The sequence below is a fragment of the Desmodus rotundus genome, chromosome 1 (genome assembly GCF_022682495.2).
Source record: "Desmodus rotundus isolate HL8 chromosome 1, HLdesRot8A.1, whole genome shotgun sequence".
In the NCBI taxonomy this organism is placed as follows: Eukaryota; Metazoa; Chordata; class Mammalia; order Chiroptera; family Phyllostomidae; genus Desmodus; species Desmodus rotundus.
Window position 1 is genome coordinate 130,899,577 of NC_071387.1, and position 124,149 is coordinate 131,023,725.

Consider the following 124,149-nt stretch of genomic DNA (forward strand, 5'->3'; position numbering starts at 1 on the left):
ACCAAAAACAAAAAGGAAAATGTAGCAATTGCTGCTACATTGGAAAGAGCAACAGCTGGCACTTCTGTCTCGAAAAGAAGAATTGCAAGTCACATAATTCAGGCATCTTTGCATTTCTGCAAAAGGCCAAGGAATGCAAGGGAATTCTTGTATGTTGCTCTCCATTTGACCATCACAGTTCAGTCACCAAAAGAGAGAAGAGGAATTAAGAATTCCTATTTTACTCCTTGTTATCAAATAAACTGTTTGTCTCTAAAGAAGGAGGAGGAAGAAGAAGAAGGGAAGAAGAAAGAACAAAAAAATAAAAGCTAAAGCATAGTGGTGTGGTAGTTTCTGCACAAGGTGGAATTGTTTTTCATGGGGTGGTCAGGGAAGGCATCCCTGAGGTGGTGACATTTGAGCTGAGAGTAAATGTTGACAAGAAGAGCTGGAGGTCCAGCTATCTAGGCAGAGGGTAGTGCAGATGCAGAGAGCTGGGGGTAGGAACAGGCCTGGTATGCTGCAGCTCAGGAAGAAAGCCAGCACAGGGAAGCATCCTCCATACAAGGTTGGGAGGAAAGACTTGGTCAGGGCCATAGATCACAATTTAGATTTCATTTTTTGTGAAATGGAACATCATCAGAAGATTTCCAGGAGGAAAGTAGCAGGGTCTAAATTTATGTGAAAGATCATCTTGGCACCTGATTGTAGAGGGAACACCAGCTGAGTTTACAAGGTGTCCCTAGCAGGCTTTCAGGTTGATGAGATGCCTGTGGAAGGCCTTGAGTTCCTTTATTTGCCTGAAGTAGTACCATGCAGTTCATGAAGAGTTGTCTAGCTAATGACTGTGCATCTTCATAATATGGAGCGGGAAGTAGGTTATTAAGAAATTAAGCACAGGCCCTGGCTGGTGTGGCTCAGTGGATTGAGTGCCGGCCTGCGAACCAAGGGGTCGCCGGTTGGATTCTCAGTCAGGGCACATGAGTTGCAGGCCAGATCCCCAATAGGGGGCACATGAGAGGCAACCACACATTAATGTTTCTCTCCCTCTCTTTCTCCTTCCCTTCCCCTCTGTCTAAAAATAAATAAATAAAACCTTAAAGAAAAAAGAAATTAGGCACAAATTAGATAATTAAACCGTTACTGAATTTATGACTCTGTCTCCAATCACATGTGCAACTTTGGATCTGTCCACATTCACGCAAAATCTCCGAACAGTCATTTTTCTGGCTGTTAATAATAAAGGCAGTAAAACGAGGGTTAATATTTACTAAAGCTGTGACCCATAACTCACAGTTTTAAACCAGCAGAAAGTGTTTTTACCAGCAATCAAAAGAATGTCAGGCTAACCTTCTTAAAAGCAATAGCTTCTGATTTTTCCTAATTTCTTTCCTCAACTGTAAGGTTAAGCTGGAGAGAAAGAGCAGAGTTTTACTGAGGGCCTTGTCACCGTTTTACAGAGAAGAAAAGTGGAGTTCACAGACATCAAAGCTTTAGCGTTTGAAGGCTCCTAACATATTAGGCGTGAGGCAGGAACCGAAGCCAGCTTTGCCTTCCACAGACCGTATGCTATCCCTCCAATGCAAAGGCCTGGAGTGCAATCGATAAAGGAGTAAGAAGAAGGACTTCCATAACAGACCTGAGAAGAGTGAGTGGTGGGTACCCCTCTAAGCTTTGTGTGGGGAGGCTAAGAAGGGCACAGGGACACTGGAAGGAGGGAATGAGGGGATGTGGTGGCAATAGTTTGTGGGTCTACCGAATATGATTTTGAGATCTTTAGTCGATGTCGTCTACCCTACCCTACCCTAAGGATGTCATCCTTATTTCTTGTTGTAACAGCCCTCTTAAACATATTAGGCTATCATCCCAGGAAGAGTCCACTGTACTCCCTAAGTTCCCCTGACCACTTACTGAAACTGAAGACACTCGCAAAGTTCCAATCACTTAGCTCAAGCAGCTGGCAAATGTAATTTCCCCTGGGAGGAGTTATTATCTTCTTACACTATTAGTAATATGAATATAGAATATGAAGCAGTTAGCTTTTGCTGCATAACAAACCATCTCAAAACATAGGAGTTTAAAACAATTATTATTTTTCACAAGTCTACAGGTTGGCAGGTAGTTCTCCTGGCCCAGACCAATTGTTAGTCAGATGTCTGTGGTCAGATGGCAGGTCAGCTGGGAGCTGAGTGGTCTGTGATCAATGAAATGACTCAACTCTGCCCTGCGTGGTCTCGCATGCCGCATGCCCCTAACTCAGGCGTGTTGTCAGGATGACGACAGAGAAGCCAGAGAGGAAGCAGGAACATTCAAGGCTTCTTGAGGTTTAGACTCAGAACTGTTATATTACTTTTGCCACATTGTACTCCAGCCCAAGTTAGAGCTGACAGAGACTACAGTCATCAAGCGAGGGGATACATAGAGGCCATTAAATTAATTGAGGACATCGATGCCTTCAATCTAACATAGAATTGGAGAGCAAACTTTGATGGAAAGAGTAGGAAAGGGAAGCTAGAGAATAAAAGTTATCTGCATTCCTAACCATCTCATGCATGGAAATCTCCTGTTCTATTATCTAGTCTTGTCCTCAAGCAAATGGTACTCATCCTCCTCGTTTGTAAATCTCCATCCTAGTATTTCCTGTGCAAGTTAATCATCTCCTCACATACATTTTGTTTTGTAATGGTCTTTGATTACAATTCATTAAATACTTAAAAACATTTAATCATTTGAGTTCAGCCAATTAGATTTTTCTTTGATACAGAGTAAAAAAACTTTAATGTCCTTTTATTATTCTTCTAATGAATGAACAACTTTAGTGTTTGCGTGAATGACATGGTGCAACACCTATTAAAAAGGAAGAATAAAAAAGACCAACTTCCCTGTGAATTTACCAGCTTATCATCAGTAAATATTTATTGAGCCCCCACAGTGAGGAAAGAACCATGATGAATACATTATACTATATGTGTAAAAAAACCATATTCTGATTATAGAAAGCACAGATGAGACATGGATGATCAAATATTGATACTATCATTTGACAATGAATATCAAAGTTGTGTTAGGTATGTTTAATTTAAATAATGTATAATCATGAATTTAAAGGTGTAAACTGAAGAGCATTTAGGGAAAATTAGGGTGGAGCCTTTGAGGTAGCATATACTTACTACGTTCTAAAGCGAGAGAAAGTGTCAGGACCGGAGTAAGACAGAGGTCATCATAAGTAAGGGGTCAGTAAAAGTGACCCCACACCAGCATCAAGATAAGATAAAGCTCTCGAGGCAAAAAGACAACATTACCTCAGGCGACATGCAGAATGTCTCTGTGGCCATTTGCTGGCCCACAGATGTGGGTTTCAGGTGTGGTTGGGCCAGTCCCTCTGAGCAGACTCAGAGAGAGAAATCTTCAGAAGAGAAGCACACCACTGGCTGAGAGGGCTGTCATTGGCCAGAGCATGAGTCAACTTAGCGCTGCTTCCTGGTCCTCCCCAGAGTTTCTGGAAGAGCTGCTGGCCTCTAGAAGATGTGGAGAAGACAGCAGGCCCTGCCAGAAAACAGCAGCACCCAGCAGATGTTCCAAGTACAATTCATGCCCTGGAAGACCATGCGCCAGGGGAAGAAAGCAAAAATGGATGCAGACCTGAAAATGTGAGTGACAGGTCTCAGACCTGGAAAAAAACAATTGAGAATACAGTGCTGCCTCTTTGCTAAATGAAAGGTCTTTTTGGTATCTCACAAACAGAAAGTCTCTACATGGAAGAGGTCTTTGGCTGCCCGTTGGGGGAATTTTTCTTGTTTATCATCAAGGGCTTGAGCAAAAACAAGAGTGGTCCCACATGCTTTAACGTACTCGGAACCTGACACAGTGCGTTTTGCTGATAGGTTTATTGCATAGAAGAACTGGCAGAGTTTGAGGTTTTTCGCGTTATGCAAGCTGAAGAAAGAGAGCTCAAGCAGAGGGAGACAGTGAGCGACGCTCACGAAAGCGTGATTGTGACCTAGGACTCCATTTGTCCAGGAGACCTCGGTATTGCCCAGTTCAGGGAACACGGGACTATAATGCTTGCGCTGTCGCACTTGCCGTGTCGACTCTGTAAGTTCTGGTTTTAAGTTCCTTTTAATCTAGAAAGATAGGTTTGGTTTTAGGTTAAATTTCTTTGACTTCCTTGTAAACAGACATTATGGGTTAGGCTTTTGGTTTTTCAGCTTTTGCTTTGTTTCCCAGTTTAAATTTTGTACAGGGACTAGCAGAGTGACAAGTACATGTAGGTAGTTAACTTTTCTGAAAGTTCCTCTCTAATTCCAACTACAATTGCTTAAATATCCCTCAAAGAATCCTATCTTCAAAGGAAAGAGAATTTCATGGGGAGGTTATTTGGCTCAGCCCAGACCTGGGGCAATAAAGAGAAAGCCCCCAGAAAGACACAGGAAAGCATTCCCCCGGTCACGCACGGATGCGGCGAAGGCAGACCCTGGGCGGGAGGCACGATGGGGACAGAAAACATAGGATAGAATGTCAGTGGGCGGAGGAGACTAGGTATGGGCTTTGTTTCTCTCGGAGACAGGCTGTGTAGAACAGGGGAAGACACAGGGCTTTGGCTTCCGCAGACCTGCCTTTGGATGCCAGCTCTGCGGCCGTTTAACTGAACGTGTGCACTAAGAAAAGGGGCCATTTTTCTTGAGTTTGTTTTTTTTCCATCTCCAAAATGATGAGAAATATACCTATTTCCTAGCATTGTTAAGAGGATTAAATAAAGTTCCTTTGCACTCTTTATCTCCCTCCCTGAAAACCTACTAAGAAACACTGGACCCCATTCTCTCATGGCCCAGCCCAATCACCAAGCCCGACCCTACGCCAGACAGTTTACACAGGTGCATAGGGCAGATGCCGAATTCAAAGTCTGGTTTACCAGACATGTCAAAAGAACATCTGACCTGTCTAGGCTAAATGCTCACTGTGGCTGTAGGGGAGGTGGTAATATCTGTGTGTCCATCTCCCAGTTTTCTCACTCACAAGCTGTAGACACAGGATAAACTCACTAAACTCTCTGTGCCTCTCAGCCTTCTCTTCTGCAAAATGAGGATAACTCTTTATGAAATCATTTCTAGTATTGCACACAAGCGTGACCTTTAAAAAACTCGTCCGACTTGCTACCCAGTTGGGTCATTTTCTGCATTTTTTTATAACTAGCAGAGAATATTTTTCATTCTGTTATGGGCCATGTGCATTTTTTCTTCCATAAATTGCATGCTTTTGACCTGACTCACATCTTAAAAGATCCTATGAGCTAAATTCCCAAGACTAAACTGTCACAAACAGCACCACCTCAGGCTCCTCTTCTGAATTCAGCCCAGCCTCCCTGCCCTTCACCATTTGAAAACATTGCAGAATGATCGCTACACGGAGTCCACAGTAATGTAGGAATGATTAGTGCCTGAGCTCTTTCTCCTCGCCTGTCTCTAAGAGATGATAGTTCATGCTCTTCTGAATGCTCATCCTTGTGTCCTCCTTGTTTTTACCATGGTTACAAGCAGGCGAAATAAACATCCACCAGAAAAGATGTAATTTCAGGGTTATCAAGAAGAATAAAGGGAAAATACCAAAAATTTTGGCCCTGGACTTATGTAGACACATATTTTAAAAAATTAAAAACTCAAGCCTTTAAAGGGAATAGGGATGATCAAATTCATCCGTTGTGAATAAGTTTCTAATTATATGGTTTTAAATAATGATATAGCCAGAAATAAACCCTAACATTTATGGTCAATTCATTTTCAACAAAGGGGACAAGACAATTCAATGGGAAAAGTAGTCTTTCTGACAATAGCACCCAGAAAACTGGCACAAGAGCAAAGTGCCAGGACCACATGCAAAAGGATGACATTGGACCCCTACCTCACAACACACACAAAAATCGACTCAGAGTGGATCAAAGATCTTACACTTATGTAAGTGCTAAAGCTATAAAATTCTTGAATGCATAGGAGTAAATAAATCTTCATGACCTTTGGTTAGGCTATTATTTCTTAGGTACAACACCACAAGCACATGTGATAAAAGAGAAGATTGATAAATTGGACTTCATCAAAATTTAAAACTTTTGTGCTTCAAAAGACACCATCAGCAAGGTAAAGAGAGGAGGGGTGAGTGGAGATTAGATGAAAGAAGGTGAGACACCAGCCAAAAAGCATATATGCGTGACCCATAGACACAGAGAGCAGTGGGGGGGTGGCCTGAGGGAAATGAGGGTGTGGTGGGAGGACAGAGGCAAAGAGAGGAAAATGGAGACAACTGTAATAGTATAAGCAACAAAAATAAAGTTAAAAAAAGTAAAGATACAACCCACAAAATGGGAGAAAATATTTGAAAATCATACATCTGATAAGGGACTTGTATTCAAAATATATAAAGGATACAACTCAATAATAAAAAGATAAATAACCCAGTTTGAAAATGGGCAAGGGATTTGAATAGCTTTTTCTCCAAAAGACATGTAAACGGTCAATAAACACAGAAAAGATACTCAATATAATCAGTATTAGGAAAATTCAAATTAAATGCATAGTGAGATACCATTCCACCCACTAAAATCACTCTAATCAAAAAGAAATATAAATAAGTGTTGGCAAGCATATGGAGAAATTGGAACCTTTATCCATTGCTGATTGGAATGTAAAATGTGGTAACTTTGGAAAATAGTTTGGCAATTCCTCAAAAAGTTAAAGACAGCAATTTTATTCCTAGGCATATAACCAAAATTATTGAAAATATATGTCCACAGAAAACATGTGCACAAATTTCCATAGCACCATCATTCATAATGTCTAAAAACGGGAACAATCCAAGTATCCACCAACGGAAGAACAGATAAATAAAATGTGGCCTGTCCATACAATGGAGGGTCATTTGGTCATAGAATGGATGGAGTGCTGATTCAGCCTATAACATGGGTAAAACTGGAAAGTGAGCCAAGTGAAAGAAGCTGGTCACAAAGGATCACATACGGTATAAGTCCACTTAGTGAAATGTCCAGAATAGGTACTTTCTCTGTGACAGAAGGCACATGAGTAGATTAGTGGTTGCCTAGGGCAGAAAAGGCAGATGTAGGGGAGATGAAGAGTAATTCCTAGTGGGTATAAAAGGTGTCTTTTCAGAGCAATGAAAATGCTCCAGAATTAACTACAAATTGGTAGTCACAAAATAGTACCAGGAATGTAAAGCACAGCATAGGAAATATACTCAATAATATTGTAGTAACTACGTATGGTGCCAGGGGGGAACCATACTGGAAATATTGTGGCAACAACTTTGTAAAGTATACAATTGCCTAACCACTATGCCATACACCTGAAACGAATACAAAATAGTACTGAATGTAAACTGTAATTGAAACATGAAATAAAAACAATTTGTTAAGAGAGAACTTAAATGGTCTTGCTGCCCTGGTTGGTGTGGCTCAGTAGATTGAGCTCCAGCCTGTGAACGAAAGGGTCGCCAGTTTGATTCTCAGTCAGGGCACGTGCCTGGGTTGCAGGCCAGGTCCCCAGGGGAGGGCATGCAAGAAGCAACCACACATTGATGTTTCTGCCCCTCTCTTTCTCTCTCCCTTCCTTTCTCTCTAAAAATAAATAACGAAAATATTTAAAGAAAATGTTCTTGCCAAAAAAAATAAATGAAAGGAAACAATGTGAAAAAAAGAGAAAATGTTTTAAAATTAGATGATGGTGGCTATGCAACACTGTAAAAATGTACTTAAAAACCTCTATATTATGTACTTTAAACTGGTAGATTCTGTTCATGTAAATATCTTAAGCTGTTTTTAAAACCTTCAAAAAACAGTTACTTAAAATAAGGCCATATGATTTTAATATAAATGTTGGTAATAATGATGGTAATGCCTCCTGAGTGCTTATTATGTGCCAGGTAATATTTGAAGTCTTTACAAGTATTAACTAATTTACTTTCCCAATAAACCTACTAGGTACATACTATTATTTTTCCCATTTTACAGATTAGAAAACTAAAGCTATCAAGTGGCATTGTAAGAATTCAAACACAGATTCTGTGTTTTTAAGAAAAATATGTCCTGGCCCTGGAATCCAATAGCAGGATATAGGGGCTGGGGGGAATCCCCAAAACTCAGAGAACTGGGGAAATTGTTAAATATACAAATTCATGAGAGAGCCTAAGAAAGATAAGAGTAAAAACATAGTTTTTTGTTACTTCAATACCAGTGGAGAATGAAAGGTTGTAGATGGGGTGACTGTGTCCCTCCCTCCTTGTCCTGTATGAAGACAGCATGAAACACAGGTGGCCTGCTGCTGGGAGTCCCGGGAGTGTTTCCATTTTTCCACGAGTTACAGGAGGAGGAATTCTGCAGAGCAGCCTGGTGTGAACCCGGGCCAGATTACCAGGCCAGGAGGGCAGAGAGAGGCCAGGAGGGAAGAGGGGGGCAGGAGGGCAGCCCTGGCTCTGCCGCTTCCCATTCGTGCGACCCACGGGAGGTCACCCAAACCCCCGTGTTCAGACGATAGACCTGTAACACAAAGTACCTTTACTAGATGCTTCCCAGGGGCACTGTTTTAAGATTTCGTCTACCACCTAGTTCCTAGACTCATCTCAAAAACATCTTTGCCAGTGTTATGTTTGCTCCCGACCAAATCTTCCTCAGACCTGTTTCATGGATTTTTCCAAACATGTCTTTTCTGTGTTTCTGTCAACTGCTCTGGCTACTAGAGCTCCCCTAGGGAGAGACCAGAAAAATTGGTCTCTTTGTTACTCTTGGTTCCTCACTTTGAATGATAAGCCCCTTGAAAATAATAAAAATCAATGTTGTAAATGTTGGATATATTTCCAGGATTACCAAACTATTAATCTACTCTTGAGAGTAAAACATAATTTTGATAATGCTAAAATGTTCATTGTGATTGATTGTTTCTGGGGGCTGAGAATCACAGATGATTTTGTAATTTTCTTCTTTATATTTTGTGCATTTTGTTTTATAAACAAAAAAGTATATGTTAAAAAACCTTAGGGTTATCAGCTGATTTCTCAAAAGAAACCTTGCAGGCAAGAAGGGGCTGGAAAGAAGTATTTGAAGTCATGAAAGGCAAGGACCTACATCCAAGATGACTCTGTCCAGCAAAGCTATTATTTAGAATGAAAGGGCAGATACAGTGCTTGCCAGACAAGAAAATACTAAAGGAGTTCATCATAACAAAGCCCTTATTTAAAGGGATTTATTTAAGAAAAAAGAAGATCAAAACTATGAACAATAAAATGACAACAAACTCACAACTATCAACAACTGAACCTAAAAAACAAAAACAAAAACTAAGCAAACAACTAAAACAGGAGCAGAATCGCAGAAATGGAGATCACAGGGAGGGTTATCAGCAGGGAGGGGGAGGAGGGAGAATGGGGGGGAAAGTACAGGGAATAAGAAGGATAATTGGTAGGCACAAATAGACAGGGGGAGGTTAAGAATAGTATGGGAAATGGAGAAGCCAAAGAACTTATATGTACGACCCATGGACATGAACTAAGGTGGAGGAATGCTGGAGAGAGGGGGTGTTCAGGGCAGAGGGAGATGGGGGAGAAGGGGACAACTGTAATAGCATAATAAATAAAATATACTTTAAAAAAAGAAAGGCAATTAATGCTACTGAACTGTGTATATTTTACCACAATAAAAATACAAAGAAAATCCCTTATGGGGACATTAAAATCATATGATATTCATAAATGTTCCTGTGGAAAGAATTGCCGATTTATATAAAATCAAACAAAGGAAGATTATACAATAACTACAATTCAATTTTTCAGAATATAACACTATTTAAATCAAAAAACACAGTTATTTAAGTCTGATACCTCTGGGGCCAAACTCTTACGTTTTCTCAATCACTGAAGTTGGGTGTTTAAATGTTCTCAGCGATGCGAGTGAGTTAGTGCACATTGGCTCAAAAGAGCTAGTTATCAGCATCTCTTTCAAAGTTACGTTCAGCGGCATCAAGTTGGTAGCTTGCAGTCAGTCATGCCGGAAGTATTTTCACTCCAGCATTGGCAAATACTACAAATCAGAGCTCCTCCACCCTGGAAAACCAGTTTACCAGCACACCACTGTGTAAATAATAAGTATATCACTAGGTAGAAAATTTACACTAACATAATGTTTAAAATCAACTGTCTCAACTCATGTTATACATTCAGTCACAGGCACAAGTGAGTAGCAGGGCTGGGGTGAGTTTGTGGGTCTGCATATTCCTTTCCCTGACGTCGCAAAGACCAAGTGCACAAAAGGAAAGACTGCCGTAAGTCTGATATTGCCGTGTTTCCTGAAGCTGCAGTATCAACTTTCTAATCTTCCTGGAGGCACAACTCCCTCTACAGTTACCGACTGCCGCAGATACTAACAGTTTTCTGTCCAGGGAAACACCGTCTCTCTGCCTCCTCTCCCAGAAGGGCTCACGCCCTTAGGGCAGGAATTAACCTCCTCTCCAATAGTTACTGGAAAGCACTGAGTAAAGGAGACTGTGGCCAGAGCAAGGGACTTTGGATATGATCTAGTCCATCAGTTAGACTGAACAGCTCAGGCCGCTTGCTGGGGGCATTAACACCAACGTCAACGTTCCACGGACCCAAATTGTTATACTCGCCCTCCCTCTGAGATTAGACCTTCCCCAAGCCACACGCAGACACACAGCTAATGTCACATTTAGAAAGGAAATCACAGCTTCTAATTAGATCATAATAGGACTTCATTCAACATTAGCAAAAATATAACCAGTTCAAATCATAATCTTCCTCCTCCTCAACCATAGTATTTTCTGAATGCTGACTATGTGCAGACTTCATGCCTCAACTTTACATTACCATCAAGTCCTCACAGTGGCTTTTGAGGAAGATACTATGATCATTACTATTTTTACAGAGACTGGGAAAGGTTAAGTACCTTTCTAAAGTAACACAGCACGGAAATGATGAAGCTACCCATCCAATCCAGGCAACCTGCCCCCAAGCCCACTCTCTAAACCACAACATCACACAGCCCACTCCAGGAATGTGGGAACATTCACCCAAACACTGCTCTTCCACCTGTGGCTACTCCATGATAAAGTCTGAATCTCCAGCTCACTTTGCCAGACCGTAAGCTTCTTTGCCAAAATGGCAGTACTATGGGCGTAGAACATACAAACTAATTTCATTGATACTAGCCTGAACACAGCAAAATCCAGCAGACAAATCTTAGCACGCAAATATCTATAATGTCACCTAACTGTAGAGGAAATTTCATTTATTTATACGTGGAAATTTATAGTCCATTCCTCTGGAAAGCTCAGTTTTGAAACTGCTTATCAGTGTTGTCAGTTTGGGCTTGCCTCAACATCCAAGTCCCATGCCTGTAGCAGACAGAGGGGAATCTACAGGCATGACACCCCCACCCGCCTCGGGGCTAGCTAGCATCAGTAGGTATATTAGTTCCTTATTTGTGGACTTCAGAATGGTCAGATATAATAACCAAAGATTATCATCATTGCACAAGATTAAATTCTTGGAGTTATCTGTGGACCTTGTTTCACTGAAGAAAAAAATCTTACTATAAAACTTTAACGAGTGGGGTTTAAGGAAAGAAAATTAGAGCTAGAGAAGACTTTCGACATCACCTAGGCCGGGGGTTTTAAAGTCAAATGCAGGTAATGAGAAAAGTGAAGCAGGTCAGGCAGGGTGAGCAACGAGGAGGACCGCAGACCGAGGCCACCGCAGGGCTCAGCCACGTGACCAGGGAGCACTCCTAAATGCCGGCCAGCTCTTGTCAGTCATACTCTTTCTTGCCAGATCTGATTTTCCAGGCAAGGCCAGATGACTGTGTTTTATAAGAAATGTATTTAAGAATTTCCTCTCCTAACACATGGGAATGGCCAAAGAGAACATGTCAGCAGGCCAACGTTAGCCTAGGGTCTCTTCGTTTGGTGGGAGAGGGCACAGTCTAGAGGTGTTAACTGAACTTACCAAGCGTGGGGCGGGGGCAAATTCATTATTCTCTTTTCTATGTCAGACTCTCTTTTACAATCTCTATTTATAAAGACGTAACATCGTCACTTAATCGACAGCATCAGAAAAATGAGATATTCCAATCATTGGTGGTCATACTTAAAATCGCCTGTTGTCAGGTTTTGTCTTGTTTATGGTTTTGAATCTCTGTTTCCATGGAAGGATATAAAACATCTCAGGTACCTTTATTTCAGTTGTATTTAAGTTGTTACCATAAATTACTCATTTTTTGCTATGAATGTGCTCCTGTTATAGCTATATTTACATAAATGTGCTGCGCCAGTTGTTCATCTTCGATCTCCTGCGCTCCGTTGCCATTTTCACACATAACAGTGAAAGCTGTGGCAAAGGCTAGGAGTGTCCTGAGCAGAGGGCGCATCTCAATGGTTGAGGGGGTCAAACCATGGCAGCTGTGTGCCTGCTGATGTGAACTGCTACCCAGCAGTCAACTGCCATCCACCTTAAACAGAAAGCAGGCAGACAGAATTCACGTCTGCTTTCAGTGATCATGTGCCATCAGAATCTTATTCCCGTTTGAACATGAAGTCCAAACACAACTATTAGCAGATCTTGAAAGATTTAGCATAAGCAGCTCCCATCGAGAAGTGAAATTCAGGGGGCAAGCCACAGCTGACTGCTGCCCTTGGACCGCTTGAGGTCACCCCTCCCACCAGCAACTGAGTTTAAACTTTGAATACCACCAGGGAGGGCATGAGCACCGCCGTTTGCTACCGCTCTCTGTGGTTTCTCTCCCCATCTCGTGGTTTTACTCACCTTTCTGGCTCGTGAAGGCATTTGAGTTGGTGAGCCCTGCTCTAGACTTTCAGCAATCTCATCTTTAACATAGATTTTTTATGATAAGGAACTAATACCTTACATAAGAGTTGAGTCGATACTCTTTCAACTACTTCAGAACTGCTTCCCATAGACCGGTAGTTGCTGCCTAAATGAAATAACTGTATCAATAGATGATTGCAGTAATGAGTCAACCCATCTCCTTCTGCTTCCGAAGTTTCATCCATGTGGCCACCAAACTGATCTTTTTGTTCCCGTAATCTACACGATAAAGCTTGCACTACCCACTGGTATTCAGGGTCCTTCATAATTCAGCCTCCACGCAAGTGAGCAAAGCTCTTCCCCTACCTCACCAACACAGCCTCTCCACTCACGCACACACCTGGCCCACGTCTATGTACGGTATTTGCTCATGAGCCCTACTCCCTTCCCTTTCTGCCTCTCCTAAGGCTCCCATTCTTTGGAACTCAACTCAGATTCCACCTTTTCTATCAGGCTTTTTTAAACCATTCCAGTCTCAAATGATCTTGCCTCCTTTTGGAGGTAAATGTTCAGTGAACATGTACTGAATGAACGAATGAATTCTGGCATGACCACATTCCTTCTTTTTTTTTAAGATTTTATTTATTTATTTATTTTTAGAGAGAGGGAAATGGAGGGAGAAAGAGAGGGAGAGAAACGTTAATGTGTGGTTGCCTCTTGCACATCCCTCACTGTGCACCTGGCCTGCAACCCAGACATGGGCCCTGACTGGGAATCGAATCTGCAGCCCTTTGGTTCGCAGCCGGCACTCAGCCCACTGAGCCGCACCAGCCAGGACACGACCACAGTCTTCCGACCACCTGGTTATGGCCATCGTGTTTAACCTTCTAAAGATATAGCCGTATCATCTGTAAAAATGCACTTTGGGCAAGGATTAAATGAGATGTTATTATCTAGTCATCTAGGGCGTGGGAGCTCAGTAGAGGTGGACAAAGGGGTAAGGAATGGGGACATCTATAATAGGGTCAATAACAAAGATAAAGAAAAAACTTAAAAAAAGGAATTATCTAGCAGAAATGTTACATAGACTCAAAAGACATTAAGTATACAGCGACTCAAGAAATACTAGCCTGATTTACTGCCTACCTCCCTCTTTTATTGTTAGTTAACTTTTCAAATGTGTATATTGTCTCTTCCTAGTTACATTATTGGAACAAGGACCAGTTTCTTAAAATTTTTTGTATCACTCGGTGCAGCTAGCATGGAGCCTTGCTAATAAAATATTATGATTGAGTGAATGCTAAGAAAGCTTCTCTGTTAAAAAATACATTCAGAGACTGGCTGCTGACAGTGGAATTTCCTCCTTTACAAACATTTTGTTCTAAGTGAGGCACTGCCCCCAGTTAAAATCCACCCCTTCCTGGGAGACAGTAACATATTATATTTCATAAGTTATTAATATCTGTGCTGATTAGACTGTTTTGTTTCACAAGCAGCAGAAACTGCCTTGCAGGTTATTGCTGTTAGGTACGGTGAAGAGTTTGTTTAATCTAACACTTTATTACAACTTATTTAATGTCTTTCCAACGTCATTGCAATCGCAGCCTAGAAGTAAGGGAGAAAGAGAAACACAGATGTGGCACCGTCGAGGAAGGACATGGGGAGAAGCTGGGTGTGGCATACCATTGGAATCAGCAAGACGGCACTGGGAACGGTCACGTTTTCCCCAGTACTAAAGGGGTCCCTGGGGTACAGAGTATTCATTGTAAAACAAGGAAAGTCCCAGACATGCTGGGAATAGTTGCCCAATTAGCCACCAGTAACATCTCACTAAACAGCGCTTTGTCTAGTTTCAAAAGTATGCTTAGAGTCCACTGTACACAGAGCAGCACAAACCTGTCCCTAGCAGTTATCAGCTGGTTAGAGCAAAGTGCTAAAGAGGCCAAGGCTAAAGGTTTCATTTTCCAGGAAACTTTGCTCTCTCCCACAACCAGAATCTGTGTACCTCACTTAAGCCAGCCATTCTCCCGTGTCACTGACTAATGACAGGGGAAACAAGGAAACAGCATAGCTACTTGGGCCAAATCCTTCCCTGATGCTAGTAACATTGGGGGACAGACTCTGATGTTTTCCTTCTGCATGAATATCAAGTGATCAAAAAACAACACATAAAGAAATTCATTTCTCAACTTCCATCTTAAATGGGTTCTAAATAACAGCAACAATAATACAGGGGTGGGCAAAAGCAGGTTTACAGTTGTGAGTACATAAAACACAGAGGTTATTCTTGTGTTATTATTTATTATTATTAGCCTGCTTTTGCCCACCCCAGTACAGAGCCCATCTGCACATTTCCACAACACATTCTCCTATATGATTTCATCCTAATCCTAATCCCGGGAGCTAGGCAGGGCAGACTGGAGCTCAGCAGGGTTGGGATCACCATGGTTACCCAACCAGCCAGCAGCAGTGAGGGCCCTGGAGTCAGAGTGTTTTACTGTTTGCCTTAGTTGTTTTGATACAGGTCACAACCTCCTGTAATGCAGCAAAATATACAACATTTAGGGTCCCTTGAATTTATCCCTATTACTTCCGTAAGAACCCCCAAACTCTTCAGGTCCCAAGGACCAAGCCACACAGCCATAAATCTCCTGTGCATCTGGCCAAACACGCCCCCCAGGGTGGGCTGATTACTCCCCACCTGTGAGAAGACATAAACACACCCACATTCTTCACCTGTTGATCCAGCCGAGGGGACTAGAAAAAGCACCTCTGCTTTTAATGGTTAGCTACTGCCATTTTCTGCACCTCATTGGTTTTTGCTTTTTTGTTGTTTTGTTTTGGTTTTTGCTGTTCCTGCAGCATATTTATATTGTATATTTTTCCATTTCCATTTACCTGCGTACCCTCTTCCACCTCCACCCACCCCTCCCCCCTGCCCCTCATCGTTTTAAGCCTTTACTTTTCCATAGACTTTTCTGCCTAAGTCCACAGAATTGTGTGGTCCTGTTAGTGACCTGAAAGCTGAATTTCCCAAACACGTTTATTTTTCCTTCAAAGCAAGTGTGGGTAGGGTGAAAACCACCCTGTGTCATACTTTTATGTTACTCATTAACTAACTTCAAAAAAAAAAAAAAAAGCCTCAGCTAGATTAGGAGCCATGTGAAGAAAGAGCTTCCTGCAATGCAGGAACCGAACAAAGCTAAAACGCAGACTTTCACATTATTGGGGAGATTCGGAAATGAGCCTGTGAGTTTATGTTTCGACCTGGCATCCGACACGCGCGCCATGGGGAAGAGAAGGCTGGGTTCCAGTGACACGGTGTTCCGGTTTGAGGTTCCCGGCTGCCCCAGCAAGGCCGGCGCGGAGGCCCCGCACAGCCCCGCCGACAGCCCCAGCCCCAGCCCCGGCTCGGCGTTTCCCAGGTGGGTACCTCCCGTCCGTCCCACGGAGGGCTGCTTAAGGGCTCCTTCCTCATCCCCCGAGGTAGGGATGTGCCCAGGGGAGCGACAAGGCGCAGCCTTGGCGTCTGGGCCGGCGGATTAAAGGCTGCATAGCAAAGGATGTGACCTGAGCAAATAGAGCTTTGCCACTATGAAGGGAAAATCACTGCTAGTGCCTTTTTTGTACTAGATAACTAATCGGTCATACAGTTCCTCAGTTCCTGACTCACTCTCAGGTTCATAGGAAGAGAAGCCATAATAGAACCAAAAACCTTACTTCAGTGTCAAAGTTACCTGTATTAATTATTAAAATATTTAAATATTTGCACTTTTTGGTTCTCTACATTAAATATTAACATAGCGCTAACTCTGCCGTGGCTCAAGTATTTACCTTGCAGAGATTTACAGCAGCTGCGCCCAGGCTCCGAACATACCCTTTTTAGCTGTGGGTATGAATACCTACAGCCACACCGCTCCAATAATTACAGGTTCCAGTGAAAATTCATTTATTGGCTCTGCATTCATTGTTTCTCATTAGAACCATCTAGAACTTATAAAAGGTAGACATCAAGTGCAAGTGGAAATCAATCACAAGAGAAGTTTCTCAGCCAACTCTGACATGAACTTCAATGTGCCTCTCAGGTAAACTTCCAAGTGAAGGCAGAAGGGTGGCCTCCATACCTCAAGTTCAATTTCACATTGCAGCATATCCGGAAAGTGATCATCTGTCTTATTTTTTAATCGTTTGAAATAGCTCACACAAAGCGGTGCTCAAAATTAGAATGTTTAAAAATTAAATAGGAAGGAAAGAAATCCCATTTTATGTAACGATATTTACACATCACAATGCAGGTTATGAATACAAATTAAATAATTTTAATAAGTAAGAAGTTTTAGAAATCAAGAGTCTGAATTTATGCAAAATGTTATCTAATACCTATTTTAAAGTTAACTTAGTTTTTCCATCCATCATTAAAATGAATCTACTTAGCTTGCATTATTTTCATATTTTGTTGAAATTCAAGTATTCCTCAAATCATTTTGTCTGCTTAATCCATATCTTCTGAAGGTTTTGGTGTAGATTCTTTTTGGAGCTCAGGCTCTAACCAGAAGAAATTAAATTAAATTAAAATGCATAAATAAATGAATTAATTAATTACACAAAATATATTTTTTGCCATTCATAATAATTTTTATTTTTCAGTTACTATTGGCATATAATATTATATTAGCTTCAGGTGTACAACTCGGTGACTAAACATTTATATAACTCACAAATTGATCACCCCAAAAACCTAGTACCCATCTGACTCCATACATAGTCATCACAATATTAGTGAGCATATTTCCTATGCTGTACTTTACAGCCCCATGACTATTTGCTAAGAAGTACCAATCTGTACTTCTTAACCCCTTCACCTTTTTCGCCCATCCCCTTAATTCCCCCTTCATCTGGCAACCGTCAAAATGTTCTCTGTATCTGTGAGTTTGTCTCTGCTTTGTTTGTTCATTTATTTTGTTTTTTAGATTCCACATGTAAGTGAAATCATATGGTATTCTTTCTCTGACCGACTTATTTCACTTAGCATAAATAAATATAACACATATGATTTAAATAAGTATAGATAAATAAATAGAATAAAAATAAAATAAAAACCTTCGTCAACCTAATTCAAGCCTCTTTCAAAAACAACCCAGGCCTATTTCACCAGCATATTTAAATATTCAATATAAAAGCTCTATATTAAAATTTATATGTGTTGTTTTAATGTATATGAGAACCAACCTAAAAACATTACACATATCTCCAAACAGTTTGGGCATTGGAGGACTTTTAGTCTGGTTGAAAGATCTATTTAATATATTGTGTATACAACCACTGAAAATAATTCGTAGAAGCATTCAGGCACATGTTGGTTAATTATGTCAGCTCAAAAATAAGAACAGGTGAGCACTTCTCTTGACCTTCTAAATAAACATTAAGAATTTTTGTGGCAGTTGTAATATCCCATTGTCCTTTTCAGGAAGAAGAGCTAATAACATCTACTCTCAGATTAACTACAGATGTAATTTATGCAGTATCTTTTGTCCATCATTCAATTCAACAAAATTTGCGAGTGACTGTTACATGCCAGGCTCTGTGGAAGGCACAGGGGGCACAATCATGAACAAGCGAGACCTAGCTCCTGCCCTTGTGAAGGTTGTTCATGTCGAAGAGGCAAAACAACTCATGCATACATGCATACATATATATTAATGTAATCCAACATGCATGCGTGTTATTGTAGGAAACACATACAGGGCTGAGAGAGAGTGAGAAGGAGAGGACCAATATAGATGGGGTGACAAGTAAGGGCCTCTTAAGGAAGTGGAATTGAGGCCAACTTACAGGATGAAAAAAGAGCTGACCATGCAATGCTCAGGAAGGCGCCTCTCGCTCTGAGTGGGGGAGATCTTGTGTCTTGCGGAACCTGGGGACACTGGCACCCAGTGAAATTGTGGAGATGAGCAGAAGTTGGAGGTGTTTAGAGCTCTATGCCAATTGCCATGGGAAGCCACTGGGGTTTAGAGGAAGAGAGTATCACCTGTGGTGTTCCCTTTAGAAGGGCATTCTGGCCGCCCTCTGGGTTATTTCCAGTTTTTCACTCATTCAAGCAATTCTGCATCTTGCCCATGTCTGTAAGGTATGCACCTAGGAGAGGAACTGCTGAGTCACAGATTATGCACATGACTAACTTTACTCACTATGGCAAATTGTGTTCCAACGTTCTGGGCCATTTATGCTGCTACCAGCAGTGGCTCCCCTGCCTCAGCAACAATGGCATTGTCAACTTTCTAATTTTTTCCATGGTGGAGGGTGTGAAATGGCATCTCGATGTGGGTTTAATGTGCATGTCCCTTACTATTACAGGAGGACCATTTTTTAGTGTGTTTATTGGTCATTTTCATTTCCTCTTTTATAGAAAGACTGCTTATAGGCTGAGGACCTTTTGGGGCAGGAGAGGGGGGAGAAAGATTACAATCTTTTTCTTATATTTAGGTAGTTTTTAAAATACTCCAGATTCTGACCTTTTGTTAGTTATGTCTTGCAAATATTTATTCCAGCCTATGACTTGTTTGTTCATGTTCTCTATCATGTCTGAGTTTTTATTTTTAACTTACCCATTTATTAATTATGCTCTTAATGACTTGTAATTTCTGTGACTTGTTTAAGAAATCCTTTCCTACCCTGAGGTCATAAGAATGCTCTTATGTACTTTTTCTAAAACTATGCTTCCCTTTCAGACTAGGATCCTATAAAGGACTTGGAACATAGTTTGGGAGTTAGGGGGCATCATTTTAACTTTTACATGGATAACAAATTGTCCCCCATTACTTACTGAATAGTCTTTCCTTTCCCCATTAGTCTGCAATGCTAGCTCTGCCATCGGCACTATCACTTCATAAGAAAGGCTTTGTTATCTGATGAGACTCCTTACCTAATTCAGAAGTGGTTGGCTACTCTTGACCCTTTGCTTTTCCATTTAAATTTTAGCATCAACTTATGGAATAAGACTATTTTTAGTTGAAATGGCATTGACTCTGTTGCTCAATTTGAGGAAATTTAACATTTTTATGGTACTAAATCTACCTATTCATGCACATAGTATGTCTCATTTATTTAGGTCTTCTTTAATGTCCTTCAATAAAGCTTTAAAATATTCTACCCAAAAATCTTATATATCATTTATTCAATTTATTGTAGGTACTTCAAACCTTTGTTACCGCTGGAAATATATTTTAAATTGCATTTTATTTTGTTGATATTGTACTGACTGTAATTAAATTTCTAAATTGATCTTATATTCAACATCCTCACTAAATCTTCTTATTCATTTAATAATTAATTTGTAGAGTAGATGAAGTTTTCTTTGTAGACAATCTTACTTGAAATAATAAAAATTTTATTTTTATTTTTCTGATCTTTACTCCCTTTAAGTCTTTTTTACTTTATTACACAAGCAAGGAATTCCATTATAAGGCTGAGTATAAGTAGTAATTCCAGGCATTCTTGTTTGTTTTGTTCTTAGGTTTTAAGGGAATGCTTTTAACATTTTAGATTTTATCATCCGTTCTCAGGTTAAAAACAGTTCCCTTCAAACTGAGGTTTTATAAGAAGTTGTTAAAACAATTGAGTGCCTTCCTGGCCCCTCTGAGATGATCCTCACTTGAAAATCTTTGCCATTCAGGGTAGGGGGAGGTAGCAGAGGGTAAAGGGGGTAAATGGTGACAGAAGGAGGTGTGACTTGGGGTGGTGAACACACACTACAATCTGTGGATGATGTGTGATAGAATTATACACCTGAAACCTATGTAATTTTATTAACCAATGTCACCCCAAAAAGTTCAATGAAAACAGAACCTGTGATCTATAGAAACCTTTAAAAAAAATAAAAAGAAAGAAAATCTTTGACCTTAGTAATGAGTACAGTACCTCCTCATTCAAAATTCACAAGAAATCATCAATTCCCAAAATATAGAGAACGTCAGGCGGTCCTGAAAACCATGAATTGCTGTAAGCTTTATTAGCAGACTGAAACAGGCTCTGGAGAATTAGTGGTTTCCTAAATTAGTCAGCAAACAAAAATCAGGAATATTTATTGAATTACCTAGCTGATTTTTTGAGAACTACTGCACAAATTAGCCATTAGACCTATTGCTTTTAATAAATTTGTTTTCTTAAAATATTTCATTTTAGGGTATCAGTTGATTTCAATTTTAGGCAAAGATGAAAGTTTCCCAGTGGTGCTAATGTGAAGAATGGGGAATTATGGGCTTTGGGGGCACAAACGAAGTCCAAAATAGCAACCAAAGAAGCCAAAAGTGAGGCAGCCATAAGCTGGAATAAGAGAGCAGGGTGGGACCAGCCCAGGCCTGCTCAGACTCCCTCTGTGCTCTGCTTTGGGAACCATGCCAGGCTGTAGTCAACAATGACCTTGGCAGTTCTAAGAAGCCTTGTACTCATCGTCATGTCTCCACTTAGTGGCTCCAATGAGTCTGCTTCTACTCCTCTCCTCTTCCAGCTGCCACCAGTGAGTGGGAGAGGAAATATTTGCTCTTCTTTCCTGCCATTCTCCTCTCCCAAACCCACTTTTTCTCCTTTCTTCTCAGCCAAGCCCACTTCTGCTGTTAAAGGACAACAGCCCTGAAGACTAAGAACACGTGGCTGTAGTGCCATGACCCATTTCACTAAGTAAGCCCCTGGCCTCAGCTCCTGTCCACTGGCGCTGTAGAGATATGGGTGATGTTTAGAGGCTGGAGGGAGGCTGAATTCTGGGAAATGAACTTCCTTCTCCAGGAGCAGGGATGAGGAGGGAGCTATCAAAAACAGCAGGACTGTCTTAAGGGGATATATGGTGGTATCAGTCCTGAACGTGGAGCAAGTATTTCAGTGATTGGGGTAAATCTGTCCTGAGGGCCCTCGGTCAGGGTGGCAGGACCGTGAACTCTGCAGAACCGCCGAGTGGAGAGTGAGGGGCGGCTGTCAGCAGGCAGACAGAAGGAAGTGCATCAGGATGTAGTGAAATGGGGCTGTAGATGTTAAATTAAGATGAGGAGATAAAATACAGAGGAGCAGGCCTCTTTGATAGGAGAGTTAGAATTTTCCCAGCAGGAGAGAAAAGAACTTCGCAGCAGCTATCTTTGCCAGGAGAAAAGAGCCCTACAGTCCCTTTCCCCAGTTTCACCAGACGCTGCCCACAGTCCACTTATACAGGACACTCAGTATTCTCTCCATATATATGCTATGTCCTGTCATCGGGCTTTTGAACATACTGGAAGCCCACCTTGACTGCCTGAAAAATTTCCGTTTGTCTTTCAAGACGTACCTCCTGAAAGGTTTGGCTAACTTCCCTGTGGCCTCCTTCTTTCACCCCTCAGAACTAGCAGCCTTTTCTTATTTGTTGGCCCATTTTCCCATCCAAACCACTTATCCAAACATACTGCCATCAGGGGCATATTTATTATAAAGCCAATGAAGCTCAAGCTTCCACCCTCACTTACAAAGGCCCCGTCCAAGGCCCTGCAGAGTCCCTGGCAAGTTGTTCACATAGCCATACGTTTTCACAACTTTTCAGACAATACTCTAACTGCAATTATGATTGCTATCTCTCTACACTCTGAGGATCCCTCTATCACACTTTCTGTCCAGTCTGGTAGCCAGGGGCATTTTTGACATTCTGAGCTAACGGGGGTTGTTTGGAGATACACTGAGTTGGGGATTAGTGAAAGATATTTATGTGATTTACGATCATTTCTATGTGCACGTAAGTTACTGTCAGGCACCCTGGCCTCCAGGGATACTCTCTGCATCCGCTAAGCCAATTTGCCCGGCTTGCTGACACGGAAGTGCAGATGGTCCGTGACGTGAATGTGTCCCACCAGTGCCGTGCTTCAGCAGCATGTGGGTAATGGAAGAGAAGCAAGACTGGAAAGGTATGGGGCCTATTCCAGTCTCCTCAAATTCTTCCGATCACCAGACGTGTACACTGCAAGTGTACACATTCTCATTAATGCCAAGTCAAGTCCTGTTAGGACTATATACCCCAAAATGCAGCTGACATAATTACAGTTACGGATAAGATTTTTGTGCTAAAATTGCACGATTTATCAGAATTCCTCTGTTGATGGGGCCCAAACCCAAGGAATACTTCAAACAGCCATTGCCTGTGTGGGTCACATGGCAAATCACATCTCAGCATTACATTAGCAAGAACAGGTTTAAGTCTGAAAGAAAATGTCCACCTTATCAATAAAAAATAAGCTACTTCCTAGAGAAAAGACTATCTTTTTTTCACTTTATTAACAATATTACAAAATTATTGCCATATAAGGAGACCAATTAGTACCAGCTAAAAATTGTAACGAAATATCATAGGTTAACATCAGGCAGTCAGTTTGTAAGAGTCGCTTTACTTTTCTGGACTTGGAGATGTTTATGGCATTTGTCAGCTTTGATCTCTTCGTTCTACACAAATATTCACTTTCGTGCCTAATTTTTTATTCATAATTTACCTCAAAGAAGAGCCTGAAGTCTCATAAGCTCCAGGCCCAGAAAACCTGGACTGGCCCCCAATTCTAACTGCTTCAGTGCCTGTGTTCTCCAACGGGTCTGTGCCCTTTGTGCCTGCAGGGTCTGGCACAGGCCATGGGCCAGTAGAGCTGATGAAGGGGCAGGTGATTCTGCCAGCCTGTAAGCCACTGCCTGGTACCAGTCCCTCGATTTTGGCAATTTTGAAAATATACTTGTAGGAAAACTAATTTTACAAAAATGTTTTTGATCAGTGTTCACTGCATATTTTTCAGAAAACATAAAACTGGTTTTTAAAAACAAAATTTAATAACCTGTGCCTTTATCTTTGACTCCGTTTTTAAATGAAATTTTAAAACCTCATGGAAATCTATTTTGGATGAGATCAAAAGCTATTTCAAGTAACAGATTAAAAAAATCAATCAACTTCATTTACATGACACCATTTTCTCTCTCTCTCTCTCTCTCTCTCTCTCTCTCTCTCTCTCTCTCTCTCTCTCACACACACACACACACACACAACCAGGCAAGTGTAACTGAACTGAAAGCTGTAGGAGTTGTAAGTATGAGCAGCTACATGAGGGCACATTGGGAACCCCTGCCAAGAAGTACACGTGTGATGAATGAGGGTTTCTATATAACCCAGCAGTAATAATAATAATAGTCTCTTCCATTTGCATGCTGGCTTACTCATGGGAACTTTTCACAGACGTGACCTTATAAGCCTTGGTGGCTTTTCACTATGGTAGATGGATTACGGAGGTTATTCTCTGCACTGTTTAGATGAGGAAAGCAAGTAACAGAAAAGGAAAATAAGTTTCCTGTTGTTTCTGTAGGGCAAAATTAAGACAAAATTTAGTGCGAGTAGTGAATGCACAGCCAGAGACATGACCAAAATAGCATTCAATTCCATTTACCAAGTTATTCACCTGGCTTGGTTTCAAATTATTTGGGCTATTTCCAAAAATCAAATCCATCTTCAAGGGTCATTTAATTCAGTTTCTTCATCTCACCCAGGGTGACTTTTACAACCACAGAGGGGAGGGACAGGGTTTCAGAAGTAGTTATGCTACTCTGTTTGAAAGAACAAGGTTAAGGAAACCTCCCTGAGATGCTCAATTTTATGCTGGCTCATTATGTGATTTTGTGGGTTTCATTTAAATTTATCTGGAAAGGGGCAAGGGCACTTGCCCTATGTGCATTTGAGAAGTGGTATATGACGGGGTCCCTGGTGAGCTGGCTCAGCTGGTGAGAGCATCGTCCTCATACACCAAGGTTGTGGTTTAACCGATCCCTGGTCAGGGCACATACAACAATCAACCAAAGAATGCACAAATAATTGGAACAACAAATCAGTGTTTCTCTCTCACATCCCGCTCTCTCTCTCTCTCTTCCCTCTTCCTCTCTAAAATCAATAAATTAAAAAACAAATATGATGGGTAATTTCATTCAACAAACAGTTATGGAATACTTTCTAGAATCTCTGTGTAAGGATGCTAAGTATAGGGAAGGCTGTCTGGTGTATACATCTGGCCTCATCACTTACCGGCTCTGGGATCTCTCTGTGCCTCACTTTCCCCAACTGCAAAATGGAGGTAATCATTGAGTTGTGGAAAGTATTAAGTGAGGTAACATGTAAAGTGCTTGGCACACAGCAGATGCTCTACTGCTTGCTGTGGTTATGACACGGCAGTGGGGGAGAGCCACAAGTGGAGTAAGTAAGTGGCTGAAGACCCAGCTCCTGCTTCCACGGGCTCCAGTCTCAGTTGGTGACAGACTGACACCCAGGCTGCTATAGAAGGCAGACAGTGTGCATGCACTCTAAAGATTAAGTGATTAGCCTAACTCTTCCAACTATAATTTCCTCCAGCATGTTTCCTATTTATATTTATGCTGCAATGCTTTGATCTAGAAATAAATCTAGCACTTTTCAAATACTGCATGGAACAAAATAAAGTTGGCCTAATGTGAAAACTAATAGCTGCCAGGATGGTACTGGAGAAAAAGAAACCTTCTATTGTACTCCCTCCAATGAGCCCACAGGGGCAGAACAAGGTGCCATGAGCAAGCCTTACTCCAAACGTGCTCCTGCCGAAGCAGAAAGAAGCCTGGAAGTAGCACTGGTGCAGTCGCAGATGTGTGTCCACTAATCTCACAGGGTTGTCCCTTGGACTCCGAGCTCAGAGGACCGTTGTGACCTGGTCGCTCTTCACTTGCCAGCCATGCACGTAGTTCCAGGCTTTGTACCTTCTTGCCTACAACGCTCTGGCCGAGTAAATTCTGAGCTGTCCTTGAAAACTCAACCAGGTATCACTGCCTTAAGACAGCGTGCTTTGACACCAATCTCCCCGTCTCCGGGCTCACATTATACCTTCGCCTCCACTGCAGCATTTCTCACACACCAAATCACGCATCTTGGATTTCTTTTTCTGCACTCTGCTGCCTTTTGCTTCCAACACATCACTCAGTACAGTTCCTGGCACAAAGTACACATCGATAAATGTTAGATGGAGGAAGAAATGCTGGTGGGCGATGGATAAATAAAGAGCTCCCCTGAGTTGACAAGCAAGGCCCACCCTGCTGGGGTTCTGCTGAGCTCACCCAGGAAGGCCGAAGCTCAGCAGAACAGGGTGCGCCAGTGGAGGATTCGCCTGAGCCAGGGACAACAGTTAGTGGCAAATTCAGGTGACAACTCAGACCTTCTGACTCATAATCCAGGGCCTTTTCACTGTTCCACAGTGTTTTATTATGAGATCTCAACTGATAATTGCCTTGCTATGGTGTCACGTGTTTTATCTTTGCCATTGGGAAAAGAGAGTGGGGAAAAGACTACAAGGAGCAATGTAGGCTGAACTTTCTGTTTCCATAAATTTAAGCATAAACTCAATTTTAACTTCATTTCACATTGAATTAAGTTTTAAAATAAACTTAATTACTGTAAAATTGAATTAAACTAGATATGAAAGAAATAAGAATTTAATAGAGCATTGATTTTTTAATTATATTTTATTGTTTATGCTATTACAGTTGACCCAGTTTTTCCCCCTTTGCCACCCTCTAGCCAGCCTCCCACCCCTCCCCCAGGCAATCCCCACACCAGTGTCCATGTCCATGGGTCATGAATTCATGTAAGTTCTTTGGCTACTCTGTTCCCTATGCTGTACTTTACATCCCCATGACTATTCTGTAACTACCAATTTGTACTTGTTATCCCCTTCATGTTTTTTCCCACCCTGCCAACCCCTGCGCAGCTGGCAACCACCAAAATGTTCTCTCTATCTATGATTCTGTTTCTGTTCTTGTTTGCTTATTTTGTTTTTTAGAATTACTTGTTGATAGATATGTATTTATGCCATTTATTATTCATATTTTTTATCTTCTTAAAGAGGACCCTTTAACATTTCATATAATACTGGTTTGGTGGTGATGAACTCCTTTTCTTGTCTGGGAAGCTCTTTATCCCTCGATTCTTTTTCTTAATAATTCTTTTATTGCTTATACTATTACAGTTGTTCCAATTTTTCTCCCTTTTCCCCCTCCTTTTGCCCTTCCATTCTAAATGATATCTTTGCTGGGTAGAGCAATCTTGGCTGTAGGTCCCTGCTTCTCATCACTTAGACTATTTCTTGCCAGTCCCTTCTAGTCTGGAGAGTTTCTTTTTGGCAACCAGCTAACAGTCTTATGAGGGATCCCTTGAAGGTAACTAAATGCTTTTTTCTTGCTGCTTTTCAGATTCTCACTTTATCTTAAACTTTGATATTTTAATTTTAATGTGTCTCAACGTGGGCTTCTTTGGGTGCATCTTGTTTGGGACTCTCTGCACTTCCTGGACTTAAGTGTCTATTTCCTTCATCAAGTTAGGGAAATTTTTTGTCATTACTTTTTCAAATAGGTTTCCAATTTCTTGCTCTTTCTCTTCCCCTCTGGCATTCCCATGATGCGAGTGTTGTCATACATGAAGTAGTCCCAGAGGCTCCTTAAACTACCCTAATTTTCTCAGATTCTTTTTATTTTCTTGTTGTTCTTATTGGTTGTTTTTTGTTTCCTTATATTCCAAATTGCTGATTTGATTCTAGGCTTCATCCACCCTACCATTGATTCCCTATAAATTGTTCTTTATTTTAATTAGTTTATTCTTTGTTTCTGATGGATTTTTTTTTTATGATGTTAAGGTCCTCGTTAAGTTCCTTAAGCATCCTTATAACCAGTGTTTTGAACTCTGTATCTAGTAGGTTGCTTTTCTCCATTTTGTTTAGTTCTTTTTCTGGAGTTTTGTTTTATTCTTTCATTTGGGCCATGTTTCTTTGTCTTCTTATTTTGGCAGCCTCCCTGTGTTTGTTTCTGTATATTAGGTAGAGTTGCTATGTCTCCCAGGCTTGGTAGAGTGTCCTATAGGGTCCAGTGGCCCAGCCTCCCCTATTACCCAAGCTGGGTACTCAAGGTACCACCACTGTGTGAACTGTGTACACCTTCCCATTGTAGTTGAGCCTTGATTACTGTTGGCATATCCAAGGTCAGCCACCTACTGTGTTGTGTCTGGGGTCACACAGCGTAAGCTACCAAGCAATCTGCAGATGGCTGCTACTTGTGCTGGGCTTGGAGGTGCCCAGGTGAGGCAAAATTGTGAACCTAGGCTGACTGCTGCTAGTGCTGGGCCTGGGGCCACATAGGAAAAGGTACGGGGCTTACTGATGCCAGATGATGCTTGTTTGAGAGGATTTAGGAAAATCTGAAGCGTGGGCCAAGAGAAGCCAGCCACTCATATGGAAAAGCCGCTGGAAACAGCTTGGGTGGACCCAAAAGTTGTGTGGGGCAAGAACTCAGGGAATCACCAGGGCAGGGCAAACAGTGTGAGCCAGGATGATGGAATCTCAGATATGGTGCCCACCTGCTGGCTCCATGGCTTTGTAGGGGGAAGTCTCAGAAAAGGAACATTGGCCTGTGCTGCCATTTCCATCTGGGAGAAAGTTGTGCCCCATCTCTCACCCTGATGCCAGACAATTCAGTTTCTCCCTGCATGACTCTGATGCCTTTCAATCTGCTGCCCCCATGCTGCAGTTCAGAGGAAGTGAGACCTAGTATGTCTTTGTATGGTCCCTTTAAGAGGAACTGCCTGGAATTCCAGCAGTTTCTGTCTTCCACAGCTTTAATCCCTGCTGGTTCTTACAGCCAGGGGTTATAGGGACTTCTCTTCCTGGCCCTGGAGTCCTGGGCTGGGGACCCAGTGTGGGTCTGGGACTCCTCATTCCTGAGATATCCCTCCCGATTTTTATCTACCACATGTGAGTGGGGACCAGCTCGTTTTGTGTCTCCCCCCTCCTATCATCTCAGTGTGGTTTCCTCTTTAATTCTGTAGTTGTAGGACTTCCATTCAGCTCAATTTCTGTTGGTTCTGAATGATGGCTGCTCTTTAGTTTAGTTGTAATTTTAATGTGGTTGTGCAAGGAGGCGAGTTGTGCTTACCTGTGCTGCCATCTTGACTGGAAGTCCTCTCAACTTTTAATTTCATAAATAATCCCTCACACATGCCACAAACTTTCACATCCTCATACCTCTAGGCTTGTTTTCTCTCTGCCTGGAATAATATTTCCCTCAAGTAATACTTAATCAACAGCATGGTGCATTTTTACAGTAGCCTGTTCGTTTCACAGGTCAGCCCTGAGTGTTCAGTGTGGAAGGGAACACACGAGGGTGAGAATACCAAGAAAGGGGGATCCTTTGGGGCCACCTCAGAGGCTGGCCACCACAGAAGCTGCCCCATATTTGCACCAAAACTGACCCATATTTGTAACCTGAAAGGCAGTATATGATGACCGGGCAGTGTGGTCTTAGAGTTCTCACACCTGTACTTGAATCACAGCTCCAGCCTGTGTTGTGCCACCTTTGTCCAGTTATTGAATCTTTCTAAACCCCAGTTCTCTCATTTGTAAGGTGGGACAAATATGGATAATCCACTGTGGCTGGCAAATAGGGGCACTCAGTCAGGAAGTGCTAACTACCAGTACAGCCACAAGGTAGGTGAAGTTTCACCACAGAAACACATTGGCAGTCATAATCCACATAACACTGTGTCAGACTCCAAGGGTTTTTTTCCTATTTGTTTGAATATCCACATACACTCTTTTATAACTTATAAATGTCTTAGTGAGGGCTAAACATGGGAGTGGGGGAAGAAGCTAAAAAAATTCCTCTTACATATTTGAATACATGCAGAGACATGAGGACTTTACATTCCAAACCTGAAGAGCCAAAGGGCTATCAAACTATTTCATCTCTCCCATATGGCTAAACTCTATATTGTGATGACCTTAAAGAAACACAAAAATAAGTGATGACCTTAAAGAGACACAAAAATAAGGTAGGGGCCAAAACTCACTGGTACTGAGCTAAGTCGCTTTCTCAAAACTATAGCTCTTCTGAAAAAAGAAATGTGATGATCTCTAGAAAAAAAGATAGGTTCAAATGGTCAAGCTCTGTTTCACATTAAAATGAAACATTTTCCCAACAGTGCTACTGGTGTACAAGGTTGAACAATGTTCTGTACTTAGGAATTTGAGACTTTGTGCTTTGTCTTTGTTGTCAATTTCCCCAACCTTTGTTTCTTCTCTGGCAAAATAAGAATAAAGAGACTGAGAGGAGAGGCTTTTTCATATCTGACTCAAAATATTATTTCTCCAAATGCATGTACTGAAAGTATAGTGGAAAGCACCCAGGCCTGACCAGGACAGCTTCTGTGACCTGGAGCACATGGCTGACTGTCACCTTCTCCTCACCTCACAGAATGGAGTGATCTATTGTGAACAGGCATTTTCCAGACAGTGGGGAAATAAAAAGGAGAAAAAAAAATCAAATGAGGGAATATACATAAAGTCTTCAATTACAAGCTCCTTATGGGAGAAAAAATGAAGAATTATGTTCAGGTAGTATTTTATTCTTATTCTGATGGTATTTTTTAAAAATCTACTTTAGTTGCCTAGTGAAGTGGTAAATTACCACCAAGCTAATAAGGCTGCAATGCCGGGGCCTATCATTTGGATGAACCTCTTTTTAGTCAATATTCATCGTTCGTACCTAATTTTGTATTGTTTTTCTTAAAGAAATCCCCCGTATTATATAAGCTTCACGCCCTACAAAACTGAATCTGCTCCACTTGCTATTGTTAACTTAAAGATACATTTTTCAACCAAGACCAATTTTCTAATTATCATCAGTATTTCTTATTAGGAAATGGGATAACTTACTAGCGGTTAACAAATCTATACAAGAAATTGTTATTATAGTATGAAAGGTTATGTCCAAAGTGACTGATTTCTGGAAAATACGGAAATGAAATGTATCCCATAAACACTCATATCTTTTGGCACATCAATATTGTCATTGTACAACATGACCGTAGCATAGGAACCATGTGAAGTGCTTAGAAAACTACCACCCATATAAGCACTATGTAACTGTTACTTGAAACACCTCGGGCTGACTTCTAACTTGGGCTGTCATCTCACAAATCGCTTTATCAACCTGCATAATGATTATTTTTTTTCCCATTTTAACCCACTGTCATTCTCCCATTAGTGACAACATCTTGCTTCTAGGTCACCCATTGAATCGCTACATTTATAGTGGAAAAAAGATTTATTCATTTTGTATTCCCCTAAAGTGTTGTGATCCCTAAGTGTTTTTTGGAGGGTGGGGGGAGTCATTGCAAATTGAGATAGGAATAATGAAAATAGAAAACTGCTCAGCTTAAAGTAAACGTTTCACAGCATAGGATTATTGTGTGTTATTTTTCAAAATGATTTTTCATATTTGCTAAATTATCCACATTGGGAAATATAATTATGCCAATTATTAACCAATAGTTTAACTTTTGATGATGAATAAAGTGGCAGAATTTTAGATTGAGTTGTTTAAACAAAAGTTTGTTTATAAAGGCCTCTTTCTATTAAGTATTAATAAGGTTATCTCTCTGGGAAGGTGCCTTGTTTATCAGGCCACCTGCCATGCAGTAGCAGACTTAACAGATGATATGACTTTGAACTTTCACCACTATCTAAGTGTATAATCATAGAACTATTAGTTTCACTGTGGCCATAAACTACTCTGTACCTGTGAACATAAAATGATTGGGTCATTAGTATGAAAGTTCCAAGAAACTGCTGTAAAGCGTGGTAAATATTTAACTGAAATATCAAGAGACCTTTCTTAAAGTCTTACTTCTAAGTGACAGGAGTATTTTTAACATCCAAGTAATTGTATAAATGGCCCTTAATTAATTATAATAATAAGCACATACTGTAATGAAACATCCAATTATGCTAACACCACAGTTTTTTGGACTAGGGCTTATTTTTGCATCACAAAGAGCAACAGCATTGTTTATTCCTGAATTCAAAAGAAATAAAATTCTGCCCTGGCCAGGTGGCTCAGTTGGGTGAAGCATCATCCAGTATACCAAAAAGGTTGCAGGTGGATCCCCAGTCGCGGCACGTACAGAAGGCAACTGATCAATGCTTCTCTCTCACATCCATGTCTCTCTCTCTCTATCTCTCTACCTCTCCTTCTCTCTCTCCCTCCTTCCTTTCTCTCTAAAAACATAAATAAATAAGTGAGCAAATAAATGAATAAATAATAGCCTTGTGCGAGGATTTAAAATAAAAAAGAGAAAAAAATTCTTCTGTGTGCCTATCAGGTTTTTTCATGGTGCCTGAAGGCTACATAACCATAAGCAAAGTTCTAGTTTTATGTAACTTCAACAACCTTTCAGAAATGCACAGTGAGAAATAGAGTGATGATTTTAGTTCCACTAGGTAATTGTCATTAAGCCCAGATTTCACTTCACAACTTCTTAATAGCAATGACAACACAGCATTTATTAGCTGTCTACTGTGTGCCAGGTACATGAGAAGCTCTTCACAAACTCGCTAACTCAAACTTCACAATAACTTATGAAACAGGAACAGTTATTACCCCATTTTCCAGCTAGAAAACTGAGCCTTAGAAATATTAAATATTTAATCCCCATGACAGAAGAGCTGGACTCAATCTTAAGACTCTAAGGCCCATGTTATTTCTATCTTGCTCTACTGCAACTCTTCCCACCTCTAATCTCCTTCCATCACGGAGTAACACATTGGGCTAGTGAAAGTAGACCTCCTAAAGTAAACGGGGTGATTAAAATCTGACGTGAAAGTAGGATATGACACCAAAGGAGTGAACTAAAAAAGAAATAAGTAAATTGGACCTCATCAAAATTAAAGACAAAGGACACCATCAAGTGAAGGCAATCCACAGAATGAAAGAAAATATTGCAAAATATTTATCAGATAAAGGTCTAGTATTTATTTGATGTGTCTAGTATTTAGAACATAGAAATAATTCTTACAACTTAATAATAAAAATAAAACACATTTAAAAATGGGAAAAGGATTTGAATAGCTTTTTTCCCAAAGAAGATATAGGATGCAAATAAGATATAAAATGGTGCTCAACACCATAGTCCTCACGAAAATGCGAATTAGAGATCCAAGACGGCAGGGGAGTCAGTGGAAGCCACACTCACCTCCTCCCAGGACCAATCTGGAATTATAACTAAATTGAAAAGAAATCATCCTGAATAACTAACTGAACACTGGCTAAAGAGAAGCCTTATAACCATGGAGACACAGAAGAAACCACTTACCCACAACGAGACTGGTAGGGAGTGTGGAGGAGGCACAAGAGGGCTGGCTAGGATCCCACAAGTGGCAGCTGAAGTTCCAGAGGGATATTTCAGCAGCCAGGGGTTCCCCCTGAGAAGTGGGGAGTCTAAACCCCAAGCTGTGGCCCCTGGCCTATAGCATCAGAGCTAAAAAGGAACCCAAATAACATCCATCTGTGAAAAGCAGCAGGGTTTCTGACTGCCAGGGACAAACAGCCAGAGACACAGAGAGCCTCTTACAAGGCCAAAGCACAAAATTTCATTTGTAGCCCCTTACCCTGGGCTCCAGCAGAGGAAGGGCAGAGTGAACTAGAAACACTTGAGAAGAGTCTGGTGTTGGTGGCTCTGGGGAGAGAACTGAAAGAACAGCTGCCAGGATCCCTGTGCTGAGTCATTCCCCATACAGGAGACGCCATCTTTCTCAGGCAGAGCACTCTTCTCCAAATGACATCAGCCTGAGGGGAAGCAATAGCCCCACCTACAGGAATTACTCTGCCCCAACCTGTGATGCTTAAACCAGACTGCTGATTACAGCTTAAGGCTATATTGTTGATTAGTTTAACTACTAAGGCAGAAAACACAAAGAAGCAACCAAAATGAGAAGACAAAGAAACAGACCCCAAATAACAAAAGAAGAACTAGAAGAACTAGATGAAATGGAGGAAAGCAATTTATCAGATAGAGAGTTTAGAATGATTATAAGGATACTCAACAGCATGAAAAAAAGACATAGAAACCATAAAAAAGGACCAGTAAGAAATAAAGAATGAAATATCTGAAATAAATAATACACTGGAAGGCATAAACAGTAGGTTAGGTGAAGCAGAGGATCAAGGTAGTGATTTGGAAGACAAAGTATTAAAAAACATCCAGGCAGAGCAGCAAAAAGAAAAAAGAATGTAAAAAAATGGGGACAGCTTAAGAAATATTTTGGACAACATGAAGCATAACAACATCCACATTATGGGAATACCAGAAGAACAGAGCGAGAAAGGGATGGAGAACCTATTTGAAGAAATAATGACTGAAAACTTTTAATCTGGTGAAGGAAAAAGAGACACAAGTCCAGGAAGCTCAAAGAATCCCAAACAAGTTGGACCAAAGAGGCCTATACTGAGGCACATCGTAATTGAAATGACAAGGATGAAGAAAAGGAGGGAATCCTAACAGCCACAAGAGAAAAGTATGTAGTTACCTACAAGGGAGCACCAATTAGACTGGCACCTGATTTCTCAACAGAAACATTTCAGGTCAAAAAGGAGTGGAGTGAAATAGTCAAGGTGATGAAAAGCAAGGACCTACAACCAAGGCTACTTTACCCAGCAAGGCTATCATTTAAAATCAAAGGAGAAATAAGGAGCTTCCTAGACAAAAAAAAAAAAAGTGAAAGAAGTTTATTAACATCAAACCAGTACCACAACAAATGTTAAAGGGCTTGCAAGAAGAAGAAGGAGGAGGAGGAGGAGATGAGGAAGAGCAAGGGAAAGAAGAAGAGGAAGAGGAGGAGGAGAAAAGGAAGAAAAACAGAGGAATAGGGTTGAACAATAAAATGGCACTAAATATGTATCTGTCTATAATCACTTTAAGTGTAAATGGCTTAAATACTCCAACCAAAAGACATAGGGTAGCTGAACAGATAAGAAAACAAAACCCATATATTTGCTGCCTCCAAGAGACCCATCTCAGATTGAAAGATACACATAGTCTAAAAGTATAAAGATGGAAAAAGATATTTCTTACAAATGGAAAGGGAAAAAAAGCTGGGGTAGCAGTACTTATATCTAACAAAATAGACTTTAAAACCATGGCTATAGTAAGAGTCAAAGAGGACACTGCATAATGATAAAGGCAAAAATCCAACAAGAGGACATAGCCCTAATAAATATTTATGCCCCAACCTAAATATGTGAAGCAAATCTTGAGGGACATAAAGGGAGAGATCAACAGAAATACAGTCATAGTAGGGGATTTTAATACCCCATTGACTTCAATGGATAGATCTTCCAGACAGAAAATCATCAAGCAGACAACAACATTAAATGACCCATTAGATCAAATGGATTTAATTGATATCTTCAGAGCATTTCACCCCAAAGCAGCAGAATATACATGCTTTTCAAGTTCACATGGAATGTTTTCTAGGATAGATCACATGTTAGGACACCAAACAAGTCTCAACAAATTTAAGAAGACTGAACTCATATTAAGCATCTTCTCTGACCACAATGCTACAAAACTAGAAATCAGTCACAAGAAAAACACTGAAAAACAGGTGAAGACATGGAAGCTAAATAACATGTTATTAAACAATGAATGGGTCAACAACAAGATCAGGAAGAAATCAAAAGAATCCTTGAAACAAACAAAAATGTGAACACAACAATCCAAAATCTGTGGGACACAAGGAAAGCAATTCTAAGAAGGGAATTCATAGCATTACAAGCCCATCTCACAAAACAAGAAAAAGCTCAAATAAACAATCTAACTTCACACTTAAAAGAACTTGGAGCAAAAAACAAAGCCCAAAGTGAGTAGAAGGAAGGAAATAATAAAGATCAGAGAAGAAATAAACTAAATAGAGTCTAAAAAAATGACACAAAAGATCAATGAGTCCAAGACCTGGTTCTTTGAAAAAATAAACAAGATTGACAAAACTTTAATCAGATTCATCAAGAAAAAAGAGAGAGGACCCAAATAAATAAAATCAGAAATGAAAGAGGAGAAATAGCAACTGGCACCAAAGAAATATAAAGCATTGCAAGGAAGTATCATGAAAACTATACACCAACAAACTGGACAATCTGGACAAGATGGATACATTCCTAGAAACATACGATCTTCCAAAACTAAATCGGGAAGAATCAGAGAATCTGAATAAGCAGATTATACCTGATGAAATTGAAGCAGTAATCAAAAAATTCCCAACAAACAAAAGCCCTGGACCAGATGGCTTCACAGGTGAATTTTACCAAACATTCTGAAAAGAATTAATACCTCTCCTTCTTAAACTATTTCATAAACTTGAAGAGGAGGGAGGCTCCCAAACACATTTTATAAGGCCAGCATTATCCTAATTCCAAAACCAGATAAAGACACTGCAAAGAAAGAAAATTATAGGCCAATATCACTGATGAATATAGATACTAAAATCCTCAAAAAAATATTAGCAAACCAAATATAGCAATGCATCAAAAAGTCATACACCATGATGCAGCAGGATTTATTCTAGAAATGCAAGGTTGGTACATTTGCAAATCAATAAATGTGATACACTACATAAACAAAATGAAGGATAAACACCATATGATCACATCAATAGATGCAGAATATCATTTGATAAAATCCAGCACCCATTTATGATAAAAACTCTGAGCAAAGTGGGAATAGACAGAACATACTTAAACATAATAAAGGCCATATATGACAAACCCACTGCCAGCATCATATTCAATGAGCAAAACATACAAGTGTTCCCCTTAAGATTGGGAAAAGACAGGGATTCCACTCTTATTCAACATAGTACTGGAAGTCCTAGCCATAACAATCAGACAAGAAGAAATAAAAGGTATCCACCTGGCTGGTGTGGCTCAGTGGATTGAGTGCTGGCCTGAGAACCAAAGGGTCACAGATTGGATTACCAGTCAGGGCACATGCCTGGGTTGCCAGCCACATCCCCAGTAGGGGGCGCGCAATAGGCAACCACACATTGATGTTTCTCCCTCTCACTTTTTCCCTCCCTCCTCCCCCTAAAAGTAAATAAATAAAATCGTTAAAAAAAAGAAAGAAAAGATTCAAATTGTAAAGGAAGAAGTAAAACTGTCATTATTTGCACATAAAATGATACTGTGCATAGAAAACTCCAAAGATTCCACCAAGGAAATAGTAGAACTGATAAGTGAATTTAGCAAAGTAACAAGATACAAAATTAATATCCAGATATCAGTTGCATTTTTTAAATTGCTTTATTATTATTCAATTACAGTTGTCTGATTTTCTCTCCCCTACTCCCCCCACCCCACGGTTGCATTTTTATATGCCAATAACAAACTAACAGAAAGAGAAATTAAGAAAACAATCCCATTCACAATTGCTACAAAAAAGAATAAAATACCTGGAAATTAACATAACCAAGGATGTAAAAGACCTGTATATCGAAAATTATAAGACAGTGAAGAAAGAAACTGAAGAAGATACAAATAAGTGGAAACACATATCATGTCCATGGATAGGATGGATTAACATCATTAAAATGTACATGCTACTCAAAGTCATCTATAGATTCAACACAATTCCTATCAAGATTCTAATGACATATTTTACAGAACTAGAACAAATATTTCAAAAATTTATATGGAACCACAAAAGGTCACACATAGCAACAGCAATCCTGAGAAAGAAGAACAAAGTTGGAAGAATCACACTACCTAACTCAAACTACACTGTAAGACCACAGTCGTCAAAACAGCATGGTACTGACATAAAAACAGATACATAGGTCAATGGAACAGAATAGAAAGCCCAGAAATAAACCCACAACTTTATAGTCAATTAATATTTGACAGAGAAAGCAAGCACATACAATGGGCTAAAGATAGTTTATTCTTTAATCTTTAGTTTATAAATGGTAATAAGTGGTAGTGGGAAAATTGGACAGATATATGCAGAAAAATGAAACTATACCACCTTCTTACACAACACACAAGAATAAATTCAAAATGGATTGAAGACTTAAATGTTAGACCCAAAACCATAAAAATCATAGAAGAAAACATAGGCAGCAAAATCTCAGACATTGCTCATAGCAATATTTTATCAGATATATCACCCCAGGCAAGGGAAACAAAAGAAAAAATACATAAATAAGACTACATCAAACTAAAAAGTTTTTGTACAGCAAAGGAAATCATCAGCAAAATAAAAAGACAACCCACAGAATAGAAGAACATATTTGCTGATAATTCTGATAAGGAATTAATACCTAAAATTTATAAAGAACTTACAAAGCTCAACACCAAAAAAACAAACAACCCAATTAAAAAATGGGCAGAGGACCTGAATAGACACTTATCCAAAGAGGACATACAGATGGCCAATAGACATATGAAAAGATGCTCAATATCACTAATCATCAGGGAAACGCTAACTAAAACCACAATGAGATACCATCTCACACTTGTCAGAACAGCTGTCATCAATAAATCAACAAACAACAAGTGCTGGCAAGGATGTGGAGAAAGAGGAACCCTTTGCACTGTTTGAGGGGATGTAGACTGGTGTAGCCACTGTGGAAAGCAGTATGGAGATGCCTCAAATAATTAAAAATGAATCTGCCTTCTGACCCAGTGATCCCACTTCTGGGAATATGTCTGAAAGAACCCAAGACACTAATTCAAAAGAACATAGGCACCCCTGTGTTCACTGCAGCATTATTTACAATTGCCAAGGTATGGAAGCAGCCTAAGTGTCCATCAGTAGATGAGTGGATAAAACAGCTATGGGACATTTACACAATGGAGTACTACTGAGCCATAAAAAAGAAGAAAGTTTTACCCTTTGCAACAGTATGGATGGACCTGGAGAACATTATGCGAAATGAAGCCAGTTAGAGAAAGACAAATACCGTATGATTTCACTCATATGTGGAAGCTCATGAACAAACAGAACTAACAGGCAAAACAGAGACAGACTCATTGGTGGAGGGCAGGATGACAGCTACAGGTCGGGAGAGGTTAGAGGGTAGAGGGATTGAGCAAAAAGGAAAAAGGACTCATTGACATGGACAACAGTGTGGTCATTGCTGTGGAGAGGTGGCTATAAGGGGACTAAAAGGTAATGGAAAAAATTCAATAAAGATTAAATTTTAAAAAAAGAAGAAAAAAGTAAATGGACATTTTTATTTTGTTCCTGATCTTAAGGAAAACACTTTAAGTTTTTTTTGCCACTAAGTATGACGTTAGCTGCGGATTTGTCATATATGACCTTCATTATGTCGAGGTATGTTCCTTTTATTCCCACTTTGCTGAACCCAGTGACTGGACTCATACCACATCAGAAATCCAGCCAATTAGCTCTAAAGCAGCACACCCAAAGGGAGGTCTCAGCAGGCTCCAGACCCTGTGGGGCAAATTTCACTTTTTGGGGTCAGGCCACCCCATCCTCAGCAGCTTGTACACTGTGGTCAGGGTCATTCCTCACTGTCAACCAGCCTGACGGTCAACCCCACCCACAAACGGGCCAATAGCAATCAAGACTCAACTACAACAGGAGAGCTTACATACCCTACACAGGGACATACCTGGAGCACCCAGCTCAGGCGACTGGGGAGACTGAGCCCCACAGGACACCTACTACATAAGTCCACCCTACCAGGGCTGGGAGGCATAGCAGATCTACCTAATACACAGAACAAATACAGACAGGCAGCCAAAACGGGGAGACAAGAAACATGCCCCAAATGAATGAACAGGAGAAATCTAAAAAACAAAAACAAAAAAGCCAATTAAATGAAATGTAGGCAAGCAATCTACCAGATACAGAGATCAAAACAATGGTTATAAGGATGCTCAAGGAACTTAGGGAAAGAATGGATGAACTCCGTGAGAACTTCAACAAAGAGATAGTAAACAAAAAAAGAACATAGAAACTATAGAAAGGTTTCTGTGAAATGAAAAATACAACATCTGCAATGAAGAATACACAAGAAGGAATCGACAGCTGATTAGATGAAGTGGCTGTCCTTCCTCAGGTGCCCAGGGTAAGTGCCCACAAATGAGATTTTGTGCGCTGGCCCTTTAAGAGGATGTCTGGGTTTCCAACAGTCTCCTGTTTCACCTGAGGAAGGCAGAATCCCCACTGATTTTCACCACCAGATGCTACATGTGGGCTCCTCTTCCCAGCTTTTGTGCTCCAGGCTAAGAACCTGACATGAGGTTGAAACCCCTCGCTTCTCAGAGGAGGCCTCTGCAGCTGAGAATCCCTCTGGATTTTCAACCACAACCTGTGGGTGCAGAGTCAGCCCCTTCTATGTCTCCGCCCCACCCGCCACCAGTCCTCACACGGTTTCTTCTGTATATCCTAGTTATAAGGCTTCTGTTCAGCTAGTCTTCAGATGGTTATCCAGGTTGATTGTTCTATAATTTAGTTGTAATTTTGATATGTCCTGGGAGGAGGTGAGAGTAACTTCCACCTACTCTGCCACCATCATGGTTCCAAGCCTTGTTTCTTTTGTCAGTGGAAAGAGTACAATCTAAAATAATAATTTTAAAAAGTACAGTGTGATAAATACATAAACCAGTAACCAGTTCCTTTCATTACCAAGCATCATGTTCTGTATGAATATTACTGTGTGGACTGTACTTTCTATATGACTGACTGGAAGCACAGTAGTTGTGTTTGCGCCGGCATCACCACCACCACCGAGAGGAATGTGTTGCTCGACTTTGCAACTGCTTTCACAGGCGCTAGGCGACAGGCATTGCTCAGCCCGTTATAATCTCATGGGATCCCATAGCATACGCAGCCCATCATCGACTGAAACGTCGTTCTGTGGTGCATGATTGCACAGGCTTCCTTATATTCGCTTCCCCCTGTGAAGGGTCTCAGAGAGCACACTCTGCCCTCACAGTTAAAATGTAGCAACTTGTGTTCCATGTTTCCACCCAGGGAAAATAGGCCCAGACTTAAATTCAAGGTTTTAATTGGAAACTGGTCACATAGCACTTTAGGCTTAGTGCATGCCCCAAATTTAAACTCCCAGAAGGAAAGCATATGTTTAGCATAAATCACATTGTTTGTATAGTCTAGTCTCCATGAGCCACAGTTATCAGCTGGGGAATAATGGGAACCATCCCAAAACCCAAGTTCCCAAATGCCAGCTAAGGGTCTTTTAAGAATAGCAGTCTCAGACCTACTAGGTTAACTCTTTTCTGCACAGGGGTGGAAAATGAAGATCTCAAAACCACTATCTAATGGAAACAGATCCTTGAGGGAAACAGTAAGAGGACCAAGAAACTCCAGAATAGACTCAATAGGGTTTCAGGGCCAGGGCCAAGGTTTGGTTGCCAAGTCAGCAGTCTACTGACAGACACCTAGTACAACAGCAAGTTGGACTGGTTCAAGGCATTGCCTTCAGGCCAGTTAGGCTTAAATCATAGCTATCTATTGCACCAGCCCCGCCTTCAACTCTCCAGCCCTCTGAGTGGAAGTAAACATTTGGTGCTTTCCTGGAACCAGCATGTCCTTTAAAGGAGAGATAAAAGGAAGGATAGATGACGTGCAAAACTTTTTTTGACTTTTATAATACCATTTGCCCTGGCATTCAAGAAAGACTCTCACAGATGGGCAGATGCTAAAATAGGTATCACCAAAAACAGTTCTTGACACACGACACATCCCTGAACAATACTTACTAGCCCAGCTGTCCTTATTAGCCCAAATGCAATGGTCAAAGAGGTAAGTAAGCTTGAGAAATAAACCATAAGCAGGAGGAGCCTAATTTAGTCTGTTCTCTACTTCAAATGCTTAATATAAATTACTATCTACCTCATGGAAGGGTTAAAGGATCTGTTGCCGTCTCAGCTCTCTTTAGAACCAGTAACCATCACGTTTCAACTAGAATATATATTTTAAATAAATTGTTCTTTTCCCCAGAACAATAAATTTGGTTACAGCCCTGGCCAGGTAGCTGTTAGTTAGTTAGAGCGCTGTCTCAACACACCAAGGTTGTGGGTTTGATCCCCAGTCAGGGCACATAAAAAAATCAACCAATGAATGCATAAATAAGTGGAACAACAAATCAGTCCCTCTCTCTCTCTCTCTCTCCTTCCATCCCTCCCATGCTTCCTCTCTCTCAAATCAATAAAAATAATAAATAATAAATAAATTTCTGTTACATAAAAATTGTTTAACTTCAACCAGTGAGTTACAAAACATATCCTTAAAGTGCCTGTAAGAAAACAGTTAAGGACTTTGTGGCTACTTAGAATTTCTGAGACATTCCACCTTCTCTGCCCCTCCCCCTTTCAATTCCCCTTCCTCCTATTCTCTTTCCTACTTTCACCCATCAGCTTCTTCCTCTACCTTTCCCCTCTTTCCAGTACTCCCACCTCCCCAAACAATTAGAAACTGATGGTAATTTTAAAGGATTCAAATAACTGAAGTTGTTCTTTTATAATTTTATTTCTCTAATTACCCAAATATAAAATATTATCTCAGTAGTAGATTATTTATAATAAAAATTCCCACGTGTTGACATATACATGTACCTGCATCTTCCCCATTAATAGCTTGATTTTTTAAATTTCCTTCAATAAATATCAAAGTTCATGAAAATCAGTTCTTTTTGCTAAACTGTACCTTTAGCTCTATGAGAAAATACATAGTAAATGCTTATTTTAGAAGCAACCTTACAAAATCTTCAAAATTCTGCCTTAACTATCAAACAGCCATACGGGGAAACCGTAGTGCCCAGGGTCAGACTGGGTCGTCCCGACGTTTGGCTTGGCTGCCCTGGAGGAAACATTGCTGGCAAAGATGGGACCCTCCATCTAACTCTCCAGGTTTAAGCTTCACAAAGAGTCAAATTATCGTAATAACTTACTTATCCAAGTAAGTCAACTTGGAAACAAGACAACAAATGAACCATTAGCAGGCTAACCCTACCTCCTAGATAATGTTAATAAATTTTCTCCCATTTGATTTGCCTTCCATTGAGACAGGGTTTTGTTAAAACTAAAACAGAAGTTCTCTCTGAAAAGCTAAAAAAAAACAAAACAAAACATGATTCCTCCAAAAAGATAAAAAGTTACTTTACGAACAAGTGGCATAGACAGACTCTAGGATGCGTAAGTTAACAATCCCATGTGGGTCAGAGCTTCCCTGAAGCGTCCTGGCCACTACACAAAGGTGCTCATCTGGAGCATGCTCAGAAGTGAGCGTGTGAGAGAGCATGAGGGGGCACTCAGATCTACTTCAGTTATGAGAGAACGAGGGATATTAGTCTGCAGAAGCAAAGCTCAGAGGCCCGGTGGAGGGATTAGGGCATGAGAGTCCACTCAGATATGTAAAGGTTTGTCATATGGCCAAGCCACTCTACATGCCTATAGGACTGAAATGGAATGAGATGGAAGAGATGACAGACAGTCCAATTGTTATAAAAGAGAACTCTGAACAATCAGAATGGCCAGAACATGGACGGGGCCGTGTTCTGGATTCTTTGAACAGTAATGAGTAGCCACAGCTGTCCAAGTATTTGCTAGATTCATTCAACACTCTGAATTCCTTTATTAAATATTTACATGGGAGGCTTACCACGGGCTACATGCAGGTGAGTAAAATAGTCGTGGTTCCTGCTCGCCTCCAACTTAGAGTCTGGTGGGGGGACTTGGTCTCATGTGCACAGGAGGCTCGAACATGCATCCAGGTGGGCTGGTGAAGTCTTCCTAACCTCAAGAAATCAATTTTATGAAATAAAAGTCAGGGCTTTTCTCCATTTGGAGAGCCCCAAATATGTTTTGGGTTTTTTTGTTTTTGTTTTTGTTTTTTACCAAGAAGGAGACAGCCAAATTCATAGCCCCTAGCTATGAAACAGCTTCAGGTTAGCCTAGAGAACATTTAAATGCCGCCGGGATCAAGGCATTAACGTTATAACCGTGGGTCTGCAGAGCACATTAACGAAAAAGTCTCAAACCCATTTTCCAAAAGGGAGCTATTTAGAATCATCCTTTTGCTTTTGGTTGCAGTTCTTACACCTTAGAGTTGTTTTGTTTTGTTTTGTTTTGTTTTGTTTTGTTTTTATGGTTAAAAGATGCTTTTCCTTTGGAAAGATGGAAGAACAGCATTTTGTAATTAGGAAAAAAACACAAGTCTGGGATATATTTATTAAAGGAAAGAAACTAGGAAGGACTCTTTTTAATAGTTAACATTTAGTCTCAAAATTAAATCCCTTAATGCATAAAGCTGATTAAGTACAATCTATTCTTGCTTATTAATTATAATTAGTGAAATTCATTTCCTAATCACTTTTCCTAATCAGCACGCTTCAAGATGTGATCGCTTTACCTTAATCTAAATTTAATAACTACAACCTTAGACTTGAATCACATGATGATTAGGAAAATGACCGGTTGTAGCTAAAAGGTCTCACTCGACAAGAGGAGAGACCTCTGGACCAATTCCAGGAGGTTAGCTTCACTGAACTCCCAGCAAGCTCCAGACACCACAGAACTCACAAACATCTCTTCATGGAAAATAAACTAGCATTAACAAAAGCTCACTTCATTTCACTTTTTAAGATTTTGTTTTCTGTTACTAAGACTAATCCAAAAAAAATCTATTAGCAACCTACGCATTAATCAATGCTAGAAGAAAAAGAACAGTGCCAGGGATTGAGAAGTTAAAAGCAGTAGGAGAGAACATGCTACTCAGTTTCCAGAACAAGAGGGAATATTTTGTGGAAACTTCTGGATACAGATCTGCTTTACCTAGGACTTAAACAGAAAACTTGACCATCAGGTAGAACAATAATCCTGTACATTCTTACACAGTTTTCTAACCGTAAATCCTGAATAGACCTTGTCTCTGCACCTGGTTAGGCTCAGACAATTAACTACGGAGATAACCCTGATGACCCCAGGTCACACACCAGGGACAGACACTCTAATCCCAGCAGGCTGCACAGGAGTGTAAATCATAGCCCTGGCTGGTGTGGCTCAGCTGGTGGGAGCATCATCCAGTACACCAAAAGGTTGGGGGTTAGATTTCCCGTCAGGGCACGTACCTAGGTTGCTGGTTCAGTCTCCAGTCGGGGCATGAGTCGGAGGCAACCAATCAATGTTTCTCTCTCACATTGATGTTTTTCTCTTTCTCTCTCTCCATTCCTCTCTCTCTAAATTCAATAAACGTATTGTTTTCAATTAAAAAAAAGAGTGTGAATCATAGAAGTAAGATAATAAGGACCATGGGCCAACAATAAATTGGAACATTTCTAGTTCATTGTTAGGCTTTCAAATTCTCACAAAACTCACTGATTGGTCATATTTAGAGGAGGGTCACTATTCTGTGACTGCTAAACTAACCATAGGGAAAAATCAGAAGCTTGGGTTGGCTGGCAGGGGCCAGGGGTGGGAGGCATCCCTAAATCAGGTTTCAAGCCCCACTCTGTTCTAGTATCAGGCCTCCTCTCCAGCAGCTTCAGTAGCCCCTTCCCCTACGCCCCCACCCCTCACCCTGGCTGGGTGCTCAGTTGGTTAGTGCATAGTCAGGCCACACCAAGGTTGTGGGTTTGATCCCTGGTCAGTGCACATGCAAGAATCAACCAAAGAATACATAAATAAGTGGAACAACAAATCAATCTTTCTCTCCCCTCCCCCCTTCTTTTCATTCTCTCTCTCCAATCAATTTTAAAAAATAGCATTCCCTCCCCCTTTCCTATGTCTGTAGGATTTCTGCCAACATCCCCCTTGGAGCTCCGGGCCTTCCCTGTGCCTTCCTGTCACCCCACCCCAAGTGGAAAGATGTTTTCTCTCCAAGTATGACAGCTCTTTCAGCCAACTCAGAAAGCCTTGCAGTGAGCCCACTAATAACCAGGTTCGGCTGAGTGCTGGTAAAATGCCTCCTGGAAGCCTGTTCTTGGCCTTGTCAAAGGAGGATGTTCTCCACTGTCTTATCTGCATAGGGTCCCTGCTGCTCGAGAAGGTCCTGGGACTGAGACAGCCTCCCCATTTCTTCCTTGAGACATACTCCACAGTCCCCTGCCAGCCACTCTGAGAAGGAAAGAACTCTGAAGAGTAAACAACTTTTATAACTTTACTAGTAAAACCTGAATTGAAGAGATGGGAGGCGATATCCGTTGACCTCACTTAGTGGGAATATTCACATGTTTGGCTGGAGAGATGTAACTGTGTTGAATTACAAGCTGGGAATAGTCTGTAACATGTAGTACATGCGTCATATTACCTTTGGAAAACCCAAAAATGCCTCTGAACTCCAAAATCCATCCGGCCCCATGGGTTTGGAGAAAGGCCTGTGGATCTGTGGTAGCCTCAAAATTACTTCCAGAGTTTTCCTTCACTGTTTTCCTTAAGGAGCTGAGGTAATTATACAGGATGTGTAGCTAACAGGAAAATGTCACAGGCAGAAATTAGAAGTCCTCAGAACCGAATGGCAAGTTCAGCAGGAGGGAGTACTTGTATAAAGCCCAGAGTTAGGGCAGAGCCTCCCCCAAAGCCCTGAAGAAGGTGGTATTCACCCCTTAGGGGCCAGCTCCTCTTCTCCCTCCATCTCTTTGACTAATATGCACCCAGCATGCAGGCTGCATAGAAGAAACCCTTTCTTTTTTTTTGAGAGAGAGAGAGAGAATGACTTATTGTCCCGCTGTCCATGCGCTCACCGGTTGCCTCCTGCATGTGCCCTGACTGGGGGTCAAACCAACAACCCTGGCACATTGGGGCAACGCTCCAACCACCTGAGCACCCACCCGGGCCAGGGAGACGGAAACCTGTCTTCGAGTTCAGTGGGGAGTTCCCCAAACAACCAGAAGTGACTTTCCTTTATAAACAAGATTTAAAGGGATGATTTGATTCCCAAGCTAACCCAGAAAAGTTTCCTTCTAGAATAGCTAAAACAATGGAATTTTAAATATGAGGTAAAGTCACTTTTGTGAGTAAACCTAGGAATTTAAGTTCTTTTGATGTTACTCTTTATATGAGAAAATGTAGTCTGCACTGCAGATAATGAAATCCAAAGTGCCCTTTAGAACACAAGGCATTTCTAAGTTGGGTGTTGCCTATAATGCGCTGGGCTCTTCTAATTGTCATCAGGTATCGTTGCAGAAACAATAGGTGGTAGGAACAGCGGCTCCACAAGAGACAAGGAGCCATCCCTAGCACAGCTCAGGCACGAGGGGGACAGACAGCAGGAAAAGAAATGTAATACAAGTTATACTGAGCTTAATGTAAAATTAAAGTTACATTTTTATTATTGTAATTTCATATATCACAGCTGTTCTATGATGAGTTTCATCTTATTTTAAAGCAGCTTTATACGTCCTGACAGAGTTTGACATACTGTAAGATTCACCTTTGAGTAACGTTAAAGTCCCCAAACCTTCACAAAGGTCACAGGAACCATCTAAATACATGCACGTATCCCCCAAGTTGGCTAATAAGGGAGAGGCATTCTGGGAAAGAACAACTTACAAAGCTCACAGTGGAATAACAGCACCATTTTCCTAAAAATTGGACATTCAATAATATTTGGATCTGAAAACATTAGAGCTGAAATTTGTCATTAAAAAAAAAAACAACTACACCTTTGCCAAAAGCGGATGGCATGCTAACATCTGATAGCTGTAGTCCAAGTTTTTAGAAAGTTTGTCACAAGATTCTGCGCATCCTACTTTTGAAAACAATGGTCTGGCGCTATTAAAGTCTCAGGTGAAACTGAGTGGAAGCTAAAGCACAATAGCTACTTTCCCAGAAATCAGGAAATCTCAAGATTCCACAATCTTCACACAACCCAAGGAAACGAAGCCTTACACTGGTCCTTTTCATGACAGCAACATTTGATGGGGTGGGGGTGGGGGGATATAAATGGAAGCAAAGAGTTAAAAGCCTTACTTTTCTTCCTGAAGGCTCATAGGGGGAATCGAAGGTACCCCTGTCGATGGAGATGGGAAACTGTGAATAGAAAACACACATCACTTACTTGTTAATTAGACTGGTTTGCATCAACCACATATACCAAGGATAGAAAGTCAGCCCATGCCTGATGTTAATCCCTTAAAGGATCAGCAAAGAAATAACTAATTCCCAAATGGAATCATAGGCACATACAACTACCCATGTACTTTTAGATTCCCAAAAGCAACGAGGAGTCCAAGGGGTGAATGGCAGCCTGCAAATCAATAATCAGGATCCTTGAGTAGCAGAAAAGGGTCTGGAAGGCTTGGATTCTGTACTTGATGGCCTCATTAACTGGGGAAATTTGGAAAATGTGGAAAGTCATTAACTAGGAAAATGAAATCGGGCCAAGTGGCCTTGTTCGGTGTCTAGAATTGCTAAGCACTGATCTTGGTGCTGAGGAGAGAATTACAAAGATGTGCAACAGGCCCCCACCTCCACCATGCTGCGGAGAGAAGCCTGTGAACGTGTAACTAAACCAAGAGAAAGGTAGTGTGCAGTGTAATAATAAAAACTAATTGCTAATGTCATAAGACACTTATTACATACACCACATCCTATTCTAAAGGGCTTTCCATGCTTTAATTCATTTAACAATCCCATCCGCTGTATGAGAAATGTACTATTACCCTCTCCCTTTTTACAGTGAGAAAACTGAAGCTCAGAGAGGTTGAGGAACTTACCCAAGGTCACACAGCTCTTCAGTGGTAGATCAGGAATTTAAACCCAGTGTCCAAATGCTATTCACCCTCGCCCACCACAGAGTACAGCATGTAAAGGATTTTAAATCTGACTATGGTGGCTTAGGGGGGCAGGATGAAGTGGGGTTATGGGGAGAGGAGTAAAAAAGGCTTGTAGGAGAAATGGCAATTGAGATAGATGTACATTGCCCTGGCGGACACAGTATAACCTCCCTAGACCCAGTTTCCTTACCTCAAAACAAGTGATATTGATGAGATTATCTCTAAAAATCCCTTTAAATATTTTAATCACTTAAGAATTCACCTCTTGTGATGTCACCAGAGACAGCACAGAAAAGAGCAAGCTTTGAAAAACAACATAACAGAATTATTAGCTATGTGATCTTGGGAGAGTTGTTACCTTTTCTGAACCTTAGTTTCTCACTCATGCACTGAGACAGCCCCCACAGGGTTGTTGTAAAGAGTAAATAATGCACAGCAGACACAGGGCCGGGCACATAGGAGGCACTCAATTAATGTCAGCATCTCCCTCCCTTTTCTTTTTTCTTGAATTGTATATAATCTCAGTTCTTGAACTCACCTAAGCCTTAGATCATTGTGTGGCTGGCAACATATTATAGTGTACACTTTGGAGGTAGATTGATAAATAATATTTGAGAGCATCAAATATTTTCTAAAATATCTGAAAGGTTCTAATTTGCTTTCTATTTTACATCAAAAAACTGTTTCTCTTGATCCTTTTAATCATGCAAGTCAACTGCCTTACTGAACAGTCACGTGATAAACTGAAAGCAAGTGGTGAAGATGCAGGCTATCCGTCCGTAGTAAGCCGTGCCTGATATGGCTTAGGAAGCTTTCAATAGACACTTTATAGGTTATGCAAAAAGTGCATAGCTACGAGTTAAAAACTTTGTAATGTTTCATGCCGAAATAAATATGTGAATGAAAGTGGGTGGAAAAAGTCCTCTCCAAAAACTGTTGCCATAATTTCCATTTTTATTATCAAAGATTAAGACAGAGCCATTGAGACATATGTCCATGGAAAAGAATAAATAAAGGACAATGATCATGTTCATATCCACGATCACGTTCATATCCACGATCAAGTAGAGATTGAAAACTGTACACAAGTAGGTGTTCTGTTTCTTTTTTCTCCAACTTTATTAACTCAGAATATATTTTTTAACCAATTTTGGCTAAAGATGTTTGAGGCTTTTCTTTTTACTTTTTTTAATTGAGGTTTAATTTAAAGGTATTAAAATGCACAAATCTTAAGTGTACTCTCTATGGATTTTTATGTATGCATCCACCCCTGTAACCACCATCCAGAGCAAAACACAGACCATTCCCAGCACCCTTGAAAGTCCTCTTCCCTCTTGTCAATCCATACCCACAAGGTAACCACTATTCACACTTTTAAATAGAGCAGGTATCAAAAATAGAAATACGAAAAAAAAATAAAGAAGCCCTAAACCTGATTGTGTGTGTGTGTGTTTTCTGTAAGTGCTAGAGTTTTCCAGGACAAAGCTTACTCGCTGGCAGTTTAGTAACTATTAGCTAACCGGGACTCTAAGCAATTCACTCACTGGTGATACGAAACCAGAGCCCGGGGCTTAAGGCAAACAGCTTTCAAGTTCTTACTGTAGCAAAGTCAGATGCCTGGGCAAAGAAAGCATCTGGGGAATTAAACCAGATTGTTTATAGCCTCGGCGGCAACAGAAGTGTGACTCAGTGAGGTCTGAATAGAAATCTGGCTTATAATTAGCAAAGTCATTATCTGTGATAATAGTCACTTACACCCAAACTCTTGATTGGGTCATGAGGCTATCAACTCTGTGCGTACGATGCCTCTAATCTGACATTAATGGAACATGAGCTTTGCATTCTTTTCCAAGTAATTTTAATAGTTTGACCTGCTTGCGTGCATTTGTTTTCACCTCATTATTCTGACAACTTTCAGGTCATTTAATAAAAGCTGGGAATAAATTAGTGACAGAAGGTAGCCTACTAGACAGCGAGGCAATCAGATCCAAGAGTTTGGTTCATTAGATATCTAGTCTAAAACACTGAGCTAATATGATATTTTAGTTTGGTCAATACTATGGATTGGCTATCAATAAGTTTTCCAAACAGGGCACTTTCTCAGAACAAAAGGAGACTCTGTTATAATTATGCCAGAACCCAGGACTAAATCAGGAGTGTCCCAAGCAAACCAGGACATACAGTCGCCCTGGCTATCATTAGCAGCCACTCCATAAGGTGTCATATTTATTAACTCGTGACTCCTTTACTAGTTAAGCTGAACTTTCACGGTGGCAAACGCATCTGAGAGGAAGAAAACCCAAGGACATATGAGAGACTATGGCTGAGATCAAGCAAATCGATGTATCATTGTCACTGCCCTGAATTTGCAGCCCTCGCTTGTGACGTAAAGAAATCAGCCTGAAGAGTTCTCAGCAGGGAACAGAGGTTACATCTTCTACTGCTTCAGTAACTCCCTTTAGCAAGTGACACGTGGCACTCTGCATGCTGTGTTCTGTCACTAAATAGGGAGGGTCGATGAACTCAGGGAGGGAGTACCCTCAATTTGCTAAAATATTGACCAGCTAATGCTGGTCAATAATAACGTGATGATGATAATCAATAGTTTATATGAATTCAGTGCTTACTATGTACCTGGCACACTGTACTAATTTCTTCATATACATTAGCTCTTTAAATTACCCTATAAAATAGATACTGCTGCCATTCCCTCCCCACCGCCCCCCACCACAGATAAAGAAATTGAGGCTTAGCGCAAGTAGTAAGATGCATATTAGGATTCTCAGATCAGTGTGATTCTTAACCATTCCCTTATTTTACTCCCCACACCCCATCGCCCCCAGGTCAGGGCTCTTTGATTGCCAGGACAAGTTACTCAACAAGCTCAGGCAAGAGTCATTTACTGAAAGGATACCGCAGACGACGCCTTGGACGGGGGCTGAGAAGCAGATACTACAGGACCACCTAGGGCTGGCGCAATGGACAGCGCATTGGACTTCCAGCAGGCCCACCTGGGGGTTTTAACTAAGACTCTAGGAACCAAGACCATTCCCACCAGCTCTCATCTCTTGTTCCTTTGTACTGTCTACTACAAATTTATACAACATCTCCTCAAAACCTGGGGGCCTAGATTCTACAGGACCAAGCATTTCTAATGTCTGACTCTCCCTCTACGATATCATGTGTCTTAGTAAAGATCTATTATATAGTTTTTGGAATGGAGGAAAGATAAACTTTTAACTTCATTTCTTTGACTGACTACAAATAAAAATAGAAATAAAATTCTGATCTTAATTGATCCATGATGTTAACACACAGGAAAACATTCTGTTTGCAGCTGGTTTGCTTTAAAAATGGAAACGAGCCCAAAGAAGCACAAAGCCCCATAGGAACGGATAAATGCCATTACTTTCCCAAGTGAATCGATTTCAATAATTACTCTCTCCAAATAAAATTTGTTTAAAATTGCCACTTTGCAATTTGGTAGATGTGACATTTCTGTGTAAAAAGTTTGGGGTTTTTCTTCATTTTTAATTTTTTTTTATTCAATGACTTTTTTCTTATATTTTTTCCATGACCACTTATCCCCCTTACACCCCCTGCTCCCACAGTCAGCACAGTGCTGCCCATGTCCACTCTCACAGTTAGTCTGTGCAAGGCAGAAAGAGATGTTGCTGCAGCCATGAGCTCCGGGTCCTGTCCTGGAGGCTCTGTTACTTAATGCTGTATTCCATTAATAGATTCACATTCCGGAACAAAGCACAGTGCTTGGACTCGAGCCCAGCTCTCCCGACTCTCAGTCTAGGGCATCTAGAGCCTTTTCAACAAGTTGTGCACATGGCGGGTGGGGGGTGGGGGTGGGAGTGGGGTGAGGGGTGGCTTGTGTGTGATCTGAAACAGAAGAACACAACCCTCATAGAGCCATTTCCTGTCCCTCCCCATCATTTGACATCATGATGTTACTTGGTCCAAGTGTCTGGTTGTGACATGTGAATGTGATAGTTTTTGACTAAAGTTCTGTTTATGTATGTTTTATAAATATCTGTTTATTGAACTCTCTCCCACTGGACTGAAAACTCACTTATAGCAAGTGGGTGCTCATTTATTTTTATAGCTCCATTACCCAGAATATAGCCTGGCACACAATAGGCATGAAAGAACAAAAACAAAAAAAAGGAAGGGAGAAAGGAAGGAAAGGAAGCACAGGCTGCCCGATTTGCCTCAAATGAAGGGTCTATTTATGATTCATCCAAAAGATTCTGAAGCTACATGAGAGAAATAGAAAAACTTATTTGCTTGAGGTGTTTTCTGCATTTCTTTCTCCTGTGTTCCTTCTTTGCCAGTTAATTTCTTCAAAAATTTTCTAAATGAATAGTGCTACATAGAGAACGGATAGGAAGAAAAGATAACAAAATGCTAATGGGAATTGTCAGGAAGAGATAATAATATGAAAGGATGTAAAAAGGAATAAAAAATCAGAAAAAGCAATAAAAAGTATTCAATAAGTGACAGAAAGAAAAATGTAACACACAGAAACTACTTTAACAATAATTAAATATTAACTGCTTCAAAACAATGTGCTGATCACACTGCACTGACTACATTGTCAAAACATCTCACAGGCCTAGCTGGGTAGCTGTTGGGTAGAGCATCGTCCTGATATGCCAAGGTGGCAGGTTCAATCCCCAGTCAGGGCACATAAAAGGATCAACCAATGGATGTATAAATAAGTTAAACAACAAACAGATTTCTCTCTCTCTTATTTTCTCTCTCTCTCAGATCATTAAATTAAAAGAGAAAGAATGAAACTTAAGAAAAAAAACAATCCACAGGGAGAAAAACAGAACATGCCTAACCAGGGCATGAGGAAAGAGAAAGGCCAGTCCTCATATGGACACTGTGATCCTTAGTTGCCAAAACAAGAAAAGGAAGTAGCTGTACGACTTTCTCTTAGAAACCATGAGAGACTCCATCACTCGAAACTGTTGCCTGTGGATTATAAACAGTGATTTTTGGACGTGATCTGGAGCTAGACCATCTGGGGGTCAGGGACCTCTCTGACCTGTCTGAAGCACTTGCACTCAATAGCACACAAGTGAGCAGGAGCCAAAGACTTCCTTTTTCAGTTGGTAGGTGGGGGTGGAGGCATATGAGTTATATTTCTTCTTCATTTACTCTTTTCCCCTCCAAGCTGCAAAAAAAGACTAATACTGTTCAACATTAGAACATCTCAGGTCAACTAGAGTTCCAGGGGAGTATGGCTGAGAACCACTGGTTGCAAAACCACCCAACAACTCATTCATTCATTCATCAAAGATTTACAGAGTGTCTTACATGAACCCGCACCGTGTGAACACGACAGACGTGTCTCTTGTTTCTTGGAGAAGATTCCATTCTTGTAGGAGAGGACAGATAAACAGACAGGGAAGATAATATCTCTCTGCGAGCATCTCCCATCAGCCTTCTCTTCCCTCGTCATACTGCAGGCACAGTGGAGAGCAGAGGCTGGCTTACTGTCCCTAGAGTATGCCAAGCTCAGTGCTGCCTGGAGTCCTCCACACTCTTCCCTCTGGCCGGCCGGCTCTGCAATCAGACTTCATGTGGCTTCTTCCTTCCTCTCGTTCGAGTTTCAGCTGAGATGTCACTTCTCAAAAAGGCTTCCCTCATCTTCCTGTGTAAAATAGGCCTTCCTCCCTCTCCATGGCTTTCTGTTTTGTTTTTTACCTCTCTCATCTGTTAAAACTATGTTATATGCTTACTTTCTAAAATTTTTGGTCTCTCCCACTAGAACAGAAGAGCCGTGGTAGAATGGGCTTTATCTATTTTGTTCACTTCTGCATCCCATGCATGTAGAACAGTGCTGTTAGAAATGGCCGTTTATTCGCGTGCCCGATGACAAAGTGCCTACACTCAGAGGGCCTATCTATTATTTGCACTGGGGTAGCTGGTCTCCCAAGGTGGTCCCCGGTGAACCACACTCCTGTATTCACACCTTGCCTTGGGCCTGGGCTGGCCCTGTGGCTCACCTTTGCCAACAGAATGCAACAGAGGTGAAGCTGCCTGATGGCCAAGTCTCTCTCACAGAAAGCCTTGCAGATTTTTTACCTTGGTACCATGGAACACATGCTCTGAAGAAAGCTAGCCTCCGAGGAAAAAGTCTAACTACACTGAGCCCACCGTGTTGTGAAGAAGCCCAAGCTAGCCATTCCAGCCGTTCCGGCTGAAGCACAGGCATAGGAGTGCACGTCCGGCTCAGCTGAGTCTTCAAATGACTCCAACCCCAGGGGCCATCTGACTGCTCTTGCATAGGAGACCCCAGTTCGAACCAACCCGCTGAGCCCCATTACTCTGCCATACCACGAGAAAGCAAAAGTGCTGTTGTAGGCCACCGGCTTTAAAGTGGTTAGTTACACAATGATAGACAACTGCAAAATGCGCTCCAAAGACAACTCTAGATTCAAACACTTCTTTCCCCACAAACATTATACATGTCTGACGGTCCTTGGGCTTCTCCGCCCCCCCACCCACTCTCTATAAGGCATGAGTCTCTGCCATTAACAAACTTTGTTTTGCTCTGTCCACTCTCCTGTACCCCTCCAAGCACCCCACTAGGAGTCAGGAAAGCTGGTTCTCTGGCCTCATGGGACACTGTAATTTTAGCCAAGTCACTAAACTCGAGGAAGCTCAGGGTCTTCTCTGAAAAATGATGATGAAGATTTGATTTTTAAGTCTTGTTTGGGTGTGGCAGGCAACCTTTTCCCTACCCTCATACAGAAACTAATACAGAACAGAGACATGTGGAAGAGTTCTACCAGAAGCAGGAGAGGCTGTGTATGAGAGCAGGGAGGGGACCTAAGTTCAAACACCAGCTCCTCCCCACACCCGTTCAAAGAGCCCCAGAGTCCCTCAGAAACTGGTGGGGCAATCCCTGCTGAGGCCTCCCCACTTCACATCTACATTATCATACAAAGATAGACATATATTTTAAATTTGGGGGTATATTTTAACTTACTGTTTTTGTGGCATCATTTCTTTTTTTTTTTAATATTGAACCGGAAGAGTTTCTATTGCTTCTGCTTTCTCACAGAATCAGATTTATACTAGTGCTTCCCAATTACCATCTGCTCCTAGATCAGTGAGCCCTTCCCATCCTGCCTATTCCTCTCAACACAGGGGCTAAGCTTAGTTCTTGCCTCAGCCCTAGAGAGAGAAATAGAGTACATATTTCAGATTTCCTCCTCTGCAGTATAATTTGGCTTGGGAAAACTGGTGCAGAACCATTTATTTGATTTTCTTAAATTTTTTTTTCAGAGGCCTCTATCTATAGTGCGAGATTCCATAGCCTACTACAGAATCATATCCCAACCTTCAATGATGGCACACCTCAAGAAATTTTCTTTCATATTTCACAGAAATGATTTAATAATGGTCCCCTTCACATAATGCTTCTCAAGTTTCATTCTTACATTTTTCATAAAATCTTTTTTAAGTATATTTTATTGATTATGCTATTACAGTTGTCCCACTTTTTTCTCCCTTTTATTTCCCTCCACCTTGCACCCCCCACCCACCAGCATTCCCTCCTTAGTTCATATCCATGTGTACGACCATACATATCAGTTGTTTGGCTTCTGCATTTGCTATACTATTCTTAACCTCCCCCTGTCTGTTCTGTACCTACCATTTATGCTACTTATTCCCTGTACTTTTTCCCTCCTTCTCCTCCCTTCCTCTCCCCACTGATAACCCTTCATGTGATCTCCATTTCTGTGATTTTGTTCCTGTTCTAGCTGTTTGCTTAGTTTGTTTTTGTTTTTTGTTTTTCAGGTTCAGTTGTTGATGGTTGTGAGTTTGTTGTCATTTTACTGTTCATATTTTTTGGTCATCTTCTTTTTCTGAGATATATCCCTTTAACATTTCATTAATTAAGGGCTTGGTGATGATGAACTCCTTTAACTTGACCTTATCTGAGAACCACTTTATCTGCCCTTCTATTCTAAATGATAGCTTTGCTGGATACAGTAATCTTGGATGTAGGTCCTTGCCTTTCATGACTTCGAATATGTCTTTCCAGCCCCTTCTTCCTTCAAGGTTTCTTTTGAGAAATCAACTAATAGTCTTATGGGAAATCCTTTATAGGTAACTGTCTCCTTTTCTCTTGCTGCTTTTAAGATTCTCTCCTTATCTTTGATCTTGGGTAATGTAATTATGATGTGCCTTGGTGTGTGCTTCCTTGGGTCCAACATTTTTGGGACTCTCTGAGCTCCCTGGTGTTCCTGGAAGTCTATTTCCTTTGCCAGATTGGGGAAGTTCTCCTTCATTATTTTTTCAAAAAAAGTTTTCAATTTCCTGCTCTTCCTCTTCTCCTTCTGGCACCCCTATGGTTCAGATATTGGAATGCTTAAAGTTGTCCTGGAAGTTCCTAACCGTCTCATTTTTTTTGAATTGTACTTTATTCATTCTGTTCTGGTTGAATGTTTATTTCTTCCTTCTGGTACAAATCATTGATTTGAGTACTGGTTTCTTTCCCTTTACTGCTGGTTCCCTGAATACTTTTATTTCACTTTGCATAGCCTTCACTTTTTCCTGTTTTGTGACCATACTCAACCATTTCTGTGAGCTTCCTGATCACCGGTGTTTTGAACTCTGCATCTGATAGGATGGCTATCTCTTCATCGATTCACTCTATTTTTGGAGCTTTGATTTGTTCTTTCATTTGGGCTGTATTTCTTTGTCTCAGCACACCTGTTACATAGTAAGGGGTGGAGCCTTAGGTATTCACCAGGGCAGGGCAACCCACATTGCTACACTGTGGCACTGTCTGTGGGGGTGGGGTCAGAGAGGGGACAATGCTGCTTCCTCCACTCTCGGCCAGCTTTCAGTCACTTCCCCCACTACCCACAAGCAAATTGGGCCCTTCTGGTGCTGATTCCCAGGTGGGTGGATTTGTGCACATTCTATGACCCTGTGGGTCTCTCTAATGAACTCTCCTGTGAGGCTGGGAGTTTCTCCCACTGCCTCAACCCCCACAGGTTTTTACAGCCAGAAACTTTGAGGCTTTCTTTTCCCACACTGGAACCCTGGGTTGCATGGTCTGTCTCATTCCCCAGTTGTTCCTCCTGGTTTATCCGCACTCAAACATGGGATCTCCTGCTCTGCCAGCTGCTCCCTCTCCTGGTCCTCCAGCTGCCTCCTTGCCACGAGTCCTCTCCACCCAAGCTGCCCATCTCGGCCTCTCCTACTAGTCTGACTGAATGTTTCTTCTTTAACACCTTGGTTGTCAGACTTCCATACAGTTCAATTTTTGGCAGTTCTGGTTATTTTTTGTTTTTAAATTTGTGTTTTTCCTTTTGGTTGTGCGAGGAGGCACAGTGGATTTACCTACACCTCCATCTTGGCCGGGTAAAGTCTTGTAATTAAGGTCTTCAGTGTCACTATGTGGCTCTCTCCTGAACTCCCATGTTTTTCCCATTTCTTCCTTTGGATTACTGACCTTGATTTTGAAACAGGAATGGTGTGGTGCATGTTCCTGGAATTGTTTGACTTATGACATTGATATATCAAATATTATGCATAGTTAAACTATTACTGAGCTTCCAGGTTCCATCTTGATAAGAGCATCAACATCTTCTAAAACATGTCCTTGGACAGTATGCATAAAATTACAAGCATGTGACAACACTGTACATGTACTTACATTGCCTAATAAGTAACAACCTGCCATGTGTCATAAATTAGGTAACTACTGGAGCATACATTACAAACTCATATTTGAACTCTGCCCCTGGGACTATGGACAGATGCACAGTGCAGCCGATCAGTCTTAAAAAGAGGCCAACATTTGATCAATATTTTAAGCTATTGGAAGCCCTCAACCTCCTGAAAGGTGATGGGTTAGGCATGTATTTTCTACTGGACTGCTGCAATAACTGGAAAAAATATCAGCTGGAATTACTCTTTGATATTAGAAATAAGAAACTATGTTCCCAGAGGCTTAGAGGAATAGAAGTGAAGGGATTTTTACTAGAGAAAAATCAATAAAATATATTTTACACGTAATCTTAAGTCTCAATTTTCTCACACTACAGTGAAATTTCCACTATAGTTTGGCTGCTGCCACCTTTTAAATACTGCATTGCATTTCACTGTATCATAGCCAGAAGAGTAAACAGATTGGGAAGCTTAGCCCCAAGAAAAATAAGTTAGGAAGCTGTTTCACAACACCTTTTAAACTTAGCAAATGTCACTATGTAAAATAATGTAGCTTGCTTGCTCTTTTCTAATTCCTCCCCACTCTAGGAGAGGACTACCTGCTATTTCCCCACATGCCCCTACCCCTACCCTCTCCCCTCCTTTCTCGCTGAGATCATACCATTGAAGTCCTCATCCAATACACTAAAGAACAGGTTTTAGGGCAACTTGAGTGCTTATCAAATGAGCTGTGAACCTGTGGTGGGGAACACGTGCCTTTACTCACAAACTAAAAGAGGCCTGACCATGGCTTGTTAAAGGTTAAACACAGAACCGCCTTCATGACCAGCAATGCCATCCATAGGTATACACCCGAAAGAATGAAAAGCAGGACTCCAGAAGATATTTGTACATCAGTGCTTATAGCAGCATTGTTCACAGTAGCCAGAAGGCAGAAACAACCCAAATGTTCATCAATAGATGAATGCACAACAAATGTGCATATAATGGAATATTATTTAACCATAAAAAAGAATGGAGCCCTGATACATGCTATCAGTGATGTTTTTCAAGGATGAACCTTGAAAACATTATGTTTAGTGAAATAAGCCAGACACAGAAGAAATAATGTTGTCTGATTCCACTTATATGACAGACCCACAACAGACAAATTCATAGAGACAGGAAGTAGAGTTGAGGTTACCAGGGGCTGGGAGGAGTAGGGAAGGAAGTGTTATTGTTGAATGGTTACAAAGTTTATGTTGGTGATGATAAAAAAAAACCCCACAAGTTTTGGATATAGATAGTGGTGATGGTTACCCTCATTGTGAATGTGTTTAATGTCACTGAACTGTACACTTACCAATGGTTAAAATAATATGTATATCTTACTATAATGAAAGAAAGTATTTGAGGGCCAAAAAGGTCAGTTCTGGTCTGAGTTCTGTAGTGGGGGCAGCCTGGAGAGCACCTGAGATTTAAGGAGAGGGCCACTACCAGAGTTTGGGAGGGTGACAAGCTCATCTGTATCTCTATCTCATCCCAGCCCTGAGTGGGGGGGTGGGGGGGTGGAGCTAGAGAAAGGATGTGGAGGCTGAAAGGTTAATGTTCCCAGAAATAGCCAGCTATGGACACTGCAGAGCATCACTTCCAAGCCTCCGGGTCACCCAGAGCCTTTCCCACACCACCCAGCTGAGCTCATCCAGGAGGGGTGGGTCAGTGGTCAGGAAGCAAAAAAAAAAAAAAAAAAAAAAAAAAACCCAACCAGGAAAAGAGAGAGAATGCTCATGGAATTTTTACATAAATGTTTTTCTTTTACTTAGTTTTCAAGTGTCACAAGAATCAATTTTGGAGCAAGCAGGCTACAGAAATGTACTTTTGTTTTCTAATGATATAAGCTAGGAAATGGAGAAGGAATAAGAAAACTTTGGAAAGGACATGCATCTCCAAAATGTTTGAGGTTATTTAGAAGGGTAGGTGTTTTCTTTTGTACACCTATATATATATATTTATATAGACACTATGATTGCATAGCCTTTGTAATTATTCTTAAATCTAAAGTTAATTTTAAAAGAAAAATAAAGGACTTGTAGCTCCAGGGCATGGAGTTAGTCATTTTTTCCCCCAGCCATGTCATGCTCTACTGTTGCCACTTGGAATTGTTTTAAAGTCAAGTTAGGCTTCCAGCAACTTACTCTTATCTTCAAATACTCTGTAGCAAGTTTGAAAACCACCAACATGTAAGTTATTCGTTATAAGAAGCAAATGTTTTAAAGAATGCCTGGAACATGATAGCCCTCAAAAAACTGGATACTTCAAATGCAAAACTTCAGACCAAACCAGCAAGTCAAAAGCCCACCAAGAGGCGCGATAGAAGCATTCGTTTTATTGGTTGAATGCATAACAAACATATGTTAAGAGATTTAGATGAAAGCTTCTCTCCCACAGAACTAGGAAGGCTCAACCAGACAACCACCTCTTATTGCCATCGTTATTGAACTAATGTATTGTTGAAGGCCTCACGAATCAGTCCTCGACAGGGCAATACCCTGTTTGAATAATTTAGGCTGAGGCACAGGCCAGCCCACACCACGCATCCGTGTGAGGTGCAGCCTCACTTGGTCGCATCCATTTCCTGCATCTGCAGCTGGCTGTTCACTTTTCACCCCCTCGTTACAGTCCGGGTAGCAAAAAGCCCCTCTTACCAGGAAGCTAAATACAGTGTACGATGCCTTCTTAGGCAAAGGTTTCACCTGCTTGGCCAATTAGCTTCCTCCCCCAGAAAGACGAGTTCAACAGGTTTCCTTTTTCTCTTCCCCCGCCTCCTGGGTTGGGGAAGGAGGCTGTCACTTCGCTTCGGCCCTCCCCTTCCCTCCTTCGCGGCTCTGCACCCTCGGCGGACCAATCGCGGCGGCTCGAACGTGTCCAGGTTGGCGGCGGCCAGAGCGGCCCGGCCTGGATGCGCGGGGCGGCGGCGGCGGGCGCGGGGGCGGCTGGCTGGGCCTGCGCCCCAGGGAGGCGGGGAGCCGCGGCAGGAGGACCGGGACGCGGGACGGCGGCGGGCGCGCGGGGGTCTGAAGCTGCTCCGCGGACGCGGCCCCGATGACCGAACTACAGCAAGATGTGGAGGACGCGAAGCCCGCCAAAGTGCTCGGGAAGAGAGAGGGCAGAGTGGGCTCGGCGCAGTAAGTGTTCTCGGCGGGACGGTCCCGCGGCGGGAAGCGCGCTGCCCGAGCCTCTCCGCCCGGGGCTGAGTTTGGGGTGCAGTTTGCTGAACTTTTCCTCGGGCAGCCTTCAGGCTTGAACTCTTTCTGCGGCGCCGGGTCTCTCCTTTTTCTCCGATTCTGTGCCAGAGGAAAGGCACAGCTGCATTTCGGGAGGGTCCGGTAGCTTGCAGTGCGGTGGGATGCGAATTACTGGAGCCCAAAGCGGGGTTGGTGTTGGGTCGTTCCCAGGGGAGGGCTGGGGAGCCCATTCAGCTCTCTGCGCCCTGTCGAGAAACGCAGTGCTGACACACACTTCTGCTGCCCCACTTCTTACTGACGGGCGGGACGATGCGGTGTGTGGTACGTAGACGGAGTCTGGTCGTCTGGGTCACAGTGATGTGTACTCGTCCTCTGACTCTGACCTTGAGGGTGTCTTTCCCCCGTTCCTTCACAGTTCCTCTCAAAGCAGTGGCAAAGTCGTGGAAAACACGAAATATGCTTTATGTTCTTCCCCCCTCAAAGACTGCCCGCCTTAGGTAGGGTACTTAACACAAACTTGTTACACGGTTGGCGGGTTGGTTGGTTTTTGAGAGAGAGAAGAGAGATTATAGGAGTGGGGTTGAGGAGCACAAGGAATATATAGTAAAACACTTCCGACGTTGGGGTGTGACTGTCCCCCTAAAAGATTAATGCGCACAATAGGATTTGCACGTTGCGGGACCTGCACATTCTTCTGGTTGAAGAAACGTAAACCTCGTCTAGTGCGGCCCCAGAGATTGGCTTTCTCAACAAAGCTTGGCCTCCCCTGTGCTGCTTTGTTGTTCTTTTCCTGTGCAGAAGCGAGAGTATTCATATGATTGTTCTTCCCAAACATTCTTTTAAAAAAGAAAAGAATCTTTCAGTATTTGCTTATTTGCTATCACCATAACATTGAGTGATGTTGAGATAAATATCTGAATAAGATCAATATTAAGACATAGTATCTAAATAAGCCCAATATTTGTACGTGGCCTAACTATTGGGGGTACCTAAAATACTTTATTGATACTAATATAAAAAGATGATAAATTATTTAAGTGAAGATTCAGTCTTATTCATTCATTATTTCAGCATGTACTGATTTTTAAAACTCACAGCCTGGCCCCATGTTAAGATTTGTGTTTATAAAAGCATTTTTGATCTGTGTGTCTGTTGACGTTTGGGCTAAAGTTTTGGAAGAATAGCTTTCGTAGCTGCTTTAATTTATTGTTTCAGAGGCTTTGGTCATATTCTTGTCCAGTGCCCACTTTCCTTGGCTGCTCTCTCCTTTCCCTCCCAGCATCATCAATTTAAGCTGATTTTCTTTACTTGTTATCTACAAATCAATGGTGAAGAAAAATTGCTATCAGTATAACCCTCACAAAATGATTTTTTGTCACACCACAATAAAAACCTGACTCTATGCTAATAATTCAAGTTCAAGAAGAAGATGAACTCTCAAATGTCATCTATTTCCTTTGCACTTAATCATTATTTTACATACGTCACTTCCCAGAAAAAGAAGTATTGTAGATAGTCTTATCACCACTTCATAGATGCCGGAGGTGACAGGAGTGTTCAGTGGCACAAGCGAGACTGGAACCAGGACTTTAAACTTGTAGTCAGAACTCGCCTGCAGACAATATTTAGTTGTAGTTACACAAAGTAGAAGGACCCAGCCTACCCACCGGCTACTGCGTTTTGGAATCTTCATGTTCCTGGTCATCTAGATACTCAGTCGAGGAGATTGTTTTGAATGACTGGAAAAAGTCCCCTACAGCATTCGGACTAATTCTCTGAACTCAACGTGCTTTAGGTTTGGGGAACATATTTTTGTAGATGATAAGTATTGAAGCTCAAGGCCCCGGCATAGCCCTTCATTTGGAGCAGCCAGTTTCAGCTTCATTTCAGTTCAACAAATAATGGAATACGTACTGTTTGTTCAGTAATGGTGGGGACTACGGGAATGTACACGAGATGGTATCTGCCCTTCTGGAACCTCAAGAGCAGTTTAGAGGGGGTTGAGGACAGACACAGATGGATATTAATGTACTTCTAGGGACATTGGTGGCCACTGTCACACAGCATACAAACACAATGCTGTTAAGTTTGCCCCTTAACCATCTCCACAGTTAGGGTGTTTATCCCTTTGTCAGTCTTTGTTAACTTTCTCTTGGTTTATTGGGGATTTTGTTTGTTTTCCCCTACAAAGTGGTACTTTCCAGGCCTACTGAAGTCACTTGTGATTCATTCTGAGATTTTTTTAGACACACTCTTCCTCTGAGCTCTTAAACTCTTGCTTTGGTAACAGAAGAGTAAGTTAAGACGCAGGTAGATACATTATCACAGGGATACACTGGTGTGATAATTCCCTGTCTGAAATCATTTTTGAGTAGCCAAATTGTTACCCTTAGAAACCCAATCTAACTTCTCTGTTTTGAACTTCATAACTTAGGGGAATGGTTACTAAACTCAAAAGTGTTGAAGTTCAGGTGTCCCGATGGACATTTTTCTTCCAAGAACGTTAGAATGGCTGGCTTGTCCCCATTTCCCTGGATCTGTAACTACACCCACATAGGCCTCATCACCTAGAACCTAGCCTCCCGGGTGCTAACTGCTGGCATTTATTGAGAAGGCTTGCTGTGTGCTGGGCAGTGTGCTCACCACTTTACATTCATTTTCACACAAAATGAGGTAGACACCATTATCTCCATTTACCAATAAGAACGCTGAAGCTCTGAGAAGTTAAGCAACTGGGCAGAGACACAGTTAATAAGAGAACAGCTCAAATTTAAGCCCAGGTCTTCTAACTCTAGAGCCTGACCTTGAATACTGAATTTGTACCCCTTTGCTGAAGAATCTATGATGACCCTCCATGACCTACTCTAAAACATTAAGGATCCTCTGCCAAGAATTTAAGACCCTTAAATATCTGAACACACATAGACCATTTCAGCCTCACTTCCTAATACCAGCCAGCGTGCGGATCTTTTACAGCCAAACAGTCAATCATACTAGCATCCCTGTTCTCAAGAGGTGGTAACACAGAAGAAAAGAAACAGGTAAGTACTGAATAAGGTTCCCTTCATACTTCTCTTCTCCTCACCGCTGTTCCTTTGCTCACGCAGCTCCCTCTCTTCTTTCTCCGTACATCTGTAAATCAACCTGTTTGCCTGCATTGAAAACCTTCCCTGATCACTGGACATACTCATCTCTTCCTATCAGTGTTACTTTGTATAACATGTATGTGGTCAGCCCCCCCAAATTTAGCTGTTGTTATTACTACTATCAATTAACAGTTAATATTAGTTAACTTTCCCGTAAAAAGATTGCAAACTCCAATCATATTTTTCCTTTTTTAATTTCTCAACCAACAAACTTTCATCCACAAACATCACTTTCAGTCACCATCTGTTGGTGAGGTGGGGAGGCTGAGACCCCACTCCCCCTAAATTAAGGTGTATAATATGATTATAGCCTGAAAGCTGTGGCTTAGTTATTCATCTTTGTGCTAGAAGTGAGGCTGTAGATTTACTTGTCACCGAAGTGCACTTCCATACAGCTTTTCTTACTAAGAGTTGGTAACTTAGCAGCCTATTTTCCTTTGAAATTCTAGTTTTCCCCCACTTTCATTATCTTTTTCATTCTGAATTTTGTTTCTAATACATAGACAGTTCTAACTTAGCCTCACTTTTTTGACACCATTTTCTGAGGTACACTTTTATTTATTAAAGTCTCTTGTGGATCTGATTTAGTAATGGGCAGGTTACTTTTAACAAGTTTCAGAAAGTATCTGAAACTAATGCTGATATATTTCTGGGCAAAAGTTATTTTGATTCACATTTCAAAAATGAATTACATTATATGTAACATATACTTGTAACGCAATTTGAATTTTTAACATATAAGCTTGAATAACTTGGGACGTAAGAATTCTAGAAATTTGTTCAAACCCAGACATGGAGAGAGAAGGTGGATGTGGGCAACATAAACATTTACCTTGGAAGGAAGTTCTCTGGTATTATCAAGAAGTGATGATTTTAGGGACATCCTTTAAGTAGTAAATTCAAGTAAAAATGAATTACCTGCAGTGAAAACATTTATTATTCAAACATCCTGTCTTTGTACATAGCATATTGGGGGTTGCAGTTGGGCAGGGATCTTGAATTAGAAGGGAAGAGGAGCAAAGACAAAAAATTATTAGAGATAGTTTGATTTCTTAGTGCTTGTTCAACTGCAAACTTTGGAAGAGCCCATTTAGCAAGAGAATCTCTATACTATATGTTATGTGTGTATTATTATCTTTCCATTTGTGTGTATTTGTAACTTTTTTTTATTTTAATTTTCAGGTCACTAACTCTTACAGATTACCCTGTGTACTTTTCAGTATAAAACTTGAGGCAGGAAGAAAAAATTATAATATATTTAAAGTATAAAAATTATATTAAAGTAACAATGAATGGAAAAGTTTGAAACAATGGAGAAAAATAAAGTGTGTTCTGATTTAAATGTTCTGGAAAAAAAAATAACAATGAACCAAATTAGTCTAGAGATGAATATCATAGGAAATTGTCGACTTATGGAGGCAGTATATAAAGTTGTGAAGAATGTAGGCTCTAGGAAAGTAGGATTTGAAACCTGACTTTCATGTCTCCTAGAAGTGTGACCCTGGCAAGTTACTTAGCCCCTCTCATTCTCAGGTTCATCTGTGAAGGGTAATGCTTATGTCAGCTCCTTCCTATAGGCTTGCTTTGAAGTGTAAATGGGAAATTAACAAAGGCACTTTGCCTAGTGCCTGACATGCCAACTCTCCACAAACCGTAGCTAAGTCCTCACTGTTGAGGATCTGGGACATGCTGTGGGGCGGAGGTGGGAGGCTGACATAGAGCTAATTAAACTAAATAGTCAAAATTGCAAAGGCCTAACCTCTTAACAGTAGTGCGCCCCAGTGTTCTGTTAGGTGAGCCTGGGTTCCGTCTGCTCAGCCTGAGGACACTTGTGACAGCATCTGAGTGTTGCCAGGACCCCAACACGGCATCCTGAGTTTTTGTTCTTGCTAACAGGGTCTCACGCCATAACTGTGTACTAGCCTGCCAGCTTATTTATATAGTATTACCTCTGTTGTTCGAAACTTTTACCCAGGATCCATTGATTTCCACATCCTCCCTGGCACTCAGCGTTGCTCTCATGGCTCCTCATCTTCAAACAGCTGAGTTTTTTTCCATTTGCTAAACTCCAATAGAAGCCCCTTTCAACATCTTTCTAATTTTTTAAGTGCTCAGTTTTAGCACTAAACACATTTGGAAATCGCATAAAGCAAAGGTGCTGGAGAGAGACTCCTCCACAGCCACCTCAATGACTGGAAAGAAGAGGAAAGTGTTTTTATGCAAGCTTAAATTTATTTACCCTTGCAAGGGAAGCAAAGCCAAGTGAAACTGCATGCGCTCTCTCATTGGTCACCCCGTGTGTGCCATAGGTTCGCACGCTCCTAGCGGGACAGGATGTCTAACGATAGACTATTTTATGCAGGTTTATTGAGACATATTTTACGTATCATAAAACTTGTTGATTTGTTACAATAGCCTGTATGATCTTCCGCTTCTGTCCCGGCAGATGCCGCTCCTCTCCTTTCCCCTGGCTGCTCTGTGTCCTGTCAGCAAAGTTTCATGCACTGCGAAGGGTGCTCGACCTGCCTCCTGTCCCCTGATGGACATAGTGACCTGTGTACACACACGTGTCGGCAGTTTCTCAAAGTCTGTGTCTATCAGGTGTCTGATTATATCCATTATGGGGTATCCGCTAGAGTTTTCAGATCATGCTCTCCAGGCGCAGTGGGTTCAAAACTACAAAGAACCTCGATAAATGCTAATTCTTGTATCTTTTACTGTTCAGGATTATTATCTGAAAACATTTACCTTGTGACCCTACAAATTACTCTGAAACCCCCAGTGTGTAGTGCTGTAAAGAAGAGTATTTAACTTCACTGAGAAACTAGTTCATCGTGAAACTTTATCACCACTGTATCATTTCTATAACTCATTGGAAAGCAGCTCCTCGTTTGATTCTAACAACTTAAATAGTGTGCTGGATGCTTGTACCACTAATGTGCTGCCCTGTGAGCTGTCAGGAATGTATCTCTTTCCCTTCCTCTCTTAATAATAAAGTTCTGTAGGCCTAGTTTTGACCGGAAGTTAGTAGATTTCTTATACATTTCCTTGATTTCAGAAGAACCTTGTCTGAAAATTTTACCAAAAAATCCTATTTTTTCTGAACTCCAGTTCTAAAATCAGAAACTATTAGACATATGAGAGAATGCAGTCATATGAACTAGAAGAAAGGCAGTATTTAACAACTGATCCTTACCAGAGAGGTTTGCTCATGTTCTCGCCTGAACTTACTAGGTAGCGTGTGTTGGGCATCACGCCGAGGGTCGGCAATCACCGAGACGAAGGTAAGGCCTTTGCCAATAGGAAAATAGAGTAGAGGAAAGGAATATTTTGTTTCGAGATTTGATCCTCTTTCAAAGGAGAGAAAAGGTAGCTCCAGAAACTACATCAGAGCTCAGACAAGACGAGGTAATATTGCTCTGCACTCCAGGCAGTGTTGAAAATGCTTTTACTTACATACATGGAGTGAAATAGGGATTGTTGCCACGTTTTATGCAGGACAGGAATACAGTGACTTGTCCAAGATCATACCAGCTGCTGAACTGCTGAGCCTCCTAAAAGCTTTCACATACAACCTCATTAGTATGTGAAAGATGCAGAGGGCAAAGGGGCTCCCATTAAGCGTCCTTGCATCCTTGAGTAGATCCCTCAACTTGTGTAGGTCAGTTTTCCTAACTATAACACTAAGAGTCATTTCCAACCTACAGTTCCAACATTGAAAGGGTCCCTCATGTTCTGTAGAGGACAGGGCGGCAAGAGCACCTTTAGCTGTCACTGGGCCTCTGGCACCTTCTCTGTGCATGTCAGACACAGGTGCCTCTCTGGATACTTCTGTATCCGTCTGTGCTCAGACCTGACCGGAGGAAACGTCATTGTTTCCGTTGCAGCTTTACACAGTGATTGCCTCAGCAGTCACTCATAAGCTCCAGTTCTCAAAAACAGAAGTACAGTGCACTTCGCACAAGGACAGAGCGTTTTGAAATGTGACTGACTTGTTTCAAAAACATGTGATGTCTCTCAAGTAGCCACTGAATGAACTCAAGAACCTTTCCAAAAATACTGCCATTGCACAAAATCTGTTTGAAATTCTTGCGGAGTTACTTTCAAAGCCTGGAGCCCATTCTTTGAATAGTCTTAAGGTTGGCAAACCCTCTGCCTTTGAGAACAAAGTCAATTTTGGAAACAGCCCAAAGCCAAATTTGGTGACTGAGGTGGATGAGAACAGCTTAAATACCTTTAACTACTCTGGGTTTTTGATCAAAAACTAGATGTGACCATAAAGTAATAAGACAGCGTTTCTGGCAGTACTTACATGTGGGTTTGTGTACTTCCTCATTTAGGTTTGCTGTTTTGTAAACTCACTGTGAAAAGAGTACATTGTAATGGTTATTATTCTGCCCTAAAATCATTTTCTAGTCTTTATAATATACCTAGGTACGGCTGAGCAGATCATACTTTGAGGATGCAAATGTCACGCATGGTAACTCTTTCTTTGGAGGTATATACCCTATGTATTATGGAAAACCATTTTTGAAAATCATTTCCATGAATGTAGACAGTGGAGATTCAGCTATCACAGTCTTCTCTTGCTATCTCCTACTTCATTACAAAAGGTGGGACTGTGTGTACCGATTACATTTTCCAGATCACTCTTCAGATCATGGTCGTTTCATTGTACGCGAGGCCCCCCTCCTGACTTCCCCGCACTAGCTCGCCACTACCAGAGTGGGACTTTACATTCAGTCTAACTGCCACCTGCTAGTTAATATCAGGGAGCTGACTGGTTTTCCACTGGGACATCCCTGAGCAAACAAGCTCGCTCAAGCAGATTTAACTGTCTCCTGTTCTTCACTTTTAGTCAGAATGGATTTATTCAGCATTTTTACCTGAGATCTGATTTTCATACTGTGGTGTTCCATGAATTTCATGTGACATGTCCCCATCCTTCTGTAATCCAGCACAATTCCGCAAGCATTTCCCCATTGCTTACTCTGTGCAGGGAAGACAAGGCCAAAGAGATGGGTGCCATGCCCCTTAGGTGCTGCCAGGGTGGGGGAAGAGCAGGACACACACGCACACAACTAATACTGCGGGATAAGAATTTCACAGTAGTCATCAGCCGCTAATGGGAACAGAGATGCAGCAGGGTTTTTTGTTTTGTTTTGTTTTGTTTCTTTATTTTGAGGAGGTGAGCCAAGAGGTGATGCTTGAAGCGAGGTTGATGAGTAAGAAAGAATGTGGCCTCAGCTGGACAGAGGAAATCACTCCAGGCCAGGGAAGAACAAGGATAGGATACTTGAAAGTTCAAATTTGTATTTCTGATCACGACTTCGGGGTCCCCTGTGACTAGACTGGGTGGGGCAGGAGGACTAGCAGCAAGAGCAGAATGGGAAGGACTTGGAGCCTCCATTCAGAATCCTCCTCCTTGCTTCGTTCTCTCTGCTTCACTTCCAGCTTTGGCTCTACTACTGATTCTTTGAACTTCAGGGAAATCATTCGGCCTGGTCTTCAGTTTCCTCCCCTGTAAAGAGAGAGGGCTGACTGACCTGATTTGTTCGATCCCTTCCAACCTGAAGAGTACGAGTCTTTGAAGAAACTGCCCTACTTCTCTGTACTCCTCTGTAGCCTTTGTGTAAAGAATTCTATCAGACTGAACAAACTGAGGAAAGCGTTTTGAATCTGAATAGAATCCTTTCTTTCCTACTTGCTTTGGCCTCTTTTATTTCTTTCCCTGAGTAAATCTATACCTGGTTAAGGCAGGATTGCCGCTGGAACATACGTAACTCTCCTCTTACGCACGTACAGATACACATCAGCATTCCTGCTGCATTCACAACCCTGCTTTGCATCTGGCCGCGGGTGACAGGGCTGCGGTGCCTGGACCAGTCACAGTAGAATTGCAGGTTTCTCCCGTATAGCTCAGGTCTGAGAATAATCACGTATTGCCCTTGAATACAGGATACAATTGAAGATTAACAAGCCTTTTTCCTCAGAAATGAAGTCAGGGATACTAGCTTACGGCTTCAATTTAAAAATCGTTATAGCATTTAAAAAACACGTTATATTCTTTAAAATCCTTTTATTTACATCAGCAGTTGAATTTAACACACGTTTTTTGAGGACCTACTGTTGTTAGGCACCGTACTCCGTTACAAGGATATTAGGGTGTACTAGACGTCGGAGCAGATTTCACTGTGATTTGAGCAATATCTTAATATGACATTAAATATGAGTTTTAATCTGTTGTGATAAATAAGAATATATACAGGCATTTTTTTAAAACTTCCGTGATTGCCTTCAAGGACTTTTTTTTAAAGATTTTATTTATTTATTTCCTGAGAGAGGGGAAGGGAAGGGAAAGAGAGGGAGAGAAACATCGATGTGAGAGAAAAACCTCGACGGACTGTCTCTTGCACACCCCCAACCAGGGATCTGGCTCACAAGCCAGGCACATGCCCTGACTGGGACTCAAACCAGCAACTTTTCAGTTCACAGGCCAGCACGCAGTCCACTGAGCCACAACAGCCAGGGCTGTATGAGCATTTTTAAGAGAATAGTGGAAAAGAAACTAGGCCAGTGTGGGATTGAGTGAAGACATCTTAGAGGAAATGATAATACCTAAATCTTGAAGGGGGCGTAGGAGTTAGCCTCCCCTCCCCCCAGAGAGAGAGGGAGTGTGTGTGTGTGTGTGTGTGTGTGTGTGAGACAGAGAGAGAGAAAGAGAGAAGAAGGAAAGAATGTTCCATTTAGAAATAATAGCCTAAACGAAGTCATGTGAAACAGCCTGGTGACCGTGGAGAAGTGATGGCACCAGAACATAAAACGTGTAACACTGACTGTCAGTTCAGTGAGGTGGGAGCAGTGGATTGAAGGAAGGTCATAGAATGACCTTTTATGCCATGAGAAGGAGCTTGGACTTACCAGTAAGACATAGGGATCCACCGAAGGGTTTACCCAGGTATATGATAGGTTTGAGTTTTTTAGAAATGACTGCAGTAACAAGGTTTAAGATAGGTTGTTTTTGTTTTTGTTTTTGAGAACAAAATAGGAAGCAGGGATTATCTCTCTCTGAAACAATGCAGGTGAGATTGTTTTAGTAGGAAAAATGAGGAAGAGTAGTTTTGAGAATGTCAAGGGAATAAAAGTGGGGACCGGGTGATGAACTGGATTGATAGAGGGTGGAAGCCAGGATGACTGCATTTTTCTCTCCAGGAAGGCTGCGTGTATTGTGATGCTGTTGATTAATCATGGAACATAGGAGGAAAGGGAGATTTTGGCATTGAAATGATGAGTTCCCTTTTTTTAAAGTTGAAATTGGTATGGAAGTCTGTGCTATAATAAGAAATATATTTGGTCTTTGTCCCCATTTTCTGGCAGGGAGTTCCTAAAATTGTAATTTCCTGAGTGATTGGACTGTTTCTTTTTTCTCGTAAGTAGCCGCTTTTAGTAACACCTGAATTTATGCTAATGAGGTGATTTAGGGTTTGGCTCCTATATAGCCTCAGGATAGGGCTCAGTCACCAGAAAGGCCAAGTGTTTAGAGTCTGGGAGCTTTCAACCCCATCCCTAACTTCCTGGGAGGGTGGGTGGCCTGCCCAATAAGGGCTATAAAAACTCAAGAACAACAACATTTGATGAGCAGACAGGTAAACAAATGAAAGTGCTAGGATAATGCACCCTGAGAGGGCATGGAGACTTCATAAGCCACATACCTTGCCCTGTGCATCTCTTCCATCGGGCTATTCTTGAGTTGTAGTCTTTATAATAAACTGGTAAACATAAGTTAAGCATTTTCATGAAATGAGTCACTCTAGCAAATTATCGAACCTGATGAGGGGGTCATGGGGACCCCTGACTTGTAGTCTGTTGGCCTGGGACTTGCAGCTGGTGTCTGAGTGGGGAGAGTCCTGTGGGCCTGAGCCCTGAACCTGTGGGATCTGCTGCAACTCCAGGTAGGTAGTATCTGAATTGAATTGAATTGAATTGAATTATTGAATTGAATTGAATTGTTGGACACCCAGTTGGTGTCTGAAGAATTACGGGAGATAGATTTGGGACTTGTCAGCATATAGGTTAATCGTATAGGTAAAATCATGAGAGTGGATGGAATTTTCCAATGCAGAGAAGAGTGGAGGCCCAAAGAGAGAACTTAGGAGTGATTCTATGTGGGATGAAGGTCAAAAAAAGAGGCCACAAAGGTACAGAATAAACAGCACAGCAGAAAACAAAACAAAATTAAACAAACAAAGTGAAATAGAATCATGAAAAAACAAATAAGGGAAGGAGAATCTCAAGAGTGTCAACAATGGCAGGTTCCACCAGTAGCAGCACTGAGAACTCAAATGCCCTTAGCATTTAGCAATACAGAGATTACCAGTGAGCTTTGTCAGAAAAAGTTTAGTGGAGCAATGGGAATAAAGGCCAGACTCTACTGGACTGGGTTAATGGGAAGTGAGGAAGCAGACCCGGTATGGGTGGACTATGGCTTCAAGGAGGCTGAGAAGTAAAAGAAGGAGAGGAAGGTTAACTAGAGGAAATGAAGTCAAAGGAAGTTTTGCTGTTTAGATTAGAGAGCCATGTTAGCCTGTACATAAACTAGGGGGGAAAGCCAGATGAGAGGGAAAGATGGAGATGTAACACAAAGATGGAATAACTGAAGTACCAAAAAATGGGATTGAACTTCAAAAAGAAAGAGACCTTGTCTCTCTGAAACTACAAGAATGTACAGATGTAGGAGATGCAGATGTAGGTAATCGTAGGACAGGGGAAGACGTGGCTGCCATTGTCTGAATACTTCAACTTCTGATTTTCTTAGGGAAGTTGTTACCTGGCCCCTTTCATCCAGAAGGATGGGTTGTGTTTGCATAGCAGTTTGGGATGTGTTGGGGAGGAAAAACTTTTCCTCTCCCCTCCTAGGTTCTTCTGGCTTGTGTAGGAATTAAATAGATATGAGACAGATTTAACAGGAGAAAATCAAGGAAACAGAGGTTCAGAGTATTCCCCTTGCACTGGCTGTTTCTCAAGTAACTTTCATTAAAAATAACCAACATGCCACCTTGGCATATTGGGGGGCAGTCTGCCCCAATCTCCATCAGGAGCATGGAGAGTGTTTGGAACACAAATTGAGGGAATAGGAGGGGAAGATGTACGAGGAATGCTGAAGGCCCAGCTGACGGCAAAGATACCAGTCACAATAAGGGCTAATTTGTCCCCCACACAATGCTGAGAATCCAGGGATTAAAAAGTTGTAAAGGCTGATTTTGAGCTGATCCTGTTGTGTTTCTGCTGAGTGCAGAAAGACTGGCATAAGTGAAAATCGAAGGGGATCGATCACATATGTGGCCTGAGCTACTTCGGAAAACCAGTGCAGAAGGGATTGATAGACTAGGAAAACGTGGAAACTCAAGGACTGCTGTCCGTCTCTAGGGCCAAAAGCACAGGTGGTGGGAGTGGTGAGGGGTGGGAGGAAGGGTAGAAGATTGGAGGCAGACCGTGGGAGGTTAGAGATGTAATGATGGAGGATTTCTGGACGCAGCAACCTGAGCAATGACAAAAGCCAGGCCTCGACCGTGCAATGTGTGAAGTAAAAGTAAAGGTCACTGGAGTTACGCCAAGTGTCGGATGTCACCCCATAGGCACTGGAGGATCCAGGTATCAAAGTTCTCAAGAGAGAAAATGATCAGTATGGTAGAGGATGAAGGCCATAAGTAACCTTAAATGCAGCCTGGTCGAGTCACCCACAGGAGGGTGTACTTTCTGTCTGCTGAGTACAGGTGAAAATTGATTTTTTTTAAATTCAAGTGATTTAATACAAAAACAGTTAGAAACAAGAGTATTCAATAAGTGACTGATTCCCAGAAATAAATTTTAAATCAATTGCCTTTCTTACCAGAAGTAACAAATTAAAAAAATAAATAAATTGGAGGAAAAGGTACAGGCAAGCAAAAAAGATATAAAATACCCAGAAATAAATTTGATGGGACTTAAAGTAAAATAATACACCTACTAAAAAAACAACCTAAATGGCGAGTCTTACCTTCTTTAAAAGCAAAACTCGACAATATAAAGATAGCTGTGTATGTTAAATCCATAAGCTCAGTGCAACTAAACAAATCTCAGTGATTGTAAGAAAACATTACGCAGTGAGTCTAAACTCTTCTGAAAGAATAAGCATATAAGAATATCTGGGCTAAATCTAAATGATAGAAGATAGACTCATGATGTTTTCTTAACCTATAGGATTTAAATTTAGCACATTAACCCCTAATCTCATTTTCAGCCACCTTCTTTACCTGAGTATTTACATCAGTATAATTTTGAAACTCATTCAAAACCCTATTTATTTATTTGCTTACTTATTTTTAAATTCTTTTATTTATTTAAAGATTTTATTTATTTTTAGACAGAGGGGAAGGGAGGAAGAAAGAGAAGGAGAGAAACATCAATGTGTGGTTGCCTCTCACACACCCACAACTGGGGACTCTTAGGTTGGAGTCGCTCAAGAAACCAGATGGACACAGCAAGCTAAAGAGCAGGGTTATTAGCGGGGAGTAAGAGGGAAAGTGGGGCCAACATAGGGAGGTTGGGACTCATGAGGAAAAGTGGAGAAGGTGGGGCCAACCAAGGGAAGTTGGGGAGCCAACCAAGGGAGGTTAGGACTGGTGGGGGAAAGTGGGGCCAACCAAGGGAGGCTGGGGAGCCAACCAGGGGGTTAGACTTGCTTGGTTGTTCTTAGGTCAGGGTTTTTCAGTACAAAAAGCCAGGAAGGATAACTGGTTGGGGTGTCAGAGTCTGATTGGCCAGAGCTGGTTGCTGGGTGCCATTTCTGCTGACCATTGTTCTTGACACATCTTGTCAGGCTCAAGTTAAAGCGGCATCCTGTTATGCCAGATAGGCCGACCCCAGACCCCAATCTTAGCCAGGCATCTGTTTGTCCAAGGTAGGGTCAGCAGGCAGTTTCCCAGGCAGGCATTTTCCCAGGCTACAGTTTCCCACAGTACAGTTTTCCCACCTGGTGATTTTCCATTCCTGCTAGGCCTGCCTAGGTCTGTCAGGGACCTGGCCCACAACCCAGTCATGTGCCCTGAATAGGAATTGAACTGGCGACCCTTTGGTTCACAGGGGCACTCAAACCACTGAGCCACACCAGCAAGGGTCAAAACCCTATGTAAAATGCATTATCCAAGGTGTATTCAAATTAATGCATTATAAAACTTACAGATTTTTTTGGTGAGCCTCCTGCTTATAATCCCTCCCTAAACGTTTACTTGAAATCTGCCCTAGTTCAAAATATTGTACATAACTGGTGTCTCAAACTCTACTGTCCCTTTTCCTTCTTCTCTTTTTAAAAGAACTTTTAAATAAATTAACATCTATGATTAGAGGAAGCCCATTGTTGTAACGTTGACAACTACAGATCTTTGTAACAAATAAAACAAAAATCACCAGTAATTATACCTCCCAAAGAAAACTCAAACATCGTTCATATTTTGATTTTGGATAGTGCATTTAACTAGTATAGACATGTCATTCCAGGAGGTAGCATTATATAGTCATCATTAAGGGGGATTATTTTTCCAGACGTGCTCATTTGTGCTGATAAATTTACCACTCTCTCCCAACCTCCTTTATAAAATTGCTGGGTGAAAGAAACAAAAGTAATTGATTGACTTCCCAGGTGGCCCAATTTTCTTGACTTGGTTCATACTCAGCTCAGTAGTTCAAAGACATCAGTGGGTATAAGCCTCAGGTCTTAAAAGAGTCTGATATAGGGCAAAGCATGGGCATTTTTACTAGCTCCTCTTCCCCAGCCCCCAGGTGGTTCTGTCTGATACAGAACATCCTTGGGCCTCACTTTGAGAACCACAGACGGATCTTACCAGAAACAATGTGGCACAAACACACCTAAATGACCCATCTTGAAGGAGAGGAAAGTTCTTCAGCCTTACTGTATTCTCAGTTCTGGTTCTGGTAAGTATTGTTTCTTTCAGCCTCTGTATATGTGTCCTGAGCCAGAGCCCCTCCAGGCAAAACCTTGAGGCTGTTGAGCCCTCCCACATCCTCTTTCACAAGTCTTCTCTGTCTCCAGGGTCACCCTTTACCCGGGTACCCTACTACTGTCCCAGGGCGATGTTGACATAGTCGATGACTTTCCTATATAGTACATTTGCTGTCTTCCTCATCCATAGAGCTAGCTCTCTCTCAGCTGTGAAGCAGAGATGCCACCAGGGACTTCATGCATTTGTGTTGCTACGTTCAGGTCAGTAAAAGATACAGATGCCTTCCAATACCTTCATCCCCAGTCCTGGCTTAACCTTTTCACAGGCTATTCCAAAGGACAGACATAGAACACATTGGGGTTGGGGACTGGGGAGCTTCCAGGGCTCGTGGTAAGGGAAATCAGGAATCCTACAAAACAGGGATCTTAGCCATTGTCTGTCACTATTGAGCAAACCATACTAAACAGATGGCTTAAAAATAATGCTGGCCTCACAGCTTAGAAAAGACCTTTCCTTAGTGACTATTCTAAGGTAATCGGCTTGTTTGATATCTGAAGCCATTCAAGGACAGGGTAGGAATTATTGTTATGTAAGAGCTTTGTCTTATGAACAGAATTCTGTAGGTTTTTGTTCTATGAACTGGCAAGGACATCTTGCATAGATAAAGGGCAGGGACCAGCTGTGGCATATATTTATGACTGACAAATTCTAAGAATCTCATCTTTTGAGAGAGCTCATCTTTGTACCTAGAACTTCGTATTTTGTTCGAACCCACATACCGCTTGCTTTTTAGAATGGTGCAGAATTGTCCCTTTCCGTGCTCACAGGGTCTGACCTAGTGCTGTGACTTCTCAAAGGCAACTGCCCACGTCTGTGGGAAGCCCAGACCACCTGAGTGTCAGCGCAGCCCGAGACTTTGATGGCACGTGGTACTGATGGGCCAGAGGAAACAGGAGGCCGAGCTGTCTTGTCACATCACTACCTGTGCCTGCTGCTGCTCTGGTTTCTGCCAAGACTCTCCCTTGGGTGTGAGCTGGAGAGATTGGAGCAGAGCAGCCGAGGTGGGAGGCACAGGCAGGATGCAGATACGGCTCCGTCATCACGGCTAGAGTCGTGGGAGCTCATCCATTTGGGTACCCTCTGCTCACAATGACAACTAGCTTCATGTTGACCCATGTAGTTGTGAATCTCTTTTCCTTCATCCCCAAGAAAACTTAATCTGGCCCAGGAATTGAGATTAGGGAATGGCCTGTCTGTTTCTTCCTTTGCTCAGAGTAGCCAGTGCAGCTCGGCTCACAAATAAAGGAAATGGAGACATCAAGGTACGTACCTCCTGTTGCCAGGTAAACTAATGCAAGGAACGTGACCTCTCCCAAATCCCATACTGCACACTCCAGTATCAGTAATGTGCCTAGAGATGATTTAGTCCACTTTAATCCTAAATACTGGAGAGGAGGAAAGTGATTTTTCCTGTATTTTAAATTTTTAGCTAAGAGTTCTATAATAAAAAATTAATAAGAAAAAACAAGTTCATTAACATGTATACCCCATGTATACATGCAAGATACCCAGGGAAAAATGAACAGTTCCAAATGCCATTAGGAGTAAATACTGTCTTATAAGGAGATGGGAAGGTGGATGTTTGCCTCTCAGGTAAGAATAAATGACTTTTAGGAACGATAAAGGGCCCATAGAATAGATGGGAGGTCTGGCAGTTTGCGAGGAAGTTTGTCTGGGTGTTCTTGTCCTTGATGAGTTAATCCTCTCTGGTTGATGAAACTCTCAGGGAGGGATTTATGACAATTAATTTCCTTTTGGGGGCTCTGTCCTAAGGCAGATCAAGGAAGTTCATAGAAAGCCTTTCCCTGCATTTACTGTTCTTCAGGTGCCTACAACTCAAAATAACCAATGCACCTAAGTGGCATCTTAGGGGATGGCACGCCCGGCTACTCTTCAACAATAATGCCTTATGCTAATACCTTCCCTGAAGAACAGCCAGGTTTCACTTATTTTTTTAACTCAATTACAATTGTTAATCCTTTTCAGGTTTGAAATTGGTATTGTGTTTATCTACTATTCTAAAAAACAAAAGCATTTTTATCTGCTAGAGCTACATACTAAAGATGTAAAGATAATGTGGGGATTTGCTTCTAAATCAATAGGTGGAAGGAGTGGGCAGGGATACAGAGAAACAAGACTGGCCATGAGCATGTAATCATTCTTCTTTGCATATGTCATAAAATTATCGTAGATAGTGGTTGGAAATGTTTCTAATCACTTGTGAAAATATGTGGGAACCTTTCATTACTCAGTCGGCTGTGGTGTCAATTAAGTATTAATTCCCCAAAAGTGGACCAGTCGGAGTTTCTCTGATGAAGTCCATGACTGATCAAACGCTGCCACAGCTCCTCTTAGCACTGCTTAGATTCATGGCCACAGAGAAAATGCGTACGTCCCCTAAGCTCCTTCACCCAACATCTTTTAAATGGAGAAAAGGGGGGATGTGTGTTCTGGACCCAGGTTTAACGTGACAGAGAGCAGCCCTGCCCACTGCAGTGACTCGCGCTGGGGAAGGGAGGATCTGCTGCGGAGGCCAGAACTCGGGGCTCCAATTAAGATACTGAAATATGATAATCACCCCTTCTGAAGAGGCCACTCCCAGAAACCATGCATCGGGCTGCCCTGACAAAGACAGATTATAGACTAGAGCCTTCTCCTTAAGCTTTACGTGTGTCATTTCAGAGGTGAAAAAGAAGAAAAGCAATCCTGCTTTCTTTCAGTGTCTTGGAATCTAGAATATATAAGCGTTGCCCTTTAAACCCTTAACAAAGTAAAGCCAGCTAAGGCACAATGGCTCCCCGGCATGAACAAGGAACTCACTTGGCCGTACTAAGGCAGACTCCACTACCTTTCACCCAGTTTCGCAGGGAGAAGCAATAAAGCTTCCTCGAGGAAAAAATGTTTCTTCTTTACCCGTAACCTTTGCGGGATGGGTATGTCAGATCTTTGTCTGAAAGAATTGGAAGGGTGGGCCGCCGCCCTGCTAAAACTGCCCCTGACTAGTTCAGTCTGGGTTTGCCAGAGCGCCATCCAACCCCCAGTAGAAAACTTCTCTGGCCTTTCCCATGCCAGTCTTCCGAAGCCCAGGAATTTCCAGCACAGCACAGCCCTTCCTGTTGCTATTTATACCATCTGGTGTCGCCAAACAGGGTTCTGGGCTGGAAATCAGAATGGTCTCTGGTGCTGGTTTCAGGCAGGCGGGGACTTACAGGAAATGAGGGGGGGTGCCTTCCTCCCTAGACATACAGACTTGTTATTAGACCCAGGCCCTGCCCTCCAGGGGCTTGTGGTCTAAGGAAGGGAAAGGCAAGTAGTTGGTGGCCCATGTGTCATTTTAAAGCAAACTCCATGTTAACGTGTGCAGCTGCCATGGCCATCATACCTTAGAAGGTACTGAGCAGGAGCATCACAAAAAAGGAGGGTCAGTCCTCAGGGCACAAAAGAGGTCGGGGAAGGCTTCCTGTAGGAGGAGGCCCCAGCCAGAGCTGAGCGTTGGGAGGTGAGCAGTGCTGTCCAGGGCCAGGGGACAGGTCTCCGGCAGCCCAAGCACAGGGCTGGAAACATGGCAGGAGTTAAAAAGCCAGCAAGGGAGGTTCCAGCTTGCAGAGGGCCTCCTGTCCTCTTCTTCGGCTTTATCCTGCAGGCAGTGGAGAACAAAAGGGTTTTCATGGGCTGGGGTTGGGAGCAAATCACAGGCAAAGTGATTTTCCATATAGATGGAAGGGGCTGAGATGGGAAGAGGAAGTATCGCATATACTAACTCAAGTGAGGTAGGGCAGTGCGGTGGTCCCAGCAGAGACATGGAGGACCCTAGCTAAGCCAACAGAACCAGGCGAGAATGGGACAGGGCATAACTGGAAAACATCAAGGACATAAAATCCACAGGTCTTGGTGTCTGACTGGGTTTGGTGGGAGACAGTCTAAGTGTGAGGGTAAGGGAGGTTCCAGTCACTCAGGGGAGTGTGATCCCTCAACATTCTCATTCTCGCTTGCTTATTTGTGAAATATGAATAACACCTGTCTCACATACTTGCCTCATAAAGTTGGCATGAGGGCTGGTGTGGTATGGTGGTATGGGTGTGAATGTTCTTTGAAAACAGCAACAGAAAGAAAAAGTCATCTGGAATATTCAGTAGGAAAGAGTGACAAAGAAGAGGCAGAGGACAGGTGTTTTCCAAAAGAATGTATTTTCAGCACAGGTAGAAAAAATTGCATATTTGCTGTGGGAGAAATTAAGGACAGGAAGTAAGGATGTTAGATGTCTCCTCAACAACAGTGAGGAGTTGGTTAGTTCTACAATTATTCTATATTTTGGTGCCTATAATAACATAAATATGATTATGATATTTATGTCATGTGTGATATATTGTGATATAAATATTGAATAATTCCATATCATTGACAATAACATGTACAAAACACAGGGTTAGATTCCAGGGGAAAACATACAGGTAAGAGACTGTTAATAGGTTTATTAGGTGGCATTAACACTTTCAACCTTACAACTTCAAGTAACTAAAATTGTCCTCTTTTTTATTTCTTGCCATAGGACAGCATGAACAACTCTTTCCTTAATTAACTGTATCTAGTTTGGGGGTGTTTTGGTTAAGCCAAAGCCTTTTATAGGAAACTTTTCTCTTACATGTAGGTAACCTATTTTTAAAAAGTGACAGTACCTTTCTTCTCTAGAAGTTGAGTCCCATTAATTTTTCATTAGAAGGGAATCTGAGTTCTAATAATACAGAGCACTTAAGCAAAGAGAATTTTCATGTTAATGACATCCATACGTCTCACGCCCACTGGTCACTGTGGGTGGGTGGTGTGGCTGGGGGTGGGAGGCTGACTTCTGGGAAATTCCTGTGCGGCGCAGCCCGGGCAGCATCCTGAGCTCATGCACATGCAGTTCTGAACACGGAGACTGAGGAAGTAGTGCTGCCCAGTTTGAGTGGGGGGAACAAAGGAAAGACAGGTTTCTGGAGCATTCTCTGGGGCTCATTTGGACTGCTGTGGCAACTTTTCACTCTGCTGCAATGCCCACAAACCTTGGTCTTTTAGGCTTTTGATTTTTCCCCCCCTGCATGGAACACAAAGAGTTTAGGAAATTAAGGGGATAAGAGGGAAGACAGCACTTTAGTTATCCCAGATGACAGGCAGCAAGGCAGGGGGCAACTCACACCTCCATGCTTTAAGTCCAAATGCCCCCTCCACCAGCTGAGGGCCAAAGTAGCTCAGCTTGTCTCCATGGAGACTGGGGTTCTCAAAACAAAAGCAAACACTTCTCTCTTCTCAAGTCAGCTTCTAATGGCCCTGGGATTTTTAATTGTGTGTTTTTTTTTTTTTTTAAAGCCTTAAATGTTACTGTGCTATTAATAGATAAAATATCCCTTCTGGATAACTACATGTATTTCTGGCATGATACATTTCCTCTCTCTCCAAATAAAAGTTATCATAGGTATGGTAACAAGAGAAATGAAATTTATTTCAAAAGGAATCTGTGTTAACTTAAAGGAATATTCTGCCCAGGAAGCTTGCTACTGATGTCTCTGTCTGGGCTGCCTCTGTCTCCTCCCGTTCCCTTTCTCACTTACCATCTGGCCCTCACTCCTCCTCCTTCCTGGGCAAGTGCCTCTCAGCCGGCTTTCTCTGACATTACTCTCTTCCAGTACCCATCTATCAGAACATAGACAATAATTTTCTCAGGAGTCTCATTGTTATAAGGCCGTGCCTCATCTCAGGAAACCATGGCAGGGCCCTGCTTTTCTCTCATAAACTTATGTTTTTAAAGATTTTATGTATTTACTTTTAGAGAGCAGGGAAGGAAGGGAAAAAGAGAGGGAGAGAAACATCAGTGTGAGGGAGATACATCAATTGGTTGCCTCTCACATGCCTTCCACTGGGGACCTGGCCCACAACCCAGGCAATGCGCCTTGACTGGGAATTGAACTGGCGACCTTTTGGTTTGCGGGCCAGCACTCAATCCACGGAGCCACACCAGCCAGGGCTCTCTCATAAACTTGACTCCTGCTCAGCCACACCCTTATCCCTCTATCCTTGTAATTATGCTCACCTCTCAGGTTCTTATACTGCAAACACCTTTTTCTTTCTTTTTTTTTTTTTTTTTGGCAATTCCTGATTTACAAGTTACTTCTTTCCTTTCTTCTTTCTTAGACACAGAATCTTTTTATTACTTTTGCCTGAAGACCTCATCCTCCCAATGTTGCGTGATCTCCTCTTTTCCCTTAAAATGGAACTCCAGAATGATGTTCTCTGTGATGGACCCCCACTTGGTACTGAATGATCCAAATGGAGGCATTAACATGTTTTATTCTGGGCTTTAACGGGGTTGATGTAACAGTGGCTTTTGTTTTTCATTTGTGCTTAATCTCTTCATTTCAACTATAAATCTTTTGAGAACAGGGATAGTCCTTAGTATCCAAGTGGCTATTTATCTTGGGTACAGGATCTCTTTAGTGTAGAGGTGCTTAAAAATAGACCAGATTTCCAGTTGAAATTTTTGCTTGTGGCCTTACCCAAAGCTAGGTAAAAGAACTTCTGGGCCCTGGCTAGTGTGGCTCAGTTGGTTGGAGTGTGGTCCCATAACCAAAAGGCTGCTCGTTCAATTCCCTGTTTGGGTGCATCTGGGAGGCAACGAATTGATGCTTCTCACTTGCATGGATGCTTCTCTCTCTTCCTTCCTCTCTTACTAAAAGCAATGAAAAACTGTCCGTGGGTGAGGATGAGAGAGAGAGAGAGAACTTCTTAATTATTCTTAAATTTCAGAGTTCCTGCTCTGGGTAATAGGCCCAATTGTGAATTTGAGCGGTTGCAAGTTCAGTTTACATTAATATCTTTGCCTCATTATATTATTCACAATTGTCCTGGATTCCAAATGGCTATTTCGATTTATCACATGGCATATTCGTTTTCTATGTTACCTCCCAATTGCTCTCCATAACCTAGGTTTTAGTTACAGTTATTTCTAAAGTACCTGAGGTACTTTTCAACCTTATTTGATATTTATGATATTGCAGTATGTGCCCTGAGTGCTGAAGAAGTTAATATTATACTTCGCTTAAATACTTTTTCCTGGACTTCATGCCCGATTCCTTTGCATTCCTATCTTTCTGTTTGGTAAGTTTTTCATTCTACTTTTAAAATCTTCCCCAAACATATCCTTCAGGCCAAAAGCTTTAATTAATAGGTGTCCTCTAATATATGTTAAGTATGTGAAAAGTGGCGTACTTTTGCATTCAGCAATTGCTGGTTTTGAAACTGTTTTGAAGAACAGCTTCAAAGACAGAGTGAAGATAGAAATATAAAAAAGAATATTTAAAGCCCCTATCCCTAAGAAAATTATATTCTGGTTTGAAGGAAATTCACACACACACATATTTAGAAACTTTATTAGCACTGAGCAATAAAACATAGATAATGTTTCCATGCTGAGGCTGTAAATAAAAAGGAGCCACACCAGAGCATCGAGCTACCTTTTCTGGGAATTGGAAAAGTCACTTACTGCCTCCTTGATGCATTTTCTTGTCATTTTCTTTTGTTGTTTTCTAATGACGCTTGGCCTCAAAATACCACTGCTGAGAATTTTTTTTAGTGTGATTATTACTTCGCTTACAGTTGTTTCTTCCAACAATGGAGACAGTTGTAGTCAAGTTTCCATATGATCTCAAACTATTGCTCACCTACCTAATGACCAGGTTGAAAACTAAGTTTGCACACGTGGTGGAAGGGACGGAGAAGAGGCGACCACATTCTCCCCCGTCTCCCCTTCCGTATGGCCCTCTTCCCAAAGAACTTGTAAATCTTGGGAAGGAGTTCACTACATAACTTTTGAGACAAAATTCAAGCCCAAACCCTGTATCAAATGCTGAGTGTTGTTCTGCACCACAGATATACTCAACGTTGTCTGCTCAACAAGTGTTAATTGCCAATTTCTTATATCCAGACTTGGGACCAGTATCAGAAGAGTACGTAACCAGACATGCCCTGGCAGGGAACAGTGGATGGTTGTGGGTAGTTGTGGGTAGTTAGAAAGGATCAGAGAGGATAATTGCGGCCAGAAGAACCAAGGGCCTGTGCAGAGAGGATGGGGCATGTTGTGAGTGAGGCGGTGGCGAGAAGATCAACGTGGCTGGAATGCAGAATACTTTTTGAAAAGTAGAGGGAGACTGCAAAACTCTGGAATGTTGTGGCTCATCTCCAGATGCCTTAAAGTGATGCTCAGCAGATAGAAAGCCATTGTTGGCTCCGGACCAGTGGCATGACATAATGGAGGCGGTGTCTCAGGAGGATGAATCGGGCATTGATGTACCAGAAGGCTTGGAGAGGGGGACCCTGGCAATCACTGCTGTGTTTCCAGAGGTCGGAGGAAAACGTCTGCAGCTGTTCTCTACTGTTGACTTCATCTCACACCGGTGACAAAAGCCTTTGTCGATGTGTCTTGTGAAATATAAGCTCATGTGAGTTGGGGTTCTGACCTCTCAGAATCAAAATCTTGACATTTAAACACCTTGGGGGATTGAGCTGCCTTAGGCTTTGAAAGATACGCAGTGATTTAGGAAGACAGAATTGGAGTAGATATAAAGATGGGAATGAATCACATGATTGTTCACGGAGCAATGACTTGTCCATTTTCATGAGTACAGAGGGAAGTTCTGTGAGACCAGGTTAAAGAGGTGTGTTGGGGCCACTTTGGTGGCCTGCAATAAGCCATTCTTCCAGCCCTGGTATCGCAGCTGAGTGTTACATATTGCTCTTTGCTCTGGCCTTGTTCTTGGGCCTCAATAAAAATCATATCCAACCGGCAGACCCCTTCCTCTGCAAAATCAGATATTCTTTTTGCTGTCTTTTGGGCTATTTTGGTCTTAGATAGAGTTTACCACCTGCTAACAAGGTACTAAATTTATTATACTAAAACTAGATTGGCAAAATCCCTCCCACCAAACTAAATTTCCTCTTGTGTTCCCTGCAACTGTTTGTGGCAAGACTATCTCCATCCCCCAGATAAATGACCTGGGCTTATCTTGGATGTCCTTCTCCACTGCTTGCTGTCTGTATTCCTTCTGGTATTCTCTCTGGATCATCTTTCCAATGCAGTCTCCGCTCCTGGCCTCCAAACTTGTCCCCTCCCCCAATCTGCCTCCAGCGTCCACTCCCCTCCCCCCACCATTCTTGTACACCCATCCAAATAGTCCTCCAGAAGCACATACCTCATCAGGCCCCCCTCACCCCCATGATCTATATGTGGGAAAAGGTGGACACTTAATACCCCATTGTTTCATTCTTTCTGTTTAAAAGTCTTCAGTTAATCCTTACTGTGAACCGAATGAAGTCTAAACGTAGCCCTGTCTCTGTAGGAATCAAACTTCACAGCAACCTGATTTCTGCTTCTTTCTGCTCCCTGTACTCTAGACAGAGCCAGAGTGCCAGGTTTCCTTGTGCGTGTGTGACCCTTCTGCGTTTCCCGTATTTCTCATGCCCCTTCAGCATCTCCGCAAGTCCGGATTGTATGCACCCAGCTCGAATGCCAACCCTTCCACTGTAAGCTTTGCGCCGGTACAGTGTTGCCGTAGGTAGAGAGGGGACACAGAGGACTGCAATGTGATAATGGAGGGTTTGGATTTTTCCATCTGAAGGAACTGTTTTCTTTTTATTATTTTATAGGACAGATAGAAATACAATTCTCACTTCTGGTTTCAACTGAGAGGTATTTCAGTAGAAATACAGTTACAATATTTGTCTAAGTGAGAAAAGACTTATTGACCCACCCCCACACAAGCTCATGCTCATCTCCTCCCCAGAACTTCCCTGCTTCTGCTCTTTACAATTAAAAGAGATTTCTGAACTTCCAAGGCACCTTATGGCAGATATCCCTTGCAACCTGTATTATGTTTTATCGATGTGATCAACAGAAATTCCCAATAAAGGCTAAGTCCCTTGAGAACACAGCGTCTGGCATAACCTATACATAGTAGGAACTCAGACATTCGAGGAGAGTTAAACCTGCCTGTTTTTATGATCTACTCTGTATTTTACATCTTCTATGAGGATATTAATGAATGCCTTATAAATGTTTATCAAAATAATATAGTACATTGAAATTTATAATGAACTCAATCCTCTTTCCCATTCTCCATCTGCCTCCCAGTAGCCTCTTTTAAAATTATACCTGATTTTAGGTGTAGTGGCGACTTTATTAGCTATAAAAATGTATGCATGCTGCTCCTTTTTTCTTACAATTGTAAACCTTATCTCCCAACTTCCTGTTTTGATGGAACAGAAGAGTCAACTCACATTAACTGCCCGCCTCCCTCTTCCCACTCCCAGTTTTAAGTAGGCACATGACCTGCCCGGTTCCTATTTTCATACATTTATCTCTTTGACAAATACATCAACCTAAATCTCTTGTCAAATCAATTTGACTCCACAGTTTTTAAGATAAGAAATTAGGAACCTCCTTTAGTTCTTTTACGGCTCACGTCTTTTCTTTAATAATACCTCCTCTTTCTTTCTGTCTAGAACTTCTGTTCATTTGATGTGAAAGTGCCTGACTTAAACATGTCTTCTTGTCCCCCTCACGTTTTCTCCTTTTATATTTCTGTATCTTGATGCTATCTTTCAGCCCTTTGGTTAAATACATAGGTCTGATCGAGAAGGTAGCATTTGAGTTAAGGAGGAGAGGAGGGACTGAGCCGCGTGGCCGGATGGAGGGTAGAGCACCCAGGCAGCTGGAGCAGCAGTGGGAGCATGAAATGACAGGGGCCCGGAGAGATCAGGATGGGGGATGGGACAGGGTGGGGCACGGAGTGCCTAGTAGGCTGTTACGGATTTGGACTCAGAGGACTGAGGAGTTAAGGACGGTTTCCTTTTCCACAACATTGTGATGTTTTACGGGTCCTGCCTTCTTTCTGTGAAGACGTTTATTATAAGGTTTGGGTTTTTTTCTTGTATCGAGTTTTCTTCTGTTCTCAGAAGTCAATTTTCTAAGAATTTTACTTTCTTATTGGTTTATCTTGATCTTTTCTGTTAAGACTTCAGATTTTCTTCAAATATCTGGCATTGCTTTGTTGTCATTTCATATTTAAGAGTGAGGGGCTAGGGGGGAAAAGGAATAAGGGACTAGGGTAGCCTTGGAGGAACATGGGTAGGGAGTTGGCACTTTGCCTAGAGACTAATTTATTTAAAATGGAAGGATGAGAAGAGATTTACTCTGGGCTCCACCCTCTATACTAGATACCCTGGTTTTCTGCACCCGAGTTGTCCAATTTTTAGTTGACACACTTTCTGATATCTTCCCCACAGGGGCTAAGTACCTGACTGCCATTCGGGTCTGAGGGTGGGGGTTGGGGGCCAGAGTGGGTGGGGGACTCAAAGATTTCGCACGGGAACACCTTTAATTTAATCCAGGTTTTCATCCACTCCCTCCTCCTATAGCGCCTCACTGAACTCTGACGGACAGGTCACTTTGCCCTTCCCTTGGTACCCATGTTCTCAACTCTGGCTTCCTCTGCTCTGCTGCGAGAACTAAGTGTACTTTACTTTCTACCTTCCATCTTCCAGGCATTTGGGGAAATTGCTTTTCTGTTGATGGTTTCCCTCCAATGTTGTATCGGGATTATTACTTCTTTTATAAATACTTTTTTAACAGGACTCTGAAAGGAGGGGCGAACAGCTGGACTCCTGTTCTGCATCTTAAAACAGAAGCCTGTCATGTTTCACTACGGGTTTTGCTGAAACCAGAGAATACTGTTTTTGGCTTGGCATTCCTTCTTTCTCTGCCAGTAATGTCATTAATATTTTCACATCATGCTGACCCCTACCTTTGGTTTAACTTTTCTAAATGTTTAAAATTATTTATTTAAAAAATCAAGTCTAGAATATTGCTAAGAATCAGTGAGGCAGTTATGATAAGAATTGTCTTCCCTAAATGTTTTCATCAACAGCCTACTTACAAAAATGGGCAAAATGTATATACAAACAGCTTAATTCACAAAACAGAACACTTTAAAAAATCTTACATATATGAAAATAGTACACTCAATAGTATTACTCATAAGAGAAATGTAAATATCAAAACTATAATGGGATGTGTTTTAATTTAATTTATTTTTTAGAGAGAGGGTAAGGAAGAGAGAAAGGGAGAGAAACACTGATGTGGTAGAGAAACGTCAATAGGTTGCCTCTCACACACCACCCCCAACTGAGGACCTGGCCCACCCCGCCAGTCATGTGCCCTGACCGGGAATTGAACCAGCGCAGCAATCTCTCAGTTCACAGGCCGGCATTCAACCCACTGAGCCACACCAGCCAGGGCAGGATTTTTTTTTTTTAAGTTTAACACCTTGTTAGTGAGAATGTACAATCACTGCTGTATATTGTAGGCGTGGGTCACAAACTTTATACTGAGGGCAATGCAGCAGTAACTATTAAACTTTTAAATTATGTACATTTTGACACAGTCCCATTACCAGGAAATTATCCTATGGAAATAGTCACACACATAATAAGCATACAAAAATATTTATTTGCAGTGTTGTTTATATTTGTAATGAGACTGAAATCCACCTCAATGCCCATCGGTAAGCAGCTGGTTAGATTATAATTCACCCATTGCAGTGAACTCTATGCAGTCATTAAGAATGAGGAACCTTTACGGTGATAAGGAAAGAGCATCAACACACAGTAAGCTTTTAAAAAAAAAGCCCAGTGTAGAACAGCAAGCTATTATTTGTGCTTAAAAAAATACACACACTGATGCCCACAGACCTCCCCGGAAGGACACACAGGAGCTGGGGCAACAGTAGGCACCCTGCGGAACAGGGGTAGAAGGAGATTTGTTTTTTCATTTCTAACTTTCGAGTTGTGGACTTGCGCTTCTAGTATCTCTTTAGAAATAAATATGTAAATAGATAAAGAAGTAAAATTTAAAGTTCCTAGACAAATGTATATCAGAATCAAAAATGAAAGGCTCTTCTTCCTAACATAAACATTAGTTTGGAAAATTCTGAGTTCACGCTGCTGTTAGAGAGGCTGAGGGCCTTGGGGAGGCCCTGGTCTCCATCATAACCCCTGCATTTTCCATACCCCTCTCTGCTTCATTATTTTCGGCTAATGTGATTGATGTCTCTGGACTATGGCTCCTGCCCAGCCATCCCTAGAGCCTTCCTCTGTCCCTGTAGCCCATCTCTACTTCCCGAGTGTTGCCACCCTGGCCTGCCAGCTGTGGAGCCACTAAGCAGGCAGCACACCAAAAACAGCATCTGTGCGGCCTGTTTTTCAGTACAGGGTCTCAGCAGCGCTGGACTTGCACAGACCTGGCCCAAATCACGACAGTCCTTTGGGAGGACTTTGTCCTGTGGAGGCCCTCTGCTGGGACATATCCTCTCTCCGAGTCCCTTCTAAACCTCTGTCGGTCCAGACTGGTTTTAGGAAATGGTGATCAGAGATTTTTAAAGAATGATAATGGACGTAAAACTACCCTCCCCCTTACTGTCATAAGGGAGTTTAGTGACTTTTTATCTCTCAGCTTAGACCAATTTACCTTGAAGGTAGACTGGTACACAGGCGTTTGCCACTGTAATTAGAAAGGAAGACAGCTTCCTGAAAGGAGCCACAGTGAGGTGCTTGTTTTCGTTTACCTACGATGCAGCTTCATCATTGTTGTGCCAGGGTAGCTTCTTACTTCGACTTGCAGGAGATGAAGCTGGAATACAACACATTCTCAGCAGGAGGGACAGGGCCCGGGAGATTGATGTGGCAGGAGAACCATAAACTCACAGTCTCTCTCTCCGGGAGGAATGATGGTTGACCCCATGTAGGAATTCTAATTCTGAATATTTGTGAAATCCAAGTCAGATTGTCATCAGATTAATGAGGTCTGGGAATTGACAAACAGTGGGCTGTTGATAGGGGTTGTCTGACGTGTTTTTGATTTGTAGATGGTGCAATAGGGTATGTCAGTGCCTCAGTGAAACGAGCGCTTTCTACCTGGTGATAAAACTGCTGTCCCCACATAGGTGAAGTCGGGCCCGGCTGGCGTGAGCCTGCTCTCTGTCTCGCTGCTCTGAAATTCCTGCTGAAAAGCTTTCAGGGCCCATAACTGATGCTTAAACTGGGTTGGAGATGGGAGAAGAAATAACCCGTTATGGCCAAGTGAAGGTCGGTCCTGTGGTTCCGGCATTTGCTGCTGCTTCTATAGCTGCTTATAATCGTCCCTTACTCATCTCTCTCACTTGCCCAGCTCTGAGGACCCTGCCCTGCCAGCAGGGCTTCTTCCCGTAAACGTCTGATGAAAGAGGAGAACAACCAGAGTGTCCTTCGGGGGAGAACTGGGTGAAGAAGGTGTGGTGCGTGTATACTATGGAATTCTACTCAGCCATAAGAAAGGATGGAACACTGCCATTTGTGAAAACACAGGTGGACCTTGAGAATAGTATGCTAAGCGAAATAAGTCAGTCAGGAAAATCTAAGAACCATATGATTTCACTCGTGTGGAATGTAAAACTGAAACTCCTGGACACAGATGACAGCATGGTGGTTACCAGAAGGAAGGGGTGGGGGTAGTAAAGTGTAAAGAGGGCCAATTAAATGGTGATGGAAGATGACTTGACTTTGGGTGGTGGGCACTCAGTGCAATAAATAGACCATGTGTCACAGAATGTACACCTGAAATCTATGACCCTATGAACCAATGCCACCCCAGTAAATTTAAATTTTTTTTAAATTTATCTTAGAGAAAGAAAGAAAAAGAGAAAGAGAACTGATTTTTGTGTTGTCTTGTGTTGTTTGTTTTGTTTTGCTTTGTTTTGTTGACTCTTAGTCAGTGTCCCTGAAGGGGCCTTGCTTCTCCGCTGTCAGCCTCTCTGAGCGTTCCACTGCCCCTCGCATTCTGCTCACTCAGACACCCGGAGTCTCTGCTGTTTGGCTTCCACGTAGTTTCAGTCTGCTGCTGCCAAGACCTGAGAGGTGGCGTGCTTGCGGAACAGTCTCTCCTGTGGTAGGAATTGAGTTGCTTCAGTTTCCATAGCATTTTCAAGTTAGAGTCAACAGAAATCGAAAATTGAGTTGGTGCATAGATGGACTGCACTTACTCTTTGAGACGCTACAGAATTAATCCCCCATCGATCAACACATGTAAATGGCCACTGTGAGCAACTGCTGAGCTGAGTGCAGTGGGGGAGGGGGAGGGAGGGGACAGAAGTTCCCTACTTTTAAGAGATTTGGTCTAGTAGTTGGATAAGTAAGCTATTTGCAAGGAAAAAAGTTAACAGAACAGGGATGAGTTAATTGGGGCCTGGTGAGTTATAAACCCAGCAGCAGTAGAACAGAGACTACTGGGTTGGAAGACTTTGGAGCTTGTGACTCCCTCCCCCCTCCCCCAGGGTCTACGAGGACAGAACCAGTGCTGGAGGCCAAGTGCAAGTTTAAGGAAAAGTAGGATGGAGACTATGTAGAAAGAAGAGTTTTAACTTAAGCAGACTCGTTCATTCTGTCATTAAGAGGAACTGCTTGTGGGTAGGTTGATAAAGAGGTGTGCGCTGTACCTTCTCAGTGCTAAACTGGGGGCCCTGAATCAGGACCACCATGCATGGTGGAGCACTTCTGAAATCCAGCTGAGCTGCGCTTCCTTGCACTTTGGTGTTGGGCTCCTTCTGGCCAGAGCAAGAGATGCTTTATCTCTGCCATGTTTGTATGGGGAGGGGGGGCTACATCCAAACAGAGGGGCACCTGCTTCCTAGTGGGGGCAGCTCTTTCAAAGCACACAGATGTGCTGTACAGGACAGTGATGGCTCTGCCTCTGAGTCTCAATCTGCTCCTGCCTAAAATGCAGTAAAGAGTCGAATGAAGGCTGAGATGGATTACTGACGTTCTGCACACACTCAGTCTCCCTACCTCAAGAGGGACTCTCATGTGGTTCTCTGCCTGATGCTTTGGGAGAACAGCAGTGACTTGGGGGGTGGGGGGAAAGGCAGACATCGGCTTGAAGGCCCCTTAAGAGTTCTAAAATTCTTGGAGCCCATAAATTAGACTTGATGCTAAATTTAAATAAAATCCTCTGTTTCAAACCAAAGCAGTGTTTTCCTATTAATAGTTCAAGGCTTTCCACTTACCTTTTGTCAGATAATGCAATTCAGCTCTGGACTGAGCCCTTTTGTTGTACATAGTGGTCTTAACTACTTTGAAAAGAATTGAAGAAGTAGAGGGTTGGGCTTTTGTCCTCAAATACTTACCTATTTAGGAAAAGAGAAGTGTTAACTACAAAATGAGGGCATCAGCCATTTGCAGGGATTATTAGTGGCTACCTTGTCACAGATACCTGGTCTTGATTTTTACAACACAATGGAATTTTCATGTGCTATAAAAAGGGGTAAATCAGCAACTACAAAGCTTAAACTAACCAGTCACATTTCCTGCCTGCACGTTCATTTGCAGGTAAAGATACCAAAGGAGTGGTAAGCTAGGATTAAAATGAATTAAACTGTCATAAGAATGCTGTTGAATATGTCTTCCCTGATGCTCAGTCACCACGGGGCTCTCATATTCTTAGGAGTGTTATTTTTGAGTTCTTTGCTGTGCAGGCTGACGCCAAGAGGGTCTGATCCATGTATAACACCTGTCCTCTCCCTTCCCTCATCCCTTCTTCTCCTTCCCACATTGGAAATGGTATCTTCTGTTCCTGAGGTTGAGGGGATGCTCCTGGTCAACCTCCACCCATAGTGGTTCAGTGTGCAGGCCCTCTTGAAGGACTTTCCTTTCTATTTCCTTTTTACCAAGATCAAATCTAATTTTCCAAAATGCCTGCTGATCATGATTATACATCACCATTGTCCTAGACCCTGTGTAAATCAACAAGATCCCCACCTCACCCTGGAGCTCTTGCACTGAAGAGCTAATACAGGGGCTTTTGTAGGTGGTTGGGAGGCTGGAGGGATGGATGCATAGGTGGGGGGGAGACAGAGAGACAGAGCACATGTACACAAAGGCCTATCAGATGGGCGGGCCTGAGTCTGAATGCCAACTTAGTCAGATGCTAGTTCTGCATTTAATATCTGAGAACCTCAGATTCCACACCTATAAAATGGGGTAATAATCCTAGTCAGCCTGGGCGGCCGTGCAGGTAGATGAGAGACTGTAACTTGCGTAAAGAGGTGCCAGCTTAAAAGAACAACAATCCTAAGTGGAACCTATAGAACTACAACAAAAGGTGGTATGTGGCACAGGACAAGTGCAAACAAAGGGCAGTGGGGGTTCCCAGCAGGAAGGCTCACACCTGGCTGAAGGCACGTGATTGAGTGTGTGCAGGGCCCTCCCAGCCTCCAGGTGCTCTGCACTCCAGCAGCCGGGCAGAGCACAGCAGGCCCACAGGAGCAGGCCTGGGAGGCAGCAGGTCCTTACAAAGTCAGATGTCTACCTGCTGAAGCCAGCTGAGAGGGGTTAGAATGGAGATTAAGAAAAGGCACAGCTGCCCAAGTTGACCTCAGCCTGCTGGTGGGGATCAAAGATCATTCCATTCTCCAGAAAGTGAGGTGACTTTGCTGTTTTGTCCGTCCACCCCGCTCTGGATGTCTAAGGTGAAGCGTTTTTCTCTCTTCTCTAGCTCAGAGGCTGAGAATGGTATGGAGGAGAAAAAGAAGGCCTGCAGGTCGCCAACAGCCCAGTCTCCCACCCCATCCAGCGAGGCCGAGTCCCCAGACCAGAAGAGACTCATCTGCCTGCGGTGAGTCCTCACGTTGACTGTGTTCCTTTTGCTCTTTGCGGGAGGAGGGGTTGCCGGGAGGAGCTGGTGTTTCTAGTGTGACGGTGGTTGTTAAAATAGTGAGTGAGGATTGTCTATAGGCAAATAACACCCCTGAGAAGGAAGTGGGGTGTTTTCCCTTCAAATCCCAGCACTGGCGCTTGCCTTCCTTGCTTGTTTCTTCCTCGAAGCACTGTTTTGTCCTTCCAGCCCCAGCCTTCTGCAGAATGCCTGCCCTTTTCTTAAAGCACTGACTTTGCTAACTGATAAAGCCAGGGTGGTCCTCATTCCAGATTAGATTTATACAGCACCTGGGAAGGCTGGCCAGGTTTTTTGTGAGGCCCACCCAGGGTGGAATGTCTGCTTAGCCCCTGGGTGTGCACACCTGCTGTCTCACTTTCCTGGCAGCCACGAAAAAGAACAGAGGGGAGGAACCCCACCTGGGATCCTGGGGCTGAGTGTTCATTTCCTGGGGCGGGTGCGGGTTTGGTTATGGGGCTGTGGGGGTGGGGGCCGGCAGTTTTGAGATGTGGAGCTGTGGACCCCATCACTCTCAGAGGCACCAATTGTGTGCTTTCCTTCACATGGACAGAAGTAGGAACTTAGAATGGCTTTTTAGCCCTTAAGAGAGAAGGGTTACACCAGAGGGCAGGTATGAGTAGTGCAGTCGCTGATCTACAAGAGTTGAGGAGTGATGGCTCTCCTCCCTGTTGTTAGAACTGGCAGACTGCTCCCTTCTGCGTCTTTTGGCTTCTGCTGCTAAAGGATGATTAAATAGCTCCTGCTTTCCCTCTCTCCCCTCCCGACTACCCAGCCCACACCTTCTCTCCACATCTATACTTCATGCAGGACCGAGCGTAAGTCTTCCCTCTTCCCCCAGATTTCTCTGTCACTCCCAGTTATCGCTCCATCCTTGCAGCACACCTCGATCTGATCTCTCCCTTTAACCGTGTTTTCTATAGCTGTTTCCTGTCACAGCATCCTGTGTCACCCAGCAGACAAGTCCCTCCGTGACGGCACAAAGCATGTTGTTTCTTGTGTCTTTCACTGCTATTGACTGGCTATAGCACGCGCTTGTAAAATCCTGTTGGTTTTACTCCCAACTTCCCCAGGCTTTAGATGAGACTAACACACTCATTATTGGGGCATGCTTGTTGAACTTCACAGGGCATGGGCCCTACATCGTTGCAAAGATCCCAGTACTTGGTTTAAGGCTCTGCTCTCACTGTCTGGAAATGCTTAACATGTGGTCCTGCTCATAGTCACTTGTGGGAAGTGAGAATAACATGCTTGAGAAGACCCAAAGAAATCAGTACTATGTAAATATGCACCCCTCCGCTCCCCCCCCCCCCGCCCCTGCACCACAGAGACCAGTGCTCTGCAGACCGGCCCCTTCTGCTGTTCCTCTTGAAGTTACTAGGCTACAGCTGCCCTATTTGTCACATTTGCTTCCTGTCCATAGTTCTGCAAAGGGTCTGATCATTGCCTTGACAATTCCATTAGTACTAATTTGAATCAGTAGAGTTGATAAATCCAAATAAGTAGATAGTGTAAATAATAGGTAATTTGACAGTTGAAAAAATCATTTTATTTTCAAGTACAGTATAAACGTTTACTCATATTTTTTTAAAGTACTCCTTAGAATCCTAAAGAAATTTCTGTGAATAGGCTCAGTGGCCAGTACCTGAATCCAAATCACTGAGCCATGAATTGCTGAGACGTGTTCCACCCATTGTTTGAGCATCACAGATTCAAGCTGTGCCTGGAAGGGCCTTGGGACCTCACACAGTCGTCTTGTCACAGCTGAGAACCCCAGAGCCTGACGTCCCTCTCACTTTGGTCATCTCTGCCCCTCTGTCACACCCTATACCACTCAGATTGCTCAAGATTCTTCTTAAATTGGCTTTGAACAAATTTTTTCAACTGTACCCCATTCTAAGGAATCGTATTGTGAAATCATGGATTTCATATTGCCATTTTTCCCCAGTAAACAAAAAAATCTACATAATCATATCACATACTGGCTCATATATAGACCCCTAAAAATCCTACATGCAGCCCTGGCTGGTGTGGCTCAGTGAATTGAGTGCTGGACTGCGAACTAAAGGGTCGCCGGTTCTATTCCCAGTCAGGGCACATGCCTAGGTTGTGGGCCAGGGCCCCAGTGTGGGACCAAGAGGCAACCACACACTGATGTTTCTCTCCTTCTCTTCCTCTCTCCCTTTCCCTCTCTCCAAACATAAATAAATAAAATCTTTAAAAAAAAATCCTACATGCATTCCACTTGGACATGACTGGGTTGAAGATACGTGCAGATCCCCAAGTCTACTAAAATGGAGACCCTTTTCTAGAATCACCTCAGACGGCAATCCTGGACTTGCCTTTTATCCTGATTTCACTTCGGCTATTTTCCCGCTCTGGGAAGTTTTGTCTCTTTTCCTTGTACCCAAATGCTGCTCATCCCTTGAGGTGCCACATATGAAACCCACAGTGTTCTATTGGTCTCCTCTTTCCTCCTGTTACACTAATTGTCTCGTACCTCCTCCTACGGCCTATGATATGTTTTCTTTTGGTGCTAAATCATGTACTGCCTCTCTAAGAAGATTTTGTCTTTGTTTTCATTTTTTATTGAGGTATAATTGAGTCTTAACATTGTATTAGTTTCAGGTGTACCATATGATTCAATACTTGTATACCTTGCAAAATGCTCACCACAATTAGTCTAGTTAACAGCTGTCCCCACACCTAGTTACAAATTTTTTTTCATGCGATGAGGACTTAAAACAATGTTTGCTGTGTGCACAGGCTCTTGTGTGTCCCAAAGCATGCATCACAATGCCCCACTTAATTGGCGCTTGTTAAATATTAACAGATTTCTGAAATGAAAATATTTTTGATTGAGCTATAGTTGCAATTTTGTTTAATAGTTTGCTTCCTATGCTCTTTATAGTGAGTAAAATACTTTTGAGATTATATCATTATTTTCACAACTAGGTTGTATTTTTCTCTTCCACAAATTACCATCTCTTCAGTGTGAGATTCCCACCTGCTGAAGTCACCCCAGTCCTACAACATTCGCTCTATAAACCCCCTTTGCAGTGGGAGTGACTATTGATATCCAGAAGAGAAAAGCGAAGTCAGGTTTTCTCATGAGATGGCATAATAATTGAGATTTATTACACTAAAATTAATGAGTAGTGTAAAAAATTCATTCTATAGACTCCCTGGATTTTCTTCCCTCAGGACAAAATCCAATTTTGATGGTGCCTCTTTAGCAAGTGATAAGAGCGACTGTAAAACGGAAAGCAAAAATGACTCTAAGGCGGAAAGGAAAAAGTCTTCGTCTTCCAGCCAGGTAAGCGGGGAGTGAGATGTGTGTTGTCTCGGAGGGTGACAGAAGCATAAAGCCAACGGGAAGAAAGAACCCAAGTATGCAGCTTTCTGCTGGTCAGGACTAACATAGGCATACATTTTAGAGACTTTTTTTTTTTAAAGGGTAGGATGAAGCTGCTTCCATTGATTTTTTCATCACTGACCTATCAACACATATTGAGTGGGTAGTGAGTTCCATGCTGCAGAATAACTCTGACAGGGCCCACAGGCATCCCCCAGCAGGGACGAGAACCAGCCAAGTGCTTGACTATTCACTGGTCAAGACCACAGGAGGTGTGACATCCTTGCATTAAAATGAAGGAGTCTGATAAGGCCCTTGTGTGAACAGAAGGCCACCCAACGGCACACAGGAGGAACACCTGTGAACAGAGTCCGGATTCTTCTCCAGAAATAGTTTCCGATAGGTGCTGAAGCCCAGTTCTGTGCCACAGAGTGTGACATACTGTCTGGGCCAGCAGTCCAGTTTTTGATACTTCATTTCTAAGCACTTGAATATGTGTCTCCTAAGAACTATTACAAAACAGAACTTCCAGTCAAGATGGAGGCGAAGGTAGACATCCTTCATCTCCTTGTACAACCATAAGAAGGATCACAGCTAACCTCAAAACAAAACAACAAAAAAACCAGAACTGCCAGAAAATTGAACTGTATGGAAGTCCAACAACCAAGGATTTAAAGAAGTCACATTTATCCAAACAGATAGGAGGAGCAGAGACGGGGAGCCTGGGAGGAGAGGACACGGTGTGGTGATGATGAGGTGACCAGTGGAACAGGTGGTCCCACATTCACATGTGGCAGATAAAAACCAGGAGGGACACCTGGGAAGCAAGCAATCCCAGCCTCAGGCCAGACCACGAGCCCAGGGTTCCAGCTCCGGGAAATAAAGCCTCATAACTTCTGGCTGTAAAATCCAGTGGGGGGTGGGGTGGCAGGAGAAACTTCCAGTCTCTCAGGAGAGTCTGTTTAAAGGACCCACTCTGGGATTTCAGCACCAGGGCAGCAGCTAGAAGGGCCCCAGTCATATACGGGGAGTAGGTGAAGTGACTGGAAATGGTGTGAGAGCCAAGCAAACAGCGCTGTTCCCTCTCTGACCCCTCCCTCACATACAGCACCACAAAGTGGCGAAGTGGGCTCTTCCACCATGGCGAAGACCTAAGACTCTGCCCCTTACAACATAACAGGTGCACTGAGACATGGAGTCAAAGCAGCTCTACCTAATACACAGAAACAAACATAGGGAGGCTGCCAAATTAAGGAGACAAAAGAAACATGGCCCAAATAAAAGAACAGATCAAAATTCCAGAAAAAGAACTAAGTGAAATAGAGATAGCCAACCTCTCAGTTGCAGAGTTCAAAACACTGGTGATCAGGATGCTCAGAGAACTCGGCGAGTACAGGAAATGCATAAGAGAAGAAATGAACGCTACCCTAAGTGAAATAAAGAAGAATCCACAGGGAACCAACAGTGAAGGGAAGGAAGCTGGGGTTCAAATCAACAATTTGGAACATAAAAAAGAAATAAACAGTCAACCAGTATAGAACGAAGAAACAAGAATTCACAAAAACAAGGAGAGAACAAGAAGACTGGGATATCTCCAAAAGGGCCAACATCCAAATCATAGGGGTGCCAGAAGGAGAACAGGAAGAGCAAGAAACTGAAAACTTATTTGAAAAAACAATGAAAGAAAACTTCCTTAATTTGGTGCAGGAAATAGACATGCAAGTCTAGGAAGCACAGAGAGTCCCAAACAAGATGGACACAAAGAGGAGCCCACACCAAGACACATCTAAAGCCAACGGGAAGACATATAACTAAAATACCAAAGGTTGAAGATAAAGAAAGAATCGTAAAAGCAGGAAGAGAAAAGCAGGTAGTTACCTATAAGGGAGTTCCTATAAGACTGTCAGCTGACTTCTCAAAAGAAACTTTGCAGGCAAGAAGTATTCAAAGTCATGAAAAGCAAGGACCTAACACCAAGATTACTCTATCCAACAAAACTATCATTTAGAATTGAAGGGCAGATAACGTGCTTCACAGACAAGGTAAAGCTAAAGGAGTTCATCATCACCAAGCCTTTATTTAAAGGGATTTATTTAAGAAAAAAGATCAAAACAATGAACAGTAAAATGACAACAAACTCACAACTATCTAAATCTAAACTGAATCTAAAAAACAAAAACCAGAACTAAACAAACAGCTAGAAAAGGAACAGAATCACAGAAATAGAGATCACATGGAGGGTTATCAGTGGGAAGGGGGAGAATGGAGGAAAAGGTACAGGGAATAAGAAGCATAACTGGTAGGCACAAAATACGGGGATTTTATGAATAATATAGGTTCTGAATTTCTTTTAAAAAACCTAATTAAATAACTGATCTGTCCAAAAAAAAAAAAACTATTACAATACACTGCTGACACACCCAAGAAATTTAACTAAATAGTAAATAAAAAATATATATAAAATCCATTTTCAAATTTCCACAATTATCCCAGCAGTGAATGTCCTTTATAAGGGTTTTTGTTTTCCCCTCTCTAAAATCCAATCAGGAGCCAGGTACTGCATTCGTCATGTTGCTTTTTATTTCAATCAGTCCAGCACCTTTTTGTAAAAATCCTCACCTGAGGATGTTTATTGATTTTAGAGAGGGAGGAAGGGAAGGAGGGGGCTGCACAGAATGGGGAGAGAGAGAGAATCATTGATGTGAGAGAGAAACACTGGTTGCCTCCTGTACACGCCCTGACCGGGGATCAAACCCGTGACCTTCTGGTTCACAGGATGATGCTCCTGCCCACTGAGTCTTTGGGCCAGGGCCCCATTACCTTTTTATTTTTCGTTAACCTCTAGTTACAATGACATGTTTGAAGAGTCCATGGCCCAGGGTATTTTTAAATCAAGCGTGCAACCAGTGTTCACTGTAGCCACTAAAACAGAATCTTGGTAAAACCCCCACAGAACACCTGGCTTTAATCAAGGTGACTCCCTGGATGCAAAATGTAGTCCCAGGAAGCAGCGTAAAATAACCTACTTGATATGAGGTGTTCATCTGCAAAACAGCTGAGTCCGGGGGGTCAGTCTGTCGTCAGCATGACCTGCCTGAAGCTCTTATTTTTTAAAAGTATATTTTATTGATTATGCTATTCCAGCTCTCCCATGTCTTCTCTTCCCTTTATTCCCCTCTGCCCTGCACTCCCCCTCCCTCCAGCATTCCCCTACCTTAGTTCATGCCCATGGGTCGTACATATAAGTTCTTTGGCTTCTCCATTTCCCATACTATTCTTCACCTCCCCCTGTCTGTTTTGTGCCTCCCAATTTTGTGAAGCTCTTCTTTATCATGACAGTAGGGCCAGTTTTGCCATTGAGACCACACCTAGTTTGGACAGTGAAACCTCAAGGGCCTAAATGTAGTATTTCTCTACTTTCCTCACGAGACTTTTTCACCAAAAGCACCTGTAGGCAGAGTGGTCCTGTGGAAGGGGGACCCACCTCTGAGTAGCCGTGTGGTTCCAGTTACTCAGTATCTCTGAGGCTGTGTCCTGACCCACCCAATGGGGATGTCAGCCCCCAGGTTATTGTGCGGTGGTTTGGGAAAGCACCTTGCAAAGCAGAAAGTGCAGTCTGCACCGTGTTGTCACAGTTGTGGGGATGGATGCCCTGAAAATGAAGTGCTTTTCAGCTTTTCAGCCTGTTGGGCCTTCTACCCGCATTGAGAGAAATCCTTCTTGTCTTGACAGTCATCTCCCCTGACGTGGAGGAATGCTTCCACAGCAATGACAGTGGCAGTGACAATGACAGAGAGTAGGTCCTTTAGCTGTTATCCCATGGTCGCCTATGGCATCCCACAGAGGCCAGTACTGTTTTTGCCCTCAGGAACAGAAGAAGAAACTGAGGCTCAGAGCAGCTAAGCAAAGCGACTAGGCCACAATCACAAACCAAAGAAGAGGTGTGGCCAAGGCTTAAACTCGGGTTGACGTGACCACAAAGTTTTTAAACACTGCCCCCTTCTGAGAGCACTCACTGGGATAGCGCCCTGGGATCTTTACCTTCCCTGGTGAGATTCCTTAGAAGTTCTTCTCATTTCTTACTCAGGGCATCTTTATCTAGCTTGTCCACAGAGCGCTGGCCACCAGCTGCCTCGTGACTGTGGCTGTCGATCCAACCAGCAGGTCACTAGTCCTGCTGGAAAGGGAACCCTTTGTGCCCTGCCTCCCACTGTTTGTCACGGAAGGGTTGTTTGTGTTGGAGACCATGAGATCTGAGATGGAGTTCCTGAAGATACATAATAAGGGAGGGAAATGTCTTGTGTGATTTAAATGGAAGTTAAAATGTGTGCTGTTTCACAGAACTAAGAGCAGTGATGTCTCTGTTTTGTTCTCACTGTAGTACAAGGCAAACATGCACTTTCACAAGTTGTTTCTTGACGTCCCAACCGAGGAACCACTGAGGCAAAGTAAGTTCTGACCTGTTTGGCTTTTTAAGCTACATATTTGAGAAGATGCTAACTGATTTTGTGGGAGGAAGAGGGCATGGTCTGGGGACTGAGTCACCAAGGGGTTGCTTTCTGAAACTCAGGCTGTAATGACAGTGCCAGCTGTGTGCAGCTCTCCCGAGTACCTGGAGAGACAAGGAGGAAGAGTAGGAAACTGAATCTCTCCACATGGTATGGAATCAATCCGAGATGATCACGTATTACTGCTGAAACGCACTGTGTTCGGATTGTGCTGGGATTCAGGATGAAAAGAAACACAGGTTGGGTGGACAGCCGTGTGTTGATACCTGCAGTGTGCAGGGCTTGGTGATCATATCCGAACGCCTGGCCCAGCGTGCCGGTTAAGCACCTGCCCTCCTCAAGGTTCGTCAGGGTTGCATTCCCGCCTCTCTCAGTATACGTGTCAGGGCCAGATGCTGGGCTCCAGCCATGATCTCCAAACAGGAAGGTGTGGGTCCGGCGCTGTCCCCGCCATCAGACCATATTCCAAAGGGGGCCCCTAGCGACAGCCCGGGGGGAGGAGGGGCGCGAGTGCTGACGCTAGCACAAGGGCGCCACACCCTCCTACATCAACGAGGTTTTGGAAACACCATTCTTGCACTCTCTTTTGTAATGATAGACTCGCCTTTCCATTTTGAATTTCGGACTAAAATTCGTAAGGCTTTGAAAGAAAAAAATTCTCATCTCCATACTTTTATTCCACTGTAGATGGTTGAAAAAGAGGTGATAGATCTTTGAGTATGTGAGTGTGTTGTCCCTGCCCACCCTGGGTCACAGCATATATACGGAATGCTCATTTTAACTGTAAATTCTGAACGCTGTTATCCCTGTATGTGTTTTCTCAGGTTTTACCTGTGCTCTACAAAAAGAGATACTATACCAAGGGAAGCTCTTTGTGTCAGAAAACTGGATCTGTTTTCATTCCAAAGTCTTTGGAAAAGACACTAAGGTTTGTATAATTTTTTTTAGAAAAAAAGCTAACCCTGTACTTTACTATATTTGCAAATGTTGTTTTAAGTGTAGAATATTTGTAAATATCTGTGTTGTTATTATACCCTTATACAAAGTTGCCTTTACGGTAGTTCCAAACAGTGCAGGGTCCAACTGCCTCTCGCCCACACATCTCTCCCCAACACTGTCCCGCCCCACACCCTCCTTCCCCAGGTGTCTCCAGAGAATGCTCAACGTAGTTCACACAAAACGTGTCCCATAATCAGTCTCAAAGTGGTACATTAAACCTGAAACAAATTTTTTTAAAGAAATACTTATGTCGCATTGTATTCGCACCAGTTAACTATTGGAGATGTCTTGAAAAGCAGACTCTAAATAAGCTACTTACTGGAGCTCACTCTGGACCATCACCAGCACAAACGGAGCAGGAATTGGAGCACTGATGCCCTGGTCTGACCGAGGCGTACACCCGCAGTCCCCAGGGGACACAGATGGACACCTTTCCGTTCTCATTAAGTACAGATCCGAGGGGAGCAGAGGCCCACGACGCCCTGAGCCATTAAGGAGAGTAGCCTGAAGGAGCTGGCAGTTTTCCCAAGGCACCGCCTTCTGAAACAAGGACCTTGGGCCTGTGGCACCAGAAGGGAAAGATAATTCCATCCCACTGACATTCTTTCCCCTTGAGCTGTGCTGTCACATTCAGGTCACCAGAATGAGGAGTCAGAGAGACACCTCCTTGGGCTCACGTGACCTCCGTGAGTTTTCAAGCATTGTGACTTATGATTATGAATAAGCAGCTTCTATTCATGAAGTAGCTGAACAAAAATTCTTTTCAAGTGGGAGGTATGTTTTATGTGAGTACTCTCCCTAAAGCCAGTGGCAGTCCCGTAGATAAAGACCACGTAACAGATAACACGGAGAGTCTTTATTTTGTTGGTGTTGAGTCAGCAGACTGGCACCCTCATTTTAGGTCAAGCATGTTATTTTTATATTGTTCCTTTACTATGCAGAGTTGTTTAGGTAAACATGTTAATGCACAGTACTAGCTGAATCAGTATAAGACGAGGCAATATTAAGTAGTAGTCCACTGTATTTCTAGATTTCTGGCTTCTAAGAACTTGTTCCTGGAGTGGGGAAGGGGACTGGGGAGTACTGAGCTCCAGTTCAGTGTGGTAAAGATAATTCTCAGGAATTTGGAGAGACCCAGCACCTCTGACTGAAGCAGCAATGTTTGAAGACATTCGTGAGCAAAGAATTAGTCCTTTTTAAGGAATAAGGGGATTCACAAAGCCGGTATGTGCAGTTTCAAGCTAACGTGAATCTGCCAGTGGTTTCAGAATCCTACTTCTACCTAAGAGAGAACTGACCCCCCAAAAAGGTAAAAGGAGTGACCCTAAGACTTAACATGCTGGGCTTGCTTTTGCATGTGTCCTAGGAGAAACTGAGATTGGAAATTGGTAGGGGTAGGGGCCTGGAGCCATGACAGTGACTCATCCATTTCCTCCCCTGGAAAGATGATGTCAAGGGGATTGGGGCTCAGCTCTGTGGCAGAATTTCCTCACTGCCGATAGGCCTTGGTCCAACACACAGTCCGATATGAACCAAAGGCAACCAGACATTTGCTCTAGGAAGGGGAATTTTCCAAGCACCCGACCCAGGAAAACCATTAATCAAGCCTAGTCTTAATTTAATCAGAACCTTTTAGCCCACTGGTATTTTCAGATGCTAGTAAAATTAAACGTGTGTGACATTCCGTCTACGCTCAAACTAAACGGTTATTTCTACTTTATGTCTCAGATGTTATCTAAATGTCATTTTATACTCATGAAGCAATTGACTGAAAGTTCTTTCTTACGGGTGTCCCACGCCTTAGATTATGGGGGGGAAAATCCAAGTTTTTAGCCCCTCCACACTGCGTGTGTGTTGCTGTTCAGACACAGAATTAGACTCATTGTTGTGTCACCATCTGTGTGAGTAGATCTGACCTTCCTCTTTCCGGAGTTACCGCATGACTGGAGGGGCAGCAGCTCGACTGCATCTCACAAACCTAAATGCGAATGCAAATGTGCAACAGCAAAAGCGCTTCTTCTTCCTTTGAGCTGGTAGTGCTAACGCAAGGCCCTCCTCTTCCCCACTGGTCTTGTTCATTTCTTTCAGAACATAAAAAGCATTCTTACAAAATACATGTTCAGGTGAGTGGATGTACCTGTAGAGAGATTCAGGTCATTTCTTTTTTACCAGGGGTGTGTGTGACTGTGTTGTCAGGGATCAAAGTAAAGTGATCATTTTTTTTTTTTAAACCTAACCTGGTTGAAGGCATGTAACATAAAAGTATCAGGGACATTGACTATGCTTTGTGGTATCTGATACATTCTTGTAATGCATTGTACGAAAAAGAACTACATATGGCATCTGATTTGTTCAGATTCTCTTTGTAACTTACTATATTTTTGACCTTAAGCAAGTCATATGCTGCTGTAAACACCTCTTATCTCTTATCTCTTGGAATATCTGCTTTACAGGAATGTCATAACTAAATGATATCCTCATCTGGTAAACTGTGATCTTTATTGTTTGAACTGGAAAAGAACTTAAGAGTTCTTTTATTTCACCCGTCCTCTTTCCATGAGGCAAATGAGGACAGGAACGACACTTCCATTGAGTGCTAATGCTGGGAAGTAGATAAGACTCTCCCCATCTTACAAATCAGGAAACTGAGACCCAGAAAGGATAACTCGTAAGGTGGGTGGGTCATATAGATCATAACAGAACCGAGCTGAGAATTCAAGTCCTGGACTTTCTGTCCAGTCCTGGTTCTGTTACACCAGTGCTTCTCAACATTTTTTCTACCCACATGTGCCCCATGGAGGGTGGGGTATGGGAGATTAGCCCTAAGGGGATGACCACCAGCACTGGAACTACTTTAGAGCCTTGGGCTTATCTTCAGAATGAATGTAAATAAGATCAAGGTTTCCCAGGCAGCCCTGCAGTAGAGCTAAGCTTGCTGATTTGCCCCCTGGCGTGGACACCAGTTGAAGGAGCTCGGTGAGGCACCCCTGCCTCTCTTTAAGGTGGACTTTTCCTGTGGATCCCGGAGAGCCTGCTGCTGATTTTGACTTCTTTGTTATTCCTTTTGTTTTGTTTTGTTTTGTTTTTCCTTTATCGTGAAGGTTTGAAGTGTTACTCTGTGAAGTCTTAACCAGTGTGTTAACTCAGTGCTTCCATTTCAGATCTCTATTCCCGCTTTCTCCGTAACCCTAATAAAGAAAACCAAAACTGCCCTCCTGGTGCCAAACGCCCTGATTATAGCGACAGTCACGGACAGGGTGAGTACACGACAGAGCCAGACTTGCTCTGTCCTGCTCTGACCTTCCACTGCCTGAGGGGCCTCTCACCAGGAGGAGACCCTGAACCGGGAACACCATCATCTCCCACAGGGAATCGGCAGATACCCTGTAAGACGAATCTGTAAAATCCTGGCCTTTAGACATTGTTTAGTGTTGTTTCCCCTCACCGATGACCCATTCTAACGTAACTGTTGCCCATTTTTAATGTCCTGCTGACTTAATTATACTTGCTTGACAAAGGTCAAAAAAAATAAAGTTCTTTCCCAGCTTCCCTTTTTCTAACATCTGTTAGGTCAGACTAACCTGATGTTCAGTTTCTTTAATATTATTTAAAACAACCACCATCACCACCTTGCTGACAGGGTGAGGCAGGGGGACCTTGAGGAGTCCCCGGGGTGGAGGTGGCCAGCCACCCCATAACCTCCGCCGACACCTCTCCGAAGACATCCCAAGTACATAAAACTCGTGCTTGCTCTGAGCATGCAGCTTCAGACCCATTCCTACTCCTCTCTGCTTCCAGGTTACTTACCTGTCCCTCTTCCATACAGAAATTCCCAAGCTGCGGCTGACTGCTGGGATGCCACAGACATGGGTGACCAGGAGTATTTGCACTAAGATGTGTTTATTTCAGCTTGGGAAGAGAGGGGAGTGGAATATTTGGGTTACTCATATTTCACTTGAAATTACTTTTTAATACTTTGCCTGTTACGTCTATGAAAGCATAACAGCCTTGCTCCATCTCTATCACTACGGGATAGTTGAAGAGGGAGAAAGGTAGAAGAGGCCATTCTGATGAGCTAGGAAATGTGTTGACATCTAGTTTTTCAAAATGTTTAGCTATATTAATGGCTAGCAAGCATCAGGTACTTCTAGTCAGGCATATGCTAAGTACTTCCCTTACGTTTTCATTTATTCCATACTGCCAGCCTCTCAGGGGTAGGTACTATTAAGAAAACAAGCTAAGAGGGATTAAGTGAGCAGTTTGCCCAATGTTGCCTACTTAGTGTCACAGCTGAAATTTGCAGCTGGGTTTGGCTACTGCCAGAACCCATAATGTCAACTGCCTTGGAATACAACACTTGCATTGTATTGTACTGTATTGTATTTTTATGGGAGGGGTAATCACAAACTTTGGAAAGTGGGTTTGGAAAGATTCTGTGGCTCAAATAGATGGAGCAAGAATGCGTTTTAATATTTTTTCAACATTCTGTTTATGGTAAAATCATTTTTCCTAATGTCATTGGTCTCCAAATTACTTGTCTAGCTCTGATTTTACTTCTTTCCCATAACTTATTTGTAAGCATCCACTACAAAAATTTCTATATTTGTACAAGGAAGAATCTGGAAGTGTCTTGAAAAAGAACAAGCCTATTAGAACTCCTGGGAAATTTTCAATGGAAATCTAGGTCAGAGCAGAGAAAGAAAAACCCTCAGGAATTGCTAAAGGCCTTTTTAAAAAAGGAAGTAGAGAGACTTCAAAGAGGATCTAGTAAATATCACTAGCCTTTTTTTAATGCTCAGTTCATTTCTTACTTGTGCTTATTTGGGGCACCTTTGTCAGGAATTGGAGCCTTCGTTTTTCACTGCGTTTATTTATTACTTAAATTGGGTTTGAGGATGTTGTAGCTGTTGTTACAGAATATATTTCTTTTATTCCAGGAATGGAATAAAAAAATGTGTGGGTGAGCAGAATGAGAATATAGACCAGAGAATAGTCTATATCATTGCAAATGAAAAAATATTTGCAAATTTTTGAACTCTTGAATACCCACTTCTCGTCAGACTGTAGCCATCATTAATTATTCTGTTTCGTTTTTCAGTACATATTTGTGTCCTTGCTCTCCAGAGATTCAACTTACAAACTACTAAAATCCGTGTGTGGACACCTGGATGTGAGTACAACATTGTCGAGCCTATGCTGCTGTCTGTCTTCTGTGTTTCTTCCAGTTTCGCAGTAAATCTGGTGTTTCCTTTTGTTTCAATGATTTCAGAGTGCAAGTGTTGGTAACAGTCCCAGCCCATCTTCTCTTGAAAACAGTTTCCGGGCAGCGCACCCTTCATCTCTGCCTCTGGTGAGTTGCCTGCATCACTATGTAAATGCAAAACTAAGAATATATCCCCCAGTCACACCTCCTGCACCGTGACCAGGGCGCAGGAGGAACTTAGGGCCATAGTATTTGAGGCAAGTTGAAGAAACAGGGCATTTCTATCCTGAGGAAGAGGAGGACCATAGGAGGTCATAAACTTTTTTTTCAAGTAACGAATTGAAGGGTTGTCCTGCAAGGGAAAAGAAACACAAAAGTGGGCCATCCTGGGGATCACAGGACATTGGAGGTGTTCATAGAGTCTTGTCACGTTGGCTTGTCAGTGTTGTTTTAGAGGGATTCACCAATCTGTTTGGGGTAAGGAATGATTCATCCCAGAGGCGGTTAAATGTCTCCTGTGTTCAAGGCTCTGAGCTAGAGTATGCTGAAAGGACACCAGGAAAAATCTAGACTAGTTCATGCCTTCAAAGACTTGACAGCTTAGTGGAGGAGAAGAGGAATACCTAGAAATAACTGTAAAAAAAAAAAGAAAGAAAGCTCTAATGCCCTAGTGAAAGGTAGAGATTCCTTGATTCCTTTAGACTCCGTTGACTGTAGAACAAATCTCCAGTGGGGAGTAACTTCCCCACGTCTCTGTACAAGACGTATGCCTATGATAGTACAAGTTGGCCCAAAGAGTCCTAGCCACATGATTCAAATGATTATTCCCAAGTTCATTATTGTTAAATGATCAAATACCTTCGGTGAAGTGGTATGAGCCTATGGTTTCAGCATCTACAAATCTTGGTGTATTTTTTTAAATTTTATTTACTTATTTTCAGAGGGGGAAGGGAGGGAGAAAGAGAAGGAAACATCACACACCCCCAACCAGGGACCTGGCCTGCACCCCAGGCATGTGCTGCATCAGGAAATCAAACCAGCGACCTTTCAGTTCACAGGCTGCCACGCAGTCCACTGAGCCACTCCAACCAGGGTTACACATCTTTTTATTGAAAGGTGTTAAAAACTGGTGGGATTGAAAATGTATTCACACAAAAACTTCAATTCGTCATAGCCAAAAGGTGGAAAAACCCTAATGTCCCTCAATTGATGAATGAACAAAATGTAATCTAGTCATACGATGGAATATTATTTTCCTAGAAAGGAATAGAGAACTACTGTTACACACTACACTATGGATGAACCTTGAAAACGTTATGCTAAGTGAAAAAAGCCAGGCACAAAAGGCCACAATATTGTGTGATTCTGTTTATACAAATATATTCCCAATAGGCAAATCCATGTGGACGGAAAGCAGATTAGTGGTTGCCAAGGCATGTGGCGGAGGGAAAGACTGGGAGCGGCTGCTAATGGGTAAAGGTTTTGGGGGGGTTAATAGCATGTTCTGCAATGAGAGTGGTGACGGCTGCACAGCATTGTGAGTGTTCTAAAAACAGCCTCGCCACACGTAAAATGGTAGATTTTATCTCAATTTAAAAAAAACATTAAAAAAACCTTTTTGTAAGACCTTTTTGTAACATCTTTTTAAAATAGTGGAAAGCAATCGAATTAACAAAATAGAATTAACACGTGCGATTGGGAATCCAACAAGCCTGGTTTCGGACCTGGGTTCCACCCAGTGAGCTCCACCATCGGACCAGCCCCTTAACTGCCCGCACTCGGCTTCTCCACGGTGATGAGGCTGTGAGGGTCAGTGCGGGCCTGTGCGGAGCTTTGCGTACTGCCTGATACGTGACAGGCGCTCAATAAATAATCATTCAATTGAAGAGACTTGAATTTTTCCCATTTTCTTACTCTATAGAAATCTTGCATGAAATTGAAACGAATGTTGAAATGGCCAAAAGACAGCTAGTTGAGGTGCAAGGTTGGTAATTTGCTTACAAGACGAGTCTCTTCTTCACTTGACAACTAACCAAATTGTGGAGAGCGCAGCCTCCCCGCACCTGCACCAGGGTGTTTTAATGACAGTTCTTGTCCCTTTAGTTCTGAAGCACTTTGGGGGAATGAGCGGGATACAGAGGAAAACATTCCTGCTTCTTTCCCTCCTCCTCCTGCCTCTGTCATCCATCTGTAATTTCAATGTAATATCACTCACGCGGTTTTGATTTAGTTAAGAGAAGAAAAAGGAAGCTGAAATTTTCCTTTCAGGATCTAATGTGTTAAAGCGATTTTCCCTCATCTGTTTCCAATACCTTTTTAAAAAACTATAATCAAAGAATACCTTTTTCTGTATCTACCTATTCAAACATACATTTAGATCTTTCTGTCTGCTTCTTTCTTTTGTACACACCTATTTCAGTCACTTTTTCTCATTACACAGTGCTAATTGAGGCTTCTGCAACTTTAACCCGGAAGCTTTTCAATCATCAGCATTCCAGTTTTTTGTTTTTTTCTAGACATTTATTATTTCAAACAAATTGGCCACTGTTGATAGAATTCTAACCACCCAGAAGAATCTGTTTAGTAACCAGATACTTACTCAGCGATCTGTTGGGAAAATCCAGTAGTATGGAGGAATTCTTCCTTCTTTTCCATATTTTATAGGTCAGGCCTAAGTAAAAAGACTTTTTAATGAGGAGAAATTGACCCTGGCTGGTGTGGCTCAGAGGATTGGGTGTCGGCCTACGAACCAAAAGGTTACTGGTTCGATTCCCAGTCAAGGCACATGCCTGGGTTTGTGGGCCAGGTCCCCAGGAGGGGGCATGTGAGAGGCAACCAACTGATGTTTTTCTCCCTCTCTTTCTCCTTCCCTAACCCTTCTCTAAAAAAATAAATAAATAAAATCTATTTTTTTAAAAAAGGGTAGGGAGGGAATTGGCCTCTCTTAATTTCATTATTCCCCTTCAGGATTTCAACGACGAATTCTCAGATCTGGATGGAGTGGTTCAACAAAGAAGGCAAGACATGGAAGGATACAGCAGCTCCGGTTCTCAGACTCCCGAATCCGAGAACTCTAGAGGTCTGGGAAATTTTGTTACCTTGGCTGAAATTTAATTATCCACAAACATCTTCTCCCCACGCCTTAAAGACCAAAAAAACAAAACCAACCACAAGAAACCCTTGTCTTCCTAGTTAACAACTGGAAAGAGAATCTGGGGAAAGGGTAGTTTGAAAGTTCCAGAAAACAGAACTGCCTATGTGGTAGAAAATCCATTTCCATCTATACATATTTAATAAATGTCTCTTAAATTGACATACTATTAGGTTTATTGAAAGAGAGAAACATATAATGTTTCCTTCCCTCTTTTAATAATATTATTGTTATAGCCGAATGGTCTCCGGGAGTCAGTGGGGTAAGGCCACATTGTCCTTGTATCATTTTATCACTTACGTACTTGATCATTGGATTTCAGTCCCCACCCACTCAACCCACTTATGAGAAGATCCATTTATATACTTGGCCATTATGCATGTTAAGAGCCTGCTTTGCTTTTGTGGTTGAGACTACAATTCGAATGTTTTGAGGAGAAAACTTACGCAGCCCCATTCTGGCCTGACAGATTTCCATGTGACAGAATCCCAGACAGTTCTGAATGTCTCCAAGGGAGAAGCAAAACCCCCTAGGGCAGATCCCCACATGAACAGAGTACCTGAAGGAAAAGCCAAGAGTCTCCCTGCACACGGTAAAGACCAGGTTGGGGTGGGGGTATGGGGAGAGGGGCTTCTGCTTGTACCTTTTTTTAATTTCTTTATTTTTTTTTCCTGCTTGTAACTTTTAAAGGAATTTCATTTTATGACTCCCTTTCATATTCCCTCCCCTGCCTTCCTATTGTAGATCTTTGCATGTTAAATTACCTATTCATTCACTAAACATCACCAAGTCCCTGGCTTTACTATGGGGGATACAAAGGTGAATGGCCTTCATGGAGGCTCCTCCATTATAGTGAATAGTTTGAGAGCATGATTCAAAAAATGCTGTTAAAATTAAAAGTGTTGAATTATTTCTTGTTTACTAATTACTCTAATAACTGGTTACCAGTTGTACTGGTATGAGAACAAGGGTGATATCTGTAGGGTTCACCATTGGCTCCAACACAATGCTTGACATGGAGAAGGCTCTCAGTAAACGAGGAATGAATGATATGTTTGGAAGGAACTGTAACTACTGGTTAAAATGACAGCTGGAAGGCTTCAGTTAGTATTTTCTGTGGCTTCTATTACTTAGGAATGATTATCTCTTTCTGTTTTAATGCATTTTATTTTATTTTTTAATTTTATTTACCAATTTGAAGGAGAGAGGGGGGAGAGATGGAGGGACGGGAAGAAAGAGAAACAGAAACATTGATTTGTTGTTCCACTTATTTATGCATTTACCGGTTGCTTCCTGTACGTGCCCTAACTGGGGACTGAACCTGCAACATTGGCATATCGGGCAGAAGCTCTAACCAGCTGAGCTACCTGGCCAGGGTCTAATTTTCTCTTTCAAAGACCTCTTCCCCATAGCAATATTGCTGGATGAAGGCGTTTTAAAGCTGTCATTTCTCACTTTCCACCCAATAGGTCAGTCAGAAACCATTGGAATCTTACACAACGTAAAGTCTCAGAAATACCCAACTCTCCGCCATATTCTTATATTCTATGCAATCGTGTAAGTAAATTAATTTACTAAAAGTGGCTTAAGAAAATGATTCAATTCTTTAAAGGGATAATCTCTTCATGTTGCCAAGAGCCATTGGAAATCTCAGTTGTGTCTAATGTGACCCAAATCTTTTCTGAAACGTTTTGTTTCCTATTTCCACAATTTTTTCCTAAGGCTGAGGTTACATTTTCATGTGCATCACCTTCTGATTTAAACAGTGAGAAGGGAGCAAGGAAAAGCAAAACAATTGTGCCAGATCCAGCAGACGACTACGTTTTGAGTGAATACTATTAGTTAGGAAATTTAAATGAAGCATCTTTGTCCATGTTGTTTATTTTCCATCCAACCCATATTCTCTGGATAGAGGCCAAAACAACTTCAAAATGTCATCCCCTTTACTGAAACCTTTGGCATTGACTTCCTTGACTTCCCCCTCGGCCTCCAGTCTATAATCAGTTGTTGTTCTGAAAATAGCCTGACCCAGTTCTAGGCTGTTCCTTACAACCAAGGAGGATGCGCCCAGTTTGGTTTCCAGATAAAGAAAGGAATTTGTGAGTCACCAGGGAACAAGACTGGGCGCTCACCGCCTGGGCCCTTCTACTGAGGGAGATGCACCAAGTGGAAGGAAGTGCACTGGCTTGGTGATCCTCCTTGGGTGCGGCCTATTAGAGTTCTCGTAAATTGAGAAACTTGAGCTAAAGAATTTAAAAGCCCCTTCTCCCTCTAAAGTTTTGTGACAAGCATCAGCCTGTTGAATAAAGATCTTTTTAAAGTCTCTTCAGCCAAGTTGTTTTAGAAAATACCTTGCCTCAAATGTACATTGGCTCTGAATGTATTATTTTATGAGCATCTGGGCCTGGCCATTAACCACTGAGATTTCTCTTTCATCCCTCTCCAGGGTCTGTGCACTCATCGTCTCGACCTTCTACATGAGATACAGAATTAACACCCTGGAGGAGCGGCTGGGGTCGCTGACCTCCATTGTGGACAGCCATCGCACTGAGTAAGACACTCCCTCCCGTGCTATCAGCTGCCTGCTATTCAGATTTGCATGACGTTTGACCTGAGCTTAGCAACCTTCGTAGCAAATATCAATTAAGGATACATTTTGCATGAGACATTTTAAGTGTATATGTGGGAAGAGGTAGGAAGGTCCTAGACATGAATGACCTGATTGTGCGTGTTTGAGTTGCTATAGTGTTGCCAGTGATAAGGCGAGAAACAAGCCTAATTTTTACATTATCTTGTTCTATTATCCTAAGACTCAGCTGTGACCTTGCCCCATTTATTGGAATATAAAAGTTTATCTTAGTAAAATGGCAAGGAGCCAAGACTTTCACAGGAAAGAAGTAATTCAAGTTACTCAGCACATTTCTGCACCTAGAACTCTTTGTATTAGCCCGTTTGTTTACGAAACTCCTGTGAGAATGTTCCATCACGGTCATTTTCACGTGCCTGAGCTACTAATGAAGCCTATGCAGACATAGAGCCCTTTCTGTCAAACCCATTTCCATGGGGATTTTGACACACTGCCTAAAAAGTAAAATAAGGTATTCCATGCTGGAAAACATACTTTTAGCCTGAGATTTAAAAGTAGAGTAGAATGGATGCCTATATGCACAAATACAATTTTCTCTACCTCTTACTATACCCTGTAAGGTAACTATATCACCATGTTACAGATAAGGTAACCAAGACTCGGAGAAAGAATTAGCTTATTGTCTTATAGCCCAAAATGGAATCAGGATTCAAATGTAGGCCTATATGACTACAAAGACCGTAGTTTTCCCAGTCTACCTAGGGCTACTTGGTTGTGAGAAACAGCCTAGAACTGGGTCAGGCTGTTTTCACTGTGCTCCAGAATCATCCAGGGGACTTGTTCAAACAAACTATAGGGCCCATCCCCAACGTTTCTAATGCAGTGGATCTTAGCTTCGGCCTGAGAACTTGCATTTCTGTCACGTTCCCAGAGATGTTGACGGTGCCAGCCTGAGGTCTACTCTTGGAGAATTATTATGCTGTATCAGTCTACGGCCTTTCTTTATGTTCTAACCATTACCTAAAAGTCTTATTCTGTGGGTTAATAGTGTTCCAGCTACAGGTTCTTTTTGAACCACAAATATATACTTGACCCAGTAGTACAGAAGCCTAAAGAGTGGTTTGGAATAGATTCATGCCCTGCTGATACTTCGTTCCCATCTTGCTCAGAATGTTATACACGTAGAATTAGCAGTGACTCTAGACTATTGCGGACTATTCTGTTCACTATCATATAAGCATTGATTTTAGGAAAATGTGTACCATGTGCTGTTACCATTCAGCTAACTTGGTGAGATGAGTGGGAAATTCCACTAACAAAGGCAGATGAAATATTTATTCTACTATTTAAATAATCAACTCAAGAAGTACAATCCAAAAAATAATCATTAAAGGAACAATCACAAAGATCATACAGGACGTGAGATCAGGGAACCAGCTGTGCCGGAGAGTTCTGTTAATAAAGTACTTTCAGGGAGCCTCCCCAGTGTCTTGCTCTGACTCCACGCCTCGTACAGCTTTGTCACGACAGGTGCAGCCTACAGAGTGTCAGAATTGTATGTCGATAGTCAGTGCTCTGGGTCTCAGACCCCTCACCCAGAAGCTGAAAGATTTAGATTCAGGTTCTTTTTTGGGACCTAAGATTTTGATAGTATGGCTCAATGGTGAAAAACTGTTTTAGTACTAGAAAATTCTTAAAAATCTGACTGCTTTCTTAATATTTAGATAACCATCAATAATTTACCAAGTGCCTCTATCTCAAAAGTGGATCACATGTAAGATATGTTAGACCAATCGGTACCATCTAAAAATTTAATGGCGACAAATGAATTACAACCAAGAACTAGAGAGAAGCTACAGACCACGGTTCTCCACCTTCACACAAATCTGATAAACAGCTTTAGACCACATCGCCAGGAAAAATACGTGTACATCTCTGAATTTCCTACAGTTTCAGCTGTTACAGGAGCCCAGTGGTCCCCAGAGTAAGAAAGAGCGGTGCCCTGTAATGGTCTAATGGTGAACAGCGAACACATCTGATAGGCTGTAAGGCAAGAGCAAATCACATCTGTACGGCAGGTCTCCAAGAACTACAGCAGTCTCACACTGCGACAGAAATTCGATGAGAGACACTCCTAAACGTTCTGAAACTTCTGTAAAGGCTTCCTGCTCCCACAAAAACAAAATATGAACGCGACTGAGAAGAGCAATAATTCTGGCACACTTACCCTGTAGCGGGGATAGAGAAGATACTGGAGGCTAATAAAAAGGGTTTCAGAAACCACATGCTTGAGAATAATTGTATGATTTTTGTTTGGAAGCTGAGGCACAACACAGCCACTTAAACAAAAATAGCTTAAGGGATTTATTTCCAGTTGAGCTGTTAAATGTCCCCTGACCTCTGGTCTGGAGCAGTGGATAACCACAGGGCACTTCTGATGCTAACCGGTTAAATGCTCACTCTCCTCTATTATAACCGAGTTTTCTGTTCAAGTACATTTTAGACGGGTTTATTCCATTCCTTTCTTTGCCGTTCCTGCCCACAGGCATTTTTCTCTTTGTTCTTACAGGCAGGCAGCACCTTCCGGCCTGGGGTCACAAGTGCAATTAAACGTGGAGGTCCTGTGCAGACAGCTCACAGCTAACATCCTGAAATTAGAAAAGGTGACTGATTCTCGCCTGTGTTGGGGGCAGTCGTGGTCATGCCTGTCACTTGCCACAGATCAGTGGTCACACGTTAAAATGCTTCTGGTGCAGCAGGCAGCCTGAAGGATGGAACTGTACCAGGGGTTATGTGGTAAATGTGAAAGACTTCGTTATTTCCACCAAGAAATAGGTTTCGGTCTCATTTTGGTCTTGTTGGTCTATCTTCTGCTTTTCCTCCTTGTTTAGAAATATTTCTCTGTGTCATAGGGCCCAGTGGCAAGTGACCCCTGATACAGGGCCTCAGGGGAGGGGCACAGGAGGGAGTGCCCCAACCAGAACGTGCCACCCTACCTCTGCCCAGGCCGATTGTTGCCATACATAAAATACTGCATTCATTCCCTGTTGTAACCCTGGGAGCTGGGTGCTGTTGTGCCTCGCTAGGACAGAGGAATAATCCAAGTTTCTGTTAACTTGCTCAAGGAGACATCTAGAAAGTTGGCAGACCTGGAACTTGAAGCAGGTCTGTGTGACTTCAGATCTATGCTTGGAACCCCCTGCTTTACAGCCCCTTGGAATCCAACCATAGCCCCTGCTGAGAAGGCTACTGAGTACCTTTACCTCTAAAGGTATTGTCCAGTGGGGTGACTTCAGGGCAGACTTACGCTTGTGGCATTCTTAGATCTCAGTAAGAGAGTGAACCAGAGAAAGAGGGAGGCATGCCGGAAGTGCCCCAGAGTTACACCTGATTCCCTTCTCTTTACTCCTTTCAACATGTTTCTCTCTTCCCATCTAAAACTTTGTTTTTACTGTGATTCTTAAGGACAGGGCTAGAGTGAAGTGTTCAGTTCAAACCCACAAATGCCCAGGAGCTTTCCATACTAGCGCAGTTGTGCCTACTTGGAAGAGACGTGAAATACAAGTGAGTCAAAGTGTTTGTTTTGCCACGCTACACGTTCTCTAGCATTTACCCACTGCAGTATTGAGAGCAAAGGTGTTTCCAAACTTCTGTTCTTAAACAAGGGCATGCCAGATAATTCCTATTGAACCATTGTATCTATGCGCTGACTTGAAAACTTTTTCTCTTTTAAATCCAAAATCAACCTGGAGAAGGTATGGGGCAGCTGCTAGAATTGTTTGTTGTTGTTTTCTAAAATGTTAGTCGCTGGAATTGAAGATACTTTTTCCTTTTTTTTAATAATGAAATGTTTACCAATGTTTGGCTTCCAGGCTGACCAAGTGAATGGGGTAATTTTAATTTTCCATTTTGCTCACTCTGGTATACACTGGTTTCTTTCGACCAGAAGCACACAGAATCCTGCTACCCTTTCCTGCATTTCTTCCCATCCCCACGCCGGGCCTGGCTAGGACGCCACATTCTGTAAGGAGGGACAGAAAAAACAGGAGCTCGGAGAGAGCCCCCCTGTTCAGCTAAGAGGCCTGTATACCAACAGAAACCTTTGTCCAGGGCAGAAGCCTCACAAGTGGGGTCAAAATGCATATGTTGTCATTCTACAGAGTTATAAATTGCACATGTGGCTCAAAGGAATGGAAGCAAGGAAGTTACCAGGCCACACCCATGTTCTTTTTGACTGGTCTGCCCCTCCAGCCAGAGGCAATCTTGCTATGGTGCAGCACAGCCTGGTGGTGAAACCAGCTGCTTGTGGTGGGAACTGGGGAGCTCTGTCTCAGCTGATTTCACTCAGTACCAGCAATTCCTTTCTACTCTCCTTCAGCGACGCCTCGGCCCAGCCTCTCCATCCACCCTGCTGTAACTTCCTGATTTATGTTCATGGCATCATGGCCCTTTCAGGGAAATCTAAGAATAGTTTGTAACTCCCTCCTTTTTTTCACTCGCCACCAATTGACTGATCAGTTGAGAAGTCCTATGTGATCTGTCTTCAAATGTCTCCTCAAATTCTCTTCCCATTGCCACCGTCTGAGTCCCTCTGGCTCCCTACTACCTGTCTAACAGTGGGAGATCAGAGCTCATTATGGTTTTATTTGCATTTTCCTGATTTCTACTGCTGGTGAACATCTTTTTATATGTTCACTGGCCATCTGGATTTTATTCTGTAAATTGCATGTTTATCTCCTTTGTTTTATTTTTGGGTTTTTTTGGTCTTTGTAGGTATGTTTGATATATTTTAGATATCAGTCCGTGGTTTCGCTTCTTTTTCTACCTTCTCAGTCCTGCTTTTATATTTGGTCCTGTGGGATTGGTAGGGGAGACATGAAGTAGAAGTATGGGGGATGAAGGCAGTGCCTTTTATGGGTAAAGAAGGAAATACTTCCTTAGTACTGGAAGTGGCATTTATGGTGGAGCAGTACAGAAGGAGGAGCATAAATTCTGGAGTCAGATGTCTGTTCTTATCCCCACTCTGCCATTTACTATCTGTGTAACTGGTCCTGTCCCAGAGCCCTCTGGCCCCCAGTTTCCCGTGTAACGCCTGCCTCTGTGCGGCAGTGGCAGCGCGTGGGGACGGTGCACGTGCGTGGCGTGCCCGGCACAGACAAGTTAGGTCCCTTCCCCTTTACTCGCCCTGCGTCTGCCTGCAGGACACCTCAGACTCCCCTTCCGAAGGAATGGAATACATACATTCTCCTTCATTTGTTCCTCAGGGTTCCTTACCCCCACACAGTACTGGTTGTCGAGAATTCCTTGCTCTGAATTCTTTGAGGTTCATTTACTCAACAAACATTTACTAAGCACATTGTTAATGTTCAACACTGTTCTGTAGTCTTGAGATCCAACGATAAGGCACGGTCCCTGTCCCTGTGAAATTCACACTCCTCTGGGAAATGTATGGTGTCTCACAGGAGTGTTAAACCTTCCCACGCGGTGTTTGTCTGATTCACACCATCCAATGAGCTGTGTGAAGACCAGCTCCCTGGTGCGTCCAAATGTTTTGGGTCACACCTGGTGTCTCCAGTGTTGCTATTCTTTTTTCTTCCATCGGATTTCTCTTCGTCTCCGCTGACATTTTCATCTTTGTGCCATCCTTTCTTTTCCAGCCTTCTCTCTCTTTTTTTTTAAGTGGATTGTTCAACAGAGTTCTGTTCCATTAAAAAGCGTATGTTTGGCTGATCCAAATTTAACCTATGTGTAGCGTTTTTGAAAAATCTCAAGCTTTTATAGGCTGTAGCAAATATGCCCTTAATATACTCCACTCTATTTAATAACAGGAGCTTCTCTGTTATTATTTCAAGATACAGAACAACTTACAAAAGTTGCTTGAGAATGGCGACTGACCGACCAGATTGCCTGGGCCAACACGATACCTCGCGCTTCCCTTTGAAGAAGGTGCTCTCGGAGGGGTCCTGGTGGAGCGCTCCCTGCTGGCCAGAGGAGCGAGCAGCGCCGCATCCCCAGCCATGTTTGCACTTGGAGGTCTCCGGCTCAGGAAAGGGGGGTGGGGAGGACAATTCTGGTTCCTGTGCAATAAAAGTTCACCTTGACTCTTTGAGGAAGTTTTCAGTGCTGCCGCCTGAAAAAAACAGCCATCTCGAGAGGTCTCAGGAAGGACCTGGTGGGCACTCTCGTGGATGACTGCCGTTCCGTGGCCATGGTGACTGTCAGCAAACACACTCCACAACACGCCGTTTCAGCCCTTCCCGTTCTCCCTTACACCCCAGCCTTCAAACTAAGGGATAGATCATGTGCCAACAGACCTGATGTGGTCCTTTAAAGAATTCGCCATAACTCTCCAAAGGCAATAAAGAGCTCTAATGGACAGACTTGCTTCGAAGAAATAACACCAGCATTTTTTCCCTTCTACTGTTATGTTCTAGTTTAAATCACGTGTGTATCTTCTGAGTTGAATATTGGCAAGAATATTGGGCAAAGAAGATAAACCATCCCATTTATGTTTTGTTTTTTTTCCTCTAACTAATACTTAACTGTACTGATTCTCACCCACCCCAGATCAAGAATCTGTGAGACAGGGGACTGAAGCACTAAATAAACTTACTTTGAAACCAAAGCTAATCTTTAAACCCAAAGGTATAGTGTGATTTGACACAGGATGAAAAACACCGTATTTTTAAGATAATAGGGGGACTACTTATTAAAAGAGGATTGCTTTTTGTTACTTTTAAAAAAGGATGTCTGTACTGAATGCTGAAACCCATTTCAGCATGATGACTTTTTATCTTTTGCTGACTAAAATAAAGAAATAACTGGTGGTTTGCTAACTTCTATTTACCATATGGGTTGCCTGGTTTTTATTAATAATTACTTAGGTACCGTAAGATCTGTAATATAAAAGATATTCTGTTTCTATCTGCAATGCATTTTATAATCATTTCTATGAAATGTATTTTATTTAATCAGATAAGCTAATAAGTGAATTGGTTACATCATTTGTATCTGTTAGCCTCCTGGAAAAGCATTGTGCCTGGTGCACCCTGGCTTTTAATAAATACTCATTGGTTAAAGTACTCTGCTAACACTGTGCTTTGTCAATTTCTCAACTCTTTTAACTAAGACAATATGCTTTTTCACTGCTTCTTCCTCTCTCCTACATCCAACTCACCCATACCTCTTTCTCTTGAGTATTCATTTCAGAACTCCAAAAGTATAAGGTACTTAAATTGAGTTGCAATAATACAAGGAAAAGAAAATGAACTTTGAAGTCAGGAAAACCAATGCTTGATTCCCAAGTCCACATTTTATGAGTTATGTGACCTTAAACAAGCTATGTGGCCATTTTGCCATTTTATTGCCGAGGCTGAAAAGACCAACGAAAGTTGTCACTGTGAAGATTAAATGTGAGAATGTCTCTAAACTATATCTCCGAGTCCAGCAAGCAGTTTACTCTCACAACAGACACCATATGCATTATTTTTTTTAAAGTGTTTTCGTGTCTGACATTCCAGTTTTATAAAAGTTCTATGTCAATGCTTTATAGTCAAAACCCATTAGGGATTCAAAAGTGGGTCAGCCACCTCTGGAGAGAAATTTTACAACTGTGTGAAGAGCCTTTAAAAGGTTCAAATTTCACTGATTTAGTAATATCTAGGAATTTATCCTGAAGCAATAGCAGAGATCTAGTCAAAAATTTATGTACAAGAATATTCTTTGAAACTTTATGACAGCAAAATATTAGAGACTCATAATACTCACTAGCAGAACAATTAAACGATGTAGTTATTTATAAAAGTATTGTCAAAGAATGGCATAGCATTAAAAGGATAGGCACAAAACTACATAGTTGATCCCAATAGTATGAATTTGTACATGTGTGTGTGTACACACGTATACATGTGTGGAAGTACACACACATTGACCTTTTCTATATTCTCTAAATTTTGCATAACAAACAGTCACTACCTTTTTTTAGTGGAAAATCAGGGGTTTGGGGGAGGGGAGGGGATTGGAAAGCAGTTACCTGAGAGGGACTTAAAACAATGGAACCAGAGTAGAATGTGTGTGTGTATAATTCACATTTAACTGCTGGTGTTACTTTTGCCACTGTTTTATTCAAAACGTATCATGTCTCGTGTTTTAATTAGTAAAACTTATCGTTTTTCATAAACCCGCATCATCTTCTGTCAGCTCAGTTTTACCCAGCCTCCATGGGGTACTTCATCATTGCTTTTTTTCCTTTTCATGGAACTTATTGGGGCGATACTGGTTACTAGCTTTTTTAATCAGATAAGCTTATTTAAAATATTAAGTGGTTCTCGGGGAATCAGATCTTAAAACTGTGCACCTCCCTTCCCCTACACTATGGATAGTTTTTAGTGTTTTTTCCAACAATCATAGTCGGCGCTTCCAAAAAGAAAGAGTTTCATCATTTCTAGGTGTTGTTGTTGTTGTTGTTGTTATTACCATTACTCTAGGGATGTTGCTGCTTGTTTCATTTTTATAACTAGCTCCTAAGTCAAATCTGATGCAAGTGGGTCTAGATGCCGATGCCCAGATCACGTGTCTGTGTGTTAACCACAGAGAAGCATGGGAAATCTGTATGTCAGGAGAAGAGAAATTTCTGATGTGCTAAACAAACCTGGAGGTAAATTAGCTGCATGACTCACTTAGCCATTGCTGCCAGTCACCTGCGGACACATAAAAAAGGAGGAGGAGGAGAAGGAAGGGAAGGTGAGGACTGGGGGAGGAAGAGGAGGAAAAAGAAGAGGGGACAGAGGAAGAAGCAGCAGCAGCAGCATGGGAAAGCCAACATCTGGGATTTTCAGCCTCTACCACCTAGCTACAAAAGTAGGGGATTCTAAAATAGAAAGGTGTTTCAGATGCTGAGTGGCCAAAATAATAGCAAATGTCCACCACATACCTTGCCCTTTAAAACTTGAGTGTTGGCCCTGACCAGTGTGGCTCGGTTGGCACCGTCCTGCAAAGCAAAAGGTTGCCAGGTTGATTCCTGGTCGGGGCACACGCCTCGGCTGTGGAATGTTTTTCTCTCACATCGATGTTTCCCTCTCTTTCTCCCTCCCTTCCCCTCACTAAAAATAAAAATATTTCTTCCTCTTCCTTCTAAAAATGAAAAATAATAAAAAGAAATAGTACTTGAGCATTACCTTCATAGAATCAGGAGAAAATAAACCTTAAAAAGAGATTATTGTTTGTAATGCTATTCCTACACATTTTGTTATTTTAATCTCTGATTACATACTATTTTAGTGAATAGAAATTACAAGCCTCACCTAGACGGGAAAAGCTGTTGTTATTGACTTTTCAAGTTTTGTGAATATTTAAGACACCTTTCTACGTACAGGCCACAACACTCCAAGGCTGTTCCCAGGCAGGCATTTATGCAATTCTTTGAAACCATCCCAGACACATATTTTAAGATGGCTTTTCTTGCCTTCCACAACTCATCCTAATTCATAAATTCATGGAATCACACCAAAATACTTCCAATTTAAGTATGAATTGTCTCATGCTGTTTTGGTTTCTCTACCCTAATAGTGAAACTCAGGAGATGCTTTCCTTGTTTATCTGTTTGTTTCTGATGACCTAAAGGTCCTGGGCACTAACATGCAGTAGACAGCCCAGGTGACTTTACTCTCAAGCATTTTATTAAAAGTCGAAATTCTAAACATCGGTAATAGTTGTGCCGTCACTTGGGATCCATTAACCTGATCTCACAAAGGAGCCGGATGATGTAATATTCATTCCATGTGCTTCTTTTAAGCCTATCCCCTGACAATATTAACAGTTCTCAACTAAAATTTTAAAATCATGTATTAAATAAAGGGCCTTTGATCATTGAATTTCTAGCACTTCTGTGTTTTTTCCTAATGCGAAGCCTTATCCAAAGCAATTTATAGATTCAATGCAACCACAATCAAAATTCCAATGCCCTTTTTCACAGAAATA

At 42.2% G+C, this 124,149-nt stretch overlaps 1 protein-coding gene and 1 pseudogene across 7 annotated transcripts; both read left to right on the top strand.

Moving 5' to 3' along the window:
* Window positions 1–312, top strand: part of LOC112314721 (lysine--tRNA ligase pseudogene) — a 1,961-nt pseudogene extending 1,649 nt beyond the window's left edge.
* Window positions 313–15,970: 15,658 nt separating this feature from the next.
* On the top strand, window positions 15,971–121,253 carry GRAMD2B (GRAM domain containing 2B). 7 transcript variants are annotated; one of them, XM_045204587.2, is made up of 16 exons: window positions 61,027–61,318; window positions 90,835–90,940; window positions 91,414–91,590; window positions 94,192–94,311; window positions 97,573–97,684; window positions 102,105–102,171; window positions 103,056–103,159; window positions 106,392–106,487; window positions 108,329–108,400; window positions 108,500–108,580; window positions 111,401–111,512; window positions 112,054–112,176; window positions 113,054–113,141; window positions 114,031–114,135; window positions 116,741–116,834; window positions 120,024–121,253. In XM_045204587.2, exons 4-16 carry the CDS (start codon window positions 94,211–94,213, stop codon window positions 120,063–120,065), a joined length of 1,197 nt encoding a protein of 398 aa, XP_045060522.1. In that variant the 5' UTR covers window positions 61,027–61,318; window positions 90,835–90,940; window positions 91,414–91,590; window positions 94,192–94,210; the 3' UTR covers window positions 120,066–121,253. The 7 variants fall into 7 exon arrangements, with proteins under 7 accessions (XP_045060521.1, XP_045060520.1, XP_053766760.1 ...); XM_053910779.1 differs by having other exon boundaries at window positions 90,835–90,935; XM_053910785.2 differs by lacking the exons at window positions 61,027–61,318; window positions 90,835–90,940 and adding an exon at window positions 15,973–16,238.
* Window positions 121,254–124,149: the final 2,896 nt, after the last annotated feature.

Bases quoted from the DNA above. Each gene is read 5' to 3' on its own strand.
- GRAMD2B (XM_045204585.3), top strand. From the start codon at position 15,997: ATGCAGGAACCGAACAAAGCTAAAACGCAGACTTTCACATTATTGGGG. The intron at 97,685-102,104 runs GTAAGCGGGGAG...TTCTCACTGTAG, and splicing joins AGTCTTCGTCTTCCAGCCAG to TACAAGGCAAACATGCACTT. The intron at 103,160-106,391 runs GTTTGTATAATT...CTTCCATTTCAG, and splicing joins TCTTTGGAAAAGACACTAAG to ATCTCTATTCCCGCTTTCTC.